This window comes from Juglans regia, chromosome 4 (genome assembly GCF_001411555.2).
Source record: "Juglans regia cultivar Chandler chromosome 4, Walnut 2.0, whole genome shotgun sequence".
NCBI lineage: Eukaryota > Viridiplantae > Streptophyta > Magnoliopsida > Fagales > Juglandaceae > Juglans > Juglans regia.
In genome coordinates, this window is record NC_049904.1 from 9,405,619 (window position 1) to 9,549,797 (window position 144,179).

Sequence of the window (144,179 nt, forward strand, 5' to 3'; positions counted from 1 at the left end):
CCCAAGTGTGCACATAGGAAAGACCACGTAGAAAACCACTTTGTTTCCAAAGTGGGTGCACCAGAAACAGAAAAGTTTGTACCAACCCAAATAGGGGCCACAGTTTTACACCCATGGTAAGGTCAAAACGGAACAGAAACAAAATGTCATGCCAGAGATTTCAGAAATCACATTATATCATATCAGAGTACATAACATTTTCAGAACAAAACATAATCAAATCATAAAAGCATAATTTATGCATAATTTTTGTATTCTCTCTCTTTTAGATAGTTCAGAAACAAAATGTCAAAAAAGCTCATGTCTACATCAGTCATGCCATAAAATACTTTATTCTTGTACAAAATTTCATGAGCAATGTCGAACAAATAACTGAAGTTGTTTCAAATTTCTTTTCGTAACAAAATATGCATATTTTTTAAAATTGACCTCAGTTCATTTCTTTGATACAAAGTCTAGCATAGGAATCCCGCTTACCCAGACGTCTTAGCTTTTTAGAAATTTTCCTCAATAATGCCGAACAACTATAAATAGTCACCTATAAATAATCATGTAATTTTTCATAAATTTCCGATCAAACACGTATCTCGATATTTAAACTGGAAATGCAAAAAATTAACCTATTTTAATACTCCAATACCCAAAAATTCTCATAATTCTAAAATATCATCATTTTCCAAATCCATCAATATCTACTTCTTTGACTATTAAACTCTAAATTATTTCTAAAAATGCATACTAATATTAGTTAAAACTCTATAATAGCCTATCCATACTTACAATTTACAACTTAATAAAATAATTATATCAAATTCAAATACGGTAAACAGTGAAAACTCATTTAGTAAGATAAACTTAAATCAGTTTTAAAGTATTTAAAACAAAAATAAAATCCTATTATTTACTGCTGGAATTATTTGTACAATATGTAATAATTTAATTTGAATCCATAATTATTTTCTATGTAAAAACATGCCCAATATGGAACCATCCTAATGGCAAGGGCGTTTTGGGAAATACATATGAAATGCAATGGCTCTTTGGGAAGATTGGAATAAAAAGACTTATGGAACTATACACCTCTAGACCAACCTGTGTGTGCAATAGAAAGGTGTGCGACGGAGGCTCACAGTGAGGGAAGGGGGTCGCAGGGGAGCTAGAGTGGTAGGCGGCTAACTCGATGGCGGCACACTAAGAGAGAGAGAGAAAGTGATGAGAGAGAGAGCACGAGAGTGAGAGATGAGAGAGAGAGAGAGAGAGAGTAACTGTGAGGGAACAAATATGGAGGAAAGTCAGTGGGCTCACCGATCAGCACGGGGTGACGGGGGTGTCACGGCCAACGGTTTCTGTTTCTTTTACAGTGGTTTCTTGCACCAAAGATGGTGGTTTGCAGTGGCTCACGGTGGAGAGTAGGTGCTCTGTTTTGGTGCAGGAAAAAGGGACTTTCCGTGAGGTTGAGGGTGGTGTTTTCCGACGTGTAGGGTGCTGTGAAGGGATAAGGGTGGTGGTGGTGGTGGTGGTTTGGTGCAGCAACGCCACAGGACGTGACACGGTTTGCTTAAGCTAGGCGGTGCTCGGTGGTTACTGGTTTATGGGCAGTGTGGTGGAGGATTATGTGTAACGCCAGTCCTTATGGTAGGACTTTTTATAAAATATTTTTATAAAGGATGACGGGAATTACCGTCCGATTTAAAACTTTTCACTTACATACCCAGGGTGCAAGACTCCACGTTTATAAATTAAAATTTTCTTTGACAATAAAAGAGGTTTACAGCGGAAAACACAAATCTTGAAATAAAAAGGTCTCTCATACATTTAAAACTCGTGCCTAGACTTCCGTGCTCTTCCCCATAGGCCGTGTCCGTCCTGGTCATGCAGTTCCTGTGGGGGGAGGGACATGCATAAAAACTAAAATGAGTAGAAGACTTGTAAGAATTACTTCATACAGTTAAAATATAACAATATAGATTTTCATTCATGCATTCATCATTCATATGTACTATTACGTGCATGCATACGTGTCATACGTGTGTTCATTTGAAAACATCACTGGACGGGGGTTTTTCTCTTTTAAACATGGGCTTCCTTTTTGTAAAACATTTCTCCCATCAGTGCCTTCATTTCTTCAAGAATTCATGCATGCTTATGTGCATATGTGCGTCCTTTTGAAAACGTCACTAGACTGGATTTTTCTCTTTTAGAAGGCTTTCCTTTCTTTAAAACGTGTCCCCCGTCAGTGCCTTCATTTCTTAAAGGTTCGTGTATTCGTGCGTTCGTACATGCATGCATACATCCATTCGTTCTTATCACTTTCATAGGCCAGTACATACTGTTACGCCCCGTGTATTGGGGTTAGTGGTCTTCCTTTGGACCCGGACTCCGCCCGTGGCCACGGGTTGGGAATCCCTTTGCAATTAGGGGGCAGCACTGGGTGCACTACCAGTACTACTTACTCGGCATTGCAATCTGCCCATTCATTGGTACCATTTTCATTTATTAATGTGGCCGTTACGTATCTTCATACATTTTATGCTTTCATGTCTTTCTTTGGTTTTCATTCATTCATGTCAGCTCGAAAGAGCTGGAGCTTTCATTCAGTTCATACTTTCATTTAACAGTCTTTTCATGAGAAAACATTCATTTTTATGAGAAAGCTTCGTTTGGGGCATAAGCCCAAAAATCGTCTTTCATTTTTCAGTTCATTTCAATCTTATCCTTCGTTTAACAGTTCGTTTGTGGAAAACATCACTGAAGAACATACATGGGCTTAAACGTCAGCTTTCATGGCATCCATAAGCATCACCTTGAACGTCGTCAATCATGGCGTCCACAAGCATCACCTCATGGTGGACATGAAAGCGTCGGTTCGTAGGATCCATAAAAGCATCCGCTTTCATGCCTTTCATGCATTTTCATTAGTTTATGGATTTTCTTAAAAAATACATACAATAGATACAGTGTATAGTCATCCATTCACATGCGTACAATTAATACTTTCGTTGCGTAAAAAGGGATTGCCAAGGAGGGACCGTACATACTTATACATTTGAACACTTAGCATTTTCTTTCGTAAAGCGTCTTTCGTTTCTTTTCGTAAGCATCTTAAAGGAAAAGCGTTTCTTGTATCATGGAAAACTCTAGAAGAGTATGAACGTAACACTTACCTGGACTCCATGCTATTTGCATGTCATGCAGTCCATTCATGTGCTTGTCAGATGGCAACCAACCTGCATACACATTCTCTATCTAATGCATACTCAACTTAAACTAGAAATAGAACTACGCTTTACTTAGAACACTCTCCTTCTATCCCGTGCACTTACGTGCCCTTCACTATGTTAAACCCTTCGGGGACCATTACGGTCACCACATCTTCCAACTCAAGGTCTTGCTTCGAGTGCTCATCTACTAAAGTGAACCCATGATTCACCTTAGGATTAAGACACTAAGACATTCGTCTTACTCTTCTTACAACCACATTCCAACGCATGATTCCGACCAATGGAATCACGCATCCCAATCCTAGATAATACGCCTGTCACTATGTTCATGCACCTTAGCCCATACTAATCCTCATTCCCATCCATACAAGTCACACGGCTCTAAGCCAACTCTGAGGCTTAAGCACCGTGTAACTGTGCTAATGACAGATTACCCATTACATATGGTGAATTCATCCGGCACATGTGTCTAACCAGATTACACATGTACCTTACCCCTTTATCACCTAAGATCAACATATGACATGTTGATCACCTGCTTGTATAAACAAGTACCATACTCCGATATCAGCATTCTCTTAACCCGGCTAGCATGACTCTTCACTCTACCCGTCCCTTTTGGCAGTTCATCCCAACACTTAACACGACAAGACTTCATTCACAACTACGCCTTATGTCACGTCATATAGCTCGAGCTTGCTCCAAAGCTACACTGTGACCTTGTAGTGTTACCCAACATTCTACTACGTCAACTCCTAACTCATCACGAGTACGGTTTCTCATGTACTCCCGTCACATCCTGACATCTCGTCACATTCCCGTTACGTCATTCCTACACTCTAACATTTCACCCATCATAAGCATGACTGCCAATAACCACGTCACTTTGTGACGTTGCCCAGTCATGCTTCCTCTACGTACTCTCACACTTGTTCCGCTACTTCGCCCATCACAAGCACGACTGTCAATAGTCATGTCACTTCGTGACATTCCTCAGTCATGCTTCTACTGTGCACTCTTATATTTGTTCTGCTACTTCATGCATACTCTTAGCCATAAGTCCATCACGGTGACACTTGTCACCTCAGACTACCGGATATGCCATAACTACTTCGGGACACTGTTCCACAGTTCCCGACACTACCCATCACGTTCCATGCCCATCAATCACATAGCCATCCTTATCTCTACGACACGCCACACAGAGTCTCGTTATCACATGGAGTACACTCCACGTGTACTTCCTTCACATACTCCACATCACTACTATGGCATACCCGCCATATGGTGCATCAGTCTACCACACGGAGTACATTCCGCATGTACTCCCCACATACACACCACGCCACATCACCATGATGGCTTACTCGCCATATGGTACATCACTTCACCACATAGAGTACACTACACGTGTACTCTCTTCACATGCACCACATCACCAGTATGGCATACTCGCCATATGGTGCATCACTCCGCCATATAGAGTACACTTCACGTATACTCCCTTCACATACACCTTATCACCACTATGGCATACCCGCCATATGGTGCTTCACTCCACCACATAGAGTACACTCCATATGTACTCCCTTCACACATACAAAGCCACATTACCATTATGGCAGATCCGCTATATGGTGCATCACTCCACCACAGGGAGTACACTCCATGTGTACTCACTTTATACGCACTAAGCCACATCACCATTATGGCATACTCACCATATGGTGCATCACTATACCACATCGAGTACACTCCGCGTGTACTCCCTTCATACACACTACGCCACATCACCATTATGGCATATCTGCCATATGGTGCATCACTCCACCACATGGAGTACACTCCACGTGTACTCCCTCTATATACACCACATCACCATTATGGCATACCCGCCATATGGTGCATCATTCCACCACATAGAGTACATTCCACGTGTACTCCTTTCACATGCACTACACCACATCACTATTATGGCATACCCACCATATGGTGCATCACTCCACCACATAGAGTACACTCCACGTGTACTCCCTTCACATACCCCACGCTACATCACCATTATGGCATATCCGCCATATGGTGCATCACTCTGCCATACGGAGTACATTCCACATGTACTCCTTTCATATACCATACTCCACACAGAGTACACTCAGCGTGTACCCTTCCCATCCCACAATATGTCCGAAGGGTATATTTTACATATACTCTCCTTATCTCTCACTACACCACACACGGAGTACACTTAGCTTGTACTCTTTCCATTCCACACACACCACGCCACCATTACAACACAACACAATACACTTCCCAATTACGCCCACCACTTCATAGTACAGTACACGACACAACACATCTCCATCCAATACAAATATGCCCAACACACTTCACTACACAGAATGCCCAACACTTCATCACACAGCACCACATCACAATATCACAACTCCACAAATACCAGCAACACAGTCCACAACCTAGTCAACTAATCAATATCTAGCATAATTAACGAGGGATAGAGGGTTATACCATTGACGGGATAACCCGTGTATTGCTCGTTGATCGTCATAGCTGATGATGTCAAAAGTGTCGTACATGGCGGCTAACACACATACGTTAATTGTTTAGGCATTTGGATAGTTAGGTGTGGTCTTGGAAGGGCTCGTGGTGGCCTTGTGATGATGGCAAGGAGTGGTACACAGCGTATCCAGCCGTGTACAGTGGCGGTCAGCCACGCGCAGTAGGTTTCCATCACTTGTAGTGGCTGCCCACCACATAAAGTAGTGGTTTTGGACCTAAGGTTGGGCTGAGGGATTGCTGGTGGAGCTCCTGGTGGCACTGGGGTGGCACCAAGGTGGCTCACGGCGGAGGAGGGAGGAATGGCCGTGTAAGGGAGAGGGAGAAGCCGTGGGAGAGTGAGAGAAAGTGTGCGTGCATGGGTGGCAGATCAGGACCGTGGATGGCTGGGATGGCTTAGTGGTGGCTTGAGGAGGATGAAGGTGGTGGTCATCTATCGTGGGTGGCGGCGTAAGATGGTGGGAGGTGTGCAACCCGTGCGTGTGAGAAGGGTAAGCTCGTGCTTGGAGGAGGGGCTTCTGGCCATGGGTCAAGTGGAGGAGGAAGGGGGAGACCAGGAGGTGTCTGTGGTGGTGTCCCGTGGCCAAGGTGGTCGCGCACAACGGCGCTAGGAGCATCGGTGGCCTTGAAGCCGTGTGAACCCATTTTCATGGGTATGGTGCGTGTGCGCGACGGAGGGGGAAAGCGAGGTTGGGCTTGCTAGAGGATGATGGCACGCAGAAGGAGAAGCTGTTGTGGAGGTGGTGGCACTGGAGGACGGTGCAGTAAGCACTAAGCTCGTTCGGGCTGTGCATGGCCAGCAGAGAGAGAGTGGGAGCATGGGAGAGAGAGACCGGCATGGCAGGACTCACCGGCGTGAGGTGGAGCTGGTGGTGCCGGGGGTGAGGGTTGTCGACGCACGGCGGCGCCAGGCTGGGGAATGGAGCATTCGGTGAGGGGGAGAGTGTCATGCAGTGCAAGCCGAAGGAGAGAGGGAGGAGAGAGAGAGAGCTGGGGAGAAGTGAGGAAGAAAGATAGGGGGTTTGGGTATTTAACCCAGTCCCTTCATCTGGGGATCTACGTAACGATCTAACGGTGGATCTCAAATACTGATTTGAAAATGCGTAAATATTAAACTTAATTAAAAACGCTTAGAGGAATTAAGGTAGAATATTATTTTAAACTAACTTTAGTTTATAAAATAATATTCCTTCATCATTAATAAAATGATGAAGTCTCACTTAACATATTAAAGAGAATAAAACCATTTAATTAATAAAAACTTTCAACATAATTTAAATCTCATAATATTTTAAATAGTTGAAATCATTTTAATAATGATATTAAAATGATTTCTGAAAATTATAATATTTTTGGAGCTGTTCAAAAATATTATAATTGTCTTATTTAAGATTAATCTTAATTCAATAACACTGGAAATATTCCTTATAAATATTTCCAACATATTTAAAATATTAGGCGTGCCCTAGAAGTCACACGATTTTCGAAACACGCCATCATGGTTCGACACGCATGACAAGTCTCGCAGTCACTAGATAGAAAGGGCAGACAATCACAAAATCTCTGCCCTCAAGATTTGCTTACGTCATAAAAAAGGAACGTACGTCAGAAAGAGATAAGCATACGTAAGAAGGAAGGAGCAGGGTATTACATTATGGGTCTTGTTCCTGAGTGGGTGAGGACTGGGCTGTGGTACAGCTGGGATGATGTGGGTTGTATTAATGTTAGGGACTTCGGTCAAGTCCCTAAACACTATGATCTCCACGCCTAGGATCTCCTTGAGATGACCGAAAGCCCGTTCCTCTCTTTCTTGATTCTCAAACAAGGGTCACAAAGATGACAACTTGGGTGTGGTGAGGTTAAGTGTTTAGACTTGAATTGGTGTATGGAATGGTGGAAAAGGTTGATAAAGTGTTTGGGCTACAATGGTGGGAAGTGGTGCACAACAATGGGTGAAACTAGGGTTGGCGCCACTTTGGGGTTTAGGTTTAGGGTTTGGAAAATGATTTTAGATGGCTAGGGTTAGGATTAGTGATATGAACCCGCGAGAATGAAATCCCTTGAACCCACAGTCAATTTGAAAACTCCCCAAGAAAGCCAAAATCAAGTTAATGGATGGAGAACCTAGACCCGATGAGAACCCGTTTCAAGAACCTAGATTATATTAAAATCTAGACTCATTGAAGAACTCGTCTCAAGAACCCAGATTACAAAGGAGGAGCGCCGCAAAGGTTGTGATTTACCTTTGACAAGTTCAAAAGTTCAATTAAGAACAAGTGGAGTAAAACTCAACTCACAAGGAATAAATTCATCAAATTTCATAAACTGATTAAAATGAGGCTACATAGAGTATTTAAAGCAAAACCTAATGAAACCCTAGCCAAAATAAATCTCCATCTTCCAAAAGTGCCCATAGATGAACAGTGTCACGGCTACAGTGCAGTGCTATAGTAACTCGGCTAGAGTAACCCTAACCCTAGTTCAATAAAATAATAACTTTCCCAACATACCCTCGCATAGGCCCCCTTAAGTGCCTCCCATAATAAACTCAATTATTCTAAACTAATAAAATATGTTCTTTAAATGAATTAAATAAGTTGAAACCCTTCAAGAGCCCAAAACCTTTAAGTCTTGTCGTTGCCCTCTTCCATAGCTGATCAAATGAATCAAAACTGAATCTTCTTTCTTCAAGCCTCATCTTGAATGTTGGGCTCTTGCTAAACTCGTCCCAAGTGGATTGCATCAATCCTTGCATTGTCTCCTTGATCTTCTTGGCCCATCTGGAAGTTGCAAATGATCTTTAGAATTTAGGGTTTGGAGATGGACAACTAGGGTTGGACGGCCACAAGGGGTTTGACTTGGTTGCTTGATTGAGAGATTTTAGGAATGGCTCCTAAAATCGTGGAACTCAATTTGGATGGGATATGACCGATTATGGGGATTTGATTGGGTTAACTAGGGTTCCTAAATTATAGGAACACCAATATGGAAAGGAGAGTGGGCGGCTAGGTCAAATCCCAATATGGCAAGTGATTGTCGAAAATGAGTTTGACTTGGTAAGGCTAATGTGTTTCGGCTAGGGCAAAAGATGATGAGGCAACAATTTATGGAAAGTGACAAACAGTAGGGTTGGCCGAAAATATGGATTGGAATGGATTGAAAGAGCAAATGAGTGAAGAACCACAAGATCACAATGAAGAACACTCAAAAGCAAAAGCATAAAACACTTAAGCACTTGAATGAACAAAGATATGAATTCAGCAATTGATTCACAAATTGCACAAGTGTTGAATAACCCTCATATATTGATAACAAATGAAACATAACTTAGATTCACGAATTGCACCAAGTTGCAAAAAAAAGATAATTGGATCACACTTATTCAAAGAATTGCAAGGTGTAATCCTCTCTTTGAGATTCACCAATTTCACCCAAAAAGCCCAAGTGCAATGGCACCAGTTTGTGTTCTCCCAAACAATAATCCTCTCTCTAGGGTTTTGCCAAAAGATTCTAAAGCAAGTAAATGATGTCCTATTTACAAGCAATACAACTTGGAAACTCCCAATAGGTCCCTTGAAAATAAATAAATAATTCAAATAAAATAAATAAACATGATAGTGCCATGGACCAAGCTTGGCCGTGGCATGCATGGGCCCATAGTGGGCTAGGTTGGTGCATGGTGGTCTTCAGGCTGGTCCATGGCTAAGTAGTGCGGCATGGCTTGCTGATGGTGAGCCATGTTGGTGCGCTGCATGGCTCAAGCTGGTGGCCTAGGCGCTGACTCTGCATGGCCCAAGCTGGTGGCTTGGGCGTTGAGGCTTCAAGGCATGGGCTGGAGCTGTGCGCTGGATGGCATGTATGTGAGGCATGCCACTAAACTCGTTGATGTGAGGCAGGTGGTCTGGTAGTGTGGTGTTGTCCATGGGCGTGCACGCTGAGGCTGTGCGGCACATGGGCGCACGCATGGTCTTGCGGCACCTAGGCTTGCGCAGGGCCACACGGCTCACAAGAACGCACATAGGTGTGCAGCGCATGCCTGCATGCATTGCCGCGCGCAGGCGCCCACTAACCTCGCCAGCCTACATGCTGGGTGCCCTGTGTGTGTCACCGCGCGGGCCAAGGCATGCATGCTAGGCGCCCCTTGTGTGTGTCACCCCACGAGCCAAGGCATGTTTGTGGGCTAGCCAAGGTGCATGTCCCCACCATGACTAGGACATGTGCGGCATCTCTAAAGGCAAATCGACGTGGGGGTCTAATAGGTTTGTGGAGGTTGGTTTCACGGCTGCTAGGTGACCTACGACTTGCAGTTGCGGCGAAGAACGTGCACGGGTGATGGAAGCCACCCTCCCGCTCAAGTGTTTACAGTCGTGTTGGATGGATGAATCAAGGGCTACCTCGGGGCAACACCAAGATCCGACTGGTTGGAATATGAAAATCAAGACAAACTCGGGCTAGCACTCAGTTCTCGAAAATTAGGGCGACAATGCATAAGCTTCACTTTTATTGAAAATATCATAATAATCAATTACAACATAAAATCGAAATAAATAGTACTAGGGTTCGGCTAGCCCTCCCTCAATCATTCCCTCCAATGACTTCTTCTGAAATCACAATCGAAAATAATTCAAACTTCTAAAATTAATGAAACAATCCTAACAACTCTTAAAAAAAAGGAAACAAATTAACTAAATAACAAATAGATAAACTTCCTAATTTAAATCGGTCATATCCTCCAAAACGCCCAATCCCCTGAAATCACAGGATTTGCCTCATTGCCTGGATTCTCGGGATTTTCCAACAACTCGGTCGTCCTCTAGGTGGCAAGCAGTTGCTCCTCGGTCGCCTAGCCTTGTGCGCCCAGAGCCTCTCTTCTCGCCTCTGCTTGTGCGCTCCTCGTCTCGGCCTGTTTAGTCCCCTCGATGGCGAGCAGTTGGTCCTCGGTCACTTTGCCTTGCGCGCCCAAAGCCTCCCTTCTCACCTCAGCTTGCGTGCCCAGAGCTTCGCTTCTCGCCTCAACCCGTTTAGCCCTCCTAGTGGCATTGCTTATAGCCCTTCTTGCTTCTCCATCAAGGGGTTGTGGACCTACGGTGCAGTTGCGGTTGTGTTGGACGTGGGAGGGCATGCAACGCTGTGGTTGCTATTTTTATGGTGGTGCACGTGTTTCGTGGTGAAAGAGGGCAGCGGTTTATGGTTGTTCTGTTGTGAAATCTTGTCTCAGTGGCAGAACCAGCAATTTTTCTCGGGGGGAATTTTCTAGTGTTTGACACATTGAACTTCAAAAATAATAAAAACATAATTATATATAAAATTAGATCTCAATAATTTGCAATATACAAGAAGGACAAAAAAATCTAAAAATACGTCTTAATATATGTTTCAGATTTTTGATGATAATGTTTCATGAAATAATATTCATCCATTATTATTTTTGTAATGAAATATTTAGAATTTATTTACTTCATAGAAACTATGAAGTGATCTTTTAAAATGTCATCTTTCATTATAGTATCTAAGCTAGTTTATTAAGTTTCATGTAAACTCTAGATATTTTCGTGTTACATTAAACGTATAGTACTATAATAGATACCTTAAATAAGTTTTTTCTTGATCAATGAAGTCTAGAGCATAAAATCTCTCAACTATATATTTTCCATATAGATCACCAAACTTAAATAATTTTTACTGTATTTTTACTTTGGACTCCATATTAAGAAGTTTAATATTGTATAACAAAAAATTTTGGGACCGATACTGAGCCATCCACCTACACCCAAGCTGCTTCTTCTCCTCAATGGCGTGCTGCGATGGGCTCTGAGTTTGATGCCTTGATGGTGAATGGGACTTGGTCACTCTGCCCTCGTCCACCCGGTAAGCATGTTGTTAGAAATAAATGGGTTTTTAAGATTAAACGACTCTCTGATGGTCGTATCGAGCGCTATAAAGCGCGTCTCGTTGCCAAGGGCTTTGATCAACAATACGGCATTGACTATGCCGAAACCTTTTCACCAGTAGTGAAACACACAACTGTCCGAATGGTTCTTGCTTTAGCAGTCTCTTTTAACTGGAACATACATCAGTTAGACATTTCAAATGCATTTTTGCATGGTTTTTTGGATGAAGAAGTATTTATGGAGCAGCCTCAAGGGTTTATTGATGAGAATTATCCAGATTATGTGTGTCGTTTGCATAAGTCTTTGTACGGCCTCAAACAAGCACCACGTGCTTGGTTTCGCCGTTTATCACAATATCTGTTGGAATATGGTTTTATTGAGTCCAGTGCTGATTACTCACTTTTTATCTATACTAATGATTCAGTAAAATTGTATGTGTTAGTTTACGTTGATGACATCCTCGTCACTGGTTCCAGCAAGGCTGCTATTGCTTCATTTATTTTATCTCTCAAGGACTCATTTCTTGTTAAAGATTTGGGTGAGCTTAGTTTTTTCCTAGGTGTCCAGGCTAGCCATGATTCACATGGGCTACACCTAGGACAAACTCGTTATATCACTGATTTACTTGAAAGCACCAAGATGGTGGGTGCAAAGCCTCTCAATTGTCCATCAACATCTGGACCGAAACTCTCTTCCATCGAAGGTGAGCTCTTATCTGATCCTACTGAATATCGCCGTGTTGTTGGGGCTCTTCAATATTGTACCATTTCCCATCCCGACATTGCATATGCTGTCAACCAATTGTGTCAATTTATGCACAATCCCCGTGAACCTCATTGGACTGCAGTCAAACGCGTACTTCGCTACCTTAAGGGTACTATTGATTATGGCCTCTATTTCTCTCCTGTTGCTATCAATTTACAAGCATATTGTGACTCCGATTGGGCTGGAAATCCGGATGACCGTCGTAGTACAACCGGGTATGGCATCTTTCTTGGCCAAAATCTTATTGCCTGGACAGCCAAGAAGCAACCCATCGTATCCAAAAGCAGCACAGAAGCGGAATATCGTAGCCTAGCCATTACAACTGCATAAATGTACTGGATCCGTATGCTGATGAAAGAACTTGGGGTACTACTACCTTCCACTCCAACAATTTGGTGTGACAATTTTGGAGCTATTGCTTTAGCTTCCAATCCGGTGTTTCATGCTCGCACAAAACATGTCGAGGTCGACTATCACTTTATTCGGGAAAAAGTACTCAACAAAGACATACAAGTGAAGCATATTTCTACCCAAGATCAGATTGGAGATATTTTCACCAAGGGTCACACTGCCCCTCGGTTTGCTTTCCTGAGGTCCAAACTAATGGTGATTTTACTCCCCATCACTTTGAGGGGGGGTGTTAGACCAAATACAGATCCCATACTTGCAGCTAGAAATCCCACACTTGCAGCCGAATCTCTCCTTTCCAACTCTGTAACAGCAGCACAATCAGTGTGATTTATTTCCTGTTTTTCTGTTCTTTTCCTTATATTATGTAAAACGTCTTCCTTCCATATTTGTATATTTCCATACTTATTGTAAAGCTGTAACCTCATAGAATGTATTATTTAAATCAAATGAAGATGAAGGAGAGGTGTGTTGGTCTCTCTGTTTCTATCCATTTCTGTCAAGGATTATAGAATCTTACAGTTGCGAGTCTTGATGGATTTGTTCATAATGTATTGCTCTTTTTGGCATAACTCATTCAACTCCTTTGAAGGATGGGGCTTCAATGTTTCAGGTGTAACCAGAGGCTCGAAAAGTGGCCTTATACTGCGAAAGACCACCTCCTTATCGTATCTTGAATCAACAAGAATGGCTCCTGCAAGAGACTCTATAACATCATCAAGTACCTGTCATAAATTAGAAAATATCTGACGATTTCTCAAATAAAACCAATGAACTTGAAAAGCCAAAACCTATGTATTAACCATAAGTAGAGAAGTGAGGATTTAAAAAAGGGAAAGAATGGATGAAGAGAAGAAAGGGGAGGAACAAAACAAGCAAAGAACATGAAATCAAACTCCAGCATCAAGTTAGGTGAAAACATGCATAAGCTTAAACTCAATTAACCTTGGGGAAAGATGTCTCTGACTCCCATCCAAAAGTTGATTCCGAAGATAACTTCTTGAAGTTGTAACAGTTTCAACTATAAGCTTGTGGAGTCCTTGTGAGGCATGGAGAATGTGTTTATGTAGCCCACACTTAACACTTAACTGCAGATCGTGCATAACAATCATTATTCACAGAAGCAGATCTCATATCAGTTAGTAGTTCTGGCGACAGCCCAGGATATTTATAGTAGAAATGCTTGGTTATGATATAATCCAACACGGAGTCCCCAGGAAATTCAAGTCGCTGCACAAGTAAAAAATTGTTAGCATCTTCAAGAACGAAAATAAAAAATAAATAAGATAATTAAAACTCCTGAAACAGAAGAAACAGAGAGGTGAAGAGATAGAACGCGTTTGAGGAGTACGTGTCTGTGTTTTATCAGAAAATGTAAACACCAATCATAATGTGGTTACCATATACGGTTAAAGTATATGGGAAATGAAATGAAGCTAAGTGCAAGTTGTCTGATGAAATTAGTGGCAGGACTCTCATCTCTATTGCCATCCAATTTACCTGATAACATCTTGGAATCTCAGGAAGCATGTAAGAACCATGGGTCAATGCTTCCACTAACAAAGAGTGATCATGAAATGAGTAGTTGAGTAGGGACTCCAACTGTCTAACATTTAGAAGCTAGCTACTCAGCGTGAACTTGGAAGTGCGTCTCGTATGGTGTAATGTGAAAATCCACCTTTATACCCAACCAATCCATAAACAATAAGGCTGTCGTTTCACCACCTGTGCTAACTAATGCACCGAATAGTGCCCCAACAACATCAGCGACACATTTACTCTTCACCTTCCTAGTTTCCTTAATATAGATTTTTCTCATATTAAAAAGCAACTCCTCACTTAATGCATAACTCCCAGATCTATCACCAGGAATGATCCACTTTTTTGGATCGAAGTACTCGTTACGAATAAAAACCCTACAATTTGAAAATTGGAAAGTAAGTCAACAATACAATGAAATTAACTGAAGTTAAAGTTGTAACACCCCGAGTCCAAAAGTGTGATTTATTATTATTATTATTATTATTATTGTTATTGTTATTGTTATTGTTATTATTTTATTAGATATGTTTTGAGGTAGTAATTGGTTTTGAATAGGATTTCTCTACTATACACCTCTTTTATCTTTCTGGTTGGTCTGGGAGTTTTCTGAATTGAAATTATCTCTAATTCAAACACTTCAAAACTCTAATATCCTCTCAAGTGTTCCTTTCCTTGGGGGAGTAGTTTTCCAAAGTTTAGTCAAACTTAATCCCCTCCAAGTCACTCACGATAGCTTCCTTCCCCTCATCTATAAAACCCACGAGACCCTTAGCAAAAACCATGAAACTCTCACACACTAGCCACCATAGTAGCTTCGGCAGACAGAGAAAACCACTTCCCAACAGCCACCCTAGCACTACTCTTCATACCAAATCAACCACCTCGCCAAAAACTACAACAGAACACGCCGACTCCCTCCGTGGCAACTAGAAGAGTCGGATCACCTCACGATAGCCACAGAACCCGCCAACCAGGCACCTTCCTCCACCTCGCACTCCCTTCCGAGGTCCCAGTCGCGTCGCCGGTCGATTCCAGCCACTCGAGAGCCGTCGTCACCTCAGCCTTCTTCCCTCGGTGAGTTCCATGTTATCACACGACAACTTCCCTCTCACAACTCCTCTCAGACTTATGTTTATGCTTTTGATGTTAAGTGCGCCTTGGGCTCTGAGGCCCATTAGGCCTGGTAATTTATTCTTGTAAGGGCTGAACTATCATATGGGCTTTGTCCTGTACTAGGCCCCAATCCTTATTCCTCTCAGCACCTTGTGTTAGTAGGCCAAATTCCCTTATATTACGTAGACAATATTTAGGAGTTAATTAGATTATTATTTTAAGTTATATATTTTTTTACATGATAAAACCCTAAATTTCAGATTTAGTTTTACGCCATTTATCTAGCAGCTTTATATTAAACCCGAATATACTACTAAGCGATCTATTCTTGATTAATTATATATTACAAGTCTTCATTAATTTTGCATGGAAACAAGATAACTAATATGTTAAATTCCATTATACGTATGTAATTACATAGAGCATTACGACACATTTCGCTAGGAAATTAATAACGTTTAGAACCTCGTATCGGTAATGCGGTACAAGTTGAAAATCAGGAAGCAGTGCTAAGAAGTAAATAGTATGATCATATAAATGTATGCGTATTGTGAATATTATTGTCATGTATGAAAATATGATGTGCTTATGATGGTTATCTACGCTACGCTAAGAGACAAGCCAATGGTTATCTACGCTAAGAGACAATTCGAAAAATGCTTCAATGCAACGTTCATAGCCCTTGTTCTGAAGAAACAGGGAGTGCTGGAAATCGAAGATTTTCGTCCCATTAATTTAGTGAGTGGGATCTATAAAATTATTTCCAAGGTGCTGGCTAATCGTTTAAGTGTGGTGATGGAACAAATCATTTCAAAGTCTCAAAATGCCTTTGTGCGGGGGAGGCAGATATTTGATTCAGTTCTTATTGCTAATGAGTGTCTAGATCAGAGGTTAAAGAAGGTAAATCAGGTATACTTTGTAAGCTTGATATGGAAAAAGCCTATGATCATGTAAATTGGGATTTCCTCCTTTACCTACTTGGGAGATGTGGTTTCGGTAACAAGTGGATCTCATGGATACGATATTGCATAACTACTGTGCATTTCTCAGTGCTTGTTAATGGTAATCCGGTGGGTTTCTTTTGTAGTTCACGCGGTCTGAGGCAAGGGGATTCGTTGTCTCCATTTCTTTTCGTTATTGTTATGGAGGCATTAGGCCGGATGGTGAAGGCAACTGTTGAAGGAGGCTATATATCGGGTTTTGTGGCAGGCAATGGTACTTTTGGTTCTGTCATGATCTCACATCTATTATTTGCAGATGATACACTTCTCTTGTGTGAAGCGGAAGTGGGTCAAATACAAGCCATAAGGGCACTCTTGTTGTGCTTCGAGGCAGTGACGGGTCTCAAGGTTAACTTGGGCAAATTCGAGATGGTGGCAGTGGGAGTGGTGCCTCATATCAGTACACTAGCAGAAACGTTGGGGTGCGTAGTGGGTTCTTTGCCAATGAAATATTTGGGCCTTCCTTTGGGTGCCACTTTCAAAGCCAGAGGTATATGGGAAGGGGTTATTGAGAGAGTAGAGAAACGATTGGCAGGGTGGAAACGGTTGTATTTATCGAAGGGAGGGCGACTCACTTTGATCAATAGCACTTTATCCAATCTACCAACTTATTTCTTATCATTATTCCCGTTGCCGGTAGGGGTGGCGCATCGTATCGAGAAATTATTCCGGGAGTTCTTGTGGGGTGGTCTGGGGGAAGAAACTAAATTCCATCTTGCTAGTTGGAACAAAGTTTGCTCTCCAGTTTCGAGTGGTGGTTTAGGTGTGCGCAATTTGAGGACTTTCAATAAAGCGCTTTTGGGAAAATGGTTATGGAGGTATCAAGAAGAAGGGGAGTCATTATGGAAGGAAGTGGTAGTTTCGAGACATGGAGGTGCTTGGGGGGGATGGTGCACTAATGAAGTAAGGGGGGGGTATGGTGTGGGTCTATGGAGATATATAAGGGGGGGATGGCAGTGCTTTGAAAATAATGTTAGATTTGTAGTCGGTCAGGGCACTCGCATTAAGTTTTGTCAGAATGTTTGGTGTGGAGAGCGTTCTTTGGAGAGAGCCTTTCCAGCTCTATATAATATTGCAGCTAATAGGGAGGCTTCTATAGCTGATCTATGCGTGATTGCTCAAGACTCTTATCAGTGGAACATTTTATTCACTCGGGCTAATCATGATTGGGAGTTGTCTATTGTTTTAGAATTTTTTAGCGTGATATACTCCTCAGAAAGATTAACGGCACAGGATGATAGGTTACAATGGAGGGGCAAGGACAGTAAGAAGTTCTCAGTCAAGACATACTATAAAATTCTGGTATCACAAGGTAATGAACATTTTCCGTGGAAAAGTATTTGGAAGTCACGCGTACCTTCCAAAGTGGCTTTTTTTGTATGGACTGCGGCACTTGGAAAAATTCTAACCACGGATAATTTAAGAAAGAGGGGACTCATAGTGATGGACTGGTGTTATTTGTGCAAAAAACAAGGAGAATCAGTGGACCATCTACTATTGCATTGTGAGGTGACGAGAGAGTTGTGGAATGGAATATTTCATAGGGTGGATGTCGCATGGGTTATGCCGGCAAAGGTGATGGACTTGCTTGCTTGTTGGAAGGGTCTACAAGGTTGTTCACAAGTAGCAGCAGCTTGGAAGATGATCCCGCTGTGCATTATGTGGTGTATTTGGTTGGAAAGGACTGCACGCTGCTTTGAAGATAGGGAGCGATCGATGGAGGAGCTTCAGAATTTCTTTCTACACACTTTACTATTATGGTTCTCAGCCATTGTTCTGAATGGAAACAGTGTACATGAGTTCCTAGCTCTAATTTAGTTTTTTAAGAATGTATTTAGGTGTTTTCTATTGTATACTCCATGTGTACATAGGCCTTGCCTATTTTCATTCATATTAATGAAAATTACTTTTTACTGATAAAAAAAAAGAGACAAGCCAAGGTTAGATTCCTTTCATGATCTTGAGGGAATATGAGATTATGCTTGAATGAATGAATTTGTTTGATTAATTGAATATTACTAAAAATCGTATGAAAGCAATGAGATATTCATGTAGTAATTCAAGTCAAGTAATGCCATGTAATAGAATAGCAATATTATTATTTTTTTTTTATAAGTAAAATAAGTATTATTAATCCAAGAATGGGCAACAACTGCCAATTACAAAGTAAGTATGTCCTATCTACATAGGCACATTAGAAACTAAGAAATCATGAAGGTCCATGCCATTAAAGTCCACAGCAATGGCCCAAGTACAAAGTGTTCTGAAAAAGAAAACTTTTAACTCCTCCATAGATCTCTCTGTCTTCAAACATTCTCTCATTTCTCTCCTGCCACAAGCACCACATAATACATATAGGGATCATCTTCCAATTCACTTTGATCTGATACACACCTTGAATAGAGGTCCAACACACCAATATATCCACTACAGATTCCGGCATAACCCATGCTATTTCCATCCTTTTAAACACCTCATTCCAGAAAGTCCTGGCTACATCACAATGTACCAGTAAATGGTTCACCGACTCACCTCCTCTTTTACACATACAACACCAATCTGCAATGATTATCCTCCTCTTTCTCAGATTATCTGTAGTAAGAATCTTGCCTAGTGACGCTGTCCACACAAAGAAAGACGCTTTAGGAGGCGCCTTGTGTCGCCAGATCCTTCTCCAAGGAAACTGTACCTCCGGCATTTGTGTGAGGACCTTATAAAAGGACCTAACAGTGAAAACCCCTCTCCCTGCAGGACTCCACCACATGCTATCTTCATGCTGGATACTTGGATGACACGAATACAAGAGACTATAGAAATCTGCAAAACTCTCGATCTCCCAATCCTGTGCTGCCCGGTTAAAGTTGATATTCCAGTGAATACCCCCAACTGAAATTCTCATAACCTCCGCCACTGTAACATCTTTGGCACTTGCTATCAGGAAAAGTAAAGGAAACAAGTCTTGGAGAGCACCGTTGCCACACCAAACATCCTTCCAAAATCTAATCCTTGAGCCTGTACCCAACTGGAACCTAGTATGTTGTTGAAAGACCTCCCACCCTTTTCTAATATGCTTCCATAACTCCATACCATGTGCCCCTCTAACTTCTCTAGTGCACCAACCCTCCCCTAAACCACCATATTTCTTCACAATCACAATTTTCCATAAGGCTTCTAGTTCCTTGGTATATCGCCACAACCATCTGCCAAGGAGCGCCCGATTAAACAACCTTAAGTTTCTAATACCCAAGCCTCCACTCGAGATAGGACGGCATACCATCTCCCACCTGACAAGATGAAATTTAAACTCTTCTCCTAAGCCACCCCACAGAAAATCTCTTTACAACTTTTCAAGACGACTCGCCACGCTTGCCGGCATAGGGAATAATGATAAGAAATACGTGGGTAGATTAGAAAGTGTACTTTTAATCAATGTAATCCGGCCTCCTTTTGACAAGTACATTCTCTTCCACCCTGCTAGTTTCCTCTCTACTTTTTCAATCACTGTATTCCAGATCGAGCATGCCCTTGAAGCTATACCCAACGGTAATCCTAGGTAAGTCATTGGAAGAGATGCTATCTTGCAACCCAATGTGTCCGCCAATTCCCTAATATTATGAACCTCTCCAATCGGCACCAGCTCGGATTTATCATAGTTCACTTTTAAACCAGACACTGCTTCAAAACAAAGCAGACATGCCTTCACTGCCCCCAACTGGTCTCGATTAGCTTCGCACATTATAAGTGTGTCATCTGCAAACAGCATATGAGAAATAGAGATAAAACCCCTGCTCGGAGATCCAATCTGGAAACCACTAACAAACCCATTATCCAACAACGCCGCAATTATCCTGCTTAGTGTTTCCATAACAATAACAAAAAGTAATGGAGACAACGGATCCCCTTGTCTCAAACCACGAGAACTCTGGAAGAAACCCTCGGGGCTGCCATTGATCAACACTGAGAACCTTACCGTAGATATACACCAACTAATCCAAGACCTCCACCTTTCCCCAAAACCGCACCTACCCAGTAGGTATAGAAGGAAATCCCAGTTTACATGGTCATACGCCTTCTCCATATCCAACTTACACATAATTCCTGGGTTGCCAGCCTTCAATCTACTATCCAAGCATTCATTGGCAATTAAAACCGCATCAAGGATCTATCTACCCTTAACAAAAGCAATTTGAGGCTTAGTCACAATCTTTCCCAACACCTCACTTAAGCGATTAGCAAGCACTTTCAAAATAATCTTGTAAACTCCATTCACTAAGCTAATAGGCCGAAAATCTGTGATCTCAATAGCCCCAGCCTTCTTTGGTATTAACGCAATGAAAGTGGAGTTAAGGCTTTTCTCAAACTTCCCAAACGAGAACAACTCCTGAAACACCTTCATGAGGTCTTCTTTAATCACCTCACAGCATTATTGGAAAAAGCCCATAGAGAAACCATCAGGACCAGGAGCCTTGTCTTTTACCATTTTTCTGACCACATCAAATACCTCTCCTTCCTCGAAAGTCCTCTCCATCCTGGCACCATCCCCCGGTTCAATAAGGTTAAAAACCAAACCATCTACAGTAGGCCTCCACCCCACCTGCTCCGTAAGGAGCTTCTCAAAGAAATCAACCACATGAACTTTAATAGCCTCTTCTTCTCTGCATTCCACCCCCTCAATTTTCAGCACCTCAATATTATTATTTCTTCTATGAGAGTTTGCAATACTATGGAAGAACCTCGTGCTCCGATCCCCTTCCTTTAACCATAGTGCCCTTGACTTTTGACGCCAAGACAATTCTTCTTGCAAGATTATCCTCTCAAGATCTGCGACCAGTAAAGTTTTTTGAGCTTGCTCTTCCACATTAAGAGGCCTCCCCTCTTGTAGTCTTTCTAACACTTGTATTTCCATCCACTTGGCATTTTTATTATCCTCTATGTTCCCGAAAGACTGTTTATTACATTCCTTTAGGTCTCTTTTTAAGGCTTTCAACTTATTTGCAAAAATGAAACTCGATGTACCCTCGAACCGATACGAAATCCACCATTGCTTGACCCTCTCTACAAAACCTTCAGATTTCAACCACATGTTCTCAAACTTAAAATAACGTCTACCACTCTAAATTCCTCCACAATCAAGCAAGATAGGCCAATGGTCCGAAGCTAAACGTACCAACCGCTTTTGCCAAACATCCGAAAAATGTCTTTCCCATTCTGGTGAAATTAAGAAACGATCCAGGCGGGTCCAAGTCTGATTATTTGACCATGTGGCGGGACCCCCTGCAAGTGGTAGGTCAATCAAGTTCAAGTCAAAGATACATTTTGAGAACTCCAAGCTAGCTGGCCTCAATCTTCTATTTCCAAAACTCTCACTTTGGAATCTAACAACATTGAAATCACCCCCAATACACCAAGGGAGCTCCCACCAACCATGAACCCCTGCTATCTCGTCCCACAATAATCTTCTATCCACGTCTACATTGGGTCCATACACACCTGCGAATGCCCGCATGAACCCATCTAGCACGCTTTTGAAAGAACATGCTACCATATATCTCCCAATATAGTCTTCTACTTTCTCCACCATCCGCCTATCCCACATTACTACAATTCCTCCCGATGCCCCTGAAGAAGCCAAGTACACCCAATCTACACAGTTACTACTCCAAAGAGTCCTCACAATCTTCCTATTGATTACCTTCAACTTTGTCTCTTGTAAACACACAATGTCTGCTTTCCACTCACGAAGCAAGTGCCGGATCCAAAGACGCTTTTCTACCTCGTTGAGACCTCGAACATTCCAAGACACAATCTTTGGCTTCATTTAATAACAACCGGCCCCTTCCCTTTCACCCTGCTCCTAGAGGAGCTACCCTCCGAGTTCATTGACCACATTAACCTATTAAGTTCCCGATTCTTCTTTAAATCGCCCTTCCTTTTTTGTTGATCCCCGGCTTCCATAGCAGTTAACAAAGCAATGAACTGCTCTTCATACCCCTCACAATTAATTCCAACAAAATGTTGAATCTCTTTTATCTTATGTATTACCCAATCTGAAGCTTGGTTTGGAAAACAACAGTTCAATGGGATGGGATTTCCTATACTGTTACTCTGGAAAGGCTGAAAGCCATCCCCCACAAGAAACTCCTCCAAGCCCAACTGTTCGCAAGTCTCCGGGAGGAATAATTCATCCTCCACAGAGTGCATAAGATCATCCAACTCCTCATCCCCTTCCTCCAACTCAAAACGCTCAAAAGGTTTGACAAAAAATTTCGTTGGAGCCAAACCCAAGCATCCCTCGTCTGTCGGCAATATCTGAGTCTCCCTCGATGCAGAGCAGTGTGATTCGAACTCCACCAAGGCTTTTTGCGCACAAACCACCGGCGTAGACTCAGCCGGAGCCAAGCCCAAGCCCTCCTCATCTGTCGGCGAGGTCTGAATATCCCCTGATGGAGAGAAATGTGAATCGAAGCCCCCCAACGCTTTCTGCGCAGAAAACTCCGGCGCCGTTGACTCATCGGCGACCTCCCCACCCTTCGTCGGCGTCATCTGTGTCGTCTCCATCATCGGTGGGCTTTCCGACATGGACCCGATGCTGTGCAGCTCCTCTGAGCCCCCTGGGCTCACGCCACTGGGCTGAGAACCAGTTCTCTGGACTAAGACATTGCTGGGCTTCTGTCCACTGTAATGGGCCGTGGGTTGAGATGGCCCAGCCCCTTCTGAGACATAAGAAGTCCTCTGCGTTTTGGGCCGCAAAGGCCCACCAACCTTACTTCAAAAAGCCTTCCCGTTTCCCTTTTTATTCTGATGGGCTTCTTTCTGGGCCTTACCAAGCCCTTCACTCCTTTTAAATCCACCCATATAACCAAACCTCTTCTTATTTGCTTTTAAAATACCCGTCCCCTCCCTTTCCTTAATTAGACCAACAAAACCCACTATCTCAGCCATATCTCTCTGCAGGAGACGAAGCTGACCCTGCATGTCCATCAACAGTCTTCTAACCTCCCACGTCTCCTAACACACCACAGATTTCTTGCCATGGTAGTGGTTCAACTCTAACTTTTTTGATGGTGCTTCACGACGCCAACTGCCTTGTCCCCTGTCAGAAGCTTCAACACTTCCCTCCAATTTCTTCCCTGCATTTGGCAACTTCGACGACAGCACCTCCTTTTACGACCGAGACTGGTGTCTCACCGCCCCCCTCCCAAAACTCCCCTGACCTCCACCAGTCAAAACACCCGCATTAATGAACTCCTTACCACTTTCTAACAGCATCTCCCTCAATTTCCTCCAACCCCAACCATTCTCTCCATCTGGAATGCACAGAACCTTCCTCCTCCCCCCTTGATTATTCCTTCTGGAATAGCCATATTATGCAAGCCATGTTCATGTAGTACTTAGATTATGTATGCCATGAAATGTCATAAAATATTCAGATCATATTATGTTATGCCATGTATAAGAAAGTGTCATGTTATGCTATGTCATGCTATACCATGTACAAGAATATGACATACTATGCTATGATATGTACAAGAATATGACATATTATGCCATGTTATGCTATGCCATGTACAAGAATATGCCATGTTAGAAATATTCATGAAAACCTAATAAATTTTCATGCATTAAGGAAGTTAAGAAATATTACGGTGCCACGGACTCAAGCGTGGTTAACCATAAGTTAAGTGAAACACGGACTCAAGCGTGTTTCACTTCATGTTATGCAAGTTAAGTGAAACACAGACTCAAGTGTGTTTCACATCATGTTATGCAAGTTAAGTGAAACACGGACCCAAGCGTGTTTCACTCCATGTTATGCAAGTTAAGTGAAACACGGACTCAAGCGTGTTTCACTCATGTTATGCAAGTTAAGTGAAACACGGACTCAAGCGTGTTTCACTCCATGTTATGCAAGTTAAGTGAAACACGGACCCAAGCGTGTTTCACTCCATGTTATGCAAGTTAAGTGAAACACGGACCCAAGCGTGTTTCACTCCATGTTATGCAAGTTAAGTGAAACACGGACTCAAGCGTGTTTCACATCATGTTATGCAAGTTAAGTGAAACACGGACCCAAGCGTGTTTCACTCCATGTTATGCAAGTTAAGTAAAACACGGACCCAAGCGTGTTTCACTCCATGTTATGCCAGTTAGGTGAAACACGGACCCATGCGTGTTTCACTCCATGATAAGACAAGATAAACAAGATATTATGCATTCACAATTACATGTTTGCCACGATTATGTATGCTTCCGCTTTTGGTTAATGATTAAAACATATGCTATGTGAGTCTGTGACAATATACGTATGTAAAATCCTTCAGAAAGTCATGTTACGTATTTGATTGTAATCTATGAAGTTGTAGGTATGTTTTGAAGAGTCTCATAGAAATTAATTACATATTAGGCAAAAATTATATTTTACGGTATGATGTACTACTTACTGAGTATTCGACTCATTTTGTTTGTTTGTCTTCTTGTTTTCTTCCATGTCTAATTCTCGCAGATGATGTCTATGATGATGCAGAGCTAGATGGCCAGGAATAGATCTAGTACAAAGACTTAGGAATGAATAAGTGATATTCACACAAGAATTAGATTCCTTTTTATGTCATTCATAGGATTAGTTTATGTTCTTTTATTTTACGTTCTGTTGTTAAAACAATCATGTTCAATCCAGTTTTAACGTTTTGATGAATTTCAATAAATGAGATATTTCAGAATATGAATCTCTTTACCGGGCACAATGTTATAAATGTTAATAACATCTCTATCTTACGGGAACGGGGTGTTACAAAAGTATCATGAGAACTAAGCAAATATAAAATAGTCATACCACAAAAGGACATTTGGCTTTGATGAAAATGGTGAAATCTGAAGCAGCTAAAGGCCTAATTTTACTTTTTCTAACCAAGTCCTCAGAAGGAGGTTCTGGCAATAATGCAAACTAATTCATATCAATAGTTCAGGATCCTTGCGCAACAATATTTGCAAGAGGAAGTAGAGGGGTTTCAGAATGTACTCATACTAGAACTGAACGTAATTTACAACTGAAATGAAGGAATGCCATGCAAGCCAGTACAATAAGAAACAAGCAAATAGAGAATGGCATATCCGAGAACTTCATCCCTAGATGCAATACGCCAGAGGATTAGAACCAGTTCTTCCACAAGTTAACCATAAAGTCAATATCCTATTGGCATTTGATTTAGTACTGAAAGGGACAGAATATACAAACCATATGCATGCATATATATGTACAAAACAACATCAATATATAACATTAATAAGAGGAAATATAAAAGTGAAAAATAAAACAAATCCAGAAGATTGACAAAACAATAAATTTGAAGAACCATTAAGAAAGAAATTACTGGAAGTTTGCAGTCACATCCAAACTTGCAAAGAGCTGCATTCGAAATTAATTTTTCTTTCTTGATACTGAGGATACCCTCGTGCTGATTTTTATAGGTCTTGAAAAGCTGTTGACTGACAGCATATTTGAGAAAAGAATTTCCAAGGGTTTTTAAGGACTCCAAGTGGAATATCTCTTGGCATTTCTTTGTAGTAATTGCTTCTAGCACCTACGATGAAGATATCATTAGTACAAGTTCAAGCAAAAATTTCAACATGCTTTCAATGACAGTGATAAATAAAATTTATTAAATAGTTGATCGGGCCAAAATGTGAGGGCGAGAGAGAGGGGTGGAGGCTGGCAGCGAATGGAGTCATGTCACAAGAAACTAAATAACTTTCCTCACACAGCAACTAAGTACAAATAATATCTTCTATAATGCATTGGATGACCGGTGGAGTTTCAGTGGAAAGTACAAGTTTGCAAAAAATAAATGTAAATGTGGCTAATATACAATGCAAAAAATTCGATGTAAATCTAGCTATTAATATACATTAAAATAAATAGGAAAAAGATCAGTTCTGCGCTTTATTTTGAATGATACCTAATATTTTCATGAAATGGAGCAAGGATCACATGCTTTATCCACCAATATGAATAGCTATTCACTTAAGTCCATTGTTCACCCAATCATTCTATTGCGCAATACTTATAATAGACAAAAGAATCATATAAGCCAAAAAAACATAGACAAGATCATTATGGACTGGCACTTCAGTTCATAAATGCCAAAAACTATACAAGCAAATTTATAAGGATAATGTACCTGGGAGACTGGAATGACATCATTTTGCATGCAACGATACAAAAGCATCCTTTTTAAGTTGACAGCTATAAGCAAAGACTCAAGCCGGTGCAAGATTGAAGGAACAAATGAGTCTAGCTGACCAGCTGGCATAATCCATTTTGTTGATCTAGTCAAAAGGATTGGACAAGAGTCGAAAACCAACAATATGGAGTCTAAAGAATTATGTGAAATACAAAGACTAGTGGGAAAAAAAAAAAAAAAAAAGGGCAAATCTTCATTCAAATTAGTAAAGAAGCATGCATCCATTTTATACAAACCATATTCCAAATAAGGGGTAGAACCAACAAGACTAGTACTTGAACTGAAACCATGTGCAAGAGAATCATAGAAGGCCTTCTTTGTTAAAGAAAGCTCCAAGAATCTGAGAGGTTGAACGAGAGTTTGGCTTCGGGTTTTCCCGTAGGGGGCCATGGCGGCCAAGAATGTCGAGGCAGGTCGACGTTCTTTTGTAGAACTGGTCTCTGTGGTTCCGCAACCTCTTCCTAAATTGTCTGTGCCCCATCGTGGGCCAAAGTACGTAGATGGAGAAATATGTTTTCAGTTCACTAAGGAGGAAATTGCTCGATCTGTGGAACCTTTTCGTTCCTCTATTGTGTTGAAGTTTCTAAGACAAAGACCCTCGTTGGATGCGATTCGGTTACAGCTATGGATTATCTTGCGTGCCGATGGTTACAGCTATGCGGAGACCAAGAAATGTTTTCATCCAAATGACAAATGAACAAGACTTCTTGAAAGCAATCTCTCGTGAAACTTGTGAGGTTAATGGGGTTCAGTATCGAGTTTTTCATTGGAAACCAGATTTCAATGAAGATGAGGAACCGTCATTGGTCCCAGTTTGGATAGTGCTACCTGGTCTTCCACCAAATTTTTATCTTGAATCTTTTCTAAAGATTTTCACTGCTCCGATTGGTCGATACATTAGAAGAGATAACCCAACAAAATGTGCAACTCGCACGGATGGAGCACGTTTATGCTTGGAGATGGATGCATCAAAAGAACCGATTTCTTATTTTTGGATTGGGATGCCAGGGTCAGGACATAAGCAGGAAATTCTTTATGAGACATTTCCAGCATTTTGTTCCAAATGTAAAGTTCAAGGGCATAACGCACGTACATGTAGATTGAATAATCGAATAGATGGAGAAAAGATTTGGATACGTAAGAATGTAAAAGATACTGAAGAAAAAAAAATAGAGCAACAAGCGGAAACAAATGTTGATTTGGATAAAGGCAAGGGATTGATGATGATGGACGTAGGAATGGAACAAGGACATACGAGTGCACAGTTAGTTTCGCCTCAGGATCAACAAAGGGATTGGGGTGCAAAGGATCAACAATAGGACCTGGGTGAAAAGGAGGGTGAGATTCAGGATAATTTGGAGGGACAAGAAATGGATGTTAGGTTGATTGAAGAAAATGTATTATCAGGTAAGGCGTATCATGTAGAGGAGATAGAAGAAGAAGAAATAGATGGAATGAAAATGAATGATACTGTCAATTTGAAAGGGGAGGGGTTGCCGGAAGTGAGGTTTGCTGAAAATGTAAACAAGGAAAATTTGGAGAGTAATTTGAATTTTGAAAAGGGAGTAGAGCAAATAGTTTCAGACTCGGAACTGGAAATAATACTAGAGGAGAATCCTGAAAAGAATAATTGTATGGAGGATACTGTCTCTGAACCAGATACGGAGTTAAATGTGGAAAATTTCTCTAAACAAAAAGATTATGCTTCGGACAATGAGGGTGCTGATATTAAGCGAAAATGAGCTAGGAAAATATTCCAAAAGGTTAGGAGTTCGAATTGGGTGAGTTCCTGGCCTAATAAATTTTCTATATGATTGGTCCAATTTTATCTTGGAATATTAGAGGGTTTGGAACTTGTAGAGGTCGATTAAAAATTTTGGTTAGGAAATTAAAACCGAAAATTGTTGCTTTAATGGAACCTTTTGCTTCATCGGATAAGGTGCAAGATGTTATACGGTTTCTACACATGGATAAGTTTATTACTAATGATGGGGAGGCTGGTAAGATTTGGGTGCTTTGGCAAGATGATATTTCAGTTCAGCCGATTCTTTGTAAAGAACAATATATTTTAATTCATGTTGGTGATGGAGATACTACTGTCATTTGCTGCTTTGTTTACGCCAAATGTAATATGGTCGAAAGGAGAGAAGTGTGGGAGTCCCTCAATGGTCAAACACTAGGAAATGAACCTTGTATTGTTGTAGGGGATTTTAATATTATAAGGGAAGATTCGGAACGTCAAGGTGGTAGACCACGTCCGAGAATGGCAATGGAGGATTTTAATAATTGGATTGAAAATTGTGGTTTAATGGACATGAAATCGTTGAGAAGAAGGTTTTCTTGGTGTAATGGCCAAAGAGGTCTATCACGTAGTTGGGCAAAATTGGACAAAGGGTTATTAAATGCTAGTTGCTTGACAAGATTCCCAAATATGAATAACTGCTATTTATCGAGATCAACATCAGATCACTCGCCTATGTTTATTCAATTCCAGTCATATCTTTTTTTGTATGGACCTTCTCCATTTCGGTTTCAACAAATGTGGATAGAGCATCCAGATTTTCATGAGTTTGTGGGGAGTATTTGGAAAGAGGGAGTGGGCGGAATGGGACTTCTGAAGTTGGCTTTTAAACTTAAAAAATTAAGAGGTGCTTTGCGTGAATGGAATAAGTGTATCTTTGGAAGAACCGGAGCTCATATACAGGGATTAGAAACCCAAATTGAGGAATTTGAATCCGAGTTACAATAGAAATGGGACCCGGGGATCGAACAGGAACATGTGCTTAAAAATATGGAATTAGCTAATTGGCGAAGTTGGGAAGAAATTAGATTGGCTCAAATGGCAAAAATTAAATGGCGTGCGGAAGGGGATCAAAATTCATCTTTCTTTCATGCGTATTTATCTTATAAAAGGAAAAAAAGAGTCACGAAAATGAGGCTTCAAGATGGAACATATTTGAGATCTCCTGAGGAGATCCATTTAAGTGCAGTAAATTATTTCTCTAATTTTTTACAAAAAGAAGGTCAGGACAGTTTGCCGGATTTATCTCATATTATATCGTCCGTTATAACATTGGAGGAAAATGAGGCAATTGGTGCAGTTCCTTTGATTAATGATGTGAAAAAGCTTTGGATTCCATTCCTTCTAATAGTGCGCCGGGGCCGAATGGTTTTGGATTGGGTTTTTTTAAGAGTGTATGGGACATTATTAAGATGGATATGATGGCAACGGTGGAAGAATTTTTTAGAGGAGGTAAATGGTCGAGATTTTATACGTCTTCATATGTGGTCTTAATCCCAAAGATGGACACACTAACAGGGTTTGATAAATTTAGACCGATAAGTCTTTGTTTGGTGTTTTATAAAATTTGTTCAAAGGTGATTGTCAACCATTTGGCAACTCTGCTTCCAAAAATAATTTCTGTTGAACAAAGTGCGTTTATTCCTGGAAGAAGTATATTTGAAAACATTAGTCTGACTCAGGAAATGGTCCATTCTATAAATAAAAAAAATACATGGGGGAAATGTGGTATTGAAGCTTGACATGGCCAAGGCATATGATCGTGTTGAGTGGGAGTTTCTCTTGAAGGTGCTCCAATCTTTTGGGTTTTCTCCTGCAGTTTGTGGATTGATTAAGGAGTGTATTACTACGCCTTGGTACTTGATATTAATGAATGGTACGACGAAAGGTTTTTTCAAAGGTGGTAGAGGATTGAGGCAAGGTGATCCTTTGTCCCCTTATTTGTTTATTATTTTATAGGAGGTCCTTTCTCGGCTAATAAAAGAAAAGGTGGCAGAAAAAAGTTTTGGACATTTCTCTCAACCTAGAGGTACGATTTTAGTCTCTCATCTAATGTATGCGGATGATGTGGTCATTTTCACTAATGGCGGTTGTCGATCAATTCGGTGTATTCTAAATATTTTGAATACATATGAGAAGTGGTCTGGTCAATCGATTAATAAAGAGAAAACTGCTATGTATTTCTCAAAAAAACTTCCGATGGCTAGAAGAAGGAATCTCAAAAGATTGACGGGATTTTCGGAAGGTAAGTTTCCATTTAAATATTTGGGGGTTCCTATTGTTTCGGGAAGAATGAAAATTGGTGATTTGGAAGAGTTGGGGAATAAGGTTAAAAGAAAAATTAGTGGTTGGAAAATGAAATTACTATCGGCGGGGGAAAGAGTGATTCTATTGAGGCATGTTCTTGCTAGTATGGCGTTACATCAATTGGCAGTTTTACAAGTTCCAAAGTTAATTATTTCTTCATTAAATCGGTTATTGAGCTCTTTTTTTTTGGGGAGAAAGGGATGGAAAGGGTAAGAAAAAATGGGTTGCTTGGAGGAATATTTGTAAGCCAATAGAAGAAGGAGGTTTGGGTATTAGATCTTTTGATGAAATGCAAAAGGCTCTTCATTTAAAACTCGCCTGGAAATTGATGCATGAAAATTCTCTTTGGACAAACTTTTTTCGTTCGAAATATGTGGGGAATAAACCTTTGATGCTTCTGGATTCTCAAAAGGGTACTAGTTTTTGGCGGATGATTGTTAGAAGTATTCCTACAGTTTTGAATAATTCTAAATGGAAAATTCTAGAAGGAAATGTATTTTTTTGGTATGACAAATGGCTGGATCAGGGGCCTCTTGCTGATAATTTTTTGGTGAGTGAGCAACCTCTTTTGAAAATTAAAGATTGTCAATTGGATAGAGGATGGGATATGGTTCGGTTAGAGAGGCTAGTGGGGACTAAGAATGCAAAGAGGGTACTAGAGGTTCTTGCAAATTGTAAGGAGGGAAGTGATTTGTTAATTTGGACTACAACTGAAAGTGGTAAGTTTTCAACAAAATCAGCTTGGGAATGTGTTCGGGTTAGAGGCCAGAATTTTGAGGGGCATAAATGGATTTGGAATAGCATACTTCCAAAAAAATTTTATGTCCTAATGTGGAAGGCATGGCATGGAGATTTAGCAGTGGATGATAAAATTTGAAGAATTGGCATTCCTTTAGTCTCGAGATGCAATTGCTGTATTCAAGGAAAATATGAAGACTTAAATCATGTTTTATTTGAAGGAGAAGTGGCTGCTGAGGTTTGGAAAAAAACTGGAGTTCTGCTTGGTCTACCGATTGGAAGAAACTGGTATGAAACCTATCTTAGTTGGTTTCGGAGAGCTTCATATGCCTCTCAAACAGGTGTCATTTTGGGTGTATTACCTACTGTTATTTCATGGAGGTTCTGGACTAGGAGATGTAAGGCATGTATGGAAGGGAAGTTTGAATCTGGTCAGGTTGTGTGGCAATCTATCAAACAGTGGGTAGGTGTAATCTGTCAAGGGTTTTCAAAGCCTAAGAAATTCACTCTGACTGACTTTTACATTCTTAATTGTTTCAATATACATCAAGTCCCAATCAAGCAAAAACAAATTAATTATATAGCCTGGTCTAAGCCGGCACAAGGCCATGTGAAGCTAAACACGGATGGTAGTAGTCTAGGGAATCCAAGTGTGTCAGGGGCTGGAGGTATGATTCGGGACATGCATGGAGCATTGTTGTTAGCATTTTCAAAGATCTTGGGTATGGTAATAGTACTTATGCAGAGTTATGAGCGCTAGTGGAGGGTGTTAAACATTGTAATAATATGAATTTCAGTGCAGTAGATATTGAAATGGATTCTAAAGTGATTCTGTCATGGTTGGATAATAAAAGATGCGACAGCTGGTATTTGGAGGATTTTTGGAAGGAATTGCAACTTTTGCTCACTAATATGGATATAAGGTTTATGCACGTTCATAGGGAAGGAAATGCGGTTGCGGATTGGTTAGCTAGAAGGGGGGCAAGCGACGGTGAAGTGGAATGGAAGAGTATGAGTGAGATCTCTCCTCTGTTGCGGGGTTTGATCAGAGTTGATAAATGGGGTCTTCCTTCAATTAGGCAGAAGAGCTAGATGAGTTTAATTGGGGCCGAAGTGTTGCCAGTTTTCTTCTGCTGGTTTTCCTTCGCGCAAGTACCTGATACGTGGAGGCGCGGTTCGGTTTTGTGTCTCGTTTTGCTTTTATAGGCAGGTTTTTGGTATTGTTAGTATGGGTCTGATGTTTTTAGGTGGTCTTGTAAGGTTGGTTTTGGTTTTGGTTAGTTAGATACACGGGATGGTTTTATGTGTGGTTTTTGTAAATCCCGAGTGTCGGTTTTGTTACCACGGTTTTCCTCCGCCATAAGTGAGGGTTATGAATAAAATTGAGACGGGGTCACTATTGGACAGGTGGCTTCCGACTCTTCTATAAAAAAAAAAAAAAGAGAATCATAGAATAGCTCATGCTATAATTTTGAGAGAGTCGAGGCACAAAGAACTGGATAATCACCAATGACTTTTGACATGCTTTGCTTGTGCAGAAGAAAGGATGAGAATGTAACATATGGGAAAAGATTATAACAAAACAACTCACTAAAACAACCATATAATAATCTGGACAGTCCACACTTCAACCCAAAATACCATATACTAATTTTGATATTGACCTATACACCCACCAAAGTCAACGTCAAACACAAATAATCAAAATATCAACCCTACTTCAATGGCCCCTAACTCCAAGCAATCACCAACAATTCAACCAAAACAACAATATTGTAACTCCAAATAGTTTAACCTCCACTCCAACGGTCGTATGAAAACCCGAATATCAACCACTACTCAATCCCGAGTATCCATTTGGTTTACTGCACGTCCAACCCCAAATAATCCAAAACTCCAAGACCATTCCAACACAAGGTGTTTGCTTACACACAAAAATGCCAGAGAACTCACAAACTACATATTTCAAATATTTCATTGGAGTGAAATAAACTGACTTGAAGTGAAAGTGTGTGTGTGTGCGTGCGTAAGAAATCGAGAACGAGAATGGCCTACCCGCGAAAGCTAACTTCTCCAGTGATGGCTTCAACGGTTACACGGAAAACAAATTCGGGGACCCACGAAAATGCAATACCACAAAACAAAAACAAATCTGCAAGTGATGAGAAAGATAGGGTCGGCGGCTGACTGGGTTGTAGTTCAGAGTCTTAAATGTCGAATAAAAGAGAGGGAGAAAGAGATACCCGTAGGCAGAAGATTACTAAGTGGAAGAGGAAGAGCCGCGTCTGAAGAGAAAATACCAACTGCAGAAAATAGAGGTACGCGAGAGAGAGGCACATTAATCTGCAGAATTGGAGGGATGCGATGGAGTGAGAACCGATTTTGAGGGAAAGGAAAATGGAGGAAATTTAGGGCATGAGATTCGGACTCACGAAACAGAACCAACGAAAACAAGAGATGGAAACGGGAAGGGAAGTGGGTAACGTGAGAGAGAGACACGGGGGAAACCGGGCCTCACAAACACTGGGCCTTACATAAGCCCTCTTCAAGAATTGATGTTGCAACAATGACGTTCACCTATGGACACATTTCAGACCGAGTCGAACAAGGAAATTGGTGATTAGCACACCAGTCTTAAACACTTGGCCTTTACGAAATTCTTGCACAATTTCATTTTGTTCTTTCCTTGTCTGTGATTGCAACTCTTTAATCGGAAAATCGGACTGACCCGAACTGATGGAACATCAATGTTACATTCTCTCACGAGAACGCATATCTATCTTTTGTTTTGGCTCTAATAATACTCTATACATAATTACAATGCGCGTCGACCATTCTCTCACGAGAACGCATATCTATCTTTCAATTAGCCTCTCTGCATTGCTACCATATATACCCAAAGGTTTTCCTCCAGCGACCTAGAGTTTTTCTAATAAATATAACCAAGTATTACTGTCATTCCTCTCTCTCTCTCTCTGCGTCCGTCTCCAAGGAGCGTTTACAGGACGGGCTCCTGACACGAAAGTCGGTTCATTCAGAGAAGCATATACAAGGCCTAATCAAGGTAAGTATATATATATATTGATTTCCTTTTCATGTAAAACAATAGCTGTTGCTATCTATCTATCTTTAGTTCAGTTCAGATTAATGTTGCAGTTCTTGTTTGTGTTTCTGGAGTTTTAAGTGCATATACGAACACTCATGAGTAAGCCAGGGAACGTCCCTGCTCTCCAAACCAGATATATATATATAGAGAGAGAGAGAGAGAGAGAGAGAGCGAGCCAAAGCTACGAGAGTAACTCCAAATTATATCGATCAACGTGCCTTGTCTCAAAAACTTGAAAAAAAATTTAGACGAGTTCTTGGGTTTAACAGGAACTCTCTTGGTTTTATTCCACATGATCTCGATAACCGGCCTGTTTAAACCTCCAATCATAATACGGGTCTGCACAATATTATGAATCAACAAAGAAGTAGACCAAGACGATGTTCATGTTTTTTGTCTGCATCATGTTGATCACTTACTTTGCAACTACCAGTTTGTTTGTCTGCACTCGCTCAACGAATGGTAGCTGCAATTACTTCTTGTGTTGTTTCTTATTTCTTTCTTTCCTCCTGTTTTTTTATTTTTTATTTTATTTTAATTATTTATTATTTGGTCATGTTCACTTTTTTGGATAGATAGTAGATACCCAAAAAACATGGGATAACCAAGTTTGCCACGTTACTAGCATAAAAAATTAATTAAGACGGGGAAAAAAATATGAAACGAACCAGGATGGCAGGCCGGGAAAAAGAGTAAAAAGAAATTAAATATAAAATAAAAATTATTCTCGTTAATTACTGTTCAGTAGTATCTGACACTCCACACTATATAAAAAATATCCTATATCTTATAAAAAATATCTTCACACCTTATAAAAAAATTATAAATATAAAATATGAAAATTAATAGTTACTAATGTATAATAAATTACAAAATATAAATATTCTGAAAGAAAAAGAAAGTAAAAGGATATTTAAGGAAGAGAAAAAAATGTGCATTAAATTGACTATTTTCTAGATTGTAAAGCGCGCGCCTTGTGGTCTCTTTCCATACAGAACGAGTGCACTTATTAAGGGCAACCCACCCATTAACAAACCCCGTAAGGACATTAATTTAGAACTCATGATTATATTTATGAGATTATACTTCAAGAAAAATGTTTATTATATATTACGCGAACGATTATTTTTTATGAAAATAAGTTTGTTATTGTCTATAAATAATTTATCACAAATATTCGTTTATTCATCACAAATATTCGGTTTTGATGTTGGAAATTCTTCCTGCTATTTTTGTTTTCGTTTTGTTATCTCCACTTTTCGAATCTTTTATTGCACTCCATTAATTCGTTGTCTCTTAGTTCAATGAGTTCGTACGTACCTAACTTTGAATTAATTAACCGATAAAAATTTTCAAAATTATTTTTTAAATTATTTATAATTTTTAAATCTTTTTAGTTTTTTGATTTTATAAATTTCATTATCAGGGGAATTTATGTAATTAAATTTCTCGACTGAAATTGGGATTTAGGTCTCGTTTGTTTTTATAGATGAGATGTAATGAAAGTTAAAAGTTGAATAAAATATTGTTAGAATATATTTTTTTAATATTATTTTTATTTTAAAATTTGAAAAAATTGAATATTTTTTTTATTTTGTATGGTAATTTAAAAAAATTATAATGATGAGATGAGATGAGATAAAATAAATTAATAAAGCAAACGGTGTAATCAATCAAATTCATGATTCCCCAAATTCATTACATTCAATTTAGATTAAAAACAAAAACAGAATTGTTCTTTATATATAGATTGAGCATTGTAAGCATATATCGTTCGTTTCATAGAATCATTGAACAGGGGCGGCGAGGCCACTGCCCACGGGATCAGAGGCCTTGGCTCCAAAGGCTGCGGGAAGTCTTTGTTCATGACTCAGTATTTATGCTTATGTATTTGTGCTCTTTGTTCATGACTCAATCGAGACGAGCAAGCATTTTTCTGCTACAAGTTTTATGAGATAATGTCATTCTCTTGAGACCTTAAAAACCCATGCCTAGATATGTAAGACTTGATTTCCATGGTCTTTCGCAGAAGAATGGTTAATACAGGGGAGGAGAGGCTTCTTGGGTTAGAAGCACAAGGGCAAGTTGGTCTGAAAACAAGGATTTGGGTGGAATCAAAGCTTATATGGAGGATAGCATTTCCTTCTATGTTGGCTAGAGTAACTTCTTTTGGAATGTATGTGGTGACACAGCTTTTTGTTGGCCATGTTAATGAACTGGATCTGGCTGCATACGCAATTGTACAAAGTATTCTTGCACATTTCGTGAATGGGATACTGGTAAGCTGTTTCTTATCTATTTTATTTAGAGAACTGTTACAAATATAAAGAGATTATACAAAATAAACCCACAAAATGATGTGACTTTATAGAATCTATTAGATCTACTTTATAATAAAAGTAACTTTACAATCTGACGTACTACATCAAACCACATCAGTTTGTGAGTTTAATTTTGTGTAATCCCTTTATGGTTAAAGTATTTTCCTTTTAATTTTCTATCAACCTTTTCATTGTCAAGAAATATCAATAGTTCTTCAAATGAAAATTTCTTATTTTCTGTCAACTTTATCTGTTTCTTGAATAATAATTTCCATGCAAAAATATATTTTCATTACCACTTGTAGGATGTACACTTAGAGCTGGATTTACATTTCTCTTCTTTATGATCTACCATTGTGATAACTAATAGAGAAAATATATTTGTAATTGTGAATTGTATAACTGCCACGTAATCGCTTTGAAAAAAATGAATAAAACATGTGACCCAAATGAAAAAAATTAATTTTTTTATAGTGGACCACACTCTTTTTCAAAGCAATTATGTGGCATTTACGCACTTCACAGTTCAATGTATAATTACTCTAATTAATATTACCAATGTTAAATGAATTCACACATTTTATCTAACTTTTTTTTCATTTATTATTTATAATTTGAAGTTGGGCATGTCAAGTGCAACAGAGACATTATGTGGTCAAGCATTTTGGAGCGGGCCAGTACCACATGATGGGCATTTACTTGCAACGATCATGGATCGTTGATGCTGTTATAGCAACAATATTGCTTCCGCTATTCATCTTTGCTGCTCCCATCTTTAAACTACTACAAAAGGAAGACGCGATAGCAGATGCATCAGAAGCCATCTCTTTATGGTTCATTCCTATATTATACTCGTTTGTTTTTGGCTTAACCATCCAAATGTTCCTTCAAGCACAACTCAAAAACATGGTTATTGGATGGCTCTCTACGGGGTCATTTGTAATCCATCTGCTTTTGTCTTGGATCTTCGTGAACATACTCAACTGGGGGTTTCTGGTGCCATGGGTGCCTTCTGTTGGCGATAACAGAGCATTATCCTCTGGAGATAATCAAGGCAGCAATCAAATAGAAAATCAATCCAAGCATCAAGGAGCAATACATGGCAATATAGACGTTGTACAAATGTATAGGAGTTGATTAGTTGTAAATATAGAAAGTTTAGATATCTTTCCTTTTATAACTTGTACTACTATTATTAGCTTTTTAATACTTGTAACAGTTTCCTATATAATGAAGAATCCTACGCCATAAGCAATTGTTGTGGTTTCACTATTGTCTCTAAAATCCTTTCATGGTATCAGAGACCACTATCGGATTAACCTCCACTCGATTCTATGGCCTCAGAAAATTCTTCTACACTCTCCTTTAATACTATGGTTCACATGGTAACAATCAAGCTATCCTCAACCAATTTTCTCCTTTGGCGTAGCCAAGTTGTTCCCCTACTGCAATGTCAAAAATACTATGGATATGTTGATGGCTTAACCCCTATGCCTTCCGCTACCACTGATTCCACAGCCCACAACATTTGGAGGCAAAATGACCAACTAGTCATGAGTTTTCTTCTTTCCTCTGAAGCACTCTCTATTGTCATTGGTCTCACAACATCAAGAGAAGTCTGGAATGCTCTTGAGACTGCCTTTAGTCACAAATCTAAGGTTCGTGAACTTCAAATAAAAGATGAACTTCATCTCATGAAGCGTGGCTCTCGCAGTATTTCTGAATACTCTCGAGTATTCAAGGCCCATTGTGATCAATTGGCAGCAATGGGACGTCCAGTCGAAGACATTGACAAAGTGCACTGGTTTTTACGTGGTCTAGGCCACGAGTTCTCGAATTTCTCTACCACTCAACTATCTTTAACTCCTATTCCAAGTTTCAAAGATATTGTTCCTAAAGCAAAAAGCTTTGATCTTTTTTCCAAGTCTATTGATCATAATGCAGGTGGTACCTCTGCCTATGCGGCTCATTCATCCTCTGCATCTTCCAACCAAAATGCAAGGCCAAATAATAATCAAAACCAATATAAAGGAGGCCAATCAAAGGCAGGAAATCGTGGCAAGCAGCAGTATAGGAGACCCCCTCGATGTCAAATATGTCGTGAAGAAGGCCATTATGCCACGGACTGCAAGATCAGATACACAAAATCTGATGCAAACATTGCTGAAGCACTTGCCAATTGCACCATCAGCAACGACACAGCAGATTGGCACACTGATACAGGAGCATCTGCACACATGACTTCCGATGTGTCTCAACTTGATAAGGTGGAACCTTACACTAATAAGGACAGAGTTATTGTTGGTAATGGATCATCTCTACCCATTACACACATGGGTTCCTGCTCTCCCACTCCAACTCTTAAATTAAATGATGTTCTTGTGGTGCCAAACTTAACCAAAAATCTGCTTTCTGTCAGTAAATTAACCAATGATTTTCCTTTCTCTGTTTCCTTTACTGACAATGATTTTATCATACAAAATCTTCAAACTCGAAAGGTGGTGGCAAGCGGTAATTGTGTAGATGGACTCTATGTACTGAAGCGTGGAAACCATGTTTTTTCTACTGTCATTAGCAAGCACAATTTATGTAATTCCTTTGACACTTGGCATGCCAGTTTAGGCCATGTATCATCCCCAATAATTTCCATGCTTAATAAGAAAGGTCTTTTATCTGTCACCTCTATATTGCCAAATCCATCTTTGTGTGTTAGTTGTCAAAAGGCTAAAAGCCATAAACTGCCTTTTCCAACAACTGATAGTCGATCCAAAACAATTTTAGGACGCATACATTGCGACTTATGGGGTCCGGCACCGATACATTCCATCTCTGGATATCGATATTATGTTGTTTTTATCGATGATAACTCTCATTTCACTTGGTTCTATCCATTAAAACACAAAACTGATTTTTATCAAACCTTCATCAAATTTCAAACACTTGTTGAAAATCAGTTCTCGGCAAAGATAAAAAAATTTCAAAGTGATGGGGGAGGTGAATTCACAAGTACCATTTTTCAGTCTCACTTAGTCAAATGTGGTATTTACCATCAGCTCTCTTGCCCTTATACACCCTCTCAAAATGGTAGAGCCGAGAGAAAACATAGACATATCATCGAGACCGGCTTGACAATGCTTTTTCATGCCAATGTTCCTCTTCATTTTTGGGTTGAAGCCTTCAGCACAACAGTTTTTACCATTAATCGCTTGCCCACATCTGTCTTGAATGGAGCTTCTCCATTTGAAATTCTGCATGGTAAGTCTCCCACGGATGCCATATTTCGAATTTTTGGCTTCTTATGTTTCCCATACTTGCGAGATTATACTAAACACAAGTTTGAACCAAGAAGTCTCCCATGTATTTTTCTCGGTTACCACTCCTCATACAAAGGATTTCGATGTCTAGATCCTAAATCACATCGTGTATTTGTCACTCGACATGCTCGATTTGATGAGACAGTTTTTCCATCATCTTCATCCAATATGGAACCTTCTCATGCACTCTCAGATTATATTTCTTTTCATGATCCCAGTCCATCCAATTATCCTTTGTCCAGCATTAATTCTTCTGCATGTTCTCAGACATTACCATCAATCACTCTGTCCAAGCCATGTAAATCATGTGCCTTGGAGTTGAACACATCTCGGAGTTCACCAATATCACTGCCTCATGTGCCTACTCCAATAGCTGAGCAAGTTCCAGAATGGCCGCTTGTGCCTACTTCACAAATTGAGCCTTCTTCAAATATGCCGACTGCACCAGCTCAAAATTCTTCAACAAATCAGAATTCTCATTCCATGTTAACACGTGGAAAAGCTGGTATCTCAAAGCCTAAACATTACAATTATGTTTGTCAACTTCCTTCTTCTCCTTTATTATCATCACTATTAGTAATGAAGGAACCAAAAGGATTCAAAAGTGCTGCCAAATCACCCGAATGGCTAGCTGCAATGGAAGATGAACTTCGTGCTCTCACTCACAACCAAACATGGGAACTAGTTCCTAGACCATCTGCTACTAATGTGGTTGGATCCAAATGGGTTTTTCGGATCAAATATCATTCGGATGGCTCCATTGATAGGTTCAAAGCACGCCTTGTTGCCAAAGGCTATACTCAACTCTATGGACTTGATTTTAATGACACATTTAGTCCAGTTGTTAGAGCTTCTACAGTTTGCATTGTACTCTCTATTGCAATATCTCGTGGCTGGAACATACGTCAACTTGACGTTAAAAATGCATTCTTGCATGGTCTTCTACAAGAAGAGGTTTATATGGAACACCCACTGGGATATATTGATGCTTCCCATCCAAACCATGTTTGTCGTCTCAAGAAGGCAATTTATGGTTTGAAACAAGCACCGAGAGCATGGTTCCATCGCTTTAGCCATTTTTTAATCAAAATTGGTTTCAATGGCAGCAAAGCCGATTCTAGTTTATTTGTTCATTCATCAGACAATGGCATCATTTACTTACTCTTATACGTGGATGATATTGTCATCAAAGGCAGCAATGTGTCTCTCATTGACACTTTTATTAACAAGCTACGGCAAGAATTTTCTATGAAGGATCTTGGCAATCTAAATTATTTTTTGGGCCTAGAAGTAACTCATTCTAAAAAGGGAATGTTCCTCAACCAAGTGAAGTATGCAAGAGATATTCTTATCCGAGCTGATCTCCATGATTCAAAGCCAATTGCAACACCAATGATTGTCTCCAATCATTTGACTACTGATGGTCCTCTCTTTCATTCACCAACAACTTATCGATCCCTTGTTGGTGCACTGTAGTATCTCACCATTACTCAGCCAGATATCACACATGTAGTAAATTCAGTAAGTCAATTCATGCATTCACCAAGAGAACAACATTTTCAAGCCGTAAAAAGAATTCTCAGATATGTTAAAGGAACTCTTCATTTCGGACTCAACATCAGTCCATCAAGCAATCTCAACATCTCGGCTTTTTCAGATGCCGATTGGGCTGGTTGTCCAGAAACTAGTCGATCAACATCAGGATATGCCATTTTTCTGGGTAACAATTTAATCTCATGGACCTCCAAAAAGCAGTCCACACTATCTCGATCTTCGGCGGAATCTGAATATAGAACATTAGCACTCACTGCAGCTGAAGTTAAATGGTTGTTAAACATTCTTCATGATTTACAAATTCAACCACCAGAACAGCCAACTTTTCTTTGTGACAACACAAATGCCATTTTCATGACTCGAAACCCAGTAGCTGAACGAAGGTCCAGGCATATTGATATTGATATTCACTTTGTTAGGGAATTAGTCTGCAATGGTATATTGAAGATTAAACATGTGCCATCCACCTTACAAATAGCAGACATATTCACCAAAAGTCCATCAAAACCTCTGTTTCTACTATTCCGATCCAAGCTTCGCGTGTTGCCAACCACGCTTGACTTGAGGGGGGATGTTGGTGATAATAGAGCATTATTCTCTGGAGATAATCAAGGCAGCAATCAAACAGAAAATCAATCCAAGCATCAAGGAGCAATACATGGCAATATAGACGTTGTACAAATGTATAGGAGTTGATTAGTTGTAAATATAGAAAGTTTAGATATCTTTCCTTTTATAACTTGTACTGCTATTATTAGCTTTTTAATACTTGTAACAGTTTCCTATATAATGAAGAATCCTACGCCATAAGCAATTGCTGTGGTTTCACTATTGTCTCTAAAATCCTTTCACCTTCAACATCGCTAGTTGGTTGGTTGTCATAGGAGAGTTCATCTACGTCTTTGGAGGTTGCTGCCCAAATTCATGGAAAGGATTCTCCACAGCTGCCTTCAAAGATATCTGGACTGTTGTTAAGCTGTCTGTTTCCTCTGGTGTGATGCTTTGGTAATTCCAGCTTCTTTTATTTATTTTTTTTTTTCTGAGCCATTTTTCATATTTCTTTCATTATACTATATGGTTTGTCTTGGTTACTAGAAAGAGATTCTCTTAGGCATAGAAGTCTCACATACCATATGGTTTGTCTTAGCTACTGATATTAAAAAAACATAAGGTCTTTTTTGTTTCTAGAGCTACAATGAAACATACCAATTAGAAGAAGTTTGACTCAATATGTGATACCCTAATTTCAGGTATCTCCAGATTTTGATGATGTGCCAAATAGAGTGGATGACTGTGAAGACATTTTATCGTTTACAAAGTCCTACAAATTTATTAGGTGAAACTGGACTGCCTAAATGATATCATGAAGTCTTCATGGTAATATTGACAATTCCTTTTAGAAAATTGGATGCGGTTAACGCTTTCCCGAATTGTGACAATATTAGGATGTGTTTGTAGCATTACTCTTTCTTACACTTCACATCAGCTAGAACATGGCCATCACATAATATTATACAGATAACAACATTTTACTAAACTATGTTATAATCTACTCTGCTTCTCCATTCTTTAAGAGATAATCTACAAAGCATACCTTTGAAATATAAGTACAGTAGCTAAATATTGCTCCTAGTGATCAACTCTCCAAGAATTACATGTCTTCTTGAATCTTTCCCCAAATTTTAATTTGACCAACTCTTGTTACCCTAAAACATAGAGTACAGACTACAAGGAGCTTCTACTGGCATGGAACATGCCGACAGATCATAACAAAACAATACATTTTTATACAAATCAACAATAAGAAAGCACAGAGTAATAACAATAAAAGAAAAATATTATGCATATAGACACACACATGTCTTGATCACACAAAATTGCCCACTTTACTCAATGACTTTTCCTTCATCCCATTTGCATCCTTGTGAGAGAATTGAACTTGCTGCACAACTCGATTGGTAGTAGGAAATGACTCTTTATAATATATGTTCAAATCCATCTGATGCTGCTCAATTTTGGTCAAAACCTCCTAATTACTTTTCTTTGTTAGTAAGTTATGTTGGGACCATAAAGAGAGTTGATTTTTGGTTTTATGTTTGACAGTTTAGAGCTGTGGTACAATGCTATCCTAGTTTTGTTAGCTGGATATATGAAAAATGCAACGGTTTCCATCTTTGCCTTCTCCATCTGGTATGAGTTTTACTTATTTTCCATACTGATTTCTTCTTTTTACCATTTCAATTTACTTGAGAAATACTCCAACTTTTAACTTCTTTTTGCAGCCTCAATATCTGTGCATGGGAATTTATGATATGCCTTGAATTCCTGACTGCTGCATGGTAAGGCTTTTGTCAATAACGACTTCTCTCCTTTACACACACAAAATTGTGAAATCTCCACTTGTTTTTGTCGAAACTCATTCCCCTTGTAATGTAATTTGTACAGTGCGCATGTTGCCAATGAGATCGGGAAAGGAAATTCTAAAGCTGCAATATTTTCCATTAAAGTTATCCTCTGTACTTCAGTTGGTCTTGGTTTGATTTTCTCCATCTTGTGTTTTGCTTTTGGGAATAAAATTTCCTACTTGTTTACAAGTGATGAAGAGGTTGCAGAAGCTGTTTCAAGTATCTCTACTCTTCTCTCTCTCAATCTTGCTAAATAGTATTCAACCAGTTCTTACTGGTGAGTTTTAGGGACAACAGTATCATCTTCTGTTATATATTTACATAGCTGAATTGCTTATCAATGTAGCTAATTTTTAGTTTTCTTGTAATTAGGTGTGGCCATAGGTTCTGGTTTACAAGGCATTGTGGCACTTATTAACATTGGCTGCTATTATGTGATTGGCATCCCCATATTACATTCACACTAACATTAGTTGACATCATAAACATACGGTAATCCGCGGTCCGAATTAACTATAAACTTTATTATATTTTGAATTCAAACCCATCAAAAGCCAAACAAAATTCAAGTAAATTAGAAAAATAATAATATTTTAGGAGGATATGTAAAATTTGTATATCTATATATAATTTTTGTTTTCATATATGCATGTTCAAGTTCTTTCATTTACTTCATTTAACATGTATGTATAGGGTTTGTGGATTGGAATGTTAATTGGAGTGTTGATACAAACATTAGTGTTTTCCTTCCTGATATGGAGACTGAATTGGAATGACCAAGTAAGTACAGCTGGAAATAGCTAAATGATACCTTCAGTTACCATTTTTATACACATTTTCACCATCATCAGCAATTGCATTATTCTTTTTTATTGTAGGTTGAAAAGGCATCTGAGCGTCTCCACCGATGGCTTCTAGATCCCTCACAAGAGTCTAAATAGATAGAGCTCCTACTACATTCTCCATATAAATTAGGTGTATCAACAACTTCTACATTCTCCTACTACCTTTGGATTTAAGTTCATTAGGCTAAATCATATCACGACCCATATCCATGGGTTGACCCGGAATAGTTGGACCATTGACCTTGACTTGCTTGACCAGTTGACCCGACCCGTTTGGCTGGGTTGATAGGGTCGCTAAATCTGACTTGTATCAGATCGGGATCCGATAAAATAAAATAATAATTTTAAAAAAAAAATTTAAAATTTATTTCTCTTAATATCTCTCTATAATAGATGTCATTGAATATTTTCTTATTTATATACATAATTATTTTTTTAAATATTCAATTCCAATTCATAAATATGACTTAGAGAAATTAATATGATACGTAACTTAAGTGACTCTATCATGGAAATTTTCTGTGGCGCCCCCAACCCTACTTGGGATTGGACGGTGACTGAGATGTCGGGACATGTAACACAAGGCTACACACCCATCATACTTGACAGATAATATGTTATGCACCTAAGTACACTAGTAATATGCAATGGCACTGCAGCGGAAAATTAATAAAAGTCAAATAAACTAAGCAACGTGATAAGCAATTACAAAGCACAAGGCACCATACTAATATCATAACCCAAAACATTGTCCAAACGTAAACATGAGACATAAAGGTGTAATATCCTAAAAATCATAAAGTATAGGTTACGTTTCCCAAAATACGGAATTTCCTCAAAAGCAACATAAATCCACAAAAGTTGGCCATAAGTACTATTGCCTTCTTCTCTCTCTTTTTCTTTTTTTTTTTTTTCCTTTTCAAAATACTTAAACTCATGTACTCTTCATAACCATGTCCAATCGGGATATAGACACCGAACGACCCCATGGGATTGAAAAGGCTTGGGCAGTATCAAACCTAATTCCTTTGCTACTACCTTTGCGTCAGCCGAGGCCTTAGAGGCTCGCTCTAGGTATGTAGACAACTGATCCATATTCCACCAAAACTTCTAATTCTTAGAGGGTTGATAGATCATAACATTGATCTCGGTCTCACTAATACTATACAAGATGATGGGAACCAAGGTGGGCCTAGTCTTAAAGATATATTGCAAGTTCCAGATGGGTCAAATACAAGTTCAAGGGCTTAAATGATGAAGATTCAACTTTGATTCATTTGATAAGTTATGGAAAGGGCAACAACATGACTTAAAGGCTTTGGGCACTTGAAGGCTTTCAACTTATTTAATTCATTTAAAGAACTTATTTTATTAGTTTAGAATAATTGGGTTTATTATGGGAAGCACTTAAGGGGGCCTATGCAAGGGCATGTTGGGAAAGTTATTATTTTATTGAACTAGGGTTAGGGTTACTGTAGCCGAGTTACTGTAGCGACGTACAGTAGCCGCGACACTGTTCATTCAGGGGTATTTTTGGAAGATGGGGCATTATTTTGGCTAGGGTTTTAATTAGGTTTTAGTTTAAATACACTTTGTTGCCTCATGTTAGGAAGTTTATGAAATTTGATGAATTTATTCATTGTGAGTTGAGTTTTACTCCTCTTATTCTTAATTGAACTTTTGAACTTATCAAAGGTAAATCACAACTTTTGTAGCGTTTCTCATTTGTAATTTGGGTTCTTGAGACGGGTTCTTCAACGGGTCTAGATTTTAATATAATCTAGGTTCTTGAAACGAGTTCTCATCGGGTCTAGGTTCTCCATCCATTGACTTGATTTTGGCTTTCTTGGGTGAGTTTTCAAATGGACTGTGGGTTCAAGGGTTTTCATTCTCGCGGGTTCATATCATTTGGTATTCAGAGTAAGGTTTCCAATTAGGTCTGATTCTATCTTTTAATTTATTAAATTCTTAAATTTAATCCTAGGGCTTCATTGTTCTAGGTTTACAAAAAGAAAAAATTAGAAACAAAAAGTAGGCTGCCGAAATTTTTAGGGTTTTGGGTTTTGCTGAAATTTGCATCACCTAGGGTTTCAAAATTCTAGATTTTCTTACATCTCTAAGTTTGTCCATTGCTTGGAGTGTCTTTCCATTGATTCTCTTCTATTTCATTGTCAATTCTTGTGTGCTTAAATTCAATTGCTTGATTTTCACAATTGAGTATTGCTGTTTGTGATTTAATTAGAGAGAAGAAGAGAAAAGAAAAGAAAGGAAAGGAAAAGAAAAGAAAAAAAAAATTTGAAAAAAAAAAAAAGGAAAAGAAAATGTAGCATATTCAAAGGTTTCTACATAGTTATAAAAAAGAGAAAGAAAGAAATTTGTTGATTGAACCTTATCATCAAAGGGGCTGCTGCATACATCATTAAAGTTGGTATCTTGTCTTATTGTTACTCTTTCATTCATATAATTTTCTTGATTCTCGTGTCATTTTTATTCCTTCCGTGTTTCTCTTGTTCTTGTTTCTTGGATCTAATTACTAGTTGGGATAAACAAGTTTGCTTTCTCTTGATTGTGTTCAATTAGTTCTTAAAGAACTTGAGTGGGAAAACTCTTGAGGTAAAAGGCAAGAGAGTGTGAGACTATTATCGGGAAAAAATCAATTAAGAGTGAAACACGAGTGGAGTGTCATTATTCGAGTGTAAACACGTAAGGGAGTGTGTGAAGTTTTCTTTTTTACCACTAACATTTTTTTGTGTAGCACCTTATAATGTCTCATCGGAGTAGCTCATCACCAAGGGGAGAGCATATAACTCATCCTTTGTGTTGCAAGCCATGCAACAACAGTTTGAGCTGTTGAACTTTGTGTTGGGTGAAATAAGGGATATGATGGATCATCAAGAAGCAGCGATTAGAAATCTACAAGGTGGGAAAGATAGGATGCGACGTAAGTCTAGTGTTGAAAATGGTTATGAGAAAGAAGAGTATGGTGATTCTCTTGTTACTAGACGTGCACTTAATACACAAATTAAGATGGATGATACAAAGCAGCAGAGTGAGAACATTTTTCATAATAGATGACACATCAACAACAAGGTATGTAGTATGATAATTGATTTGAGGAGTTGTATTAATTTGGCTAGCACTACTTTAGTTGAGAAATTGAATTTACATACCTTGAAACACCCTAGACCATACACGTTGCAGTAGTTGAGTGATTGTGGGGAGGTTAGGATAAATAAGCAAGTGGTAGTTTCTTTTTCAATTGGGAAATACAAGGATATGGTCCTCTGTGATGTAGTGCCAATGCATGCTGGTCACATTTTGTTGGGAAAGTCATGGTAGTATGATAGGAAGGTGATCCATGATGAGTTAAGGAACATATATAGTTTTGAAAATGATGGAAAAACAATCAAACTTGCTACTTTAACTCCAACACAAGTCCATGGGGACCAATTGAAACTGAAAAGTGAGAGTGATCAAAAAAAAAAATGAAAAGGAGATTGAGCTAAAAAGTAAGAGTGAAAATGAGATTAAGCTGAAAAGTAAGAGTGAATGTGAGATTGAGCTGAAAAACAAGAGTGAATGTGAGATTGAGGAAAAAAGAAATAGTGAGGCTGAAATGGAGAAAGACAGAAAAATGAGAGAGAAAAAAGAAGTGAGTGAGACTAAGACGTCTAGAAAAAGAGAGAATGAGTTGAAAAATAATTGTGAGGTCGAGAGTACAAAAAAAGATGAAGAAAAAGAGAATGAAAAGAAAAAATAGTGTGAAATGGAAAAAGAGAGTGGAAAGAAAAGAAAGAGTGAAGAAAGTGAGAGAAAAGTGAGTTTCTATGCTAAAGCGAGTCTTAATACTAACGAACTTGATTTATGTTTGCCTAGTATTATTGTCTCTTTGTTGCAGGGATATGAGGTTGTGTTTCCTAGCGGTGTGTTTAGTGGATTGCTACCTATTGGGGAGATAGAGCACTACATTGATTTTGTACTAGGTGCGACAATTCCTAATCGACCTTTGTTTAAAGAACATGAGTCATTGACGCACTTGAAGGGACAAGGTAAGTTGAATAGAATGCATGCCAAGTGGATGCAATTCATTGAGACATTTCCTCATGTATTCAAATATATACAAGGTAGGGAAAATTTTGTGGTTGATGCTTTAGCAAGAATGTATGCCCTTGTCTTCATTTTAGATGCAAAGTTGTTGAGACTTAAATATGATAAGGAATTACACGCTAATGATGATGACTTTGCTAGTGTGTATGGAACATGTGAGAAAGCATCGTTTGGTAAGTTCTATAAACTTGATTGGTACTTGTTTAGAGATAATAGATTTTGTGTGCCTACTAGTTTTATGCGTAAGTTGCTTGTGCGTGATAGACATGGTAGTTTGTTGGGTAACCTTGGTGTAAGGAAGACTTTTGTTGTGTTGCATGAACATTTGTGGGAATATCATTTGCCTTTCAATGACGTGTTGCATGAACGTTTATGGAAGTATCATTTGTCATTCATTGATGTGTTACATGAATGTTTGTTGGAGTATCATTTGCCATTCATTGAATTGTTGCATGAATATTTGTGGAAGTATCATTTGTCATTCATTAACGTGTTGCATGAACGTTTGTGGGAGTATTGCTTGCCATTCATTGAGTTTGCATATAATTGGAGTGATTATTTTGGTGTAAAGAAGATTTTAGACGTGTCACATGAACGTTTGTGGGAGTATCATTTGCCATTTATTGGCTTGTTGCATGAACGTTTACGGGAGTATCATTTGTCTTTCATTGAGTTCGCATATAATTAAAGTTGTTATTTTGCTATAAAGAAGATTTTAAACATGTTGCGTGAACGTTTGTGAGAGTATCATTTGTCATACATTGACTTATTACATGAACGTTTGTGGGACTATCATTTGCCTTTCATTGAGTTTGCATATAAATGGAGTAGTCATTCTATTGTCAAGAAAACTTTAGACATTTTGCCGCATGGGTTGTATACACCCTTACCTATTCCTAGTGAGTCATGTAAAGACATATCTACGGACTTTGTTTTGGGGCTGCCTAGGAAAGAAAGGAGTAGAGATTCTATTTTTGTGGTTATGGATGGATTTATAGAGTTTGCATATAATAGGGCCATGCATACTACCACTTTATATTCTCATTTTGAAATTGTTTATAGACTTAATCCATTTACTCCTTTAGATTTAATGCCTTTATTTGTTGACAATAGTAGCAGCTTCGATGGATATTTTCAAATTCTTGAACAAATTAATGATAATGCATATGAAATTAATGATAATGTTACTAACATTTTTCCGTTTGATCCAGGTGGAGATTCGAGGTCGAATCCTTTTGAGGAGAGGGGGAATGATGGGAACCAAGGTGGGCCTAGTCTTAAAGATATGTTGCAAGTTCCAGATGGGTCAAATACAAGTTCAAGGGCTTAAATGATGAAGATTCAACTTTAATTCATTTGATAAGCAATGGAAAGGGCAAGAATATGACTTAAAGGTTTTGGGCACTTGAAGGCTTTTAACTTATTTAATTCATCTAAAGAACTCATTTTATTAGTTTAGAATAGTTGGGTTTATATGGGAAGCACTTAAGGGGGCCTATGCAAGGGCATGTTGGGAAAGTTATTATTTTATTGAACTAGAGTTAGGGTTACTGTAGCCGAGTTACTGTAGCGCCGTACAGTAGCCGTGGCACTGTTCACTCAGGGGTATTTTTGGAACATGGGGCATTATTTTGGCTAGGGTTTTAATTAGGTTTTAGTTTAAATACACTTTGTTGCCTCATGTTAAGAAGTTTATGAAACTTAATGAATTTATTCATTGTGAGTTGAGTTTTACTCCTCTTGTTCTTAATTATACTTTTGAACTTATCAAAGGTAAATCACAACCTTTGTGGCGTTCCTCATTTTTCTTGAGATGGGTTCTTCAACGGGTCTAGATTTTAATATAATCTAGGTTCTTGAAACGAGTTCTCATCGGGTCTAAGTTCTCCATCCATTGATTGATTTTGGCTTTCTTGGGTGAGTTTTCAAATTGACTGTGGGTTCAAGAGATTTCATTCCCGATGGTTTATATCACAAGATCTCTCTGAGAAGCTTAGCCGTATGAATTAATACATCAACAGTGTAGTCTTGACGAGCGTAAACAGTGTACTCGTCCGCTATCAGGGAACCATCTGTGTTCATATTTTTTGGGTATCTGAGGTACCTATTACAACTTCTACCATTCCGGTTGGGAAATGATAGTGAAAACTACCACAATGAGATTTCAAGAAATCTCAGCAAGTAATCACAGAACATACCACAATTAACATAAACATACAAAAAGTATATCATGATATGCATGGATGGACATGTACTTGACTTATGTCTTTGACCAGAACTTGACTTATGCACTTGACCATTATCAAAAGACTTGTAATAGAGATTTGAATTTTTCATAAAAACTTCATAACTTTTTCTTATTCACGTGAACTTATTTAGAACTTGTCTTATCATAACATATCACAAGATTTGCATCGAGTGATCCTTAGCACTTATGCTCATATTCTCATTCAGAGAGTGGATACGACATGGTTCCCTTTAGCACCGCGTGTTTCTACTAGTTACTGAACCATCAACGGTCCGTGCATCGTGATGAATACGTCATAAATAAAGACTCATATTAACTCGACTTTACTTTGTCGGGTTACATGCCTTATGCACCCACTAGCGTTAGGCACTTCCTTGCTCAATATCTTTTAAAAAGAATCCATTCGAGGCTCGTCGACGATACTTTGTCGACTCAGGGGTTATCGCTCCATTCTTAAGCACTTTAGAGTGAATAGAAGAGTTCCACTAGGACATTCCCCAACCCTAACACTGAGTCATGATAAAAAAAAAATTCTTTGAAAACACTTCTTCCCCAAATATATGTGACATGAGACTTAAACATACTTACTTATACTTGATATATGACATATGAAATGTTGTGCATGAAGCAACCAAGCATAACATATTCATTTCATAACATGATAACATAAACCATAAGAGATATCAAAACATATATACGAAACCATGAAAACTTGCTTAAGCCGAAACTCATGGGTACATAAACATGAAGATTCATATCATAAACATGTTTCAATCCTCAAGCATATATCATAGAAATCAAAACATAATAAGCAAAGACATAAAATCATAGATTTTTGACTAAGTCCGAAACTTCCAAAGCATGTTCAAACTGAAACATCATGTTGCATAAACCATCAACCTCAATAAGTGAAAACCAAAACTCATAGGCATATTTCATGGCATTTTCATCACAAATCCAAAACATGTACTTCCTTCCTTAAAGTTACTCAAGATCATATTATCATATTCAAACAAACAACCAAGAGATAACAAACCAAGCAATCAAAAATTATGAAAGGATTTACAAAATCATATACGAATATTAACTAAGAGTAAGTTGAGTGTATACTTACAAAATCCTCGTAAAGGAATACTAGCAAGCAGTAAATCCGAACATGCTATATTAGAAAGAGCATCCAAACCCTATCTCATGTTCTTTGAGTGTGTGTGTGGATTTCTAGGGCATCACTTGGTCTTAAACCATTCGGCTTTTAGAGTTTTTAGGTTAAAATCCCTTCATTTCACTCATAAGGTAAAACAAAACCTAAAGTAGGCAAAAGTACATGTGATGGTTGAAACATGGAGGATGAACTCCCCCTTCACTAATCGGCCTCAAGGGTTTCTCTAGAAAACCCTAGGTTATTTCCAAGAAAATGGTAGAAAGTGTGTGTGTTCTATCTTTCTCAAAGTCTAATGAGGTTTGAATCTCATTTTCGACTTGAGAAAAGACTTGTGTGTGTGCAAGACTTAGAGGAAACCAATCATTACCTTGCTAATCCTTAGTAGTGCCAAAATCCCTTCTTTTGCAAGGATCCTCCTTGTTTGGTTGGAAAGAAAATACAAGAAAATGAGGAAACTTTCAAATGAATATGGGAGAATTGTGTGGAAAGAGTGGGAGTTCATGCAAATCCGAAAAATGGCAAGGGAAAAGCCCCCTAGGCGTGAACCCTTCTCTTTATATATTTCACTTCCCTCCTTGGTTGCATCCAAAGTCCTTCATGGATGACAAGTGGCAAGGTTTCTTCTTCTCCCTTTCCCTGTTGCTGAAATGCCTCTTGGACTTCCCCACTTGGATTGCATTGGGAATGGACATTTTTGGGGGGTGGAGTGTGGGACTTCTTCTCCTTGGCCGAAATCCCTTTTCTCCCCTTTATGCCATTTCTTTCCTTAAACAAGTAAATATCTCTTCAAAGGTAGCTTGGTAAAACCATACATGCCTTTTCCTATTCCCAACAAGTATCTCTTGGCATAGAAGACAAGTGGCATTGGGCGTGTGCCATAGCCCTAGCTGTCCTCTCCATTTTCCTTTCCCAAGATGTTGCTTCATCTTCCAAGTATTCCTTCCCTAGATGACCTTTCATATACCATTGCATGAGAGGCCTTTTATTTTATTGTAAGATTAATGTTTTCTGTTGTAAACCTCTTTTATTCTCAAAACACATTTTATTTTATAACGTAGAGTCTTGCACCCTAGGTATGGAAGCAAAAACTTTTAAATCAAACGGTAATTCTCGTCGTCCATTCTAAAATCATTTTATAAAAAGTCTCACTACAAGGACGGGCGTTACATAGTAGACGAAACGAAAGATGTTTTACGAAAGCGTGCTAAGTGTTCAAAGGTATACGTATATACGACCCTCCTTGGCAGTCCTTTTTTACGCACCCAAAAGTATTATTTGTACGCATGTGAATGGATGACTATATGCTGTATCTATTGTATGTATTTTCAAAAAAAAGAAAAGAAAATGTTGATGCTTTAACCGATGCTTTGACTGAAGCGAAGAAAGTGTTTTAAACGTCCCTATGAACTGATGTTTTAAGGATGCCATGAACTGACGTTTTAAATGATGCCTTGAAATATGATGTTTAAGTCCATGCTTTTAAATGATGTTTTCTATGAATGAACTGTTAAATGAAAATGACGGAATGAAAGGAAATGACTAAATGAAAGGACTGAACTGAAAGAAATGACTGAAATGACTGAACGTTTACTGTATGAAAATACGTAACGGCCACATGAATGAATGAAAATGGTACTAATGAATGAGCAGATTGTAATGTCGAGTAAGTAGTACTGGAAGTGCACCCAATGCTACCCCCATGAAAGGGATTCCCAACCCATGGCCACGGGCGGAGTTCAGGTCCAAAGGAAGACCGCTAACCCCCACACACGGGGCGTAATAGTGTGTACCTGCCAATAAAAGTGATAATAAAGAATGGATGGATGCATGAATACACGAACTCTTTAAGAGATGAAGGCACTGACGGGAGACACGTTTACGAAAAGAAAACCCCATTTTAAAGAAAAACCTCGTCCAGTGATGTTTTCAAATGAAAGCACGCATGCATGTACGTATAGTATGTATGAATGATGAATGCATGAATGAAAACCTATGTTATTATATTTTAACTGTATGAAGTAATGCTTACAAGTCATCGACTCATTTTAGTTTTAATGAATGGCCCTTCCCCCCACAGGAACCAAATGAAGTACGCGTCAGGACGAACACGACCCATCGGGAAGAACATGGAAGTCTAGGCATGAGTATTTAAATGTATGAGAGGCATTTTTATTATTAAAATTGATGTTTTTGGCTGAAAACCTTGTTTATTCTAAAAACACATTTTATTTTATAACGTAGAATCTTGCACCCTGGGAATGGAAGTAAAAAGTTTAAATCGAACGGTAATTCCCGTCGTCTTTTCTAAAATCGATTTATAAAAAGTCTCACCACAAGGATAGGTGTTACAGTAACTAAGGCTTCTAAAATGTCATGGCAACCTAGAACAAATTCTAAGGCCAAGCCTAGACAAAACTCAGGTCATCACATTTTCTCCTTGGCCTAAAAAGGTAAAATTTAGTGAATTGCATCTAATTACATCTAAATCCATGTGAATAACAATCAGCCCAAAGGAAGATTGTTATTTGGTCGGGTTATAGATGATATAAGGTAGTTAACTGTAAATTGTGTAATTTTTGGGATTATCTTGTTCAAAAACTTGATTGCAATGATGCACTAGGTATCTCATAAGGGCTCATTTTTATAAAATCATAAAATTTTCTTTTAATTTTATGTCATATTTTCTTATTGATTTTGTTGTTCAATTAGACTAAAGCTTGCATGATGATAATTATGGGTCAATACATTAAAATTGTGGGATATTTATTTATTGTGAGTTTATGTTGTTTCACTTCTAGTGAATGTATATATGATATCTACCAATTTGAATAACATTCAAATTTTTAGCGGATCTAATCTGGCCAAATAGAAAGAGCATGTTACTATTGTTCTTAACTGTATGGATCTGGACTATGCGCTCTGGGTTATGAGCCTCCCAAACCTACTGATCAGAATTCTACTGATTAGAGGACAACTTATGAGAAATGGGAGTGCTATAATTGCACGAGTCTTATGATAATAAAACATTTTATTCCTGATTCTATTCGAGGTGCAATGCTTGAAAAGAAAAATGCCACGAAGTTACCTGAGCCAAAAAGCAGACTAATTCGTTACATTGGAAAAGGTAGAGACAAGTACGTTTCCTAGCAAACTTGTCTCAATGCGGTATAATGGCAAAGGGAATATAAGGGAGTATATTATGAAATGTCAAATCTTGTTACTATATTGAGAGCACTAAAGTTGGAGTTTTCTTATCAAATTCTTGTGCATCTCATTCTAGTTTCCCTTCATGTACATTTTGATCCCTTTAAGATTAATTATAATACTCAAAGGGAGAAATTGACTCTTAATGAGCTCATTACTCATTGCGCCAAGAGGAAGAGAGGTGGAAACAAGAAATGTTTGGTGTCCCGTCCCTCGGTAAAAGACCTAGTGAGGATCCGTGGTGCCATAGGTGTCAGCCATACGACAACACCCAAGATTTGAATCGAGTTAGGCGTGCAACGTTCACTAGGAAGTGCACGTGGAAGGAAAAGATATATGGTTTGTAGCTAAAAAGTAAAGGTTTAGTCTAAAAGCTAAATATTATAGTACCAAAAATTTAATAAAACTCGTAAATTATTTCAACAATATCACAATATCCACATGAAACTTCATTCCTTAAATAATTATACACATGTCTAATTGCTTGATTTGTAAACCCCAAATAAGGTCGATCAAATACACTTGGTGATGGGAACTAAGGTGGGCCTAATCTTAAAGATATGTTGCAAGTTCCAGATGGGTCAAATACAAGTTCAATGGCTTAAAAGATGAAGATTCAGTTTTGATTCATTTGATAAGCTATGGAAAGGGCAACAACATGACTTAAAGGCTTTGGGCACTTGAAGGCTTTCAACTTATTTAATTCATTTAAAGGACCTATTTTATTAGTTCATAATAATTGAGTTTATTATGGGAAGCACTTAAGGAGGCCTATGCAAGAGCATGTTGGGAAAGTTATTATTTTATTGAACTAGGGTTAGGGTTACTGTAGCCGAGTTACTGTAGCGTCGTACAGTAGCCGTTGCACAGTTCACTCAGGGGTATTTTTGGAAGATGGGGCATTATTTTGGCTAGGATTTTAATTAGGTTTTAGTTTAAATACACTTTGTAAACTCATTTTAATCAGTTTATGAAATTTGATGAATTTATTCATTGTGAGTTGATTTTTCTCCTTTTGTTCTTAATTGAACTTTTGAACTTATCACAGGTAAATCACAACATTTGTGGCATTCATCATTTGTAATCTGGGTTCTTGAGACAAATTTTTCAACGGGTCTAGATTTTAATATAATTTAGGTTCTTGAAACAAGTTCTCATCGGGTCTAGGTTCTCCATCCATTGACTTGATTTTGGATTTCTTGGGGAGTTTTCAAATTGATTGTGGGTTCAAGGGATTTCATTCCCACGGGTTCATATCATTTGGTATTCAAAGCAATGTTTCCAATCAGGTCAAATTCTATCTTTTATTTATTGCATATTTAATTCTAGGGTTTCATTGTTCTAGGATTGATTACAAAAAAAAAAATAGAGGTGGTTGCCATATTTCTTCACTATTGTTAGGGTTTCTGAAATTCATTGTTCTAGGGTTTGTGTTGGCTGAAATCTCTTGTTCTAGGGGCTGCCGTATATCTCTTGTCCTAGGTTTTTTGAGTTATTATTTAGGTTTTCTCAATTGCTTATTCTTGATTGTGATCAAATCAGTTGGTGAAAAGACAAGAAAAAAAAATAAAAAAATCCAAAATTTTTCTTGAGCCTTACCATCAAAGGGGCTGCATACATTATTCTAGTTGGTATATTGTCTTATAGTTACTGTTTCATTCGTATAATTTCCTTGATTCACGAGTCATTTTTTTTCATTCCTTCCATGTTTCTCCTCTTCTTGTTTATTGGACCTAATTACTATTTGGGATAAAACAAGGTTGTTTTGTCTTGATTGAGTTCAATTAATTCTTAAAGAACTTGAGTGGGAAAACTCTTGAGGTAAAAGGCAAGAGAGTGAGAGACTATTATCGGAAAAAAAAAATCAATTAAGAGTGAAACACGAGTGGAGTGCCATTATTCGAGTGTAAACAAGTAAGGGAGTGTGTGAGGTTTTCTTTTTTACCACTAACATTCTTTTGTGAAACACCTTATAATGTCTCATCAGAGTAGCTCACCACCAAGGTGGAGAGCAGATAACTCATCATTTGTGTTGCAAGCCATGCAACAACAGTTTGAGCGGTTGAACTTTGTGTTGGGTGAAGTGAGGGATATGATGGATCATCAAGAAGCAGCGATTAGAAATCTACAAGGTGAGAGAGATAGGAGGCGACGTGAGCATAGAGTTGAAAATGAGTATAAGAATGAAGGAGATTGTGAGGATGAGGAAGACTTAGCATCTGAAGTTGGGTCGGGTAGAAATAGAAGAGTTAGGCACGAAAGAGGACTTGAGGGGATCTAAGGGGTCGGGATGGTGTAGATAGAGACCTTGGTAGCATCAAAATGAAAATTCCATCTTTTCAAGGTAGAATTGACCCTGAGGTTTATCTAGAGTAGGAAAAAAAATAGAGTTGGTGTTTAATTGCTATAATTACTCTGAGGAGAAGAAAGTGAAATTAGCGGTAATTGAGTTCACTAATTATGCTACTATTTGGTGGGATCAATTAGTGACGAATAAGAGGAGGAATTATGAGAGGCCTATAGAGACATGGGGAGAGTTGAAAGCTCTCATGAGGCAGAGATTTATTCCTAGCCATTACTATAGAGACCTTTATCAGAAATTACAAAATCTTACACAGGGGTCCAGGAGTGTGGAGGATTACCATAAGGAGATGGAGGTGGCGATGATTCGGGCTAATGTAGAGGAGGACCGAGAGGCCACCATGGCTAGATTTTTGAGTGGTTTGAATAGGGACATAGCCAATGTAATTGAATTGCAGCATTATGTGGAGATAGAGGACATGGTGCACATGGCTATGAAGGTGGAGAGGCAGTTAAAGAGAAAAGAGACAGCAAGGTACACTTCAGTTTCTAGCACTACTTGGAAATCAAAGTGGGATAAGAATGATCCAGCTGAAGCAAAGAGAAAGACCGAACCACCTAAGGGAAAAGATGAGGGAACTAGGAACAAACCCAAGGTAGAATCTCAACCTTCACGGAATAGAGGTATTAAATATTTGAAGTGTTTGGATTCGGGGGATATTGCTTCTTATTGTCCAAATAGGAGGGTGATGATTATGCGTGACAATGGGGAGGTGATGACTAAGAGTGAGGATGATAGTGATGAGGTGCCTGAGTTGGTTGATGCTAGTGATGATGATAATGGAGTGGTATACCCTGTGATAAGTGAGTCTCTTGTTGCCAGGCGTGCCCTCAATGTACACATTAAGGTGGATGATGCAGAGCAACAGAGAGAGAACATTTTTCATACTAGATGACAATTCAACGATAAGGTATGTAGTATGATCATTGATGGGGAGAGTTGTACTAATGTGGCTAGCACTACTTTGGTTGAGAAATTGAATTTATCAACCTTAAAACACTCTAGATCATACAAATTGCAGTGGTTGAATGATTGTGGGGAGGTTAGGGTGGATAAACAAGTGTTAGTTACTTTTTCTATTGGGAAGTATCAGGATGATGTGCTTTGTAATGTTGTGCCTATGCATGCTGATCATATTTTGTTGGGAAGGATGTGGCAGTATGATAGGAGGGTGATGCATGATGGGTTCAAGAACATGTATAGCTTTGAAAAGGAGGGCAAAACAATCAAGTTTGCTCCTTTAACTCCAAGCCAGGTCTATGAGGATCAACTGAGATAGAAAAGTGAGGTTGCTCAAAAAAGAAAAAGTGAAAATGAGAGTGATCAACAAAGAACGAATAAAAGTGAGAGTGATAAAAAAAAATGAAAAAGAGATTGAGCTGAAAAGCAAGAGTGAAGGTGAGATTGATAAAAAAAGAAATAGTGAGGTCGAAATGGAGAAAGATAGAAAAATGAGAGAGAAAAAAGAAAAGGGAGAGACGGACACCTCAAGAAAAAGAGAGAATGAATTGAAAAATAATTGTGAGGTCGAGAGTACAAAAAAAGATGAAGAAATAGCGAGTGAGAGAAAAAAATAGAGTGAAAAGAAAAAAGAGTGTGAAAGGAGAAAAGAGAGTGAAAAAGAAAAAGGAAGTAGAAAGAAAAGAGAGAGTGAAGAAAGTGAGAGAAAAACAAAGAGAAAAGTGAGTTTTTATGCTAAGGCGAGTCTTAATACTAATGAACTTGACGTATCTTTGCCTAGTATTGTTGTCTCTTTGTTGCAGGGATATGAGGTCGTGTATCCTAGCGGTGTGTTTAGTGGATTCCCACCTATTAAGAAGATAGAGCACTACATTGATTTTGTGACAGGTGCAACAATTCCTAACCGTCTTTTCTTTGAAGAACATGAGTCATTGACACACTTGAAGGGACAAGGTAAGTTGTTAACTAGTATGCATACTAAGTGGGAGGACAGTATTGAGACTTTTCCTCATGTAATCAAATACACACAACGTAAAGAAAATTTTGTGGTTGATACTTTACCAAGAATGTATGTCCTTGTCTTTATTTTATATGCAAAATTATTGAGATTTGAATATGATGAGGAATTGCATGCTAAAGATGATGACTTTGCTATTGTGTATGGAGCATGTGAGAATGCGTCGTTTGGTAAATGCTATAAACTAGTTTGGAATTTGTTTACAGAGAATAAATTTTGTGAGCTTCCTAGTGTTATGCTTGAGATGCTAGTGCATGGATGTGGTTTGTGGGGTTATTATGGTGTAAAAAGGATTTTAGATGTGCTGCATGAAAGTTTGTGGGAGTATCATTTGCCATTTATTGACTTGTTGCATGAACGTTTGCAGGAGTATCATTTGCCTTTTATTGAGTTTACATATAATTGGAGTGATTATTTTGGTGTAAAGAAGATTTTAGACGTGTCACATGAACGTTTGTGGGATAATTATTTGTCATACATTGACTTGTTGCATGAATATTTTTAGGACTATCATTTGCCTTTCATTGAGTTTGCATATAATTGGAGTGGTCATTTTGATGTCAAGAAAACTTTAAACATTTTACATTTTACATTTCTTTTGGTTTAAGATGAAGAGAAATGTCAATCGCATTTGTGGCTGGTGCATTACATGTAGAAAGACAAAGTTTAGGGTTTTGCCACATGGGTTGTATACACCCTTACTCGTTCCTAGTGAGTTATGTGTAGACATATCTATGGACTTTGTTTTGGGGCTGCCTAGGAAAGAATGGAGTAGAGATTCTATTTTTGTGGTTATGGATGGATTTATAGAGTTTGCATATAATAGGATCATGCATACTACCACTTTATATTCTCCTTTTGAAATTATTTATAGACTTAATCCATTTACTCCTTTAGATTTAATGCCTTCATATGTTGACAACAGGAGTAGCTTGGATGGATTTTTTCAAATTCCTGAACAAATTAATGATAATGCATATAAAATTAATGATAATGTTACTAACATTTTTCCCTTTGATCCAGGTGGAGATTCGAGGTCGAATTCTTTTGAGGAGAGGGGGCATGATGGGAACCAAGGTGGGCCTAGTCTTAAAGATATGTTGCAAGTTCCAGATGGGCCAAATTCAAGTTCAACGACTTAAAGTATGAAGATTCAGTTTTGATTCATTTGATAAGTTATGGAAATGGCAACAACATGACTTAAAGGCTTTGGGCACTTGAATGCTTTCAACTTATTTAATTCATTTAAAGGACCTATTTTATTAGTTTAGAATAATTGAGTTTATTATGGGAAGCACTTAAGGAGGCCTATGCAAGAGCATGTTGGGAAAGTTATGATTTTATTGAACTAGGGTTAGGGTTACTACAGCCGAGTTACTATAGCGACGTACTGTAGCTGCGGCACTGTTCACTCAAGGGTATTTTTGGAAGATGGGGCATTATTTTGGCTAGGATTTTAATTAGGTTTTAGTTTAAATACTCTTTGTAAACTCATTTTAATCAGTTTATAAAATTTGATGAATTCATTCATTATGAGTTGATTTTTCTCCTATTGTTCTTAATTGAACTTTTGAACTTATCAAAAGTAAATCACAACCTTTGTGGCGTTCCTCATTTGTAATATGGGTTCTTGAGACGGGTTCTTCAACGGGTCTAGATTTTAATATAATCTAGGTTCTTGAAACGAGTTCTCAGGTCTAAGTTCTCCATCTATTTACTTGATTTTGGCTTTCTTGGAGAGTTTTCAAATTGATTGTGGGTTCAAGAGATTTCGTTCCCGTAGGTTTATATCATTTGGTTTTTTGACTACTATTTACAAGTACAATTTCCATAGGCAAACAAGTCCTACTTCAAAAACAGGCCTACTCGCCTATTGCTCGGGTTGGGCTGGACATGGCTCAAGGAAAATAGATCGAAATCTAGGCATGTTTTTAATGTAACCTATGAACTTATGTATTGTAAAAGGACTTTGTAATTTTATCTAAATGATTACAACTGCAAACACTCTTTTAATTTTCAAAATATGCTTGAGTTTTAATTAGGGGTGTAAGACTATTGGTCCAAAACCAATAGTCTTATTGGTCGACTTCGGGGTGTGGTTTTTTTTTTTTTTTTTTACCAGACCTTTTTTTTTTTTACCAGACCAGATCGAGACCAACCGAATGTATATATTTTTTAATATTATATATATAATAGATTATTTTATATAGTATTTGAGTAAGTTAATTATTTAATATTCATTAACCATATATAAATGTTAAAAAGATCACTTAATTTTAATTTTACTAATTTAATTAATTTTTTGTATTAATTTTTCTGTTAAAAAAAAAAAAAAGAAAAGAAGCAAAAAAAATGTTCGTGGACCGATCGGACCAATAGCTAACTGTTTGATCTGGCAAAAATGATAGACTAAAGTTTTCGGTCTGTAAGCCCTCCCAGACCAAATCAGATCGATTACACTCCTAGTTTTAATTTTAAGATCTTTTACCCTGGGAAGGAAAAGATACATTTTATAAATGTCAATAATTCTCATTTTATATTCTAAAACTATCTTTTAAACCCCTTAAATCCCACCGCAACGAGGAGTATTACATACTTGGAACACAACCTATTTAGGGTCAACATCCGAATGCTCGTGGCTAGCATCCAGAAGTTTGACGTGGTTGAGTCAACGTTCAAACTTATTGTCGTAGGGTGTAGACATGGTAACTCATATCTAACTTAGTTTTCATTTTAACAGAAGATTTTTGTATTCTTACGTTCCAACCTGTTTTACGAGCCTACTTATCTATAAGGTTCTTAATTATACATTTTAAACATTGAAGTATTACTAGATCTAGCTTTCAAAGAAAAAGAAAAAAAAATGGAGAGAGAGGCCTCATTGCCTGACATTCGTAAACATCATGGTAAGTCTCATTCAGAGAGGAGAGAGAGATTCGCATGATGAGAGGAAGAGGATGAGGAGGGATAGAGATTAGCGTGGGTTAGGCAGCTTTTGTTGTTTTTCATCTTGTTTTCTTTTCCTCCTCTTTTGTATGTTTTTGCTAGGATACCCTTGCTTTATTCTACGTTATTGTATCATTGAAAAGAGTTTAGAGAAATACAAAATGGAATCCGCAAGAGGAAGGAGCCACGGCCCTGCAACAGAGAGGGCGATTTCTCGGACCCTAGTTGTTGTAATATGCATAGGTTCAAACTGTTCTGGGTAATTCTGCTATAATGGCTTTTTGCTTTTTTTTTCCTTTTTCATTGTGGTTTCGCACCAAATTAGAAAAGAGGGAAGAGATCTAAACGAAATCAGTTATTTTTTTTGTTAAAAGTGAGAAATGGGTCTTAACCTAATGCACTTTACCTCCCTGGAATCAGTGTAATCAGACCATTCCATAAGTCATCATTGAAGTTTAATATTAAATTTGACACACAAGATTCAATTGGGTGGCAACTGTAGAGCTCACTCAACACATGAGAATGAGCATAAGCATCTTTGAGAGTGTAGCAAATAAAAAACATTTTATATACCATGCTTTGCCAAAGAAAACCATCTGCATAATACTCCTAAATAATTCAACTTTCGTACACAAAAAGGTCGGTATATTCCAAAATTTGGTGTGGTTATAAAATTAGAATGTAGTACACTTTAACCTACATAATTGGTAAGGTGAGAATGGAGACTCACATGAGGATTCCTTCAGCATTATTAAGGGCTCTCTTTACAACCCTAAATTTTTCTGTGATTGCTTTATTGGTTTTCACAATGTACTCCTTGATGAAAAACTCAATGCCATGTCTAAGACTTTCGAGGTCGGGGGTGACAGCCACACGGGTGAATATGTTCCATATGAGCTTATCAGAATACTCAAAAAGGGCCTCAAATAGCATTCGGAAGTGCATAATCCGTCTTGGGGTGAGCTGCCTGATATCACCCAATTCTACAGACTTCAAAACTGCTAGGGAGAGGGTGAAAGAAGCAAGCATCTCTGCTGCAAATTTTGCCAGGTGCAATGACCTAGTATGCTGCATCAACTCCAGCTCTTTGAAGTGGTCCCAAAGGCAAAACTGAGAAATTACAGCAGGTAAAAGCAAGATTAAAAAAATTATTTTAGGAAAAAGAATATAGAAAGGGCACTATATTTTCAAAATAATAAAGAAATAAACAAACTACAGGGAAAAAAAAAAAAACAATCATATGTCAGACTTTTAAAACAGCTCAATACAAATCAATGGAAGTTATCAAAAACAATCATATGTCAGACTTCAAAAATAAAAATTGAGGTCATAGCAAAACATTCATCATTTTTTCTTTTTATATACATTGTGCAGGTAAAAGATAGAACATTGCAATCGAAGCCAAAGGTGTAGAGCTTCCATTGGAGTGGGCAATGTTGGCCCACATGAACATCAATCATTACCAGAAATTTGGCATCGTATGGAAGTCTGAATGCTCTCATTTTATTTGTGGTTATCTTGGATTGTGGGAATTTCTTCCAGCCAATAGATAAAATATGAATCTATAGAAGGGTATGAGATTCTAGGTGTATGAGATGAGTGACTGAAAATATTCGATGGTTCTTCAAGTAATAACAAGGAAGAAATAACAGTATCAAATATAAGAGCAAAGTGATGGCCTCAAGAGGGGTCTACACCCTTCGCATTGCAAGGGGTGAGGGGGATAGCAGTGGGGGAGATCCCCCTGGCATGCAAGGCAGAGCACCCTGCAAGCGAGGTGGGAATGTCCCCCACCACCACAAGATGGAGTGCCCCCGCCCCCCCCCCTCCTTTTGTAATGACGGGAAGTAGCAACATCGCAAAGAGTGGCTTGAGCAATCCCTTGCAAGGGGCTTATCTCTTAAAGGTCTCACCTCCCTCTCCCTCTACAAATCTGCTTCCACCTTGGGAACTGTGGAAGACCCACCCCCAATACCCTATCACCCAGCCAAAAGGGTGGTGAAAGAAGGTCTCCCTCCACCCCACTCTTGGTGAGGGGGGCTGCCACAGGGAAGGGGCAACCCTCCCTCTGCATTTTTCTTTCTTTTCCAATTTCAATCACTTATTATTTTTAATTTTTTTAATCAGTAATCATTATTTTTAAATTTTAGTTTTAAGAAGTTTAATTTTGATTTTTTTATTACTAAGCAACGTTCTTTTCCCAAGAGGAAAGGAATATCTATTGCTTCTAGTTTGTTGTTATTCCACATGAATACCTATTTGCTTCTAGGCTCTACTCTGCAGGCCAAACGTGCCCTAGGTTATAAGTAATATTCCTCACCCCTTAAACTTGTCCTTCTCCCCAGGAGAAATAAGGAAACCTTAGTTTATGTTCCCCCAAAGTCCTCTAAGAAAAGAACCAACTTAGTGTCCAGTTTGTTGTATCCCACATATCAACACTAAAAGGAAGGCCAATAACATCACTCTTTTAAAATGCAAGGTTTTCTTGTGATTTAGAAATGACAATTCCAGCAACATCATTTACTTCGATGATGTATGCAATAAAAGTTGAAGCCAGATTCAGATGCAATAAAACCAAATTGACTCATAATACTTGCCCTGCCCTGCCCTGTCTTAAAAAGCCCTCCTGCACTGCCATGTACATTCAAGCTGACGATTTAATTATCTACTACCATTAAAAAATTTCAGCATCCTCTTTGACAATAATACTCAATCCTTCATCCAAGGCATAAGAAATATACAAGGACTATCACAAACATTTCTCATAGATATCCATGCGGTGTGTAAATGTGGTTGACCATAGGCATGAGCTTCCAGTAACATAATCAGAGTGTTCAACAAGGTAATAGATCCACCTACTTCAGTCCTAGGAAGCATTTTTCGACCTCGGTTGCATTGCTCAGAAACATATATACCAAAATAATAAGTATTCATTGTACTTTTGCAATTGCATTGCACATAATAACCCTTGAGTCTATAAGATGATTGTCACTTAAAGCAAGGACCAAAAATCACTTAGATATGCTATAACCCCAACCAAAAATTCTGCAGTATCTCATCATCTCTACAAGTAGACAGAAGCTATTTTTGTCACACATAAAAGGCCAGCAATCTCCAATTCAAACCTAGTTCAAACTCAAATTCCAGGTTGATGCCACAACCAGGCAAAGTCTCCCAAGAAATATTACTCAAATAAAATCACTGAATAAAAACAATGGTAGTCTTTAGAAGATCGCAAAGTTTATAACAAACTGCGGATTTAACAATGAAACAAAAATAAGAAAAAACAAAAGGTCAAATGAATGGCCCCTGATATTTTCACAAGATTATGTAATTGTCAAAATCAGCTGATATAATATTTTTCAATTAATTATCAAAAAATCAGAAAGAAAGCATACCTAAGGAATGGAACATGTGAATTTACATGACAAACCATGTGTCTGAATTTAAAAAACAAAATTTCTGGCCATGCTTTACCGAAAATTTCATTCTAAAGTCACCAAGATAAATAAAAAATAAAAAAAGGAGAGAGAGAACACCTGTAAAGTGAACTTGTGGTTTTTGTCATGCTCACACAACTTGGAAGCGAGAACAGGGTAATACTTATTAAATACTTCCTCCTGTAAACAGCATTCTACAAGAACACGCATGATCTCTCTGTCCTGTGAATATAATTGAAAATTAACAATCAGAAAATTAAATACAGTTGCCAAAATAAGGAGAAAATGACAAGGCACCCACCTGCTTTCCATGTAAATCCAACCTTAGAAGCTTCTCAAATGTATCAATGTAGTCCTCCCCACTCATTACTATACAAAAGACTGCCCGTCTGGCATCTGTATTCATCCTCTGTGCAGCAGCAAGCTGCAGCATTTTTTGGGCTTCAAGAACCTCTTTGTCTATATTGCTGGCAACTTCTTTAACATTGTCCATTGTGGAAGCCATGTCACCAGACAACCACCATTGGCCCTTCTTCTCAGGATCGACAAGCTTGCTCCATTTGAGCCCTCTAATCAAAACATCTTCTACCCTTAACTGAAAATAAAGAATAACCAAGGACTCAATGTCATACAAAAAGATAATGGAAAATTGAATTGTCTTTCCTAAATCAAATCTGACACTCATTATTTTGAAAAGAAAAATGTTAAAATAAATTTAGATTATCTTGAGTTTCCATGAGCTATCCCTATTCCTAGTCATACTTTCATGCCTAGAGCAATGATACACTTTTTTTTTTTGGTACTGGGCATCCGGGAACAAAGTCCCGACTAATCCCAGGGGTGCACAAGCTCTAGATGAGGAGTTTACTGCAAGTGCACCTCGGGCAATTAGAATTCTATTCGATGGCCCCTAAAAATTGTTTGAACCCAAGGGTTCAAACCTTAGAGACCTGGAGGAAGCATATCACCAAGACCAAGACTCTTACCACTTGACCTAACCCCTAAGGGTTGAGTAACGATACACTAACAACCCATTTACAACTAATTTTTACAACTTTGATTTTTTTTTTTTTGGGCACAGGGTGTTCGAGAACAAAACTTCACCGGAAAGAAAAATTATCACTTTTCATTGAAAAGTTTTGGGTGCCCTGTGCACCCCTGAGATTAGTCAGGACGCTCTTCCTGGACACCTGGTGTCAAATAAAAAAAAAAAAGTTTTGGGTGTATGGAGAGAAGTTTTTTTGTATCAGGAAGAGGTAAACCTCAAGATGAGACCATATAACTCACAATTTTACATTGGCGTGCAAAAACGAAGTTCCAAAGAGAGAGCAACCTCATGGATTTTAAGGAGAGACAATGATCATGGCGAAGGGGCAAAAACATTTTTTATGTACAAAGTAAAACATGGCAGCTATGACTAATGTAATGAAAAAGTGGTCAATGTTAAATATTAATCAGAAACAAAAAAAAGAGAGAATTATAAATTAAAATTCCTAGCTAAACTGAGACAGAATGACACTATTGGCGCAAAGAAATTTGATGATAAGATGCGTATTTAAGTAGAGGAAAAACAAAAAACAAAACATTTCAAAATACCCAACGCATACAAACTCCCATCTTACCATATAGCATTCCATGAATCAAAAGGAGAACCCACCACAATTTCTTTGGTAGATCCCAACACATTTTTTTTACAAATTATGTACACAATGAAGTTCATAATCATTCATAAGATTTCGATACCAAGCTATTCTAGTCAATGTATGAACCAAAACATGTTCACTGTTGTATTGAAACTACAATGTATATTACTTGGGTGCGTCTCTTAAAAACAATTGTCTTAAAATGAATAATAAATAGGATGCACCCCTTATTGAGCTTTAGAGACAATCTCCCACCGCAACACCAGTGGTAGCCCCTTAAAAGTCAAGCCTCCTCAAACCAAAACCTATCCTCCCAAGTCCCATTACAAAAATAACAAGGTGTAATAAAACATTCTAAAAAACTATGCTGAACTAAATGTTAAAAGAATGAAAGTATTAACTAGAAAGACCTTTTGTAGCCATTTCTTTATCCGGGTGTGATGACCGGGATCCTCTTTAGGCCTTTTCTTGTTGTTCTTGATGTCACATATGGTTTCAAGCATGAACTCCATCTGCAAGCATCACCAATTACAATCTTTGCAATTATGAAACAGAAAAAAAAGGTGAAGAATTCATAATAATGTTAAAACGTTTAATAAACTTATTCTCTTGCTATGTATATTTTGTTGGCCATCTCCAGAAGAAGCTTTCAACTCATTCACCCTATTCTGAATACTGAGAATAAAATTTTTCATTGCAGAAGGATCATCACTCCTTATTTTCATTCCACAGCCTGTGCAGTTAATAGTAGTTCAAATCAGACGAGTTGCTGATGCCATCATGCAATTACAAAAGATAGAACAATAATTTCATGCTATCATAAAATATAGAATGCAAACAAAAATACCTGGTTATTGGATATACATCATGATGTATTTTAAGCACAAAAACGATATATATAAAATGTGTGACATGCAAGCACTTGCCAAAAAATGGATCCCATTTGCAAACAACAACTGGTTTGGAAATATACATGATGCTGATTTTAAGCACAAAAACACTAAATAAAATGCTTGATATGCAAGACTTATTAAAAATGAACCCCCTTGAAGCTTAAAGTTGATAGAATTCTGATAACAAGGTATAAAAGCCAAAACATCCACATATGCAAAGACCGAATATCAAAATTTTAAAGAGGCTTACATTGCAAAGTTGTCAAGATGGTTGAGACATCTATCTCTGTTAATCGCTTGCTCAACATTATCAAAAAGTCATATATCAACTCACTGAGACGAATCATCAGAAATAAAGCCATTAGAAAGGATTGTTACATACTGTACAAAAATTTATGGCACACTAACTGAAACAGACAGTGAAACTTCTGCACAAGGACACATCACTCATCAAGCAATTACTACAATTTAGATAGCTCAAGTTAGGGATTCAATCACTCATGTTGTTCCTTGTAATGCCTCAATGGAAGGCCCAAACCACATGACCTATACTCCAAAAGGACTAGTCAATGATACAATTGGAGCCCCATTGAAATATTATAAAGAGCAAGAACTTCTCATTTCCAAGTAATGTAAGATCTCATACACCACCTACCATTATCCTTCTCATATGGCATATCACACTCCTGATGCCGGATATATGCCCGAAACATGGACAAATCACGCCATAATATCATAAAGAAAACTGCTTTCATTTCAACAAAAACACAATGTCCCAATACACTCTTTTCTTTTGAAGGGAGTTGAAGCAATTTCAGAGCTGTCATAGAATACATAGCCTCATCCCTAACAACAAATTAGTAATTTAATGAATGTAAAGGAACTGATGTTTACAGTATGTACATCACATCTGTGCATGTGTTCATCACAGGATTAACTCTGCCTTCAAATTGAAGAATGTATCTTCACATGTACTAGAGCTTGATGAGCAGAAATTTGACCATGCCAAAAGATATTGTCATCCAGCAACCTAAATCAATGTGTCATGACATATGCTTTTGAAGTCCTCAATTTTTTTTCACCTCTTGCCGTGATAATTTTAAAGAGTAAGAGTCCAGGTTAACAGAAGTTATTATTTACCTCGAGCAAACTCCAAATATGTACAAATAGGATAGCAGAAGAGAGAGATTTCGCAAAGAAAGAGTGTCTTCTTTGTGGTATTCATCCTGGGTAAAAAAACATAATTTTTCTCAGTACATTTTTCTAATTTTTTTTATTAGTCAAACAACTAGCAATAATAACGGTGAGATCACCTCAAAACATAGAGCAAGAGAAGCCATAAGCTTTGCACTGAAGTCAATTCCAACCAAACATGCCATCCCTGCAACAAAAGCACCAAAAACAGCAGCATACCTACACAAAGAGCAGAGCAGAGAGGGAGTTATTAAGAAAATTTTAAAAATTTTAAAAAATTTAAAAAAAAAAAAAAAGAAGAAGAAGAAGAAGAAGGGGGAAAATAATATAGGGTCCAGTTTATATATATATATACTTATGGAATAAACTAATGTTCAAATAAAAAAAGCTCCATCTTGTGACATTCAGCAAGTTTTATGGATTCAAATTTTTTTTTTTTTTTTTTTGATAAGTTATGGATTCACATAAGCCACGGACCCCAAAAAAGAAAAGAAAAAAAACAACTTTTGATAAGAAAATAATCATTATCCATCAAAACTCCCTTGTATATGGAATTTTGGTCCTTGGATCAACAAAGCTGACAAAGTACATAAATGGAATAATGAGCCAACATTAATTAATTAAAATTTCCGAAATAAAATTTAGAAGCAAAGCCATCTATAGAGTAAGGAACAGAAAAGTTTTGATTTTTCTTTTCAACATTACTGCCAAATCTAACGAAAACAATTCAACTCTTGAAGTTCTATTTGCAAAAGACAAAAGAGGTGTTTGGGGACTCTTTCATAGATACGAAATATCTATAACAAAACAAATAACAGTAAATAAATAAATTGTACGAAAAATATATTCGAGGATTTCTTTAGATAGATAACATATTCACTACATATAAAATGCAGTTTTCAAAATTAAATTGTTCACCACCTAAATTGGACTCATGTTCTTAGAGCTCCTATGCTTCATTCAAAAGGATATATTTTTTGTTTGTTTTGATGAGTTAAACTCCATTAATCACACAAGATATCTTGAAAGTTTATCAAACATGAAATATTTTCACCAATGGAACCTTTTCATCTTTTCCAATTTTTTTTTTATTAGTAAATAAGAATTTTATTAAAATAGGCAAAGCCAAGTACAAGGGACATATACAAGAGCGACATCTTTTCCAAAATTAAATTGTTCACCATAGGAAATGGACTCGACATTCTTAGAGCTTCCATTTTTCAGTCATAAGGACTTTTCTCTTGATAAGTTATACTTTATTAATTCCGCAAGATATCTTGAAATTTTTATCGAATTCAAACCAAAAACAAAATGATCTTTCTCCAATACTCAAAATGATGGAACATGAGATGATATTGAATTGAAACAATAAGCGCCCTCCTCTTTTGGGCCCCCTCTCTTTCTTGCTTCGTACGGATAAATTAATGAGGGGCACATTTGCACACAAAGCAGAGCCTTTACAATGCTGTTCAATGGACTTGTTCCCAAAACAGGACGTTTAAAAAATAATAGAAAAAGAAGAGTTAAATTTTCATGTGGAGGAAGTATAAGGAATGATGATAGAATTCAAACAGCCGTGCTTCAATCAAGCAACACAGCACGAGATCCCAGCAATCCACTCAAGTCAACTAATGGCTATACTTAGGAAATAGATCAATCTGTCAGCTGTATATAGCTGTGTATTTAATTTGTATTTTCTGTATAGCATTCTTTCTATATTTTGTACACTTTCCATAGATGGATCAGCTTGTATATGCTACTATAAATATGGAATGAAAGCACACTCTCTATCTCAACTCGTGAGATAGTAGTTTCTCAAAAACTTCTTTATGGTATCAAGAGCCTATACGGGTTGATAGAGAATTGTGTTTTTTTTTTTCCTTTCTATGGATTCCTTTGCATTCTCTGGTTCTTCTACCAACTCAGACCCTTATCCTTACCCAGTATCACAAAATGTTGCCAATTATGTATCTCTCAAATTGAATTCAAACAATTTTCTGCTTTGGAAAACACAAATGCTAAACATACTCGAAAGTTATGATCTTCAAGGATTCATAACAGGTGATGTTTCAGCACCATCTCAATTTCTTCTAAATGACTCATCTCAGCCTAACCCACTGTATCAAAAGTGGTGCAGGTCTGATAGATTAGTTAAAGGCTAGCTTACAGCTACACTTTCTGAAGAAGTGTTAGGTATTGTTGTTGGTCTAAACACAGCTTCAGAAGTGTGGAATGCTCTTGTTCATGCATTTGCAAGAGTATCCTCTGATCGAAGTCTTGCTCTTAAGCACAGACTCACCTCCATCACAAAAGGATCTGATTCCTTAAGTGATTACCTAAGGAGGTTTAAGACCATTTGTGATGAACTTGCTGCTATTGGCAAACCAGTGGCAGAACACAAGAAGTCTTGGTGGCTTCTCAATGGCCTTGGCAAGGAGTTTGAAGTTTTCACAACAACCATGCTCAGGCCACCAGTTCCAGCATTCTCAAAAGTTGTCACCCTCTTGGAGAGCTACACAAACAGGTATAAAGTTGATGCTAACCCTTCACCTGTCGCCTTTTATGGACAGAAGTCCTATAAGCAAAAGAAATCCAATGCAAATCCTGGCTCCTTCACATCAAAGGGTCGTGGTTTTGTACAAGGACAATCCACTGGCTCCAAAACAAAGGCTGAACAAAGTTTTAACAATCACTCTCATGGCTCCCCTTCCAACTTCAAATCTGCAAACAAAGAAGAAGTTTTCTGCCAGATTTGTAACAAAAGAAATCACACTGCTTTAAGGTGTTTTAATAGGTTGAATCATTCTTTCACAAATGATAGCCTCCCTCAAGGTTTTGCAACATTCAAAATGGAAGACAGCTCTGAAAATTCTACATGGAATCCTGACACTGGTGCTACTGACCATATGACTGCAAATGAAGGTATTCTTCACTCACTGACTCCTTACACAGGTCATGATGGTATAATGGTAGGTAATGGGAAGGTATTACCTATCACACATGTTGGTCAGGCCATGGTTGGCCCCCCTACATCTGAGATTATCTTAAATGATGTTCTTGTAGTACCTGCTATAAAAAAGGACTTATTGTCTGTTAGCAAGTTAACTACTGATTATCCTCTGAAATTTGAATTTGATGGACATGGTTTTGTGATAAAGGACAGGGTAACACAGAAGATAGTGGCAACATGAAGGAACCAGAAGGGACTATACACTTTTGATGTTGCCTCAAGTTTTCAAAATAAGGAGAGCTTCTATTCCTCCAAATTTCGATCCACAAATAAAGTTCAATGGCATCAAAGGCTTGGACATCCAAACTCGAGAATTTTAGACTTTCTCTGTAACAAAAAGTTTATTACTCTTGAGTCAAAACAAATTTCTACACAAATTTGTACTAGTTGTCAAATGGGGAAAGCCTCCAAGTTGCCTTTTCTTTCTAGAGACAGCACTGTTAATGTTCCTTTTGCAAAAATCCATTGTGATTTATAGGGACCAGCTCCTACTCTTTCTAGGGAAAAGTATAAATTCTATGCTATTTTTGTTGATGAAGCTACAAAATTTTCATGGCTGATTCCTCTCAAACATAAATCTGATCTCCATTCTGCTTTTGTTCAGTTTCACATGCTTGTACAATGTCAATTTGATGCCAAAATTCGTGTCTTCCAAACTGATGAGGGTGGTGAGTTCAATAACACCACACTCCTTGCATACCTTCGAAGTCATGGCATCCTTCATCAAGCTGTATGTCCCAAAACACCTGAACAAAATGGAACAGCAGAAAGAAAGCATAGAAGTATCACAAACTTAGGTTTGACTATGATGTTTCATGCTAAACTCCCACCTAGGTTCTGGCTAGACTGTTTTTCTACTGCTGTTTTCTTGTTAAACAGATTGCCAACTCCTGTGCTTAACATGGACTCTCCATTTTTCAGACTTTATGCTAAACACCCTGATTATAGCATACTTCGAACTCTTGGGTCTAGATGTTTTCCATATCTTGGAGAATACAGGTCCAATAAGCTTGAACCAAAGTCTTTGCCATGTGTCTTTATTGGCTACAGCAACAAACACAAAGGCTACAAATGCCTTTATCCACCAACTGGTCGTATTTTCACCTCACGACATGTTGTGTTTGATGAATCTGTCCTACCTTATTCTGAACCAACACTCCTCTATGACTGCCCTACAATTGAGGGGGAACTTTCAACCTTCACTGAATGGCACCAGGATATTTCTAAAGAACCTGCAAAGCAGCCATTGCCTTCTGCTTATGCTTTCCCTACAGCCATGCAAATTGAGACCACTTCCCCCTCATCTCCTATGGTTTCTAACCCTATTCCACACACAGATAATCTGCCTCTCTCATCACCACTCATTTCTGTTCCAGCTACTGAGCAGCCAACTCCTCCACCGCATCCTATGCAAACCAGGTCTAGGTGTGGTATTCACAAACCCAATCCTCGTTATGCAGACTTACATGCTCTAACTCCTATTCCTTCTGAACCAAAGTCCATAAAATCTGCACTCAAACATCCTGGTTGGTCTGCTGCAATGGAGGAAGAACTTGATGCTCTTGCCAAAAATGATACTTGGGAATTGGTTCCAAAAACTGAGGGGATGAATATAGTTGGTTGCAAGTGGGTCTATAAAACCAAACTAAAGGCAGATAGCACTCTTGAGAGACTTAAAGCAAGACTGGTTGCAAAAGGTTTTAGTCAAGTTGATGGGGTGGATTTTATAGAAACTTTTTCACCAGTGGTCAAACTTGCTAGCATTCGAATTGTCCTTACACTTGCCACTGTTAAACACTGGAAACTGCACCAATTAGATGTTAAGAATGCCTTTTTACATGGTTTTCTTAACACTCCTGTTTACATGGATCAACCACCTGGTTATGTAGATCAAAATAGATCTCAGCATGTGTGCAAGTTAAACAGAGCATTGTATGGCCTCAAACAAGCTCCAAGAGCTTGGTTTGATAGGCTAAGTGACTTTCTTTTACAGCTTGGTTTCTACTCAAGCTCGGCAGATCCCAGCCTTTTTATATGCCACTCAGATCAGGGACTCCTTATTCTTCTCCTTTATGTAGATGACATGGTAGTGACTGGTGATAATCCAAAGAGAATTCAATGGTTGATATCTCAGCTCAGCCAACAATTCTCAATCAAAGATCTGGGTTTTCTACATCATTTTTTGGGAATCCAAGTTCTTAAAGTGGGTACTGATCTTTTTCTATCTCAGCACAGGTACATCATGGACTTGTTGACTCGAGCCAATATGCATGAATGCAAACCCTTGGCAACACCTATGCCTTCCAAAGCTCAACAATCCACTGCCTCTGAGGAGCTGTTTCATGATCCAACAACTTATAGAAGTCTTGTGGGTGGTCTGCAGTACCTCACATTCACCAGACCAGACTTGTCTTTTAGTGTGAACTATGTCTGTCAATTCTTGCAAGCACCAACAGTGCATCATTTCCAGCTTGTCAAAAGGATCCTCAGATACTTGAAAGGCACTGCACACCTAGGCATTCACATCATGTCCAGCAGCTCACTCGACTTATATGGGTTCTCTGATGCAGATTGGGCAGGTTGCCCAACAACAAGGAGATCCACCTCAGGCTATTGTACCTTTCTTGGAAGTAATTGCATCTCTTGGAGTGCAAAGAAGCAACCAACAGTTGCAAGATCAAGTGCAGAGGCAGAGTATAGGGCTATGGCAGCCACTGCAGCTGAATTAACTTGGATTTCAACTCTACTCAGAGACCTTGGAGTGCCCTTACTGAAAACACCCTCTCTTCACTGTGACAACATGAGTGCCCTGTATATGACAGTCAATCCAGTTCTACATGCTAGAACAAAGCACATAGAACTTGATTACCATTATGTCAGGGAAAAGGTGGCACTCGGCTCCTTGGAAACAAAATTTGTTACCTCTCATGCTCAACTTGCAGATATCTTCACAAAACCTTTGCTCAAAAATCAATTCAAGTTGTTGCGTGACAAACTTGGTCTTTGTTTTCTTCCACAGCCAAGTTTGAGGGGGAATATAAGGAATGATGATAGAATTCAAACAGTCGTGCTTCAATCAAGCAACACAGCACAAGATCAGCCGTGCTTCAATCAGGCAACATAGCACGAGATCCCAGCAATCCACTCAAGTCAACTAATGGCTATACTTAGGAAATAGATCAATCTGTCAGCTGTATATAGCTATGTATTTAATTTGTATTTTCTGTATAGCATTCTTTCTATATTTTGTACACTTTCCATAGATGGATTAGCTTGTATATGCTACTATAAATATGGAATGAAAGCACACTCTCTATCTCAACTCGTGAGATAGTAGTTTCTCAAAAACTTCTTTAGGAAGTTGGCTAAGGAAGCCACGGCTAAGAAACAGAAATGAAGGAGAAGAAATGAATAACCTCCATGTAGAGATTTGTACACAATAATTGTCATATTATATTGGACATAGGCTTTTATAAGAGGAAGGGAAAAGAGACTGAGATGAAATAAACAAATACACACTTAACTGTTCATTGCCACGAGGACCGCCAGAACAAGATGCCAAAACCTCCTCACTGATTATCTGGGAAGCAGTACCACGAGCAATAGACTGCAGAAGGATTGAATATAAAATGTAAAAGACAATTCTGGACCAGCAACTTCATAATATTATCCTCGACAAAACTTTGATAGAAACAGGCGAGAACTAAAACATTTGAGAAAATGAAGACTCGACTCCCAAGGACACTCTTGCACCAGGACAGGTCTCCTGGGTCAAAAAGAAAATGTATAAAATCTAAATCTGTTTTAGTCAGATATGTATCTTATCATTTTTGTTGGTGAAACTAGAACCTAATTCCACCCCCCACCCATTGCCAACTGTGTCAGATACATCCCACACCAAAAGGTGCTCGGGTGGTATCCGTGGGCTGGAAATATCTAGATTCCAGGAATATACAGCATATGACCATCTCAAAAGAATCTATAGAAGCATTAAGATATATGAAAGTCACAACTTATAAAAAACAAAAAAAAAAAAAGATATATGAACATCACATACAAGAAGGATTCTCGAGATCTCCCCCGTAATTGATTCCACGTTAGATTCAGACAATCTATTCAGAAGACCTGTGGCAAATTAAGGATTTGAAACTTAGAAAGCAAGTAGCAGTTCAGCATAAAGGGCAGGGCACAAAAGGCCTTGTTATACTTAAACACAAATATCACACCTCGTATATGTCTGCGTATTTGGAGATACTGTTCTGATTCCTTTTGTGAACAAGCTCTTGAATGAGGAGCAACATATTTTCCATCTCCCTTACCCGCAGGTGCCTTGCCAGGAACTTCTTCCGACACCACTTCTACAGCACAAGACACAACTGGCTTGGATGCACTAACATTTGTATCACCCACCACATCACCATTTTTTCCTTGCTCCAACAACTTTCTTTTCCGACGCTTCTTCCTCAAAGGCGCATCAGCAGGAACATCTTCCGACATTAATGCATCACATGTTTCAATGGATTTAGAAGATCTAACACTAGGGTCACCTAAAATGTCACTTTCTGGCCCTTCTTCCAACAATTTTTTCTTCTTAAGTTTCTTACTTTTAGAGCTCTTGTCAGGAAATCCCTCAGCAATTGGGAGTTCTTCCCCTAAAGAATCGATAATAGATGGGAACCCTTCAAATAACAAATTGACATCATCATCCTCTCCTCTCAATTTTCCACTCTTCACCTTTAGTTTCTTTGCAAGTTTCCTTTCCAGTTCCAAATCCTCCTCTGCAGATGCAGCAGCACTCTGCATCCCCATCTCAAGATACTCTTCAAACTTTGTCTTTTTCAAATTTCCTTTAGAACCCTTCTTTCTTTCCACCACCTTTGATGAACTAGAACCATTAAGTCCCACAGACAGTGGCTTGTTAGAAGTCTCTGAATTCTGATGTCTCTCAGGCTTTACCCTTTGATTGTAAAATTTCTTTCTCCTGTACATTTTGTTCTAACAAATTATTCAATTTGCTCACTTTTTTTGAGTTTGAATTCCCAGGTTTTTTCCGAAGATTTCGATATTCCTGTTAGCATGAAATTCACATTATACAAAAGAATAACCAAAAAAAAATTTCCCCGAGTCCAAAAGAAAAAATTAAAAATACAACTTGCTTAAAAGAAAATAACAAAAACTTAAAATTTATTTTACCTGATGTTGGAGCCAAGCTTGATGCTTTTGTGCTTTCTTTCCAAATCGGGCTTCTTTTCGCTTTTCTCGGCGTGATTTCTCTTCTGAATTTTTTTCTTTAACTGATTAAACCAAAAAAATAAAAGATTTAAGATGTCTTTGTATCTAAAACCAAAGGAAGGTTGAAATTCAAATCAAACTTAATGATCTGAACTATAAGCCTAAAAAAAAATTAAAAAAAAAATAAAAGATGCTCACCCATGCCTCCTGATTAAGCTTCCCAAACGTAATGAACTGCCAAGAAAAATACAAACATGTTACATGAACATCCCAAACCCAAGACGGATAGAGTTCCTACTAAAACTTTTTGACTTTTCCCCCATTTACAAAACTTCAAATGCAAGATATCCAAAATAATTTTCAACGCCTGAAAGTCCCATCAGTTCAACCAGAATTCAGAGCATATATCAAGTAGAATAATAGCATAACCAAATGGTGCAAACACAACTAACCAAAAATTACATCTACAACTAGAAGTAGGGGTGTGTAAGGTTATCTGTCCGGACCAAAAAACCCAACCCGACAGAACGATTTCAGTCAGACCAGACTGATCACCTTTCCGGTCGGTCTCAGTCCTGAAAATTCCAATTTTCCGGTTTTCAGTTTGGTCTCGGAGTAGGCTTTTTTCACCCCCGACCGACTGAACTAAATATATATGTTTCAAAATAATTTTTTAAATAGTATTATATATAGTAGTATAACTTAATTATCTAATTTTCACCCAACCTTCGACCATGACCATGTAAATGTTATATATACTATTAACTAATATGTTATTAATATTTAACCTATCAAAAAAAAAAAACAATTAACTAATATATTATATATTTAATCATAATATTATACACAATGATACATATTCTAGTATCTACACCTAATTAAAACACTTAAGTACATTATCTGTAAGATACCTAAGTTGCAAGTATGAAGTATCTATGGACCATGACAAGTATTCACTAACCGTATATAAAATATTAAAATTTTAAGATAGGTTACTATTCGTTGACTATCATAATTCATACACATACTATTAACTATTAAGTACTAAGTTAATAACTATTAATATCATTAATATATTAATGAGTTAGTTAGATAATCCATATTAAAAAACTCAATTAATTTTGATTTTACTATTTTATATAATTTTTATCTATTAATTTATTTGCCAAAAAAAAAATATTTTTGGTAGTTAATTTTGGTAAGTTGGGCCTTTAACAAAAAAAAGGGCCCATTTTGTACAAGCACAGCCCAAATGGACCGATCGGACTGATAAAGGCTAATAACCAATATATTGCAAGGCATATCGTCACCTATACATTTTGTTTATGTAAAATATCAAGGTATGATCATAGTTACTTACCTTGAACTTTATGCAGCAAAGTTTTAAATTTCGTACCGTACCGGCCGGTACGGCCGAAATTTTTCGTTTCGGATGTCCGGCCGGTAGTTCCGTACCGGTTAAAATACCGGCCGGTACCGGCCATTTCGGACTGAATTTCGGCCTGTACCGGCCTATATTTCGGCCGATACCGGCCGATATTTCGGCCTGTATGGTTTTTTTTTTTTTTCGTTTTTTCAAACTACAAATTTATTTTTTAACTCCTAATTTAGACTAAACTATTTATAATTTTTATATATATGTATTTATATATAATTTATTTATATATAGACTATTATTTTGAAATATAATTTTTATATATATTTATATATATAATTTATTTATATATCGACTATCCCGAAACGTTATCCCGAAACGCTATCTCGAAACGGTACCGGTACCGAAATATTTCGTTCCAGTGCCTTGACCGGTACGACGTCCGGTACGGTATTCAAAACATTGTTATGCGGTCAATCACATTCACATCAATAGGCACCTATACATAAGCATATTGTCACACCAACTTCTACTTTGAGTGCATCATTAATTTTAAAGACTAAAACTCCACTTAATGAGGCTATCCGTGAGTTTCAACCCGCAATAATTATCCAACTTATAAGCTCCAAAATTACCTTCCACGTTTTTGTCATCCAAACAAATATTCATAATAATATATAATTGAATCCCAGAATAATTTCTCTTTTAAAACCAGGCAACCCATAAGCATCAATCGAACCATATATACATCCAACTCGTAATATGCATGTTATCCGCAACTCTAAATATGACTCATAGAGTCATATAGTTAAACTCATAGCACTTGTTTGATCCATATCACCTAACATGTTTTCCTCCTTAAACTAATTTGTAAAAACCCTCACAACATATTAACCTCAAATGTATCTGTCATGACCATATTAATCCATACATATAACCTAGTCCCGTGATCACAAATTCATTCAACCCGTAGCCGTATTACTACTCCAACTTGTAACTTAAATAACATGTAGCATAAATATGGACCCGTCTCCTTAAATGCGTGAAAGAGAAAAACCCTTGTTGTAACACCCCTTCTTGTAGGTCAGGAATATTAATGATCTAAACTAGTTTTCTGTGATACTAACACTGCTCAAGTGTCTAAATCATACACAGTCTCTGGAAATTTATTCTACTCCTGGCACTCCTGCTCTAAAATTCACGAAATCATCATCTAGAACATTTAAACATGAAATAGAGAAACAAACAAATGAATCAAAGACTCAGTAATAGCACATCATACTATAAACTTAACTTAGTTTAACATTAGGCTTAATTTTGAAAACTTACATACATCGTCACAATATGCACATAACATATAGATAATTATTTAGCAACATATGCAGAATCAAACATAATCATGGAAATACATGTAATATGGATGCATGAATGACTGACTCCATGCATTTCCTATCATTCGTACATAACTTATTCCTCGTCTTTCACTTATTTCGTGGCCATCATAACATGTGTGCATTGGTCCAATTGTCGTTGACCATATATAACATATCATAACATAGGGTGAACCACGTTTGGGTCTGTGGCATCATATAATGTATCATAACATGTAGTGAAACACGCTTGGATCCGTGTTATCACATAGCAAATGGTGAACCACGCTTGAGTATCATAACCTGTGGTGAAACATGCTTGGGTCTGTGTCACCTCAAAACATAATAGCTTACATGTGGTGGACTACGCTTGAGTCTGTGACTTGCACATCCATCCATAACTTAAGGCTAATCTTATAGCTTACTTGTCATTCGTGTGTTTTCTTATTAACTTTCATAAGGCATGTGAACATGTTTGACTTCGTGAAATTACATGGCATGACATACCCTTGTGCATGGCATAAACATTAAACATGGCATATTAACATGAGTCTTACACAACATAGCATAGAATAGGCATGGCATACATGTGATTTTCATAACATTCTTATCCATCTAACAACAATCCATATCGGCATAGCATGTATAGCCTTACTCACAAGCTTATCATCATAATTCATCAAGGTTTGTGAAAAGGGGCGAACCTTGAATTGGCTCGTAGCATAGCGTAGGTAAACATCACATTTTTCATGCAAAATCATAATATTTACAGCGCACATAAAGTTATGATCATGCTACTTACCTCTTAGCACTACTTCCACAATCTCACATCGTAGTTTGTGACCTATACGAGGTACTAGACGTTACTAAATTTCTAGAAAACGTTCCGTAACATTCTAATTACTTAAAATCATACCATAGAGATATAATTAAATAAATATTCAGTTAACAACATAATAGTTTTATTAAAATCCAACCAAATAGACAATGGAAATATTAACTAAAATAATAGGCTTAATAGTATATTTTAAAATATACTTTAAATCCCTTAAATATTTTCTGTAAAAATAAGTCAATGGGCTCATATTTATTCAAATAAAACTTTGGCCTAACTTAAATTTCAGCTCAGCCCCACTTAAGGAAAACAACCCACTTAAAATCAATAAAACAGTTTCTGAAAAAATGCAACCTGCCCAACCCGCTTTAAAACATAATTCTAGTTAAGAATTAAACCCAACCCCAACAAGACTCAGCCTACTTTCGCCGTGCAATGCTCACCGAGAGAGAGAGATTTCAGACTAAGATAGATTTATTAATGTGCCACCAGTAACCTTGGCCATCAAGAATCAAAGTTGAAAATAAAAGATTGCACTTTTTTCTATCAACCTGGTCATCATCCAGGTAATGCTCTAACCTCTAGAAGATAAAAACTTCCCAAAAGTGGGCATTCATAATTTATTTTCCCATAACATTGAGAATTATCACAACTAATGGTTCATGAAGCATACACTTCGTTCATTGCATCATCTAATGTATAAAATTTGATGATATAAGAAAAAATTATTTGTCCTCGTCTGGCCCTCTTCAGCTTTAAATTTTGTAAAGATTTTGTAAATAAAGAAATCAAAACCGGTCCTCTCATAATTCTGTAATCTTTAGCAATACTGAAAAGATTTGGAAAGACAATCTTAAGAGGAGAATCCCCACACCAAATGTCGCGCCAAACATGCCCACCACAGGGGATCTCTGCAATTGAGAAACAAGGCATTTAGATGCAGATAGTAAGTGAAATGCTACAGTGGAAATAATGATAATTAAGAAGTGTTTCCTCTGTTATGACCCTTGTTGCAATAACATCTCTAGTGGTGTAGTCCCTACAATGCATTGTATCAGCCAAAACTGGCATTAGCATTAAATTTAAATGGAAAATACCAGATGAATAAATTATTAGAACCAAAAATGAATGAAACTAAATTGTTAATGCAGTGATTTCCTTTGCCTTAGATCAGAACCAAGGAGATGCTTCTAGAAGAGCCAGCTCAAATGCAAATCAGAAATGCAAGAATACTACACCTCAACATTTCTGTTATAAGGAATCTATCTTAGTCTGTTATAAAGAATCTATCTAGAGTTTTTTTGAAGTCCAGAACTTCTCAACCCAAGAAATGAAAATAAATATATATACCTAAAGAAATGAAGGAAAACGATACCTCAAAAAACTTGCAAAAATTGAACTCATGAATACCAAAACATCTATTTGGACGTTTTTCTTATGAAGGTTCATTTATATCTATATATATAATCTTGCGAAACTAATATGTCTTCCAGTAAATGATTGATAAAAGAAGTATTCCACTGCATAAAAATTAAATGTTATGATTAGTAGGCTTAAGTTGTTCTTATATTTGTAAAACCGTCTCTTCATTCAATTTTACATACATGTTGAAAATGTCAAATTTACATGTTTGAAATAATAAACCCACTATTTTTTGTGAAGTTTGATCCAATTACACACCAATGCTCGCTTTTTTATTCCACATCCTCAACAGAAAGACCGGAGGTTTTGATTTCTCTTATATGGGAATCCTACAATAGTAGTTATTAATATGTCATGGGTCATGAATCTATGTTAAACAATGTGCCATAGTTAACATATTATGTCTTGTTCTGCAGTAGCAATATCATTCAAAAGATGATATAGAGGAAAGAAGTTTAATAAGAGTAAGACTGATGTTAAAGTAAGTTCTCTTGTGAAGGAAAAAACTCAATGAAGGGAAAGGTAAATCCAAACAGCAAGTCATTCAGATTGTAAATACTATATCATCCATGAAGCAGGGATTATTCAATTTAGTTCTTACCTAATTCTTACCCTCACACTTTTTTCTTTGCACATCCTTCTAATACAGTTATGACACATTAAGCTATATACAAATCTCGGGGAAAATATATATAGAGAGACAAGTAGTACACATGCTAGGTGTCACAAAGCTTAAATCCACGTCTCCAAATATTTAATTATCTTTATATACATGTTGCTTTACTATGTATCCATTTACCATCTTGCCGTTTTTCTTCGTCCTTTCTTTTTCATTGCATATGTAGAACCAAGGAGATGCTTCTAGAAGGACAAGCTCAAATGCAAATCAGAAATGCAGGAATACTACACCATAGAAAACTCTAGATAGATTCTTTATAACAGAATTAGATAGATTCCTTATAACAGAAATGTTGATGTGTAATGCAAGGTGTCCTAAGTCCCGAATTCTATGGGATTTCTCTCTGCTATGAAGCTGGTCTTATATATATATATATATATATATATATCTTTTTTTTTTGATAAGTAAAATAAGTATATATTCATCCACACAAGTGTCAATTACAAAGAAAAGTTCTACTGCTCCCATCCTAACTAGGTGGGAACATTAGAAACTAGAAACTCATGAAATTTCATGCCATTAAAGTCCACAACATGAGCCCAAGTACAAAGGGTCCTAAAAAATAACATTTTTAGCTCCGCTATTGATCTCTCTTTGCCTTCAAAAATCCTCTCATTGCGCTCCTGCCATAAGCACCACATAATACAGTTTGGAATCATCTTCCAGACCGCTTTAATCTGTCTCACTCCTCGAATTGAGGTCCAACAGGCCAAAGCATCCATCACATTTTCTGGCATAACCCATGCTAGATCTATTCTGTTAAACACCGCATCCCAAATAGTCCTGCTACCTCGCAATGTAAAAGTAAATGATCCACCGATTCACCCCCTCTTTTACACATACAACACCAGTCTGTTATAATTATGCTTCTTTTTCTCAGATTATCCGTAGTAAGAATCTTCCCCAGAGCCGCTGTCCACACAAAGAAAGAAGCTTTGAGAGGAGCCTTATTGCACCAGAGCTTTCTCCATGGAAATTGTCTGTCAGGAACTTGTGTGAGTACCTTGTAAAAGGAACTAACAGTGAAGACCCCTTTCCTTGTTGGACTCCACCACAAATCATCTGTATGTTGGGTATTTGGGCGACAAGAGTATAAAAGACTATAAAAATCTATAAAACTCCCCATCTCCCAGTCATGTGCTGCCCTAAAGAAATTGATATTCCAATGGATGTTTCTACCTACAACTTCCATTACCTCCGCCACCATGGCATCTTTAGCATTTGCAATTACGAAAAGTGTAGGAAACCTGTCTTGTAGAGTACTGTTGGTACACCAAACATCCTTCCAAAATCTGATCTTTGAACCTGTATCCAATTGCAATCTTGTATGTTGATGGAAAACCACCCATCCTCTTCTAATGTGTTTCTATAGTCCCTTTCCAGCGGCCCCTCGAACATCTCTAGTACACCAACCCCCCTCGAGACCACCGTATTTGTTCTCAATCACAATCTTCCATAAGGCATCCGGTTCCTTGATATACCGCCACAACCATTTGCCAAGTAGTGCCCGATTGAACATCCTCAAATTTCTAATACCCAAACCACCATTGGAGATAGGACGACATACAATTTTCCACTTGACTAAATGGAATTTGAACTCTTCACCTAGACCCCCCCACAGAAAGTCTCTTTTTATCTTCTCAAGACGTCCTGCTACACTAGCCGGTATAAGGAATAAGGATAAGAAGTAAGTGGGTAGATTAGAAAGCGTACTTTTAATAAGCGTGATCCTGCCCCCTATTGACAAATACATTCTCTTCCAACCTGCTAATCTTCTCTCTACTTTTTCAATCACAGTATCCCAAATAGAAAGCGCCCTCGAGGCGATACCCAAAGGTAATCCCAAATAGTTCATAGGGAGAGACCCTATCTTACAACCCAGTGTACCAGCCAATACCCTCAAATTTTGAACTTCTCCAATAGGCACCAACTCAGATTTATCATAATTCACTTTTAAACCAGACACTGCTTCAAAACAAAGCAGCAATGCCCTCACAGCCCTCAACTAATCTAACTCGGCATCACACATAATAAGCATATCATCTGCAAACAGTAAATGTGAGATGGTAGTGGTACCCCTACTCGGCGATCCAATCTGAAAACCACTCATATAACCATTATTCACTAAGGCTGAGATCATCCTGCTTAGTGCCTCTATAACAATAACAAAAAGTAATGGAGATAATGGATCCCCTTGTCTCAAGCCACGAGAGCTCGGGAAGAAACCCTCTGGACTGCCGTTGATTAACACAGAGAATCTTGCCGTGGAAATACACCATCTGATCCATGACCTCCATTTTTCTCCAAATCTGCACCTACCCAGTAGATATAGAAGGAAATCCCAATTAACATGATCATATGCCTTCTCCATATCTAACTTGCACATAAGCCCTGGGCTACCAGTCTTCACACGACTGTCCAGACATTCATTAGCAATTAGAGCAGCATCAAGTATTTGTCTACCCTTCACAAAGGCATTTTGGGGCTTAGTAACGATCTGTCCCAAAACCCCACTCAGACGGTTAGCGAGTACTTTAGCAATGATCTTGTACGTACCATGCACTAGAGTAATAGGCCAAAAATCGGAAATCTCAGAAGCCCCTACCTTTTTAGGGATTAAAGCAAGGAAAGTGGTGTTGAGGCTTTTCTCAAATTTGCCAATCGAGAAAAGCTCCTGAAACACCTTCATGAGATCCCCCTTTATCACCTCCCAACATTCTTGGTAAAAACCCATGGAGAAACCATCAGGACCGGGTGCCTTATCTTTAGCCATTTTCTTTATTACATCGTAGACCTCTTCCTCTTCGAAAGCCCTTTCCATCCTTTCGACTTCCTCCAACTCTATAGTACCAAAAACCAATCCATTCAAAGTAGGCCTCCACCCCACCTGTTCAGTAAGAAGCTCACCAAAGAAATTTACCACATGGTCTTTTATTGCTTCTTCTTCTCTACACTCGACCCTCTCAATTTTCAGCATCTCAATGCCATTATTTCTTCTATGAGAATTTGCAATTTTATGGAAGAACTTTGTGCTCCGATCCCCTTCCTTTAGCCAAAGGGCTCTTGATTTCTGGCGCCACGACATCTCTTCTTGTAGAATTATTCTCTCAAGATCTGCAACCAGCATAGTTTTATGTACTTGTTCCTCCTCAGTAAGTGGTCTCCCTTCTTGGAGTCTTTCTAACTCCTGTATTTCCTCCCACTTGGTATTTTTATTATCTTCTACATTTCCGAAAGTATGTTGGTTCCACACCTTTAGATCTCTTTTTAACTCTTTCAATTTACTTGCAAAAATGTAGCTAGGTGTACCTTCAAGATGATACGAACTCCACCATTGTTTGACCCTATCCACGAAACCTTCAGACTTCAACCACATATTCTCAAACTTAAAATACCTTTTACCGCTACAAATGCCTCCACAATCAAGCAAAATTGGCCAATGATCTGATGCTAGGCGTGCCAAACGTGTTTGCCAGATATCAGGAAAATGACTTTCCAATTCGGGTGAAATTAAGAAACGGTCCAAACTTCACCAAGTCTGATTATTTGACCAAGTTGCTACACCCCCAACAAGTGGAAGGTCGATCAAATTCAAGTCAAAAATACACTCCGAGAACTCCAAACTTGTTGGTCTCAATCTTCTACTTCCAGAACATTCACTTTGAAAACGAACCACATTGAAATCCCCTCCAATGCACCAAGGGAGCTCCCACCAACTATACACCCCTACAAGCTCATCCCACAACATGCTTCTGTTTGAATCTAGATTAGGCTCATACACGCCTGCAAATGCCCACGAAAAACCATCTGAAACACATTTAAATGTGCAAGCTATCAAATATCTCCCTATATATTCCTCCACTTTCTCCACCACTCTCTTGTCCCACATCACCACCATTCCTCCCGATGCCCCTGAAGAGGCCAAATAAACCCAGTCTACATATATGTTGCTCCATAAACTCCTCACAATCTTCCTGCTAATCATTTTCAGTTTTGTCTCCTGTAAGCACACAATGTCCGCTTTCCACTCACAAATTAAATGTCTAATCTGAAGATGTTTCTTTACCACATTGAGGCCCCGAACATTCCAAGAAACAATCTTGGGCTTCATTGAGAAATATTCAGCCCCTTCCCTTTTGCCCTATTCCTATTCGAACCACCTTCCAAATTCATCGACCACATCAATCTTTTCAATTCCCTGCTTTTCTTCGATTCCCCCTTCTTATTTTGGCGGTGACCAGCTTCCATAGCAGTTAACAAAGCTATGAACTGCTCCTCAAACCCATCACAAGCTATCCCTACCACATTTTGAATTTCCTTTGCTTTGTGTATTACCCAATCTGAGACTTGGTCTGGAAAATAATAGTTCAATGGGATTGGATTCCCCACTCTGTTATCCTGAAAACTACCCCCTACCGAAAGCTCATCAAAACCGCAAGCCTCAGGGATGAAAAGTTCATCCTCCACGGAGTGCATCAAATCATCCGAATCATTCTCCTCCTCATCCACCTCAAGCTCCTCCAAATGTCTCACAGAGAGGTCCACCGGAGTTGAGAACCCCCCACCTCCCTTCATCGGCAGTTTCTGTCCCACGTGTGGCAGAGAAAGACGATCCTCGAAACCCACCAGTGCCTGTTGCGCACAGAACACCGGCGTCGCTTCATCGGCGACATCCTCTGCCACCGTCGGCACTGTCTGTGTAACCGTCGGCTGACCCAGCACCGTCGGTTGACTATCCGGCACAAACCCGAGGCTGCTCAGCTCGGGTGGAAGTTTGCTAGGGCTCGAAGACGATACGGGTTGCTCAGACCTGATTCCTGTAAGATTCCTGGGCTGGGCCGGCCTAGGCCCAACAAGCTGCTGTCCAGAAGGCCTAGAAGGCCCTGCCCCATCAGCCCGAGTGAATACGGGCGGGCTGCTAAGAATGGTTTTGGGCCGCGCCGGCCCACTCTTTTTTCTCCACACAGCCCAGCCCTTTCCTTTTTTTGTTTTCTGCTAGGCCTTGTTCTGAGTGAAACCCGGCCCATGATCCTTCTCTTTCCCTTTTAACACCCCCAACTCCTCCATAGCCTTAAAAGACCCAGTAAACTTCACTATTACAGCCACATCCCTCTGCAGTGAACGCAGCTGTCCCTGCATTTCCGCCAAATCCTTTCTAACTTCCCACGTCTCCTGACACAAAGCATGGCACGACACACAATTTGGATGAAGCGTTCCTTCCCTCTGCCATGGCCGTTGTCCTCTACCTGCAGCTCTCGCACCTTCTTCAAGCAGATTCCTACCGCCATCGCGCAAGTTCGCACCACCCTACCGCTGGTTAATATTCACGGCCAAAGCCTCCTTATACGACCAATCTTTATGTCTCAGTGCCCCACTACCGAGGCTCCGCCCCCCTCCTCCATGCACACCATCCCTTTTTGAGCCATCCATACCTTTCTCTCTCAGCTTCTCCCTCATCTTCCTCCATCCCCCTCCGTTTTCACCCTCAGGAATACAGATGACATTTCTCCTCCCTCCCTGATTGTACTCTGATATTTCAAGAAATCTCTCTCTCCTGTTAACACATCGTTGTGCTATAATACTGGAGAATCCATTCCGTGTTGCCGAATAAACCTCCTTCTTCCCCTTGCTTAAGCACTCCTCCAGTACCTTCACAAGCCACTGAATTGAAGAGTACCCCAGCTCCACCGAGTACCCTGTTTTCCAACTTCTCTCTGTTACTCGCACACCACCCTCTCTAAGTTTTGACAAGATGAAACATTTGGACTCAATCACCACTTCAACATATTGACCCATCATAATCTTAAAACTTACATAAATCACTTCAGTATTCTTGCGCCATTAACGACTCACCAAAAATGAAAAACATAATTTTTTTCGCAAGTGTTATATATATATATATCTTAAAGCCTTTATGCAATATAATAGAAATAGCAGAGTTAAAACCCATTGTTTTGACCCTTGTATAACTTCACTCAACCTCATACAATATTATCTCCCCAGAATTCAAACCCATAAAACTCCTTTCTAAAAACTTTCATTATCCTCCTCAACTTAGGGACACAAAAACAAGAACCTACACAGCCCAATTCATCTTTCCCCCTCTGCAACAAACAAGCCAAGTTCTATATCATACTAGTAAGACAAATCTCACTCAAATAAAATCAACAACCTCCCCTTAAAACCCCTTTCTATCTTGGGGAATCAAGACCCTATCCTTTTCATGGAGATCTTCCAGGAGACAAGTGAGCCTTGGATTCAGAAGAAACTGAAATCTTTGGAAATCGCAGTTGAAAGAGGGCTAGTGGGGTTGGTATTTGAGGTCTCTATACATATGGTTTGGAGCAAAAGGGATTGCTTGTCTAGAGCTCCAGTGGTTGCACCATAACAAAGAGTACACAAGCAATAGACAAATAAATCGATCTTAAGAGAAATTGGGAACTGCAAAGTTACCTACTTCTCTGGGCAGAGGGGCTCCCAAACAAAGATTTGAAATGAAATGCCTGCAGTCTGCAGATAGAAATGAAGAAACGCGATGCGGGTTGCTTGGCGAGGGATGAGGGGGGTCTTCGCGGGATTCTCTCTGGTTTGCTCCGTTCAATAATCTCCTGGGGAGTGGCGGCGTTGTGCAGACGGAGGAACGTCGCTCGGGGTCGCTGGACAGAGAGGTGGCTTCACCGGTGGCGGTGGGCAGAGGAATGACGCGATGCTGGCGAGGGATGAGCTTTTTCGCGCGTGGGAAATTTGAATGAATTGGGGTAGAAGAAAATAGTAGATGAAAATTGATTTTCAGGTATTCTTGAAATAAAAAAAAAAAAACAAATAAACAGTGCAGCCACGCAGGGTGTGCAAAGTGTGCACCCCTACAGTGGGCTGACCCGTAGTACTACTCATTGTGTTAATTCTCCTTCTTATTACGTGTTTGATGCTAGTTGGAGGGCTGCTTTTCTCCTGCAAACAAAGGATATATATATATATATATAAATATATATATATTTAATATACCATGAAGGAAGCGGAATGAGATAAACAATAGTAAGAGAAGAAGAAATAGGGACCAAATAAATGGATGTAGTGAAAATAGAAGTGCAAGACCGGATAATTGGAACTTAGAATAATGAAAATAAATTGAAAGCAAGACCGGATAATTGGAACTTAGAATAATGAAAATAAATTGAAAGCAAGACCAGATAACTGGAAGTAGTGAAAGTAATGCAGAACCAGATAACTGAAATTAGTAATAATGAAAATAAATTTAAAGCAGTTTAGAAATAGTGACAATATTTATTTATGGTGAAATAACTTACAAGGAAAATTCAAAAAGGCATAAGGATTTTCAAGAGAAATCCGGATAGTATGAAAGGGAGAGAGGAGAAGAAGGTATTCGGAAGAAAATGAATCCTAAATAAAAGTGATGTCTTCTTCTGAAGCAAGGTTTTCCTTTTATAGATGAAGGGGGCACCAATTACAATTATTAGAGCAATAAAGTGAATAGTAAAAATAGCAGGAATCTGGCAGTTGGAGTTTGCCAATGTCGAATCAAGTGAGGAGGTTAATCAGTCTTTACAATGGTAGCCTTCCACAGTTCTAGTCGGTTTGTGCCAACGAATCATTCATCTTCAAATAACCTTGGGGTATCTTCTGAATCATGTCCAAATATATTGTTGTATGCGTCAGCAACTGAAGCTTCGGATGATACTTCCGATTTGTTATCAGAATTATCATTTTCAAGGGACTTCTTTAACAAATAAATCAAATCCTTTTTATTAAGCCCTTCAAGAACATTATTCTTTTTAGACTTTGAGGATTTATCAGATTTAATAGTTGCAGAAGAGGAAGCATTAGCTTTTTCCCTCTATTTAGTGTTCTCAGTAGTAGTGGTCGCTTAGATCAGTGGGTATCGAGGCGATGTTCATTGATGAACAATAACAGGAAATTCCTCAGTATTTTTCAGATTTGGAGTAGCGGAAATCGCTGGTAATGTGAACAATAATGTCTTGTGTATGGGGATATCTATCCCACCATTTGACAAAGCAGCAACGAACCAACAAGTTACCATTTCTCTCATAACTCCATTTTAGAATCCAATGGACCTTATACCTTTTGCAGAAATGGAGGGAGTAAGGAAATTTGGCATCCTGATAATCCAATTTTGAAACAATTGCATTAGCAAAACATTTAATAGATTTCTGAAGTTGTATAGGAAAAACATCAGGAATGGGACCAAATTGGTTCCACCATTTTAAGAACCAAATGGGAAATTTGCTTTTGAATTTCTTATCAAAATTAAAAAATCAGGAGTGACTCATGTTTGCAGTCTGAAACAACATAAATTTGGACCAGACACTTTTCGTCCTAAGATTATATTGCCCTTAGATATTATGATTTCTCTACAGAAAATACTATAAGATTATAAAGAAACAATTTTATCCTTTTACTTGGTTCGAATTCTTACTATGGTCTTACTTGGAGTTTAATAAAGAGAATCTTTCAAAGCTTTAATCACAATCGTTATGAATAGCAACATGATTGGTTTAAAATTGCTTTTAATTACACAAGACTTTGGATGTAGGTCTTTGGAGTCAAGAGGGACCTGGGCTGCTGCCATTACATGATTGTCTTTCAATATGGATCTGCTATTCTGTTTAATATTGAGGATCATGAAGCTAAAACTTACCTGGACATAGTTCGAAGACATGCTTCTGGATTGCTTCCTGAGATGAGGAAAGATGGTCAAATTCTTTAAGAGTGGGATTAAGTTTTTTTAACAGCACAAATCTTTTATCCAAATGAGCGCTGTATTTAGGTTCATCTATTTTTGTTCCCAATAGCTGCTCTCCACTGTCATTAAGTATGAAATAGTTCTGTAGCTATGTGATTTTGTTCTTTGCTATCTTGTAGTTTGTTGAGTCCATTAGCTTCATCTCCGTGTTGGTCAATGGAAATTTCCCCCATAGCTTTATAAATACATTTCTACTTACCACGTGAACAATTGTGTACTTACCTATGGCTCTCTGTGTCTTTGCTCTAGACTATGCTGTAAAAGAGAAATCATCACTGGTTGAGGATATGCGGGGAGGTCCAGACCATATTGCTCTCAAAACATTGGACATTGATGGTGTCCTCATTATAGAAAGTGTGCTTGGCCAAAGTATATAGCTTTGGATTATTTCGATTCACAGGTAATTTCTTGGTAGGATTTCCAAGTTTGTATTTATTCTGCAAGTTGTTGAGTGGAGTAGAAATTACTTGGTTTCTTGCTTTTAAACCACTTTTGGTGCATTTCAGATTCTATAGGCTTGAACAGTTAGAATATAAGCATTTAAGATGTCTATTGATTTTCATTGTGCCATGGAACCATGGCTTATGTTGCTTAAAACATCATAATATTTTTCAAGGAGTTTTGATCGAAACCAAGTTAAACTTCAATGACCTTAACACCCCCCCCCCTTCTCTCTCTCTCTCTCTCACACACACACACACACCCGCGCGTGCACAGGTTGATGGTATGGTACAAGAATTTGCAGACATAAATCGTGGAATGGAGGAAACCGGAACTTTTACAAAGGATAAGAAGAAGCTCCTTCAGCTTGTTGGGAAGGCTAATTCAATTCTAGCTTGTGCGAGGCAGGTTTGGGGCATAAAACAAAATACAAAATTCTCATCTAATCTCATATCATCTCATCATTACACTTTTTTTAAATCTCCATACAAAATATAATAAACAATTCAACTTTTTTAAATCTCAATACACCTTTTTCAAATTTCAAAATAATAATAATATTAAAACTTAATATTTTAAACTTCAAAATAAAATATAAAATTCTCATCTCACCTCCCAAACCTATTCTAAAAGTTGGTATTCTTGAGGGGTAATGCCATTGCGATTGTTTTTTTGTCTCATTCCATGCGACAGAATGTTGCTGGTTATGTGTTTAAGTAGTTAATGAATACCGCATAGTGGATGATCTCACTTTTACTATTCTAGGCATTAATAGCTGTTGTTACATTTTAATAAAAATTTATTTTGTAACGATTGTTTTTTTTTTTTAAATTGCAACGTTTGGACTAAAGCATTAACATAGATTTTTATTTGCATGCCGTTGCAGATTTTCTTATATTAATATATCTTTGTAATTATCTTGAAAACTGTTTGTAATAATTTTGATTGATTTAATGTCGTACGTTTTCATTTAGTAGGCATGCATTGCATTTATGGCTATTAAGGTGCTAGTTTTCCAACTATAACTTTAACTCATGTATATACGTTATCATTTTTTTAACTGACGGAAAAATAACTCCAATTTGAGAAATCCATCTTTGCAATATTTTCAACGTTTGATTGATAATTATGTTTTAAGGCTTAGCCGTTTCAAATCATTATTTTGTGCGTTAACTTATGCAGAGTTTAATTTTTCGGTTACTTTATGAGCCGTTTGACTGTAATTATTAGCAAGTTTTACTAGCCTTAAATAGGTGCTTTGGTTATCAGTCAGATGCGCTACATAAAAAATTTATACTATTTCATTTGATAGTTTTTGTGTGTTCGAGAGATTCTAAATAAAAGATAAGTGTTTCTTTTTGTGGAGTTTTGGATTCAACTATTTGTACAGAATTAATTTAGGCTATATGACAATCAGTTGGGCTGTTGTATTTTGGAGGAGTCAATTCAAGAGGAGTTTTACAACATCGGATAATTTGAGATTTTGTACATGACAGAAGGCTTGAATCTCCTTAAAAAGAGCAATATTTCCGTATCTCAGTCCAAACTGACTTCATTTTATTTTTAATTTAATTGTAATTTTTATTATATTATTATGTATTTCACCAACAATAACTAATGCCTCTACTTGGCTCCATCACTCCTGCAGATTAAGCTCACTATATATGATGTTGGTTGAGTTTACATTTAACAAGGAGAAATTACAGTCCAACAAAACCCCATGCTTGGGTCAAGTTGTGAACTTAAATGAATCCAAGTTACTCCGAAATTGAAATCAGGTTAAGTAAAGACTTGAGCCTACCCTACCTCATCTCATTATGCTAAATATGCTTGTTTAAAGTTAGTTCGGCTCATGAAGCTTGAATAAAGCTGTTTCTTCTCATTCATGTTGCCTCCAGGCTTCGGTTGGGCTCATTAAGCTTGAACAAAGCTGTTTCATGACTCTGGAGTCATTACAACTTCTTCCCTGGCTTCCAAAGCTAGGCACCAAATAAAGTGAGAACTCTGTAAATCTACTATGATTTGGCTTTACAAAGATCAGATAACCTGAAAATCGGTTCATTAAAGTTGGTTACTTTTGAACATGTTTGAGTATAACTTTCATAATTCCCTGATATTTTTTTTACAGCCTTTTGGGTACATGAATTTGGTTCAAGTTTGCTTCTTGCAGCCTCTTCATATTTGTTTGGTTCTTTTATTATTCAGATCAGAAATTGCTCGGAGGGATGTCAAGTATGCTCAAATACATGCATATCTTCGTGAGGAGTATGAAGTGACTCAACGCTTTGAAAATTTGGATTTCAAACTAAAATTTGTGGAGGTATGCCTGTCCTTATGTCCGTATGGATATATCTGTTTCATTTGGGTCACTTAGAAATAAAATTTGTGGAGGTATGCCTGTCCTTATGTCCGTAAGGATATATATGTTTCATTTGGGTCACTTAGAAATCGAGTTTGTTACTTAATTAGGAAAAAAAAGAAATAGTGCACAGTCACGGCAAAAATAAAGAAGATAATATCTGATTTGATTTGTATCCAAATTCCATCTGGCGGAAGTAATATAATTCTGTCATATGTTTGGATGGCTTGTCCATGTACTTTCATGGTTATAGTTATATATTGTGCATAAAATGAATGTTTTTGATAATTGATGAAGTTAACTCTTCATTTGTAGAATAACATTCATTTCCTCTTAAAAGTCCTCCAAAGTAGAACTCTGATCTCTTAAAATGGCGTGTCATTGGCACGTGAGTAATGTTATATATAATTTCGATATGTCCAACTCCAATATAGTCATTTTGTAAATTAAAAAAAAAAAAAAGTCTTTTCATACAGATTCCACGGATACTGTACTTTTTTTTAAAAAAAATTGTATAGAAATTGCACACCTTAAAATAATACAAATAATTTTTTTCTAGAGTTACAAATTTAGGATTGATCAATGAATGTGTCTAGTTGTTCTTAGATTATTTTTCTCTCTGGAAGATGAGATAATCTAAGTCTGAAAGCCATTCATAGAAAATGCAGCGTGGTTAAATGTGTCTGCGTTATAAAGGAGGTCATGTGAGAGCATGGGCTCTTCGCTCCATGCAGTGCAGCATAGAGTTTGCCTTTAGACTTGATTATCTCCGAAAGAATGGTTCTTGACCCAAAATTACCTGATTGCATCTTCCACAACTTAGCCATACCATAAAAAAAAAAAATGCTTGGCATAAGCACAAAAAAATAAAAACTCATTAAAATATACCCAATATCAATAGAATAACGGCACGAGCTGCCAATTGTTCAGCTTCTTTCTTGTTTATTCCAGCTTCACCGGTGTACATTACACCATTGAAAACCAAAGAAGATATGAAAACTGGAAGCAGCCCTTGTGGTTGAATAGTGTTATAAGTAGGCATTTCCAGATTCATCTTGACAGCAAATTCATGAAAGATAGACTTGCAAAATACCGTATCCTACAAAGTAACCATCAAATAGTTAATTGAACACAGTAAAAACTAAGATGGCAGACAATATTGGCAGCGCAAAAAAATAAAAAGAACAAATTGGTAAAGAGCAGAATCTTCGGGTCATAAGGCCTAGTCGGAATACTTGCTTATACACTGAAGACTGTAAACTCAAGTCACAGTTCTGTTGAGGACTTATAAGCAACCACTTGATGCGGCAACACTGACAAGGTAGCGAAGAAGTTACACAGATCAGGAAAAAAAAAAAATAAATCAAATAAAAGATCTAACTAAGGAGTGCAAAACAAGGAGGTTTTATAATGTCCAACAAAATCCTATATGAAAGGCTTTTTTTTCACCCCAAACGAAATACATATACAGTAAGACGCAAGTTATTTTGTTTACTGGGCTACTGAACACGATGGGGCTTGATTCACTGGCAAGGTAGCAATCGGCATCCTGCAAAATCTCACAAGAAGTTAACTTACAATTCAGCAACCCAAAAAGGTATAAAAGAACTACATTACTTTATGCACAGAACAAGAATGGCAAGGAAGATATTCAGGGTATTCAATGGCTAATGAGAGAAAGGTAATTCAATAGAAATAAGCAATACAAGCATCTTCACTAGGCTGTATTGACATTGAAAGAAATAAACTACGCAACTAGATATGGCATGATACGAACATCCCCATGATGTGTAGAATGATTACAAATAAGTATCAAAGGGAGGGATTATAGCCAGACAGCCAGGGAGTATAGAAAAATTGTAAAACACAGGTTAGCTGGAATACGCTCAACGGTCTGCAACTTCGCTTCCATTGTATTGCACTGCTAATGTGGGGTCTCAACATGCACCGCAATTTAGGTTGACTGTGACTGTGGACGGGAAAACATATACTTCACCCAAGTTCAACTAAAAAATAAAAGATAACAATTATAAGATGCTAAAAAAGTCATATGAACCCTCCGGATAAATAGAAAAAAGAAGAGTTGCATATGCCCAAAGTCAAAAATAAACAATCTTGAAGCAACAAACCTGATGAATGAGAGGGCAACCTTCATTCTTTATCTTTTGTAATATGTTTTCGAGTGCAAGTTTGGCTACCATCTTGCACAGCTGCTTTTCGATGTGAAAACGTGTTGGGAGAAGTATAAATTTCCCGTCCACAGTCATAGTCGACCTAAATGGTGCATGTTGAGACCCCTCATTAGCAGAGCAGTACAATTATCGTAAAATTGCAGACTTTTGAGTGTATTCCTGCAAACGGTTCTTGTGCATCAACTGTTCTGAAATGCCTAAACAAAACATGACCCACATAGCTTTTAGAGATTACTTCTTTACCTCTGTCAGTGTCGCAAATTCAACAATATATAATGGCTCATCATATAAAAATAATCTTAAATATAAACTCACACAAATGCAGCAATAACAAAAATGGATTAAACAATAATTACACAAACCATTTTGACATTTTCGAGAATCATATGATAATAAAGACAGTTCCAAAGTCACACAAATTGCTTAATATACAGAAAAATAGAGGTAAATTAGCACACTATTTAGATAGCAACTTGTACAAGAAAAACAAAGACACCATCAACAAACTACATGATCTTGCTCATTTCATTGAGTGTACGACAATATATACATAAATCGTAACGAGCTAGCACAAATGCAACAACATTACTCTCCACGGTCCCTCCCACTTAAAGATCTTATCGCAAATTCGAAAAATTAATTCTTTCTTAACCCAGAGTCTACCAGATGGAAAACTGCTTAATAAACATGCATATTTTTATCTAACAATTCTTTTTTAAAAGAAGCAACTACATCAACAATATGGGAAAGTTAAGCACACAAAAAATGAAGGAGATTTTAAAATATTAAAATTATAAAAAGAAAACAAATTTAGATTACCCCTCTCTTTCTCCTAATATTTGACGGAGGAATCTAAAGAATTAAAAAACACAAGCGCATTAATCTTTTAAACAATACAATTTTCTCAATCCCTACTGAAAGATAGAGAAAGCGGGCGATTTGATCGTTGAGAAAAAATGTAGGACATCAATTTGCAAACAGAAAAATAACAAGTTCACGAATATTTGGGATAGAGAAGCAACAAAAAAATTTAATCAAAGCTCACATATTTCATCGCTTTAGACCGCTTAAGAGAAATATAAAACCCAAAACTGTTACTGGGAGTATCATCGTCTCTAACTCACCAGAAGAAGTGGACGACACTGCAGATGGAGGCAAAGGCTGAACCGGAAAAGGAACAGGGGTCGTATCCGGAGCCGAAACCTGATGCTGAGGAAAAGGACTCAAACTCGGTTCGCCCATTATAACGGGCCGGATTGCAGCCATGAGAGAGAGAGAGAGAGAGAGAGAGAAGCAGTGACTGAGTACAGACCAGACGAGATGACTTAAATAAGCGAACCCTAAACCACAGAAAAAAATAAATAAATTAAAAGAAAAATAAAGCGTACCCTAACTCTGGTGAGCAGCTCTATTTTGCAGGCAAAAGCCTGGTTCAGACCTTCTTATACTAAAAAGCATCAGTTCAGTAATCAATACTGCTAAAGATGGTATGATTTGGAGAATTGCCAGCGGAGAAGAGGTCCAGATATGGTAAGATAAGCGGATTCCGAATCTGGCACAATAATATCTCCTGTGAAAACACTGTCAAACAATTGCCAAGGCCGCTCCCTAGTACTAGGTCGTGGAATATGCAGATGCCTAAAGATATTCTCTGTAAAGAAGATACGAAACAGATATTACCAATTCCTTCGACGACTTCCTTCTACAAAAATGAAACACGAACTCGAAAAAGAAGAATTCTTCTTGAATAACATAAGTTACCCATTTATTTTTCCTCTGAGAAAACCGAACTACAGCATGAGCCTGCTAGCAAGTTGCAATCATACCAAATAAAGGAATAAATAATTCAAGAAGATAGTCAATATAAAAACATAAGTTCCCGCTTGTTAGTCGGTCTCAGAGGAAATTATGGAAAAGAAATGCATATCTCGAGTTGCAACGCTGGAGAAGTTTAATAAATTATTTTTTTACTCCCTCTCGAGTCTGGAACAAAACAATAGAAGGCAAAAAAATAAAAAGAACAAATAGCTAAAAGAGCAGAATCTTCGGGTTCTGTTGAGGACTTAAAGCAACCACTTGATGCGACAACACTGACAAGGTAGCGAAGAAGTAATACAGATCCAAAAAAAAAAAAAAGATCCAAAAAAAAGATCTAACTAAATACATACACAGTAAGACGCAAGTTATTTTGTTTACTGGGCAACTGAACACGATGGGGCTTGATTCACTGGCAAGGTAGCAATCGGCATCCTGCAAAATCTCACAAGAAGTTAACTTACAATTCAGCAACCCAAAAAGGTATAAAAGAACTACATTACTTTATGCACAGAACAAGAATGGCAAGGAAGATATTCAGGGTATTCAATGGCTAATGAGAGAAAGGTAATTCAATAGAAATAAGCAATACAAGCATCTTCACTAGGCTGTATTGACATTGAAAGAAATAAACTACGCAACTAGATATGGCACGATACGAACATCCCCATGATGTGTAGAATGATTACAAATAAGCATCAAAGGGAGGGATTATAGCCAGACAGCCTGGGAGTATAGAAAAATTGTAAAACACAGGTTAGCAAGAATACGCTCAACGGTCTGCAATTTCGCTACCATTGTATTGCACTGCTAATGAGGGGTCTCAACATGCACCGCAATTTAAAACTTATACTTCTCCCAACACATTTTCACATCGAAAAGCAGCAGAGCAAGATGTAGCCAAACTTATAATTGTTATCTTTTATTTTTTTAGTTGAACTGGGGACTCGAAAGAGTTGTCAGGTTTGTTTTTCCCGTCAATTATTGGAAAATTGTCTAAGGTTACCTGATTTACATCTTCATGGTAGTAATGATTTGCATCTTTTTTTTTTTTTTTTTTTTTTTTTTTTTTTTTTTTAATCTTTTACACGATTTAGGTTCTCCATTTTTCGTTGTAGTTCTCTCAGTCCAAGGGTCCCTATAAATTGTTTACACCCAAATTCAAACCTTACACCTGAAGGGTGAATATAGAACGACAACTAAAATAGGTCCAAATTCAACGATTTCTCAAAAGCAAATTACGATAGCTACCAGCTATAGCATTCCTTTATGGATCAAGCTTGAGCAAATGAGCCAAGACCAATGGTTCGCTAAAGGGGCCCATGTTTTGTACGATTTTTTTTTTTTCTTGAGCAGGTCAACATTCTACACTGAAACAAAACAACTAAAAATGGAGAACCTAAATCGTGTAAAAGATTAAAAAAAAAAAAAAAAAACTAAAACTGAAGTCCAATCACACGATCATCTACACTCGAAGCACGATCACACTCAAAGAGAGATCACAAATATAAAAATTCACTGAGAAATTTTCTCACCAAACAATTCACTAGAAAATGCTCTAGAAAATATGTAGATCTAAATTTATACTGATCCTAACCAATAAGATCCCTTGAATAAATAATCTGAAAATTAATTCCAATTCTAGTAGGATTCTACTGATGGAACAAATCTAATAGAAGTTTAATCTGTAGTAGGAGTCTATTGATGGAATGAGTCTGGTAGGAATTTGATCTGCAGTAGAACTTTGTTGTCGTTCGTGAAGTCATCTCCTGATGAAATACTGACATTTCGTGATAACTCTTCATTGCAGTAACAGATTTTAGATCAATCTCTTCTCTGGATAAATGCAGATTTCTTGAGACTCGAGTTTTCCACTTGTGACTTATCTAAACAACCTCTAATACCTCATAGATAAACTTAATATTGTTATAGATAAAGTCAATAAATAATTTACATTCATCCAAAATTACCAACTTAATGATAGGATAAACTCTATCATTTTAGTCACCTAATCCTATACAAACTTATCAACTTAGTTACCTAGTCTTAGCTAAACTTTTACATCTACAATCTCTCCATTTGGCGGATTGGTGACAAAGTTAACTTGAGGAATGTCTTACATCTACAATTTCCCCCTTTGGTGGATTGGTGATAAAACCAATTTGACGAATATAAAGTGTACCTGAGACAAAAACAACTGGTAGACCAAGATCTCGTGAAGCATCATTAACTAATATTAAAAGTTCAGTTCAAAGCATTCACTTGAAAATCAATGAAATTAGATTTGGAACTGAATTAAACCATATTTCACAAAATATTAAAATTAATCATTAGCCACAAACGAATTTTAGTTGCACTACTTTACTGGTGCTGCTCCCCCTTAATCTTCTATTGCTACTCCCCCTCACTTTTTACTCCCCCTTCACAAAAGATCTTTTAGCGCAAAGACTTTTTAACTCCCTCTCAACAGTACATTTAAATCTCCCCCTTTTTGTCATTAATTTGACAAGACTCATAAGAAAATAAATACCACTTATGTGAGCCGAGATGAAGACACTAAAAAAGACATGATGAACAACTCTCATGTGTCTTAACTTTTCATGGATTAAATGCACCTGATGTATGAGCATGAATGCAAGTAAAATCATGACAAAATGAATGAAGTAGCTTGGTTGAGACATAAAAACAAACACTTGGTGGACATTAGTTTAAAACCTACATTAATAATCCCATAACCCACCAAAAATCAACCTCAATACATGCATAATATAGATCCAAATAATCATATATGTATATGTCTACTCAACCCAACCAAAATCCAAGAATATTTTATATTTTTATTACTTTACTCATTTTTCATAAAAGGAAAATAATAATAAAAAATACTAAACATAAAAATAATCTTTTTTTTTTCTTTTTAATTATGTATAAACCATAAGGCAAATAACAAGCCTAGATGCATCTTAGTTCAAGCATAGTATCATGCACAAAATAATTTCAATAGAGTAAACTCTCTTATTTGCAACAATCACTATGGATGTTCACACATTATAATATCTTCAATGTCAATGTTCATGTGAGTGTGTGAGTGAGCAAACTTATATACAGCAGTAACTTTTTATTTATTTTTCTCTTCAATATATTTTTGATAACATTATTCATGAGTATTTTTTTCTTATAAATGCTCTCAAGAGTTTGTTACTTATCTCAAAAGTCAAACTTTATGCTAGAGCTTGGATACATGAGTATCACCTCCAAACACTAGTTTGCACAACCCCTTTCATGTCAATTTTTGTTGCTCATCTTGTTCCATAATGATTTAAGCCACGATTTTTTCTATAAAGACTTAAGGGATAGATCCGTGTATGGTGTTTGTCTTTTTTCGCAATGATATAATACCGACTTTTTCTATATGGATAAACTATTTGTGTTTGGTAAGGGAATATCTCTTTATTATTGTATTAGGTTCAACTAGTATTAGTCAATTCAAGGCATGGACTCCCTCTATAGTGAGCATCTCAATAATAAATATGGAATTTAATTATAAGGTGCATACACATAAGTTTCTTATAGTGCTTTTTAAATAAACTTTGTCAAGATGACCCAAAGGGATAGTATGCACAAAGTGAACTGCACAAAGTAGAGAGATGCATAAGTTCAAAAATTTATTTTGGGAGAACACATGTGCTCAAAACTTTGACATATTAAGCATACACTTTTTAAAAAATTAGAAACAAACCAGAAAATTTTTTATTTTATTTTTCTTATTAAAAGCTGAAAATAGAAACATTAATTTAAAATAGAAAAATAAAATGCATGTCCTAGACTAATAAAATGAAATGCAAGAAATGCAAGAGCATGCAAGTGGTCCTGTCAATTAATGTGACACGACATCTTCTTTGAAAACTCACTTTTTTTTTAAAAAAAAATTTGGCCTATTCTTTTCATCAACACTACTTTGTATGATCTTTTCTTTATTGTGAAAGTAAAATTTTGCTAGTTCACCAAACTTTAGAGTTAGGAAGGTGATTTGTTGATTTATCTATTAACTTGATTTTCTAGAGTCTTTCCCTTCCTTTTTAACTTTCTTTCACCTCCATTTTTCGTTATTTTATTCAAGTTAAAACAATATGGCCATATATGGCCAAGAATACCACAATAATGACAAATAGGAATAAACTTACATTTGGACTTACCTTAGTTGGGCTTATTTGTCATTGATCTATCATGTGAGGCTCTTAGAACATGAGTTTTAGACACGGCTTTCTTTGGAGCTTCCTCATCTTGATTTCCTTTCATAAAAATGATACCTTTTGATGAAGTGGTAGTTTATGATGAGCTTTTAAGTTCCATACCTTGGGAAGTTATATACCCCAAACCGTGCGATCGCAACTAGATCTTTGAAAACTCATCATCCCTTCTAATTTCTGTGTTGCTGTTTTTTGCTTGCACTCCTGAAACTTTTCCAATTCTTTTTCAAGTGCAACCGTTTGATATTTTAATATTGATACTTCAACACTAGAAATTTTTAATGCCTCAGAGAGATTATTTTTCTCATTCTCTACAGTAGTAAATTTATTGTACAGCTTCTTGTTGAGTTTCTTTAATTTGACCACTTCTTCACACATCATTGTATGCTTTCTGTAAACTTAGTTCTTAGTCAGCATCAACAAGTGATACATCCGAATCACTGTAATTACAACCACTTTCAGATTTTGTTAGTGCAATTTCAGGAAAATCATTCACAATTCACAATAGAAGAAAAAACGATAAAAGATTTTTTATCATCAGATGATGAGCTTGAACTTTCAGAATCTGAACTATCACTAAATGTGACATTCAATGTTTTTCCTTTCATTTTCTTGAAATTTGGACATTCAATTCTTATGTGGTCATAAACAGAATATTCATAGCATTTTACTTTATTATTATTATCAAATTTTTCTTTATTCCAATTTTCATAATAATTTTTCTTTACAAAAAATTCTTTATCTCGCTTTTGTTTTCCACTAGCTTTCTTATTAAACAAGAATTTTCTAAATTTCCTTACAATGAGATCTATATCCTCATTGTTAAGATTTTCTTCATCAGAAAAATTATCTTTATCCTCTTTTACTGTTTTTAAAGTAATGGACTTACCTTTTCTTGTTTGAAGAAGTAAGGATTCATACGTTTGTAAGGAATTGACCAGCTCTTCAACCCTTATTGCATTTAAATCATTACTTTCCTCAATGGCAATAACCTTAAGCCGAAATCTTTCAGGTACAGACCTCAAAATCTTTCTCACGACCCTTGAATCTTCCACCTTCTCACCGAGATTAAACCTGGAATTAACAATATCGTTAAACTTAGCATAAAAATCATTAAAACTTTCATCTTCCAGCATCTTAATCTCTTCAAATTTTGAAGTAAGCAATTGTAATTTTGAGTTTTTCATAATTTTTGTTCCTTCGTGTGTAACCTCCAAGATGTCTCATGCTTCTTTAGCAATCTCACACATGGAGATTCTCTTAAATTCTTCCGGAGATACAGCCATGAATATAGCATTCAGTCCCTTGTTATTCCAATTACAATTGTTGATCTCATCTTTTGTCCAAGCATCAATACTTTTTGATGGTTTTGTCTGCCTTTTTTCAATAGAATACCACACTCGTTCATCCAACAATTTGAGACAAGTCCTCATACGAACTTTTCAATATGCTTAGTTTTCCTCATCAAAGTGTGGCGAGACATGTAGCGACATAGTCAACAGGGGAATGGATCACACTCAAATGAGTGAACCTGTCTCTGATACCAATTGAAATTACCCAAGTACCCCTGTAATGCAGCGAAAATATCTACCAATTCACTCAACAAATTGGTTAGTATTCAAGCATACAATTAATTTAATAATTAAACAATAACATCAAATAAATAAATTGCATAACACTAAGGTTGGTATCGAAGGGAAACTCTTTAAAAGTAAAATCCTACAAGGCAGTCAAACCCAGGAAAGTCAATCTTATTATTTTAAAATCAATTACAAGTACTAATCAATTACAAAATCTTTGCAACTTGAATCTCTTACTTGCCCAGACAAATGACCCATTTGTCTTCTACAGCGGTAGCAGCCAGAACCTCTGGCGATCTTCAAATATTATCTTTCCTCCTAGAACTCTAAGGCTAAAGTCTAATCAGATGATTCTCCAAGCTCGAAGCACAATCACACTCAAAGAGAGATCACAAATATGAAAATTCACTAATGAATTTTCTCACCAAACAATGCGCTAGAAAGTGCTCTAGAAAATATATAGATCTGAATCTCTATTGATCCTAACCAATAGGATCCCTTAAATAAACAATATGAAAATCAATTCCAATTGCAGTAGGATTTTGCTGACGGAACAAATCTGATAGGAGTTTGATCTGTAGTAGGATTCTGCTGACGGAATAAGTCTGGTAGGAATTTGATCTGCAGTAAAACTCTACTGACGGTCGCGAAATGTCGTCTCCTGACGGAATGCTGACATTTCGCGATAACTCTTCAATGCAATAACAGATTTCAGATCAACCTCTTCTTTGGATAAGTGCAGATTCCTTGAGACTCAATTTTCCCACTTATGACTTATCTAAACAACCTCTAGTACCTTTTAGATAAACTTAATATTATTATAGATAAAGTCAATAAATAATTTACATTTATCAAAAATTACCAACTTAATGATAGGATAAATTCTATCATTTTAGTCACCTAATTCTATACAAACTTATCAACTTAGTCACCTATTCCTAACCAAATATTTGTATCTACATAAAGAATTATGGAAACAAATATGACAAATGCAAACTACAAATGCTGTCAAAGTGTTTATTTGGCATGCTTGTAATGATACTTTACCCACTAAACAAAATCTATGCAAGAGGAAGATTGTAAAGGAACCTTTATGTCCAATCTATCAACAAGCAGAAGAAACCCCAGGTCATATTCTTTGGACTTGTTCATCTGCACAAGATGCATCGATGTTAGGAAGCAAAAAATTGCAGAAAGCTACAATCACTCATGAAGAGCTTGGAGATATTTTTATGCATATGCTTCATATATTACGTACAACTGAAATTTGTTTGTTTGCAAAAATTTCCAGAATCTTGTGGACAAGAAGAAACAAGATGATATTTGAAGACAATTTTCTAACCCCTTCAATTCTGATGAAGAGAGCAACACAGGCTTACAATGACTTGCAACAGATGCAAAATAAACAACTCAACTTGAGACATTATGGCAGCTTGGATCAAATAGGCTCTACTCATTGGAATCCTCCTGATACAGATTGGATAAAAATCAATTGGGATGTAGCAGTAAGAGAAAGAGGGCATAGAATTGGAGTTGGGATTGTAGTTAGAGATTATGAGGATGATCTATTTGCTTCGTGCATGCAACCATTACAATTTTGCTCACAAGCTACCATGGCAGAAGCTAGAGGTTTAATATCAACTACAAAGTTGTGTAAAGAGCTCAATTTATAGAAGGTAGTATTTGAAAGAGATTCACTTCAAGTTGTAAAGGCAGTAAATCAGCATAATCAGGAAAATGGTTTGCTTCAATGTTTTATCTCAATTGTTTCTCTCAGCATCTTTATCTTTGATTATACATTTCACTTATCATCTATTACTCGGTTGCTTGAACCTTATTTATGCTATTTGTATTGATGTTTCATGTCATGGTTGATAGACAGTTCAAATAGGTTGCTTAGAGTTACATCGAGCGCAGAAATAGTATACACAGCTTATAGATAGATAACTCTTTTGTCTCTTCTACAAGTGAGGACATTGAAATTGAACAAACCATGGCTGCACCTACACCACACACTCTTAGAGATTATTTGCAGCCCACTCGCACCACTACACCTTCATGCATTATTTTTGTAACAACCTTGCCTTGGAAATGGTGGAATCGCTTCGTACATACCTGTCCTTTTCTTCATTTCTCTTTTCTTTCTATTAATATGCGATCAGCATGAACATGACACACGTGTACTCTACGTTTCTAATCTAATAAAGGGGAACATCTGATAGACATTCTATTCAAACGTTCATCCATAAGAGACTCTCAGAGTCCATCCCAACATAAAACTTCTATACATAAACATAACCCATCATCCATGCAAGGTTGAACCAATAAGGAAGACACTAAGCGTCTGCCTCTCTCTCTCTGTAGTAATGTCTTGCTCCCCAGCCTCTTCGTCATTTCTTGGACGTTTAAAATATAAATACAAAGTAAGTCTAATACTCAGCAAGCAGTACACTAAGCAATGAACATACTAGGCATCTATTATTTTTCTTTTGAGAACATGCATACATAAACATTTTGAGAATCTGACAATGCTTTCATGCATAAACATTTTAAGAAATAACAATACTTTCATGCATAATATCTTTGAGAAATAACTATACTTTCATGTTCCACTTTTCTTTGGTCGGTATACATTATTACGCCCCGTATGTAAGGGTTAGCAATCTTCCTTTAGACCTAGATTCCGCCCGTGGCCACATGTTGGGAATCCCTTTCAGTCAGGGGCAGCACTAGCTGCACTACCAGTACTACTTACGGCATTGCAATCTACCCATTCATTTGATACCCTTTCATTCAATCATGGCCGTTACGTATTTTCATATATTAAAACATTTATTCATTTAGTCATTTCTTTCTTTCATTCATTTCAGTCGTTTCTTTCAATTCTTTTCATTTAACAGTTCATTCATGGAAAAACAATCATTTAAAAGCATAAGCTTAAACATCATCTTTCATGTCATCCATAAAACATCAGTTTATAGGGACATTTTAAAACACCTTCTTCAGTCATTTAAAGCATCAGTTCATAGGAACATTTTAAAACACTTTCTTCGCATTATGTAAAGCATCACTTAAAGCATTAGGCATGAGACATTCATTTCCTTTCCTTTGCAATCAAAACATTTTCATCATCTTTCTTAGTCCAATGCACATGCATTTTTATGAATAAGATACATTTTCATGCTATTCTATATATAAGAATAATCATAAGTTTCTTGAGAGAACATGTGTGAAAATCTCATGATTTAGAACCTACGTGCATGCATTATCTTAAACACATACACACAATTATAATCGATAGGGTGCTTAACCGGGACTATCAAGAGAGGCTTGTACATACTATATTCACTTACTTTTTTCTTTAGAATAACAATTGCAATAAGAGAGAAAAACATTCTTTTATAAAGAGAACTTGGTGTAAGAAACATGGTCATAGCTACTTATCTCTACGCTCCTCGATACTTCCAACGTCAATATAGGTCCTATTCCAATAAATAGCATAAGCGTGTTAATACTCATACAATATTCTTTAGCCCTCCCTTTAAAAAGAAAGCCACGATATTGCAATCTAACGTCCCTTCTGTGCTTATCATTAACCCGATTAACTAACCTCTCGTCTTACCTTTACAAGAATCACATAATTAATATTAAAGCATGTTAGCTGTCTATGAAAGGGCCACTTGGTATTTTATATGGAAAGGTAGTTGAGGACTCATGAGCTTAACAAAGTTCATTGGATTTAGGCATACTTTGAAATTAATGGTTATAAAGGCTCAAATCTAGAAATTTGCTTAATAAATGGGCTTAGGACAGATTTGGCATCTCGGACAAGCTAATCAATTTAGAAAGAGAATAGCTAGTTGTCCCTTATTTGAAAAGGCTCACTTGTCATCAAAACAAGGTATACACATGGGATTATGCTTGCTGGACAGCTCACACATAATAGTATAACATGCACAATAATCATCTACTTCTAATATCAATTCATACTATAAATCTAGTGACATTGGAATTAAAGAAAAGTTTGTTAAAGCATAATTATTTGGTTAAGCATAGCATAAAACAACTAGATTAAACCCATTAAGTAAACTTGAAAACTTTAAACACCCAAGAATATAGTTTACTTATTTAATACATGTTAGAAGCAAGCTATAGAATAACAAGGAACCAAGCCAGACCTTTAAACCGATCCTCTAGCATCCTAATAACAAGTCACCAACCAGACCTCAACACAAAACACACGACATCAACACACACACACACACACACACACACACACATAGATATCAAAAGATCAATTAACATCACTTATTACTAACCAAGTTAAATAGCAAAATGCCATTTTCGAATGATAGGAAAACACATAGCAAAATAGCTTCAACACACTCGGTTTGGGCCAAAAACAGAACATTCTCGTTTGTTAAAATCATAGATAATAACTAAAATTAAGATACAAGCTAAAACAACTTAGTTGGCCTCGAAAATCAAACTAAAACTAAATGGGTCAAGCTAGGGTTTTTACTAGGAGTGTAAACTCAAACCGCAAAACCGATCCGGACCGGACCGAACCGGACCGATTTTGAACCGGTTTGGTCCGGAATCGGTTTTTAAAATGTAAAAACTGGCCAGTTTCGGTTCTGGAATTTTTTGGCCCGGACCGGACCGGTTGATTAAAAAAAATAAAAATAAAATTTTTATATATAAGTTTTATACAAAATATTATATATATTAAATATTAATATACATAAGTTTTATATATAATGTATAATTATAAATTTTTATGTGAAATTTTATATATAATATATATATTCATATATGAAATAATTTCTTATTATAATTTATAAATTATTACATAAAATGTTAATACTAAATCACTAAAAGTTTATAACTAATACTAATATATAACTTATAACTATACCAATAGTCTAATATTAATACTATTATATAGTCTAATATATTAATAAAAGTATAAAACAACTTTTTTTAAATCAATTTTTTTTTATAATCATATTTTTAATGACAAATTGTGAAACTTACATTTTAAAAAAATAAAAAAAAGGACCGGACCGGACTGGAAACCGGTAAAACCGGAAGTACTGGTTTAGGAGGGTAACCGGTGCGTAGTTGGTTTTAAAAAATATAAAACCGGTACATACCGGTTCGGTCCTAGATTTTATCCAAAACCGGACCGGACCGGTTACACCCCTAGTTTTTACCTTTGGTGAATCCTTCCAGAACACGAAAATGGAGAAGAGAGAGGTGGGTTCAACTTAGGGAACTAGAGAGCACATGAACCCTTGGCTGGAAATCCAAAACCGTAACATCAACAACAACAAAAAGGAAAACCCACTTGATTAAACCATGGCTAGGTTCGAAATACACAAAGGAGAAAGGTTAAGGGTACTCTTACTTTGCTATTTTCCTCTTGAGAATAAGGAATAATGGGTGCTTGGCTTAAGATTGGAAGGAGAATGGAAATGGGAGAGAATCGGGTCGTAGATGCACAGGTGAGGCTTTAGAAGTTTTCTTCCTTTCCTTGCCTTAGATGTTGATGGTTCAAGAGAAAGAAAAGGGACTTGTTCCTTGCCTTAGAAACCGACGGATTCAAGGGGAAAATGGACTTATTTGCTTTTAGTCAAAGCTTGTCCCATAAGCTAGGGAGATGGATGGTGGAGATTAAATGTGGGGAGATATTTCCCTTACCTACCCATCCAATGGTGGAGAGAGCTTGGACCATTTCTTGAATAAATGAAAATTAGGGGCTTAATGGAAAAATATTGTAAGGTCTTAAAAATCATGCCCTTGAATTATTTTAATAAATCACATTTTAAAAGAAAGCATACTCATCTTAAAATAAAATAATAAAAATCTTTATCTCAAAATATTTAACTTAAAGAATTAATAAAATGATGTAAGGACCTACATAATAGGACTTGGGTATTACAGTTTTACCTGATGATGCACCTAATTTTTTTATTAAGCATGTTATGATGTCAGTTATACCTCAGTTCCACTGGATGGATTCTGAGAGTACTTACCAGCACCTGACATATTTTGAGTTGGCCTGCATTACTTTTATCAATAGAGCCATTACTGATGAATTTATTAGACTTTGTTTATTTCATTTCTCTTTAAAAGATAAAGCGAAAATTTGGTTTAATTCTTTGAGACCTAAATCTATCTCTAGTTGGTCCGATATGCAACGTTAGTTCTTACAAAAAAAATTTCTTTTTCAGAGAACTCAATTTTTGTAAGAGCAAATCAGCCAGTTCAATCAGATACATGACAAGACTTTACAAGCCAGTTGGGAAAGGTTCAAGGATTTGGTAAACATCTGTCCACATCACGGTTTCGAATCTTGGAGGCTGGTGAACTATTTTTATGCCAGTCTCACCAGAAAGTAAGCAGTTTGTTTAGACGATGTGCAATGGGAAATTCTTTAGAAAGGAACTTGATGAAGCACTATCATTTTTTGACTATCTTGCCGAGAGCGCACGACAATGGAACACTCAGACTGATCGAGTTTCATCAACAGCATAACCACTAAGGGTTATTACTGGTGGGGGCAAATATGAGCTTAAGGAGGACACTGATGTCCAAGCCCGAATAGCTACATTGACTAGAAGATTGGAGGTTATGGAAATGAAAAAAGCGAAGGCCATGAAAGCAGCAGAGGCATGCATTTTATGTGCTAATTTGAACCACAAGACCCAATATTGTCCAATTATGCCAGTATTTCAGGAGAATGGGTCTGAGCAAATGCAATTAGCGAACTGGGTTAACAGAGCATAAAATTAGCCTTTCTCTAATACATATAATCTGGGGTGGAGGAATCACTCGAATTTTTCATGCAAGAATGTTCAACCTGACCGGTCTCCACCACCTTCTCAACGACCATTTCATCAAGCTGCTCCTCAAAAACAATATCAGCCATATTAGAGTTCTCAGAGCTATCATTTTGTAGCACATCCAGGATTTTAGCCTCATGTAGTTGCACAAAGTTCCCAACCTCAATCATCTGCGAAGAAGTCATAGATGACAGTATGGCATAGATGACCAATACACTTCAGCAATTCATGCAAATCCAGGCCATCGCAAACAATCAGAACACTTTGGCCATAAATGAATTGCGGGGGCACCATAAATAAGATGAACACAACATTGAGCACTCTAGATAAAGGAAAATTTTCAGTACAGCCTCAGCCTAATCCTTAAGTACACTAGCAACAACCACAATAGGTACATAATGTCTTAGGGGAGGTTATTGAGACAACGAAGACCGTTCTTACTTTGAGAAGTGGAAAGAAAGTTTCCCAATTTGACATGACCCTGGACAGACAGGTAGTTACTCCTACACCTGAAGATGTAATAGAGATTGATGAAGCTAAAAAAGAACCAAAGGTAGTGAGACCAAAGTTGAAGAAGTCTGTGAGTGCGGAGGCCAAAACTAGTAAGGGTACCAACTTGTGGTTCCCTATCCTTAAGGATTGGCAGCTGGCCAAAAGAACAAATACCATACTGAGATTCATGAAATCTTCAAGCAAGTGAAGATTAACATTCCACTCTTAGATGCCATATAACAAATTCCTTCATATGCAAGATTTTTGAAGGACTTGTACACAATGAAGAGGAAGCTGAATGTAAAGAAGAAAGCTTTCCTAACAGAGAAAGTCAGTGCATTGATATTGAGCGAGACTCCTTAGAAGTTTGGGGATCTCGGCTTTCCCAACATTTCCATTATGGTTGGTGAGTCACGTATTGGGAGAGCTCTACTTGATTTGGGGAGTAGTGTGAACTTGCTATCATTCTCGATATATGAGCAGTTGGGATTGGATGAACTGAAAAAGACCTCTATCGTGCTATAGTTGGCTAACAGATCAGTTAAAGTGCCGATGGGTATTGTCGAAGATGTGCTGTCCCAGGTGGACAAATTTTACTACCCAATGAATTTTGTAGTTCTTGATATGCAGCAGCCAGCCTCCACTATTCACCATGCGCCTGTCATCCTTGGACGCCAATTTCTTGCTACCTCCAATGCATTGATTAATTGTTGAAGTGGAGTACTAAAGCTCACATTCAGGAATATGACATTGGAAATAAATGTGTTCAACGCTTGCAAGATGCCTAGTGGATGCGACGATTCAGAGATGCATGCTATTGATATGGTATATGATTTTGACGTTTCAGAGCTGTTATTGGTATTTGATTCTAAGAGTGCATTTGAAGATGACTCTCCCGAGCAGTCTAAGGCTCTTGTTGAGACAGTTCATTTATCATTAGAGTTGACATATTCAAAGGGGCAGTTGACAGAGACATATGGGTATCCTCAGTTATAAGATGTGAGTTACATGAGTAGTTGGCGTAGGCTAGTCTTTGAAGCTCTTGATTTACTAGAAGTCATGAAGTCATAAGAAGAAGAAGTCCCCACACTAGAGTTGAAGCCATTACCCGAGGACTTGAAGTACATTTTTCTGGGCCCAGTTGAGGGCACATTTTTGGTAGTCATTTCTTCTCAGTTACTTCAAAGCAGGAAGCCGAATTATTGACAGTGCTAAGACAACATTGAAGAGCGATAGGCTAGACTATCGCAAACATCAAGGGTATTGACCGTTCAATCTTTACCCACAACATTTTTCTAGAAGGAGATGCGGGACCAATTTGTGATGCACATCAGAGGTTGAATCCCACCATGAAGGAGGTGGTGAAGTAAGAGGTGTTGAAATTGTTAGCTATGGGCATCATCTATCCTATCTCCGATAGCAAGTGGGTAAGTTCGACACAGGTAGTCCAAAAAAAACCTAGTTTAACTACTATTGAAAATGCTAATGGTGAATTGATCCCGACTAGGAAGATAACGGGCTGGAAAATGTGTATCGACTACCGAAAGTTGAATTTGGTTAGTCAAAAAGATCATTTCCCATTACCTTTCCTAGATTAGATTTTAGAGAAAGTAGCTGGTAATTCTTTTTATTGTTTTTTGAATGGTTTTTCTGGGTTTTTCTTGTTATTATCAAATCGCCATAGCACCAAAGGATCAAGAGAAGACAATCTTCACTTGCCCCTTTGGTACTTTTGCCTTTAGAAGAATGTCATTTGATTTATGCAATGCACCTGCTACTTTTCAGCTTTGTATGATGAGCATTTTTTCTGACATGCTTGATGACATGTGTGAAGTCTTTATGGATGATTTTTCTGTGTTTGACAAATCTTTTGATGTCTATTTGAAAAATCTTGCTGTTGTTTTAAAAAGATGTGAGGAGAAAATTTTGTTGCCGAATTGGGAGAAATGTTAGTTTATAGTCACTAGTGGTTTGATACTTGGACATTTAGTTTTTGAACTCGGCATAGAAGTTGACAGGGCCAAGATAAAATTGATATCACAACTGCCTATTCCTAAGATAGTGAAGGATATTCATTCTTTTCTTGGCCCTGCTGGCTTCTATTGGCATTTTATTCAAGGCTTTAGTACTATTGCAAAACCATTGTGTACCTTGTTGCAAAATGATATTGCTTTTGTTTGGACTGATGAGTGCCGACATGCTTTTGAGATCTTGAAGGAACACTTAACAGTTGCCCCTATTATGCAATCTCCTCGGTGGGACTTGCCGTATAAGATTATGACCGACGCTAGTGATTTTGCTCTTGCTGCTGTTCTTGGACAAAGAGTGGACCACAAGCCTTTAGTCATATATTATGTAAGTCGAACTTTAAATGGTGCACAAAAAAATTATACCACCACCGAGAATGAGTTGTTAGCTGTTGTGTTTTCCTTAGATAAATTTCAGTCTTACATTATTAGGTCTTCTATTATCATTTTTACTGACCATTTTGCTCTTATGTATTTGTTGGCAAAAAAAGATGCCAAGCCTAGGTTGATTCGTTGGATTCTTTTGTTCCAAGAATTCGACATTACCATTCGGGATAAAAAGGGAGTCGAGAATGTGGTGGCCGATCACCTGTCACGACTGCAGCTACCTCATGTACATCTACTCATCCCTTGAATGATGATTTTCCTTATGAGCACCGCTTTGCAATGTCGTGTGCTCCATGGTTCGCAAACATTGTAAATTACCTTGTCACTGACTGGATGCCAGATGCTGGAGCATTGGACAGCTCAAGACAAGCGTAAGTTCCTTGCAGATGTATGATTTTATTACTTCGATACTCTTATTCTTTTTAAGTATTGTGTCGATCTATTGGTGCGTTGATGTATTCCTGATGATGAGTTTACCTCTGTTTTTCACTTTTGCCATATTGAGGCCTATGGAGGCCATTTTGCTGCTCAGAAAACTGTTGCCAAAATTCAGCAAAGTGGACTCTATTGACCCACCATTTTTAGAGAACTAGTTTATACCAATCTTGTAATCATGATTCCATCGAGTTACACAAATGAAGTTACAAAATACATGAACCAATTCTTTTAATATAGTCATGGTTTTTAGATATAAATTGGTGTAATTGTTTTGTTGGATTATATTATCAGTGTTTTTAACTTCTACTGAATCATTATATTTTTTTTTTTATTGATGAGGGAAATATTTGAGTATTTCTTTGATTGAATTTAATAGCTTCAAAATGAGGGTATTCTTCTTAAACAATTTGATTATTTTCTTCTTTAATCCATTGATTAGTAGTCTTGTTTATGGTTGGTAATTGATTTGATTTATAAATTTCAAACCATGTAAATAAATGTATATTAATTTGTATTCATTCTAAATACTCGTGATATTTTTTTTGAATATAATCTTTCTAGTTTTGTAAAAGTTGAGAAAAATGCTACTCTTTTCTGATTATTTTCTTCCTTCATATACTCTTGTTTGAGATATTCTTTATTAATTTTAAATTATTCTTTACTTAAGGTGTATATTTGGGCATCATCTCCAACTACTTGTGAATATGTTGGAGAATAAGGTTCTTTTTCAATATTATGAGAGGTGGATGCCTTATTTAGATGATTAACGGTATATATTGGTGTATCAATAATATTTGCAGGAATAATTCTCCGAATCTGTGTCTAGACTCTGGGATCTGGTGTCAAAATTTTGAGATCTATTCTGATAAATTGATGTAAGAATAGATTTGGATGTATGATAACTAGAAGGTACTGGAGAAAAATAATGTGATAAAGATTTTCTAAAAGGTTGAAAAATAATTTGGATTGTTCTGTCCGTTTTTTGATCTATATATTCAAGATCATATGTGGAATTATTTTCTATTTTAGGTAATGGAGTAATGTTCTCTAATTGCCATTCATTTGGGAGAGTAATTTGATTTCAATTAATTTGTTTAGGAATTTGTACATTAGAGTTTTGTGTACTAGATTTTTTTTTCCCAAAGAGCCGGTAACCACACATCTAGTGACCCCGTCCCAAGTTTATTGATATGTCCTCACTTATGGCGGAGAAAAAACCGCGGTAACAAGCCAGACACTTGAGATTTACAATAAAAACAAAAAAAACCATCCCAGGCATCATAAGACCAAAACTATAACCCAACGTACAAACTAAACAAATAAACCCAAAACAACTAGACAAGCCTACTATAAATAAACCTGCATTAAAACCAGAAATTAAAATCTAAGATTAGGAAGACCAATCTTGTCCATCCTAACAATGCCTCTCAAATGTCACAGAAAACCATCTACTTCCACATATCTACAAGTCAATCCAACTTACCCTTGTCGAGCCAAAAAATCTGCAACATGGTTAGTTTCCCTATAAATATGTTTAATAGAGAAAAGTATCCCTTGAAGTTCCTTATTCACCGCTTCCCAAAACTCCCAAAGATACCACACCGTACAGTTACCAGAATTGATCCAATCAACTATTACTTTGGAATCACATTCAATTTCCACATTAATGAAACTCATTTCTTTACATAAATATATTTTGTGTACTACATTGTAATAATAATGTATATCCTTTTGGACTAATAATTTGAGTTTGTGGTTCTAAAGTTGTTTTCATCAGTTTATAATGGATCCTATATACTAGTGTTAAAGGATGTGATCCTTTCATCATATGATAACTGTTTGTTTTAATATTTAGTGTTAAAGCATGTAAGATATTAGTATCGAATAATGAAATAGAATAATTGGGATATCAATTAAAATAAACTGAACCTTGGAACAAGCTTGATTTTACTATTCCAAGTAATGAATCACGAAAATTATAGTGTCTTCCGTCTCTTAAATAGAGTAATACTGATGTGTTTAATCTACTTCTAGCAAGTGGTTTTATAGCTACTTGTACTAGTTCAATATGTATGAAAGAATATTTTTGTTCTTTGTGATGTTTAATAGCTTCCTTTGTTAATAGTTGTAACGGTTCATAATTATTATTTAAACTAATGGTTTTTTCTACTGTTTTAATAGTATAATTTGTAATAATTGATAATTTTGAAGAAAAAGTATAATGTTTGTATATTTGGTTTTTTGAAACATTAGGAATTGTCCAATCTTGTAAATTTCTTTCTATATCTATTATACTGTAATCTTCTTGGTTGATGTTATTAGGTTCTATGTGGATACTAGTGGTGGATTCATTAATTTTAAATAAAGAATTCATTGATTCAGGATTCAAAGCAAAAATTTCTTATATCCAAAGAAAAATAAGTAGACTAAGGACTTTAGGAAACACCATCGGAACCACCCTTAAAGCCTTTCAGCATGTATGAGCTAACTAACGATTTTTTCATGACTTACTAATACAAACTTCCCAATATATTTTATTTTCTATTTCTTTAGGCTATCTTTGTTAAAGATCTGTATCAATGAATATGGGTTTGGATCAATGGAGAGGATTTTGTTTGGTAAGTGGGCTGTGTTATGACGTGCAATATGTTTGGATCCCGCAAGAAATAGGTTATAGAAAAGTAAAATTATAAATTGTCTTATTTTATAGGATGTGTTATATTTATTTTTATAATAAATGTAATTTTATAATTTGACTTATCACATTAAATCACATTAATTTATAGATTTATGACTATAATACTTTCCTTTAAAATATATATAAGAGGATGCTATTCATGATCATCCCATATATATCACAAACTATATATAATTTAAAAAATATATATTATTTTTATTGAAATAATTGAGTCATTTTCCTCATCATCCATACTATACCACATACATACTTTGAGAAAAAAATTTCATTAGTTTTTGGTGTTTCGTTATATAAAATATGGATGATGCTAGCTGTTCGAGTCGATGGTTCTAACTAATCACTGTAATTATATTTTTTTAAAATATTTTTAACCTTATTTAAAAAAATATATAAGTTCAATAATATTTACCTTTTTAACAAAAGAAATGAGTACAAATTATCCTTACAATTCTTGGGGTTCAAAAATCACTAGAAAATAATAATTTTACTACAAAATAATAGTTTGTATAGCTATGTAATAAAATTTAAAATAATATTATTTTAAATTTGATTTTGATTTTTAGTTTAGTTTTGATATATTTAAATATAATAAAAATATTATTATAGTTAAAATTGTCTATTAAATATTACAACTATCCAAAATCATTTCCCCTGATAATACAGAAGAAACCTAATACATGCCCACTCATCTTGATGTTTAGAGGGAGTGGGTTTAGAAACGTACGTACAGTCATACAGTTCTTATGCATGAGGCATAGTGTTTGTGTGGTAGAGGTTTTGTCATCCGGGCCCGGTTACCGGACTTCTCGTATTCAAAATTAATGGCCGGCGACAATTTTTTTAGCTGCTAGGTACACTTACTTTTGCTAGGACTCTATGCAGTCCTAACAAAAGGAACTATACCTAGCAGTAAGAGTGTTCAATGGGACCGATTTCTTTTTGGATCCGGTCTGAAATTCGAAAATTCGGGTGTATCCGGGCAGTTTAAAAATTCCGAATTCGGTTATGTGATCTGGTTATCCGTAATCGGGTTATTTAAAAGGAAAAAAACCCGCCCTTTTCTCATCTTCAGTCGAAATTATCTTCGACACTTTGGGTTTGCTTTCTCGAATCGTTAGGGTTTGTGCTTTCTTGTCTTCTTCAATCTGCCGTCTCTCTCGGTCTCGAATCCGCCTTCTCTCTTGGTTAGGGTTTGCAGCTTCCTCGTCTTCTCCAATCCCTTCTGGCCTTCTCTTCCAAGGCTCTGTTATCTCTCGCCCCTTTCTCATCTTTGGAAACTTCGAAGTGCTTTGCGCATCTGGGTGAGACACGCGGAGGCTACCATCCATATTCTCTCTCTCTCTAAGCGCTTAAGGTATTTTCCTTTGCTCTGTAAGCTTATTTCGATACTTTAGCATTTTGATTTTGGGATAGAAAATTATATATACAAAATATTATTATTTTCTGAACTTATTAATATAATTTAAAAAGTAATTTTGTAAAATTCAAATATTCAAATCGAGAAGAACATTTTAGCATTTTGATGAGGTTATATATATTGTCTTATCAGTTGCTGTAAAAGAATTACAAAAGTTATTAGTGTAGCAATATTCATATTTGATATATCAAGATTTGCCTGCTTGATATAATATATATATATATATATATATATGCATGAATTGTACTTGTTGTCTACATATTTACGTCCTGGGTTTTGTGAGGTTAGAAAAAAAAAAAGGTGTGGCGGGGCTTAGATCAGAAAGAAGCTGCTCTTAGCTCATACCTAACTGAGACCACATAGTTGGGTAGTTACTACTAGAATAGGACAAATTGCTTTGTCAAGTGAATAGGCTAAGATGGTTCAAGGAACAGTAACATTAACATGTCATAATTAATGTAAAAAATAAATTATTCATATAAGCATTGACAAAGACAATTAGCCATACAAGTTTTTTCTTACTAGATAACCACAAAACTGTTAACAATATTTTTCCTCTTCTCAAGGTTCCCTCTATTTCCTTCTGTTTGTTTGGTTTATATGAAATGAAAAAAGGCAAGTTGTACTATTTTTCTCTGTGCAGTATATATAAAAGAGTTACTTCTTACCTTCAATTCCCTCAATATTCTCTAGTGCATGTATATGACTTGAAGCCTCCCTGTTTTTCAACAGCTTTTTGTCATTGGACTTCTTTTTCTTGTTCTTCTTTCTAGATCCACAGCAAAAGCAGCACCATTTTGGCCAACAATTACATGTCTTCCCAGGAGGTTTATTTTTTATTGGGGCATCATATCCATAGAGTGCCAGCCTATTGAAGACACACCCAGTTCCAAACTTTTTAATGTTCCAAAATGGATCAAGGGATGAGATAGCCGCTAGTATCTTTTCCATATGAACTACTGCAAAACGTTTGCATGAGATTTGGATCCATTTATGAGTTTTTTTATTTGGGACTCAGAAGCATATTCGTTTATCTATAATATAATTTTCAAAGCATGACCTTTTCTTCTGTTGAGTCAAGTCATCCATTTTTCTGTTATATAGCCAAAAATTTTGTAATTTAAGTTTAAAATAATTTTGTAATTTAGGTGTTATTCTTAGAACATTTGTTGTGAAATGGGTGAAATAATCCCATTTTGCAGGCAGCTTCATTTGTATCTTCATCCATGTGGTGCCACCAAGAAATAGTGTCAATTTTCATTACATTATTCAAATTTTCTTAATTTGTCTCTAGTAAGATCATATGCCATTAAACCATTGATGTCTATTCACAAGACTTGATACATCATTAATTAGCAGAAATTTTATATTTAATGGGTTGAACCTTCACCCTAATTGATGCCATATTTTTTTTTATAAAAATATTTTAAAAAGTGTTTAAATTATCTTTTTAAAACAATATGGGCAATTTAAGTTTTTTTTAAGTTTTAAAGTATTTTAAAAAAATAAAATAAGTGCTATACAATTATTTTTTTAAGTTTTAAAGTATTTTTAAAAAAATAAAAAATAAAACAAAAACCAAATTTATCCGGTTATAACCTGGATTAAATCCAGTTATAATCCGGATCCGGATTAAATCCAGATATCCGGTTACAATCCGGATTTAATCCGGTTATCCGCCCGGATTAATCCGGTGGATTAAATCCGAATTAATCCGGGTGGATAACCGCCCGGATTTTAGCATCCGGATCCGGATGAACACCCCTACCTAGCAGTGCTACTTTTTTTGATGATGAAGTACGAGTTTGTTTTATAAGTGTAAAAAAAAATTATATTTTTATAGTTTTAAATATTTAAAAAATAATTATTCACAACATTAATAAAAAATATATTTTATCATTATATAAAAAAATTCAAATTTCTATTATAATGAGAGGAATCTTCAAAGAGTTTTATGAGAAGATTTAACAAAAAGCAACAACAATATTTATCTTTACTTTCTCTTTTTTTTTTTCATCTCTCTAATTCTGTCCAACATGGTGCAACAACAGTATTTACCTAATTGACAGGATCTGGACTCGAGTAACCAATTGGAAAACTAAGTTTCTTTTTGCTGCAAGCAAGGAAATCTTTCTCAAGGCAGTCTTCCAAGCCATCCCCACTTATGCAATGAGAATGTTTTTGCTACCAGCATCTATTACTAGTAAGTTGAACCAGATGTTCGGGAAGTTCAGGTGGGGATTCAATGAAGATTCCTCCAAAATTCAGTGGGACAATTGGAAGCAACTCAGTAACAACAAGGAAATAGGAGGCCTTGGTTTCAGAGATCTGAGGTGTTTAATACTACTTTGCTATCGAAGCAAGGTTGGAGGTCCTACAAAATCCAACATCCCTAGTGGCAAAAATTCTAAAGCAAAAATATTTTAAGTTTGAAGCAAACTTGGGGACATGACTTCCTTTTACATGGAGAGGCATATATGCAGGTTTAAAATTGTTGAAGAAAGGTCGCATATGAAGGGTTGGAAATGGCCAAAAAGTAAATATATGGCAAGACAGATGGATACCTTCCTTACCCTCTCAAAAAATTATGACAATTCGAGAAGAAGATTGCTGGTGTGACAAAGTTTGTGATCTCATTGACCCTCAACTGAAGCAATAGATGGAATCTCTCCTCTATGAACATTTTTCTCAATAGGAAATAGATGGCATCAAAGCCATTCCAATTAGCTTAGGGGGGAGAGAAGACAATTTAACATGGAAGTTTACTCCTAATGGCATCTACATAGTCAAAAGTGGCTATCATCTCAGCGAAGAGATGGAAAGAGAACTAGAAGGGGAATCCTCAGTCAGAACCAGGTACAACCAAGTGTGGAGGACTATTTGGAAACTAAAAGTACCCCTGCCACTAAGATGTTTTTATGGAGAGCCTGTAGTGAGACTCTCCCCACTCTAGCTAACTTGAAAAGGAGGAAGGTAGTAGAGGATAGCCTTTGCTTGATATGCAACCAAGATTTTGAGACCTCTGGCCATGCTCTATGGGGATGTATTGCTGCTAAGGATGTGCGGTGTCAAGGAACAAAGAAAGTGCAGAAGCTATCTATCCAGAGTGATTTGGTTTTCAATGTATGGGCAGCCCTTGTTGACACTCTTGATCCAGGGGAACTTGATGAGGTAGTAGTCACAATGAGGGTTATATGGTCTAGAAGGAATGACTGTTTACATGGAAAAGATTTTAAACACCCAAGTGCTGTCACTAAATAGGCCAAGGTAGAACTTTTATCTCATAAGGAGGCACTCCAACAGGAAGTTGGACTTAATCCCAAGTCTCTGGCAAGGGCTCATAGATGGTCAAAACCTACAGTAGGGTGTCTCAAGGTTAACTGGGATGCAGCTGTACAATCGAGGGAGGGGAGCATTGGCATAAGAGTTATCATCTGAGATCATCAAGGTTTTGTGATAGGTGCCCTTCGTGCTAACAGACCCCTAAGAGGTAATTCTTTCTATGCTGAAGCCTATGGGCTACTTTTGGCAACCGTTTTTTGCAAGGAATTTGGATTGAGGCAATTCTGTCTAGAGGGGGATTCAAAACAAGTAGTGGACCTACTGAACCAAGATACTTCTAATTGGAGTATGGGTGGATATCTCATGGTAGATGCAAGATTTATACTTGACTCATTTGCTACTTGTCAGTTTCACATGCACATCGAGAAGCTAACATGTCAGCTCACAGTTTAGTAAAGGCGGCTCTCGAATGCATAGAAGATGTTTATGGTATTGAGATATGTCCAAATTGTATTTTACTGCTGGTTACAAAGGACGTGATGTAATTTGGTTCCATTATTTGGTTCTATCGGTTTCATATAAGTGTTCGACTATGATTAATGAGATCAGTTTCTTTATAAAAAAAAAAAGAGAGCAGTATTACCTATACTTTCTCTGTATTTTTGACCAAAATTTAAAACCCGGTGGATTGGTTGTAGCCTTGTAGGCATCATTATGCAGAATAGACGGTTCACTCTATCTGTATTTTTTTCTTTGATTTCATTTAATTTTTTAAATTTTGGTAAGTGGATTATAATTACTTAAATAGTAAAATTTCACAAAAATTTGGTATGATGTAGAATACTGAAAGCACAGCATGCCGTATGTACCTCTAGTACAGAACGATAGGTACGGAGGTCATGGAGAGAATCAAAGATGATGAGTTTGCCATTTTTTAGTTATGTCTTTTCTATAAGTATGTGGTATGACTAATTCATGAATGAAATATTCTTTTCGAAAAAGAAAAAGATGTCATGGCATTATCTCTAATCTTTAATCAATTCTTACGTACGATGAAACTTGCATTGTTTTGGGTCTCCATAGGTGTTTTGGGGTTTTGGGTCTAAGATATAAATCTATATTTTTCCTTGTAATTTTTGTTTAGCCCACAAGAAATGTTTGGGGTCCACATGTTATTGCAGTGGCTAAGTAGTTTCTAAATAATAATCAATAATAAAGAGGCAACTAGACATTTACGACAATGTAGGCATATGTATGGCCAATGTTTCTATGCTGAATAAATAATGAGATTTTTTGCATGATCTTTACCCAATTTTTCAAACTACTTGCAGGTGGACTCACAATATTATGGCCCTCTCGATGATTGATGATTGCATTTGCATGATGGTCACTATTTGTAAAGAGATTTGCATTTGCGTGATGTTGGCTTAATGAGATTTGAGATATGGTTAAGAGATGAGAAGCCTGTGTATTATTAATCCAAGTATTAAAGAAGTAAAAGAAATTCCTTTATTTATTCCCCATAAAATCTCATCTCATCTAAAAATTATTTTTTTAAAAAAATAGAAATGATTTATTAGAACAAATTTCTAATAAATTAGAAAAATTAACTATTAGTAATACCACATCTACCTCAAAGCAACCCCATATCAATGTATTAAGTAAAATAGATTCTCTGGTATTATCTGATTCTGAAATTAGTAACATTGAAAATCAATTTAAAAATTTAGAGTTGCAAGTAAAAAAGATTAGAGGAGACCATGTTAATAGTTTTTTAGCTTGGGATTCTAAACACCATATTGCTATCACTTGTAATTGGTATCTGAGGCCTACTCCACCGGATATGCAATTCGAATAAAGAGAGCAATAGTAAGATCCGCTTTTTGCACCAGATGTATTATATGAATGAAATATAGATGGATTATCTGAGTATGAAATATTAAATTATTTCCAAGAAATGATTATGGTTGCTAACGTCTATAAAAGTAATAGAAAAATTGATCACCAAGTAGCACATATTATTGTTACAGACTTTACTAGCCAATTAAAAGGATGGTGGGATCACTATCTTTCATATGAACAAAGAAAACACATATTAACTGCCTATAAATATAATGAAAATATGTAAATAATTAAAATAGAAGACGGTCTACCATTAGAAGATGCTGTAAATACTTTAATATATGCATTAACTTCGTTGGTGATCTTGTTCAATTTAAAGAAAGAACTAGTGATTTGCTAATTAATTTAAGATGTCATCAATTGTCTGATTTTCATTGGTATAAAAATGTATTTCTAACGAAAGTTATCGTTAGTATAAAGATGTATTTCTAACTAAAGTTATGATAAAAAATGACTATCAACGACCATACTGGAAGAAAAAGTTCATAGTCGGACTTCTATATTACTTCGCCCAAAAGGTACAAGAATCATTAGTAAAGACAGATGGTACTATTGATTATATTAATCTCACATATAGTGATATAATAACTACTATTAATATAACATGTTTAATTATGAGTAATGATTTAAGATTAAAAAGGTAGATAGATAAAGAAAAGAAATTTGCGAAAAATACACAAAAAATGAAAAAAAATTTATAAGAATTATTCTAACAAAAAATGAAAATATAAAAAACCCTATAAAAAGATAACAGATAAACAAATATATAAAAAATATATAAAAAATCCTAAACAGACTAATAAAAAGAAAAAAATAAATTATTTGTTATAAATGCAGAAAAATTAGATATTATAAATCAAATTGTAAAGTCAAACAACAGATAAATGAACTAGATACATCTGAAACATTAAAAAAAATTATTAAACATTTTTATAATACATTCAAGTGAAGAGGAGGAAAACTCTTCAGAAGAATAAGAAATCTATCAATTAAAAGAATCAACATTTTCGGAGCAATCTTATGATAGTAAATCTGAAGAAGATGAGGTACAAGTATCAATTGCTTAGATAAAAATAATTGTATTTGTAATTAAATCATTAATGTACTTTCAAAACAAGAATATATTATATTAGAACTAATAGACAAAATTAATGATCCACATGAAAGAAAAGATTACTTAGAAAAACTAAAAGATACTTTTAATAATCAAACCACTTCAGTAACCTCTTCAACACCTTATAATTTTTCAAAGATAGTAGGAAGATTTAAAACAGAAAAATAAAAGATTACAATACAAGATCTACAACAAGAAATTAATGAAATAAAACAAGAGATTAGAAATTTAAAAATATCTAATCTTAAACTAGAAGTTTCAAATGAATAATTACTACAAGAAATTATATTATTAAAAATATATAAAAACGTAAATAATTCTCATAATATAGAACAAAGAGATTGTTCAACAATAGTTATTAAAGATAAAACAGAAAACTTCGTTAATATCCTTGATAGGATAAATTTTCAAAAATGATATGTTGAAGTAACAGTCTCTATTAATCAAGAATTTTATTTTACTACAATCGCTTTATTAGGCACATGAATAGATTTAAATTATATACAAGAAGGATTAATACCTTCTAAATATTTTGAAAAAACAAAACAGACATTATCTCAAGCTAATGTAACAAAATTAAACATAAATTATAAATTATCTAATGCACATATTTGTAATAATGAAATTTGTTTTAAAACAATATTTATTTTAGTAAAAAATATTAACACCAAAATAATATTAGAAAATCCATTCCATGCATTATTTTAGCATTTCTCTGTAACAGAAAAATGAATTTCTACTATAATACTTGGACAAAAAATTCAATTTAATTTCTTATTTCCTCCTATATCAAAAGAAATTAACTCCTTAAAAGAAGTTCATTAATTAGATAAATTAATTTTTTTTAACAAAAAGTAGGATTAAAAGAAAGGGAAAACATATAAACTTCTTAAAACAAGAATTAAAATATAAAAGAATTCAAGAAAAATTAAAAGATCCATTACTAACTCAAAAAATTGATAATTTTAAAGCTATAATTGAAAAAGAAGTATGCTCTAACCTACCTAATACTTTTTGGAATATAAAACAACATATAGTCGAATTACCTTATGAAAAAGAATTTTCTGAAAAGAATATTCCGACTAAGGTTAGACCAATCCAAATGAATAATTAATTATTAGAATTCTGTAAAAAGAAATTATTGACTTATTAACAAAAGGATTGATTAGAAAAAGTAAGTCTCCATAGAGTTGTGCTGCCTTTTATGTAAAAAAAATGCAGAATTAGAAAGAGGAATCCCTCGGCTAGTTATCAATTATCAACCGTGAAATAAAGTATTACAATGGATTAGAAACTTAATCCCCAATAAGAAAGAGTTGTTATCTCGTCTTTATAACGCTACAGTATTTTCAAAATTTAACATGAAAAGCGGATTTTGACAAATACAAATTGTTGAAAAAGATCGGTATAAAACAACATTTACAGTCCCATTCGGACATTTTGAATGAAATGTTATGCCATTTGGATTAAAAAATACTCATAGTGAATTTCAAAATACTATGAACGAAATATTTACCCATTTTACTCATTTTTCAATAGTTTATATAGTTGATGTATTAATATTTTCTTCATCTATTAAGTAACATTAGAAACATTTAAATACTTATGTTCAAATTATTAAACAAAATTATTAGTTGTTTCATCACAAAAAATAAGATTATTTCAAAACAAAATTAGATTCCCTAAACATGATATTTATCAAGGAACTATTACACCAATTAGTAGAACAATAGAATTTGCTGATAAATTTCTAGATGAAATAAAATATAAGCAACAACTACAAAGATTTCTGGGAAGTCTCAATTATGTTGCGGATTTTTATCGATCTCTCAGACCATTATGTAAGCCATTATTTAAAAGATTAAAAAAAAATTCACCTCCATGGACAAAAAATATACAAATATTATAAAATAAATTAAGACTCACGTTAAGAAATTACCATGCTTAGGACTCTCATCCCCTCAAGCTTTTAAATTTGTTGAAACAGATGCCTATAATCTTGGTTATGGAGGAATTATGAAACAAAAATTATCAACTGATTTGGAACAAATTGTTCGATTCCATTCAAGATGTTGGAATCATTCCTAAAAGAATTATAGTACTATTAAAAAGGAAATTTTAGCTATTGTATTATGTATTTCTAAATTTCAGGATGATTTGTTGAATTAAAAGTTTTTACTTAAAATAGATTGTAAATTAGTTAAGAAAGTTTTTTATTAAAGATGTGAAAAACTTAGCTGCTAAACAAATAATTGCTAGATGGCAAGCTATATTAAGTATTTTTTATTTTGATATTGAAAATATTAAAGGAGAATCTAATCTTCCTGATTTTATATCCCGAGAATACTTACAGGAAAAATCATGTCATCCTCAAAGTCAAAAGTAATGTCTAAATCTTCTTATGCATGACCACCATCTCTTCCTTGTTCTTCACCTTATCCTTCTGCAACCCCAAGACCATACACGGTACTGGAGACATTACCACAAAATATTAGACCATCTTACAATCCATTCTCACCATTAACTTCTCCAAAATTACCAACATACTCCAAAGCTATTTCTCCTTCCTATTCTTCGTCTCCTTCTCAAATTGTTAATCTTCCATTACTATCTCAGCCTTCTACATCTCCTATTGTCATTAAATCTCACTGGCACCCAGTCTTCCCTATTGAATATAAAATTCAACACTTGTCTGACCCCCAAAAATTACTTGATGCTTTTCTTTTACCAGATTGGTATTATGTTCCATAGAACATTAAGAAAATTCAACATTTTTATGAATTCATATTAGTAGACACTAATTTAATTATTCTCTCTGAGATCCCTTGTTCTCTTCAAACTTAACATTCTTCACCCGCATCTCCAATTATTACCTTTCATAAAGTTACTATTAAACAGGTTCTCACTTTGGAACAATAGAGAAAAAGTTCCTATTTAATGAAAAAGTTTTCTCATCCTTATGATCCGCCATATTATGATTATTATGATTATCAGAAGACATGGACAAAAATATTTTTAAAACAAAACAAAAATTTGTGCCATTCGTGGTTCCCTCACTTTGAGAAATTACAAGAAATCAAGACCGTCCCAAAATAATTTTTACTATGGTAGGACCATTATGGACCCGAATCTCTACTCCTTCCTCTCCCCCTCCAGGAAAGTCTTCGGATTTTTACTTCACAAGATGACCGTCCACCAGCATTAAGCCCTTGTTCATCACTTCTTCTTTTCTTCCTCAAGACAAAATTCAATTGGATTATGAAACGAGAATACGTTATTAAACATCATCCCTCTCTAAAAAACATTATGTTCTTAGCCCACCAAGTCTCTGTCAAATAGCAGAAAAAATACAATTATGATTATGTATTAGAAATGTTTTCTAAAATCACCAAAGCCCTTGAAGTCTTAGTCCAGCGAAGTATATTTCAAGCAAAATTAGCATCCATTACCAGCACACAAATTTTGAAAATATTAGCTGAGGCAATGTCACAAGTCTCAAACAATGATGAAGAAGACACACAAAATCTAGAAGCACAGAGTCAAGTCAGATTATCTCCATTGCAGCAATCTGCATTATCAACAGTTCAACATGCCTCTCCTTCTTAACGGGCCTCCCCATCTCAAGGCAACCCGGCCTCTCCTTCTCAAGGTTACTCACCCTTCCATCCAGTACATTTGATGGATTCTCAAGATCCATTTGATCTGGAATTCGTTAACTATGACCCTTAGATTATGTCATTCCAGAAGATTACTACTTTCTCAATTAGTTAGCATGAAAGAGGGAAGTTGCCAGAAATATTATCTCCTTAGAAGAATAAAAATAAAGAACTTCGTCTATACTATTCACCCAGTAGATTATTGTTTACAGTGTTCATGTCAGATTATTGTCACTGCCCAAGATTATTGTCTAGGAAAACGACAAATGACTTTGTATATATTGCTCACTTTCACATGTTAATACTGTTAATGTATTATTAGAATTACTGAGAGGGGTTGACAAAATTGTGTGTTGACCCGGAATCGACCAAAAGCACCACTTGTGTGCTTCTCATCCACCCCATAAGTCGCATAGTCTTAGAACTAGGGATCCCTGTAATTGCATTTAAGGATATCTAGGGTTCTACCACAATCCCTTTCTGTTTTGAGTCCCCTTCAATAAGTAAATCAGCAACCATAGCAATTTCCTCTTCACATTCCCCCGTTTCCTCCGAGTCCTCCACTCCTTGTAGAAGGTATACCTTAGCTTATTTGCAATCGTGGTTGGGGTTCCATTGTTCATCGCAATGATAGCACAACCATTTCTTACGCTTCTTATCCCATTCCGTGGAAAAAATATTTTTGATAGGAGGGCTGTATTTCTGGTTGTTATTCCCAGTAGCACCACTATTCCCATAAGAAATATAGTTGGTACTGGAACTAAACTGCCCTTTCTCACCCAAAAACTTCATTGGTTTCTTAGCATTATTAAGGTATTCTTCTTGAATTCGTGCTAATCCAAATGCTACTGTTAAGTTGTGTGGGTTAAACATGCGAAGAGGTAACCTTATTTCGTCCTTAAGGCCGCTAAGAAAGCAACTCAGCTTATGGTGGTCGGATAAGCCCCTCACTCTATTCGAGAGTGCCTTAAAACTAGCAATGTGGTTACTTGCTTCAACCTTGTCAAGGTTTCCATAGGGTCGTCATAGGCAGTTGGTCCAAAGCGAACCAACATAGCCCTCACCAAAGTTTCTCAACTCACAAACTAGGCTGTATCCAAGGCCTCTTGATACTATACTAATGCTTGTCCCTCCATGGGGTATGAGGCCAATTATAGCTTTTGGGCAGGAGTTGTTTGGTGGTATTCAAAGTACTATGATGCCTTAAAGATCCAAGTATATGGATTTTCTCCAGTAAAGTGAGGGAAGTCCAAACGAATACCTCTTAAAGCTAGCCCCCTTTGCTGCACTTTTTCATTATCTTGATGGTTTTGCAAGTCCCGTGCCATATTCCCCTGGTGAGCAACCAAGGTTCGAACCATTTCAGTGAGCAGGTCCAACCTCTCATCAATGGTGTTGAAGTGTGTTTGGGTGGCTAGATGGTTCTCCTCCAAGGCATCAATCTGCTATTGCATTTGTTTGCCTCTAGTAGCTTTAGCCATTGTTGAAGGATTCTGGGCTCTTGGATGGAAAATGTGTATGGCTGTTTGTGGCTTTTCTGGGTTATATTTTCAGGTTTTCTGGGTTGGTTGAAGGAATGTGGCTATGTATTGTTCTTCTGGGTTGTGTGTGTGTGTGTGTTTTTTTTTGTTTGGCTGTGCATTGTTTTTCAGGGCTGTAAATCTGTTGGTTGTCTATGGTTATGGGTGAGGGTGCGGAAGGTGATTTTGGCAGGATCGGTGCTCAAGTGATACCACTTGTTAAGAACCTTGCTATTCTTCACTGTTATAACCACTATTTGTAACAAGGAAATAATATATAAATGGACTATGGCTGTTGCGAGCAGTAAGGAGGATGCCTCTAAACTGTTTGATGAAATGATGAAGAGATACAGGGATGAAGATGAAGACTGAATTCATAAACATAAATCACGTTGGAATTAGTTGGAGACAATTCCTTTCTCCTGCTACAACGACTGACAACTTTAGACTCCACATTTTAGACGCCCCACTACACGTCATTTTTCCTCCCTTATACCAATAAGTCTAACAACCATAAAAGGCAAGATAGAATGACCCTACTTGCTGAATGAAAGCTCACAGTAATTCAAAACTCATTGTTTTGGTTTATAACTACCAAAACGCTGCGTGTTACATAATGAAAAACAAATAAAAACGCTACACAGCTGCTTCCTCTTTTATTCTTCTTCAACGTTGCGTTGCACCATGATTTAACTCCAAACAGTACTGTTCTAAGTTCCAGACTTCCCCATTCAAGTTCACTTCGCTGACTTTCTCCACTTCAGTTCCTTTCACTTCGTGTTTTCTCCTCTCAACTTTAGGGTTCATACCTTTCTTTATAGCATCTTTCTGAGTTCCTACTATGATCATTGACCATATATGTTAAATATAATATTAAATATTAACTAATATGCTATTGACAATTATAATTTTGGGCCGAAATAAACATTTGAAAGATAATTTTGGGCCTTTTTGATATGTTGGCCCATTTTGCACTAGCCCGAACCGAATTGGACCTACTGGACTAATAGATAACGGTTTGGTCTAGTCTATAGGTGTAATTGGTCCAGTATCCAGTTGGAAAATAGGTGTACCAAAATTTTCGATCCGGTCCAAAAATCCCCACAAATTGACCGGACCGAACCGATTACACCACTAACTAGTAAAACGAATCATTTACACTCCAGCTCATCAAAATCATCAATTTACATTAAAATATCACAATTTGTCTAATTACACTTTGAGGCCATGCAAAAACTCTGTGACTCGAACTACACCAATATAATACATCTAATGGTGGATATAATCCTTGGGAGAATGCATACACATAGCAGGAGACAACTAAATTATTTGATAGGACAACCCTAGATGCTAAAGGGGAGTACAGGGCGCACAACCCACTTGAGGGGGAAACCAAACATGCAGGTTATAGGATACCGTAAATAATGAACAATGATAAATGTGAACACTTGGAATAAGATAAGATAAAGATGAAAAAGAGGCTATTGAGATAATTGTTGATTGTTTGATGATCTCTTTAGTTGATCATGACTCATTTATACATATCCAATTTATGGTATAACTTAGTTAATGATTGTTGCATTGTTTGTATTGTACCTTTATTTGGATCATGGCTTATTGTAATTCACTATGAGAACGAGTTTGCTGATAATTTCTATATATGTGTTGGTATCCACATTAATTGATGATGGTTTATTTTCACATATTAGATGTCAATCTGTTCATTGTTATGTGTGCATTATTATCTGTGTATTATTATTTAATGAATGTTATTTGTGAACTAATGTATGATCAATATAATCTATTCAGTATAATCTTCTCACTTGTTCACACTATCATCATCGAGTCATCCCACTTACTGAGTTGTTGAACTCACCTCTTTGATTAATATATCAGATGCTACTAATTATAAAGAATAATTGAAGAAATGATTTCAAAGCAGAATATGACTGTGATAGAAGCCTCAATGAGATAGTGAGGTAGCTGTATGAGGAAGAAAGAGATAGTGTGAACAAGTGAGAAATAGAAGAGGAAAAAGTGAGAAATTATTATTTTTTAGTTAGTTGTGATATTGTAAAACATACATATATATCATGTTTATCATATATATTTGTTTTCTTTTTTCTCCACTATAATACTTTTGTCAATATTCTAAATTTATTTTAGAACCAATTTTGAACTTCCACCGCTATGAAATGATTTAAGTTAAATTAAGAAAAGAACACTCTTTAGTTGAGTTGACATGGTGCTCACTTTGGGGCAAGTACTATTACTCTTCAGTGTGCTCCCTAGGTTTGGCGAGCACTGTTACTCCACAGTGTGCTCACCCATGTTGACAAGCACTGTTACTCTTCAATGCACTCTTTGCTCATCTTGAAGCAAGCGTTCTTTAGTCGCTTCAGGTGCTAGCACTTATGCTCGCCCTGGGCGTGATATCTTTCTATTTTGTGAGCAAGCACTTCCCTCTTTACTCTTTGGGCAAGCTTCACACTTCTCTTGATTTGTTCGTTTAAGAGCAATCACTATTACTTTTCTGCATATTCGTCCGCGTTGTAGGCACTCTTCGATTACCTATGTGCGAGATACTTTTGCTTGCCACAGTACAAGAAATCTATGCATAGTATTTCATAAAAATATTATAATTATTCTTATATGATATTATTTGATTTATAATTATTCTTATATGATATTATTTGAAAAAAAAAATAGCAATGGTTTTCATCTCATTTTGTACAATAATTCATAAAAAGTAAATATATTTTTCTCAATTTAACGCGAATGTGATATCTAATCACCCTCCCAACCAGAGTCCGTTTGGGGGTGTGACAATTCATCCCCTTACAACTCAAAGTGATAGTTGCTCATCAAAGACCTCACAAGGTTGCAATCAATAGTCGCTTCCTAGTTACCATCGGTCATTGGTTTTGTTGCTACTTATTTCACTCATTGGCCGCTATAGGCTTTGGTACCCCAATGATATTTTGTTATAAATTCAAGAATTTTTTAAAATGTCTCCCTTGAACTCTTGATTTATAATTTTCATAATTTGGTTAGAAAAGCAAACTTAGAATTGGTTTAGTGGAAATAAGTAAAGAATTAGAGTAAAATGGATTCAACTTTTAAGTCACACACTCTCTCTCCTTCAAGTTTTCTCTCTTACTAAAACAACCACACACATCTCAAATCTTCTCTTTTCCATTTTCTCACTAGAGAGGAAGGAGAAGCCAAGTCCTCCTTTCCTCTTCTCTTTGTTCCCTCCACCAACATGTCCATAAGCTTTTTATCTCTCTCTTAGTACTTCGCAATGACTATGTTAGGCCCAATTCCTTCCCTAATGAAAGGGCCCAGTCCCACGGGGCTGGCTAACCCACATGAGGTTCAGTTAGATTAGATACCATATACGCAAAAATCAAAGCGAGGGGCAGGCCCCATAGGGTCCTTCTACTAGGGACGAGAGTTGCCCCCATCGAGGTAAAAATAGCAAACTAAGATGACCATTCAGTTGCACCCAAGCAGGACATTACAAGATGAAAGGGCACCTTCAAAATTGGTCAACGTACCCCAGTTAACTAGGTTTGTGGTCAAATTAGATCAGCATGGCCCCCTTATCTCAGAATAAGAAGGGGTTACCACATTAAATGAGGTAATTTGCCCTCTCAAGGAACGTGCCTGTGTTAGGCTACGTTGATTCAAAAATCCTGAGGGATTATCGCATGAAGGCCCCGTTTGGATTTATAAAAGTATTTCATCTCATCATTACAATTTTTTCAAATTTCCACACAGAATATAATAAACAATTCAACTTTTTCAAATTTCAATTTAACCTTTTCAAATCTCAAAATAAAAATAATATTCTAATAATATTTTATTCAACTTTTATCTATCATCTAAAACTATTTTATCTCATTTCTAAATCCAAACCAGCCCAATGTTACGACATGCTTCCTCAGAGGCAAGAGCTATCAGGCCACTCGGAGTGGGAGAAGTGACACCAACCTCCTAATATGATACATATAGCCAAAAAAGAAAGAGTAAGGGAGGTACATACCTTTTTCCAATTCTTCTTAGAATTTACATCATGCACAAGGATTGACTTAGGTATTAGAGTGGCGATCCCTGCCATCACCCAAGGCCCTGTTCTTTTGAGCGGCTTGTAGGTAGACACTCTAAGACAGGGATGCTAAACATGTCATCAATAGTTGGTGTTGTTTCTGTGAACAATTGGTCACAATGCAGGCGAACGATTGGCGCTTTTAGGCAACTCGTGATTAGGAGGTCACTACAATAGGTGAATGAACAAGCAGAAGGATGGAGAGGAGGTTCGTGTAAATGGAAGCCCTACGATGGGAAAATGAGATCTTGAGATGCAGAGACACGAGACTTGGTGGAGATATAGCACTGAATGACAAGGGACTGAACGGAGAGAACTTGCAGGGTGAAGGCGGTCCATCTCCAAGTGATGAGGAGGAAAAAAGAAAAATACACATCAATCTCCACAACCTCATGGATAAATACGAGGAGATGGCCAATAAAATAGGCACGTTGTCCTCTGTGGATAGCTTACTTAGTAGTACGGACTGTCGTATGACGCGGTGCTCATGGTAGTCCCCCTTCCTCCAAAGTTCAAAGTCCCATCGTTCGAGTTGTACGATGGATCGAAAAACCTTGTTGAGCACTTGGAGACATTCAATACCCACATGATGCTACACATGTTTCTAGAGGAGATCGCATGCCAAGCTTGACTCTTAAAGGGGTGACTAAGGGATGATTCGGAACGTTGCAGCCAAGTTCCATCAGTAGCTTTAATGAATTGAGTAGGCAATTTTTGATATAGTTCATGTCAGCAGACGAAGGAGGAGACCAGCTACATGCCTTCTCACCATAAAACAACAAGAACATGAAAGTGCAAAGTCATAGTTGGCAAAATTGAACAAGAAGTGAATTACATCAGATGATCAAGATGAAAAAATCATGCTTTGTTGCGCTCCTGTGAGAGATTTCGCCCAGAAACCCTTTTATGGCGGAGCTAGTGAGGAAAACACCGATGACTCTAAGTGAGTTCATTGACAGGGCGGATGACTTTCTTAATGCAAAGGACACTTTAAAGGTGCTGACCACCCCTAGGAGATCCGAGGTTGAGCAAGTGAACATGATGTTGAAAAATGAGGAGAATGACAAGGGTCACAAAAAGGAGGAAAATGCGAGAAAAGGCCTATACAAGAGAAGGAGGGGGAGGGAACACCCTATCAGGAAGGTAAAAGTCAAGGCCAGCATGTTCAAGTTTAAGCAACCAAGCAGAATGTGAGAGATAACCATGAGAGGACGATGATTGAGACACAAACAGGCGAGTCACACACCTTCATTGCCCCTACCATCGAAGAAAAGGACATAGAACAGAGGATTACCACAACCTCAAGAAGAGAATAGAAACCATTCGAGGGACTAGGGAGCTAGATAGCGAATGGTTTGTCGCCCGGTAAGAGCCCCTAATGGGGCAATCGAAAAATAGATAGCAAGAGCGGGTTAGGGAACCTCGGAGAAGCAAGAGCCCGAGACGGAGGAGGACCACACAAGATGGTACTAGGAAAAGCCTTCGCTACAGCTTGGCCAAGAGAAATGTGCCTCTAGGTGAAATCTAAGCCATAGGAGGAGGCTTAGCCAGAGGTGGCCCCATCACCTTCAGCAGGAAAAGCTTATGCCGGAGGGCAAGGTATGGGAAAATCTTTGCAATAGGAAAGTCGCCCAAGCGGGTGAGAACTTGAGAGGCTATCACTATCTCTTTTGGCGACAAAGATTGTGAAGGTGTACAATACCTGCACAACAATGCTTTAGTAGTAACATTGTTGATCACCAACTACACCACCCGAAGGATTTTGATAGACAATGAGAGTTTGACCGATGTCTTGTTTTGGGGCGCTTTTGTGAGGATGAGAATCGACCAGAGCAGGCTATGCCCTTGCAAGGCTTCTCGAGGGAAATATACAACCTATCTACACTATCGCATTCCATGTGTATGTCGAGATGGCACCACGTATTGCTACAATCATGACAGATTTTCTAGTGGTTAAAGCCCACTCATCATACAATGCGATCATTGGACGTCCGACCTAAACAGCTTACAGGTTGTCACCTTCACCTATCATCTAAAGATGAAATTTTGAATGGAAGCGGGCAATGACGAGCTCCATGGCAAGGGAATGTTACGTACAAGAGCCCAAGAACGGGGGAAAGGATGTATGCACAACAGAAACACCCTGGTTGAGTGGAATCCCTCGTCCCCAGCTACTCCAACTCATCAAATAGGGGGTGGAAGCACGGGACAAGCAACGCCCGAAGCAAGGAGAAGCCCACAAGCCTTTAGAGCTGATAGTCCTGGACCCAGACTGGCTGGGAACGACAACACGAATTGGGACTAGATGACTCCCGAAATCAAGTAGCAGTTGGAGTAGCTCTTGATCAAACACAAGTACATATTCATCTGGAGCCACGAGGATTTGCCGTAATAATGGACAACGTCTTTGCCTGGACCCTGAGGTTAAGAAGATTCGACAAAAATGAAGGCGTTTCAGCATGGACAAGTATGATGAAATTGTGGAGGAGATTGAATGCCTCTTGATCGTGGATTTCATCCGAGAAGCCCATTCTTCGGAATGGCTCTCTACTGTCGTGCTAGTGAATAAGCCCAATGGTAAATGGAGGATGCACGTGGACTTCACTGACCTAAACAAGGCATGCCCAAAAGATAACTTTATGTTACCTTGCATTGATTTAATAGTCGACACTAAGGTGGGCCACCGAATGCTAAGTTTCATGGACACATACTCTGGCTATAATTGAATGGATTGGAGTGATCAAGAAAATGGCTTTTATCACTAATTGGGGTCTATATTATTACCAAGTGATGCCCTTTGGTTTGAAGAATGGTGGAGCGATACTAGAGGCTAGGTTAACTACATGTACAAGGAACAAATCGGGTGGAGTATGGAAGTTTATAGAAATGATTTGTTAGTCAAAAGCGATAAGCTCGACAACCATGTGGAAAATCTTAGAGAGGCCTTTGCCGTCCTTCGACAATACATGATGAAGCTCAATTCAGCCACATGTGTCTTTGGCATAGAATCGGGCAAGTTCCTAAGCTTTATGGTCTCAGAAAGAGGGATCGAGGCTAACCCAGAGGAGATTGGAGCAACAGTGGACATGAAGCCCCCCCCAAGAACCTAAACAAAGTGCAGAAGTTAACGGGCAAGATAGCAGCACTTAACAGGTTCATGTATTTTGAGTGCTGAGAAATATCCACGCCTCAAATGAAAAGTGCGATAAGGCATTCGAAAAACTTAAGGCGAACTTGTCCAGTCCCATTTCCTAAGCCAAACGACATTGGGGGAAGTCTTATACCAATACATGTTGGTCATGCCAAATGTAGCATCCACTGCCTTGATAAGAGAAGAGGAAAGGGTGCAAAGGCTGGTTTATTATACAAGTCAAGCCTTGAGTGGAGTTGAAACATGTTACCCATGTATGGAGTTACTAGCGTTTACCTTGGTAATGGCGGCTCATCGACTACGACCTTACTTCCAACCACACCCGATAATAGTCCTAATTGAAGCACCCTTGAAGAAGATATTGCGAAGACCAAATACATCTTGTCGGTTAGTGAACTAGTCAATCGAGTTGAGCAAATTTGATATTGACTACCTCCTTCAAATTGCCATGAAAGGGCAAATGTTCGCAGATAGGGCTATCAAAGTTTTGCTCTAGACTGATAAAATCAACTAGACCGGACTAGACTGAAAAATCTATTTGGTTAGTTTCAGTCCTCTATTTTTGAGGAATTCGGTTTTTGGTCCAATTCCAAGGTGGGTATTTATGGACAGGACCGAAACCGACCGAACTATATATATATATTCTTAAGACATTTTTAATATATATAAATATATTATTTTATATAGTAATTATGTAAGTTAATTATGTAATTTTCATCTATTTTATTATCATTGACTATATAAAATGTTAACTAATAATATGTACTATCAATTAATAATATATCATAATTCACATTAAGAATTAACTTAATTTTAATTTTAGTAATTTAAATAATTTTTTTATTAATTTATCTACCAAAAAAATAAAGATTAATTTATTTATTTGCTATTGGGCCAGACCGATAACTAACTGTCTGGTCCATATGGATGTTCGGTCCAGTCTAGGGTGGAAAAACACTAGACTGAAGGGGTTCGGTTTGGTCCCAAGAATCCCCTATAGACCGACTGGACAAGACCGAATTCACCCCTATTGGCAGATTTCATCATTGAACTCACCGGTTTCCTATATGAGATCCGGTCAGGACCCACAGGGAACTCTTGGCAGGTTTACGTCGATGCCTCCTCATGCCATGTTTGAGGCAGGGTGGGAGTACTCCTGATAACCGAGGCTGCTGATGAACTCTACTCAGTAAAGCTTGCATTTAAGAGTACAAACAATGAGGCTGAGTATGAGGCACTACTAGCAAGACTCGCAATAGCCTAGGGATTGGGAGCGAAAGAAGTCGTGTACATTGATTCTCAGGTAGTGGTGAACCAGGTAAGGGGGAGTATCTAGCAAAGGGAGAAAAGTTTTAAAAAAATACTTGCAACAAGTATGGGAATAGTGTGACCGTTTTTGATACTTTACTGTCAGGATTGGATAATGCACTTCCACTGTGGGATGTATTGGAGATAAAGTCAGGAGCTCCTGAGTGAGGACATGATATGATGAAGTGTCTCACAACCAAAGAACTTCCTAACGAGAAGTGGGAATCGAGAAAATAAAAAATAAGGCAAACAGGTTCAACCTTGTGGAAGGGGTATGATATAAATGGGGCTTCTCTAACCCGCACTTGAGATCTATCTCATTGGAAAAGGTGCAGTATGTGAAGGAAGAAATACATGAGGAAGTGTGTGAAAACCATTTTGGCAGAAAGCCCTGGCAGGAAAGGTCTGAAAGGCAGGATATTGCTGGCCATGCGCATTGAAGGATTTGGAAGAATTTGTCAGGAAGTGCGATCAGGGTTAGCCTAGTCCAATGGGCAACCAACAAAGTCAAGTGCTAGCAATGCACATGTGATTAGAGTTAAAACTTGCAACTATCTAGGCAATGATGGCTAACAACGCACCTGTGATTGGGGTTAGCCTAGCCTGATGAGTTTCAAACGAATCTCCCGCTCCTCAACAAAGTTGGGTGTTAGCAACACTCATGCGATCGTGGCTAACACTTACACCCATGCAGTTGATGACAGCTAACAAGATGCATTCGATTGGGGTTAGGCTAGTTTGGTGGGCTACCGAGAATATACCCAATGGGTGGCCTAACATTCACAACACCGAAAAAACTCAGCCAGAGGCACAAAATTAAAACATGAATAAGATAAACCAAGAAAAAGGAAGACCGACCAAGTTAAGAAGAATAAACAAAGCAATCCAAAGCGAAGAAGGAGAACATGGCATGGCCTTCATACAAAAAGGGAGAAAAACAACGCCCGAAATCATGGCCCATGAGTGTTTGCCGAGGCAGGAAAGGCATCTAGCATCACGTCGGCACCCAAGGAATGTAACCACTAATAAATGCTAGGATTGGGGTGCACAACACCCAATTGTAAGGTGTTGAGATTCATTCCAAGTTGTTCCAGCAAAAAATCCCAAAATGTATGAAGATCAAGAGCGTACCCTGCTCCCCACACTCGATCATGGATGCTAGGCCTCACCACAGAGCCCTAGAGAAAGAACGGGGAATGTGCTTTCTCACCACCTCCTTGTGCCTCCGCAGAATCCCTTAACACCAATGGCAAAGTCTCAGATCTGTCAACCTACACCCTTGCGGTGACTTGGGAACTTTGCATGAGATGGGCACAAAGAGCTCAGGGCCTAGCGTCGTAAAGACGTCCTCTTTCCTCTGCTTGAAGATCCCTCCTAGATGGCCATAGCTCGTGGGAAACTTGGGCGACATTCAAGCGTCGATGAAGGCAGGAAGATCTTTCAACCGACAGGGACTAGGCACAAATTCACCCTTTCGACTGGTGGTGTCACAGTCTGTGAGTGGCCTGCCCCGTACATTATCAGAACCAAGGTCATTAGCGACACCACCAGGGCCCAACACCATGTTAATATCCTCCTCACCCTAGAGAAGGATCTTTATCAAACGATCGGCGTTGGGCAACAAAGCCTAAACTGACCCTCATGCTTCGTATGGGGGGAGTATGCAGCTGAGATAGCGTGGGACCGCCCCTAGGATGAATGGTACAACAACCAGAGTGTGACCCACCACGAGCCTCACCTAGATCATGAATGACTGTGAGCTCGGGATGCACTTTCTTCCCCTTTTGTCACAAAGGGATAATAGCAGTGGGCCATTTTTTACCACAAGGTGGAGAAATTTCCTCCTCACTAAAACTAGGGCAGTCGATAAACCGCGACCGGTTCGAGGAGACCAAGAAATGGAGTATGTTCTCCTTGGAAGGGAGTACGTTGAACCAAATCGCCTTAGGATTCTCCGTAACCCATGAGTAAAAATCTAATCGATTGTCATTCCTCCTAGAGAGAGGCCACATTGAAATCCCGATTTTCTAAAATGCAACCCCATATGGCTTGAATTGGAAACTCATGAAGGTTGGCCTCATTTGTAGAATACTCCCATTCAAAGCTAGACACGAAAAATTCTTGTGCCAATCCAGAGCGCGGGAAAAGCGAGGCTCCAAATGCACCACCCAGGAACCCATCCACGAGTGAAAACTGCATTGGTTCCCTTCTAATGGGCAGACACTTTGAGATCTGGGTACTCATCACCAGTGGGCTCTAATGCCAGATGCCATGCCATGTAGAAAGAAAGCAAGATACTCCAAGTGTTAGGAAGAAGAAGTTGGGATGAGGCCAACCCTAGAAAATCCAAAACCTCACAAATGAGGCGATAAAAGGGAAGTCGTAACCTTATCGAAAACATGCTGATGTACAAGGCCATGTGCCTAAGAATCCTTTCGAGTCGACCGCCAAAAGTAGAATCAAGTCAATCGAGTCTAGGATCCCATACAGATCCTTCACTGAATCTAGGTCCACCGAGGTAGTTGTTATGGACTAATGACTTCTTTCAAACCTCTCAACCTGAGGAAAGCTCACTCTGCCAAACCCATCTGGAGACTTGCGAGAAAGAGTAGGACGGGATTCGTGGGCGCTAACGTGGAAAGTATTACGAGGAGCCATGGGAATGATGGAACAAAAAGGGCCCAAGGAGAATGGAGGCAGACAAAGTAAGAAAAAGCTAGGGAAAGCAAAAAAGTGATGTGTACGGAAAAGATGCAGAGGGTTAAAGGGATAACATCGATGGTTGACAGACAGTGGTCTGGCCCAAGAAAGAAAGCTCCACATGTTGCCAGTAGCTGGGATGGGACACACAAAACGCGATACATGAGGGGAAATGAGGAAGCCAAACCGACAAGCATCATTCTCAACATGGGGAAACGGGTCCTAATTACAAAATTCAAATCAATCACCAAAAAGGAAGAATTACTCTCATTTTGCGGGATAATTGTTAGACCCAATTCCTACCATACTGAAAGACTTATTCCTACCAGGCTTACTGACCTACATGAGGTCTAGTTAAATTAGGTACCTTATATGCCAAAACGAGAGTAAGGGGAGCCCTATAGGGTTCGTCTATCTAGGACGAGACCTAACCGATCAAGGATTAAAATAACAGACTAAGACGGCCATTCGGTTGCACCCAGTCAGGGAACCCCAGGATGAAGGGGTAGTTTCGAAACTAGTCGACATTCTTCAGTTGACTGGGTTGGTGGTCAAATCAGATCAGAATGGCACCCCTAAGCTTGGAATCAGAAGGGGTTACCGCATTAAATTTGCCCTCTCAGAGAACGTGCTTATGTCTGGTCACACTGATCCAAAAATCTTGAGGAGTTACTACATTAAATGTTGCGACATACTTCCTCAGAGGTAGGAGCTTTTAGGCCACCCATAGTGGGATAAGTTACACCAACCTTGAAACATGATACATATAGCCAAAAAAGAAAGAGAGTAAGGGAGGTACATACTTTTTCCCAACTCTTCTTAGAATTTACATCATGCACAAGGAGTGACTTAGGCATCGGAGTGGCGATCATTGCCATCACTCAGGGGCCTGCTTCTTCTGAATAGCTTGCAGGTGGACATTCTAAGGAGGTCGTTCGAAACACATCATCAATTGGCTAAGGGCAGGTTTGGGAGATGGGATGAGACACAAAATTCTCATCTCATCTCATCTCATCATTATACATTTTTCAAATCTCCATACAAAATATAATAAACAATTCAATTTTTTCAAATCTCAATTCAACTTTTTCAAATCCCAACACAATAATAATACTAAAACATAATATTTTAAACACTAAAACTAAACAAAAAATTCTCATCTCACCTCCCAAACCTACCCTAAATATTCACACACTCCCCACCATATCACTGCTCAATCTTTTGATTTACCATTACCAGGTAGAAACATTTCAAAACAAAGGGTTGTGAGGCTCACGCACCACCAAGTCCATGCATTGAATTTTATGTGCCACTGTCTGTATGTGCCTCTAATGACGACGTGCATGGTACTTGCAGATCTGATTTCTTTAGATATGTTAGATTTGACCTACCACACCTAACATCCAGCATGTGGACCTAACATGTTAGTACAACCGTGGATAAATGTTTCTAGCCACCG

At 37.2% G+C, this 144,179-nt stretch overlaps 4 protein-coding genes and 3 pseudogenes across 4 annotated transcripts; 2 read left to right on the top strand and 5 right to left on the bottom strand.

Moving 5' to 3' along the window:
* Positions 1-19,452: 19,452 nt before the first annotated feature.
* LOC109004849 lies at positions 19,453-21,601 on the bottom strand. The gene is made up of 6 exons (XM_035689153.1): positions 21,252-21,601; positions 20,996-21,173; positions 20,689-20,878; positions 20,489-20,540; positions 20,021-20,366; positions 19,453-19,644 (listed from the first exon to the last, which is right to left on the bottom strand). Exons 1-6 carry the CDS (start codon positions 21,599-21,601, stop codon positions 19,453-19,455), a joined length of 1,308 nt encoding a protein of 435 aa, XP_035545046.1.
* Positions 21,602-21,631: 30 nt separating this feature from the next.
* Positions 21,632-22,336, bottom strand: LOC108980708 (exodeoxyribonuclease-like). Its single transcript, XM_018951708.1, has one exon. It carries the CDS (start codon positions 22,334-22,336, stop codon positions 21,632-21,634), a length of 705 nt encoding a protein of 234 aa, XP_018807253.1.
* A 12,290-nt stretch (positions 22,337-34,626) lies between these two features.
* On the top strand, positions 34,627-44,293 carry LOC108980706 (annotated as a pseudogene).
* A 19,408-nt stretch (positions 44,294-63,701) lies between these two features.
* LOC108980711 (nucleolar MIF4G domain-containing protein 1-like) lies at positions 63,702-79,193 on the bottom strand. The gene is made up of 15 exons (XM_035689768.1): positions 79,022-79,193; positions 78,768-78,803; positions 78,531-78,631; positions 78,325-78,405; positions 77,564-78,287; positions 77,395-77,462; positions 76,862-76,944; positions 70,447-70,546; positions 70,274-70,359; positions 69,384-69,466; positions 68,831-68,973; positions 68,651-68,752; positions 66,899-67,192; positions 66,697-66,819; positions 63,702-64,267 (listed from the first exon to the last, which is right to left on the bottom strand). The coding sequence occupies exons 2-15, from the start codon at positions 78,769-78,771 to the stop codon at positions 63,884-63,886; spliced, it is 2,376 nt and encodes a 791-aa protein (XP_035545661.1). The 5' UTR covers positions 78,772-78,803; positions 79,022-79,193; the 3' UTR covers positions 63,702-63,883.
* A 7,062-nt stretch (positions 79,194-86,255) lies between these two features.
* On the bottom strand, positions 86,256-87,626 carry LOC108997658. The gene is made up of 3 exons (XM_018974017.1): positions 86,958-87,626; positions 86,613-86,855; positions 86,256-86,345 (listed from the first exon to the last, which is right to left on the bottom strand). Exons 1-3 carry the CDS (start codon positions 87,624-87,626, stop codon positions 86,256-86,258), a joined length of 1,002 nt encoding a protein of 333 aa, XP_018829562.1.
* A 2,847-nt stretch (positions 87,627-90,473) lies between these two features.
* LOC108997657 lies at positions 90,474-96,224 on the top strand (annotated as a pseudogene).
* A 261-nt stretch (positions 96,225-96,485) lies between these two features.
* LOC108997656 lies at positions 96,486-99,479 on the bottom strand (annotated as a pseudogene).
* Positions 99,480-144,179: the final 44,700 nt, after the last annotated feature.

Excerpts from the sequence above, each read along its gene's own strand:
- LOC109004849 (XM_035689153.1), bottom strand. The coding sequence starts at position 21,601 with ATGTGGTTGAAATCTGAAGGTTTTGTAGAGAGGGTCAAGCAATGGTGG. Across the intron at positions 21,174-21,251 it reads GAAGGGGATCGGAGCACGAG|AGAAGAAGAGGCTATTAAAG; the intron begins GTTCTTCCATAG and ends GGTGGAATGCAG. Across the intron at positions 20,879-20,995 it reads TTGATGTGGTCAGAAAAATG|TTTGAGAAAAGCCTTAACTC; the intron begins GTAAAAGACAAG and ends TCGTTTGGGAAG.
- LOC108980708 (XM_018951708.1), bottom strand. The coding sequence starts at position 22,336 with ATGAAGCCAAAGATTGTGTCTTGGAATGTTCGAGGTCTCAACGAGGTA.
- LOC108980711 (XM_035689768.1), bottom strand. Across the intron at positions 77,463-77,563 it reads AATACGCAGACATATACGAG|GTCTTCTGAATAGATTGTCT; the intron begins GTGTGATATTTG and ends AATTTGCCACAG. Across the intron at positions 66,820-66,898 it reads TGGATTTACATGGAAAGCAG|GACAGAGAGATCATGCGTGT; the intron begins GTGGGTGCCTTG and ends TTATATTCACAG.
- LOC108997658 (XM_018974017.1), bottom strand. The coding sequence starts at position 87,626 with ATGTGGTTGAAGTCTGAAGGTTTCGTGGATAGGGTCAAACAATGGTGG. Across the intron at positions 86,856-86,957 it reads TTTACCAAGAATGTTGGGAG|GTAGGGGCTTCTGAGATTTC; the intron begins GTGATAAAGGGG and ends ATCCCTAAAAAG. Across the intron at positions 86,346-86,612 it reads GCAAGTTAGATATGGAGAAG|ATTGGATCGCCGAGTAGGGG; the intron begins GCATATGATCAT and ends AGTGGTTTTCAG.